The sequence below is a fragment of the Rana temporaria genome, chromosome 13 (genome assembly GCF_905171775.1).
Source record: "Rana temporaria chromosome 13, aRanTem1.1, whole genome shotgun sequence".
Taxonomy (NCBI): domain Eukaryota; kingdom Metazoa; phylum Chordata; class Amphibia; order Anura; family Ranidae; genus Rana; species Rana temporaria.
Window position 1 is genome coordinate 89,499,357 of NC_053501.1, and position 112,637 is coordinate 89,611,993.

General features: G+C 46.0%; 1 protein-coding gene across 1 annotated transcript; it reads right to left on the minus strand.

Moving 5' to 3' along the window:
* Positions 1–6,829: 6,829 nt before the first annotated feature.
* On the minus strand, positions 6,830–110,717 carry LOC120920072 (receptor-interacting serine/threonine-protein kinase 3-like). Its single transcript, XM_040331986.1, has 4 exons — positions 110,710–110,717; positions 109,866–110,011; positions 89,300–89,406; positions 6,830–6,889 (listed from the first exon to the last, which is right to left on the minus strand). Exons 1-4 carry the CDS (start codon positions 110,715–110,717, stop codon positions 6,830–6,832), a joined length of 321 nt encoding a protein of 106 aa, XP_040187920.1.
* Between the last annotated feature and the right edge of the window lie 1,920 nt (positions 110,718–112,637).

The following is a 112,637-nucleotide window of genomic DNA, read 5'->3' on the forward strand; positions in this document are numbered from 1 at the left end:
AGAACTTAAGTTGAGAGATTTAAGTTTTGTTGTATACAGAATAATACTTAGCATGTTGGCAAGGGAGACCCAGGGCACTTAGTAGAAGACCTGGGGTATGTGATCATGGTGGCAGGGTCTAGCAACACCCCTGCAATTCTGCTAACATACAGTGGCCTCACTAGGGTTGGTGTCACCTGGTGCGGTAAAATATGGTGTCAACCAACCCCCCCCCCCCCCCAATAACCGTTTCCAAATATTTTTACCCTACTGTTTGCTCTCTGTTCTCCTTTCTTCCCCTTTTCTCTCTCTCCCTATCCATCTTTCTTGTTCGTTCTATCTTTTCTTCTTTCTCTCCATTTTTCTTTGTCCTCTCCCCCCACCTCTCTTTCTCCAGGACCGGAATTCACATCTCAGGAGCCTATAGGCCAGGGGCATACCTAGAGCATTTGGCACCTGGGGTGGATCCAATATCTGGCACCCCCCCTCAAGTTAAAATGTAAAAACACCCCACTGTGCCCCCTACATACCTCTGCATCCTTCAATATCTCTTTGTTACTTGTGTGTACCCCTCTCCACAACTGCACCTCTGGACCTCTTTACATTACACAGCCTCCTGCACCACTGGACCCCTTTACATTAAATAGCCCCTGCACCTCTGGACCCTTTTACACTACACAGCACTCTGCATCACTGGACCCCTTTATATTACACAGCACCCTGCGCCTCTTTACATTACACAGCACCCTGCATCACTGGACCCCTTTAAAATTACACAGTACCCTGCATCACTAGACCCCTTTACATTACACAGCCCCCTGCATCACTAGACCCCTTTACATCACATAGCCCCCTGCACCACTGGACCCCTTTACATTACACAGCACCCTGCACCCCTTTACATTACACAGCCCCCTGCACCACTGCACCCCTTTACATCACATAGCCCCCTGCACCACAGGACCCCTTTACATCACATAGCCCCCTGCACCTCTGGACCCCTTTACATTACACAGCACCCTGCATCACTGGACCCCTTTATATTACACAGCACCCTGCGCCTCTTTACATTACACAGCACCCTGCATCACTGGACCCCTTTAAAATTACACAGTACCCTGCATCACTAGACCCCTTTACATTACACAGCCCCCTGCATCACTGGACCCCTTTACATCACATAGCCCCCTGCACCACTGGACCCCTTTACATCACATAGCCCCCTGCACCACTGGACCCCTTTACATCACATAGCCCCGTGCACCTCTGGACCCCTTTACATTACACAGCACCCTGCATCACTAGACCCCTTTACATTACACAGCCCCCTGCACCACTGGACCCTTTTACATCACATAGTCCCTGCACCTCTGGACCCCTTTACATCACATAGCCCCCTGCACCTCTGGACCCCTTTACATTACACAGCACCCTGCACCCCTTTACATTACAAAGCACCCTGCACCTCTGGACCTCTTTACATTACACAGCCCCCTGCACCACTGGACCTCTTTACATCACATAGCCCCCTGCACCTCTGGACCCCTTTACATTACACAGCCCCCTGCATCACTGGACCCCTTTAAAATTACACAGTACCCTGCATCACTGCACCCCTTTACATTACACAGCACCCTGCATCACTGGACCCCTTTACATCTCATAGCCCCCTGCACCTCTGGACCCTTTTACATTACACAGCACCCTGCATCACTGCACCCCTTTTACATTACACAGAACCCTGCATAACTGCACCCTGCATCCATTTACATCTCATAGCCCCCTGCACCACTGGACCCCTTTACATTACACAGCACCCTGCATCACTGGACCCCTTTACATCTCATAGCCCCCTGCACCTCTGGACCCTTTTACATTACACAGCACCCTGCATCACTGCACCTCTTTTACATTACACAGCACCATGCATCACTGCACCCCTTTTACATTACACAGCCCCCTGCACCACTGCACCATTTACATCACATAGCCCCCTGCACCACTGGACCCCTTTACATCACATAGCCCCCTGCACCACTGGACCCCTTTACATCACATAGCCCCCTGCACCTCTGGACCCCCTTACATTACACAGCACCCTGCATCACTGGACCCCTTTATATCACACAGCCCCCTGCACCACTGGACCTCTTCTTTACATCACATTGCCTCCTGCACCTCTGGACCCCTTTACATTACACAGCACCCTGCATCACTGGACCCCTTTACATTACACAGCACCCTGCATCATTGGACCCCTTTAAAATTACACAGTACCCTGCATCACTGGACCCCTTTCAAATTACACAGTATCCTGCATCACTGGACCCCTTTACATCTCATAGCACCCTGCATCACTGCACCCCTTTTACATTACACAGCTGCCTGCACCTCTGGACCCCTGCATTTTACACAGAACCCCCTTCAGTTCACACCCCTCTCAGTGCAGACACCCTCTCAGTGCAGACACCCCTCAGTGCAGACACCCCCCTTAGTGAAACCCCCCCTCAGTGAAACCCCCCTCAGTGCAACCCCCCAGTGCAAACACCCCCTTAGTACAACCCCCCCTCAGTGCAAACACCCCCCCTTCAGTGAAATCCCCCTAGGTGCAAACACCCCACCAGTGAAACCCCCCAGGTGCAAACCACCCCCCCTCCCCATTCAGTACCTCAGATCATCGCAGCGACGCCGACGGTCACGGCACATGGACAGAAGGTCCCCTCAGCCCCTCCCCCTCTGTACACACAAACAGAGAGGAGGGGGAGGCGGCAGCGGCTTCACTCGGCTGTGCCTGTGTGCCGAGCACCGCTAACAGCTCGTGGCTGTGAGAGGAGGGGATGGATGGTGCCGCGGTGTCACACCGCAACCCCCCTCCTCTTGTACCGCGGTGCTCGGCCTGACACCCCCCAGTGTGGCCCCCCCCCCCCCGCATGTCAGCAAAAAAATAAAAAATAAATCCTCAAATGTCGGGATGGTGTCACCCCTCTAGCGGGTGTCACCCGGGTGCGGACCGCACCCCCCGCACCCCCCTAGCAACGCCTCTGCTAACATATTACCGTATTATTTATATGAGCATGTTTGCAAGTCAAAAAAGAAGCTGCCAAAAAGCGAAGACTGTCATTACTATTACAGAAAATTGTGTAAATAGTTTCTGGCTTAAATGACTATTGATGGTCCTTTTGTTATCTTATCTAACAGTACCTGTACATGGAGGACATTGTAAGTTTTTTATTGCACCTTCTCCTACTAAGGCTCTCTAGCAATCCATAGAGGCTGTATAATTCTGTAAAAAGCCATTTTACCTTCAGAAGTCTGATTTCAGAGGTGTAAATTGGGCCTTTCGTTTAACCTACTATAGCCTCTAAAAAAGACTAAGCACTAGTGAGAATTTTTAATGTTTTTATCTTACCGTAGGAGGCTTTTGATCTTTTACAGCTGCTTGTGGGTTTAACGGTTTACAATCTTGACTCATTTCTCCATTTTCTAGGGCTAAAACACAAATGAACATACATGATGTACCAAACTGTGCGATCTGTTTCCAGGATGGTAAGTAAACATAGCTTCCAAATAATTCACTTTTGTAACTGTAAAGGCATTTTATTTTTATTTTGGATAGTGTAAGACCCTCTACCAAGTTTGTAGTTCTATCTGTGTCCCAGCTGGAAACATGTACCCTTCTGTCATGATCACTTAGTGCCCCTGTTCCTCATTCCAGTACCCGGGTGTTGGCTGTTGCTTTTCCTCCCTGTCTGGTTTCACCTGTTGACTGATCTGGTCGGTCACCTGATATAAACTGAACACTCTATCCCTCGCTTGTGATAGAGACAGAGACCTGCATTGTTCTGATCAAGCCTTCCGTTTGCCTGCACTACTTTGCTGTTAGATTTCCCTATGTATGACCCGGATCTGATATCGGACCACCCCAAAACTCTGCCTGCCTTATTACCTGGACCATCTTAGAACCATGCTATCTGCTAGACTGAAAGTAATCTGTTGTTTGCTCTGTTCGCATTTACCCGGTGGGCTGGCCAGACACTATAGCATTGTGTTTAATACCTGGGGGCAACCAAGTACCGGTAGGCCTGCTTGATTTAAGGGAAAGGGGGCTGCTATAGGTGAAGCACACAGTAGCCAGCTATAGTGTCTGCCCATCTGCGTTGAGGTAGACGTGCCATTTGTGACACCTTCTAGTTTTTCTGGTGACCACTGTCACTGAGACAAAAAGTGAGGGGAAATCCAAAAAGTTTAAGTTGTCACTACAGAAAGAGGTGAGGATAAATCTTCTATTGAAAATACCAGTTCAAGTGACAAATGTCTAATGCCCTGTACACACGATCGGAATTTCTGATGGAAAAAGTCCGACTGACTTTTTCCATTGGAAATTCCGACCGTGTGTATGCCCCATCGGAGTAATTCCATCGGAAAGAGTTTACATAGAGAACATGTTCTCTTTTCCTCCGATCCAATTCTGTCGGAATTCCGATGTGAATTTGGTCAGACAAAGGTCAGATCGTGTGTACAGGGCATAAGAGGGTCATTTTTCCTAATTTTGTAGCAATTTCCTGTTTCACCTCCATTGTGAGCATTTAAGAGAAAACTCCCCAATGGGACACAGACAGAAAAAACAGCCAGGCATGGGTATTTAATCCCTTTTGTACTTAAGTTTTGGTTAAACATACCATTAAGGTCATATATTATTAGTCATGTCAGAAAAATCACCTATACAGAGCTGCTAGAGCTTGCATGCTGGCTTTTAAAAGTTGGAATTTGCATTGGTTTGGTTACACCCTACACCCCAAACTATCCGTACAGAGATATATGTCATGGATGCTCAGGCCCTATGTGCTGTAAGAGAGCTAAAGAGGAAGTAGCGGTATTATAGGGGGCTCCAGCAGTGCTGTCAAAGGAATAAAATATATGCATTCTGATTAGGGATGAGCTCCGGCGTATTTGCACAGTCCACGTGCAGAGCCCGCCAGGAAGTCTGCACAGCGCTGCGCTAACCACAGGCAGGGAGACATTTCCCAATCTCTGCAGCCGAGCATTGGGAATATGTCTCACTGCCTGTGATTAACGTAGCGCCATGCAGATGGACTGTGCGTGGACTGCACGTGGACTGTGCGAACAAGCCAGAGCTCATCCCTAATTCTAATAACATTTTGCAGTCTAGATCTTAAAGTGACCCATTCCTTAAGCCTTCCTTAAGCATAAACTCACCTTTCCTCCAAACTGACGCATCTGAACTTACACAAGACTATAGACCCCTTCCCCACTCTCACGTGATAGTGCTGGGCCAATCATAAGGGACCTGTCAGATGCGAGATGGGTCAGATAGTTTTCTCCTGTCAGTTGAACGGTTATATGGGATTGGTAAGTATATGCTAATAAGAAGGGGGGGAAGTTAAAGGATAAGGCATTTAGGAGCTCGAAAACGTCAGCGGCCGGCTTCCAGCTATGGGTTGCTGGCCACTTTCGTTGGCTGGGCCAGAGCGCATTACAAAACCCTGCCTGTTCACCCTTTTTTATTGGTTACATAAAGTTCCACTGTGATCCTTTTAGTTTGTCTTCCATGGGCAAAGAAAGGGTCATCTTAAAGGTACAATTTTTTCTAAATAGCTTCCTTTACCTTAGTGCAGTCCTCCTACACTTACCTCATCCTTCGATTTTGCTTTTAAATATCCTTATTTCTTCTGAGAAATCCGCAAGGCTTTCTCCCTGGTGTGGAGTGTCGTGCCTGCCCCCTTCCTTGGACTACAGGAGAGTCAGGACGCCCACTAACACACAGCTCTTTTGTCTATCTGCAACGTAGAGAGCGTCCTGACTCTCCAGTAGTCCAAGGGAGGGGGCGAGCACGACACTCCACACCAGGGAGAAAGCCTTGCATTACTGTATGGAGTTACATACAGAACAACAGGAAGTGAGGATTTTTCAGAAGAAATAAGGAAATTTAAAAGCATGGATGAGGTAAGTGATGGAGGACTGCACTAAGGTAAAGGAAGCTATTTAGGTTATAGCCGCTCCGTCGCGATCGCTCCTCGGAGCTGAAAAATGGGGAGAGCCGTATGTAAACACGGCTTCCCCGTGCTTCACTGTGGCGGCGGCATCGATCGAGTGATCCCTTTTATAGGGAGACTCGATCGATGATGTCAGTCCGACAGCCACACCCCCATATAGTCGTAAACACACACTAGGTGAACACTAACTCCTTCAGCGCCACCTGTGTTGAACTCCCAAACTGCAACTGTCATTTTCACAATAAACAATGCAATAAAAATGCATTTTTTGTTGTGAAAATGACAAGGCTCCCAAAATGTGTCAAAATTGTCCGAAATGTCCGCCATAATGTCGCAGTCACGAAAAATATCGCTGATCACCGCCATTAGTAGTAAAAAAAATAATAATGAATAAAAATGCAATAAAACTATCCCCTATTTTGTAAACGGTATACATTTTGCACAAACCAATCGATAAACGCTTATTGCGATTTTTTTTTTTTACCAAAAATAGGTAGAAGAATACGTATCGGCCTAAACTGAGGGAAAAAAATGTATATATGTTTTTGGGGGATATTTATTACAGCAAAAAGTAAAAAATATTGAATTTTTTTCAAAATTGTCGCTCTATTTTTGTTTATAGCGCAAAAAATAAAAACCGCAGAGGTGATCAAATACCACCAAAATAAAGCTCTATTTGTGGGGAAAAAAGGACGCGTCTGTTAAAACGACGCAGTGCCGAATCGCAAAACCTGGCCTGGGCATTTCGCTGCCTAAAGGTCCGGGGCTTAAGTGGTTAAGTAGTTTAAACTTTTGTGTAAAAAAATTGCAAATGTGGTATATATGTGGTAATCATTTTACTTGCCTTTTAGAAATTTCTCTGTATCTCCACTAATATACCCAGATGATTCAGCTTGCTGTAGAAAAAAAAAATGCATTTTTTTTTAAAAAAGATTAAAATTATTACATTTTTTTGTTAATATTGACAACAAACTGAAAAATGATGATCATAAAAAAAAACAATAACGGACATCAAGCCTTATTTAAATGCTAAAACATGTAACGGAATGTCCCACACTCCGCTTGAGTGCTTCCGTCATATACCGATTCCTATCAGTCTGGATATAGATATCAGATATTCCAGCTGCTCTCAAGCACACAACGAGACAATACTTGTTTGTCTGCTGAACATGTAGTGTTTATTAGAACCAAATATACAATCTTATATACAGTTAGAGGAGGTAACCATAACATAAATTAACATGAGCTAATTAACTAATCATTTACCCAGACTAGGCGACTCATAGATATGACCTTTCAGAGTAGACGTCACGTCTCCTCCTTCCCCTGCTATACAATACACATTATTATAAGTGTAAACACAGGACATCTTCACACAATAGCAGGGTCAATTAGCACAGAAAACAGATGGCTGGAGGTGAGGACATTAGCATCTAACAATATGTGTCCCAACAGTATGAATGAGTCACTCTTACAATTAACCAGTTGAGTTCAGAATCAACAAAGAGTAAATAGTTCTTTACAGATATCCTGGAATATGTTGTGGATAATAATTACATATTAATACCATCTAAGGTAGTCCAATATATAATTTCTCAGGCATCTCCTGGGATGTCCCGGGTGAGTCTGTCACAATGTTGCTTTGTGCTGTTCATCAAATAAGTTTAGTTAAACTCTGATCCAAATTGTTATGTGCAAAACAGTGGGCTTATTCTGTTGTGCTGGGGTGTCCTTCCCACACCTGTGCGGTAGATGGAAGCAGTGGAGTCAAAGTTTGGGTGCTCTTCCCCAGCAGCCAATCAGGGGGGTTTAGCCTCGCTGTGCATGCTGGGGGAGGGTATTTATGGGGCAGACACCATTGGTTCTGGTTCTCCTTCATCCAGTGTGGCACCCACCTTTAGGGTGGCCACATCACGGCGCCCCAGCGATATGGCCTACCTGGCCGGGGCGTGCGTGCCATGCGGTGTTCCTGGTTCCAGGGCCATGTTGGCCTGGAACATCTGAGCAGCGACAGGGACCCAGTGAGTGACTGGGTTCCCACCTTTGAGGATCCCAAGCTGTACTGCTGTTTGGTGGGGAGTCAGTCTGAGGAGCGCCATTGAGAAGCTGGCGATCCAAAAGGGCCTCGACAAACCACCGGGGATCAAGGTAGCCGGACACTGAGGGATTGATCACCTGTCAGTCGGTACCTGGGTGACAAGTTGAAGTAAAATCCAGGCGTAATTTACCTAAGAAGGATTGCCTCCGTAACTACAATCAGAGAGGGCCTGTGGCAGAGGTGTCTCCCTGACGTTCACCAAGGAGGGTCTGTGGGAGAGACTTTTCCTTAAAGGGGTTGTAAAGGTTCGTCTTTTATTTTCTAAATTGGTTCCTTTAAGCTAGTGCATTGTTGGTTCACTTACCTTTTCCTTCGATTTCCCTTCTAAATGTTTTTTTTTCTCACTTCCTGTTTCTCCTCAGTAAGCTTTCCAACATCATCCGAGCGGTGGAAAGTCATTTAGAACAGCTTACTGAACACCTTACTGAGGAGGAACAGGAAGTGAGAAATTCAGACAAAGAAAACAAAGAAAAAAACATTTAGAAGGGAAATCGAAGGAAAAGGTGAGTGAACCAACAATGCACTAGCTTAAAGTAACCTATTTAGAAAATAAAAAGCAAACCTTTACAACCCCTTTAAGTTCAAGTTCACTAAGGAGGGTCTGTGGCAGGGACTTTATCCTTCAAATGTCCGAGTGATACTCCGGCTGCTAGGTCAGTGATAGAGGCCTGTCCAGGTACGTTTATTCCACTCAAGCAGGAGTGGTGCAGAGAAGTGTTACGCTTGGGAGTAGGACTGTTTCCATATCACTACGCCTGAATTTGCTATTCTCCTTTCTTCCTTCAACTTTATTTTCCTCACCATAAGTTTTATTGTATTTACCCGGCTGGGTAATAAAGAGCACAGCAAAGAGCACCTGTTGCGGACATTCCTTTACTTCTACTAAATGCATCATGCACCTGTAGGAATTCGGAAGAGCCACGAGGTAAATGTGCCACCCAAATAACCAGCAGCTCCTCCGGGGGTAGTGTTACACATATAAAAATCATATATTTTTTGGTAGAAAATTACTTAGAACCCCCAAACATTATGTATATTAAGCAGAGACCATAGAGGATAAAATGGTGGGTGTTGCATTTTTTTATGTTACAAGGTATTTGCGCAGCGTTTTTATTGGGATAAATACACTCTAATGAATTTTAGTGAACACAAACATAATATAATACCCCAATTTTTGATAAAACATAAAAGATGATGTTACACCGAGTAAACAGATACCAAACATGTCCCCCTTTAAAATTATGCACACAAACTACAGTACATAAAATTACTACATTTAAAAGCCTTTACAGATTACTAGTTTAGAGTTACACAGGAGGTCTGATGCTAAAAATGATTGCTCTCGCTCTGACATTTGCAGTGATAACTCACATGTGTCAAGCAGGAGGGAAGCAGGACCCCTTTGCACATGTAAAAGCAATCCAGTAGCTGTATAGACCCTAGGATTGCTTTTACAATGTGAAGAATCACCCACTCAAGGATTATGATTGTAGCTGCAGTAATGATCCTGGTATAACTGCCTTTATACCAGGATATATATATGACTGGACGTATTGAAGCGTTTAAAGCAGCACTAACAATGCACAAGCTTCTTCGTTGTCAGCTTCTTCCAGGTTTGAATCTTCAGCCATATTGATTGGTCTGGCCTGGATAACTTAACTCCTGCACATGTGTGGAAGTTCATTCCTCTGGCCAGGTTCGGAAATTGTACACTGCCTCTAAGGAAATTTTTATTTTCATTATTAAAGTATTTAAAGTAACTAACTCACCTTTGATCCCAAGGTCCCCATCCCTTGCCAGCATCTTATGGGTGCTGGTTTTTGGCCATCTTCATTGGCTGGGGCAGAATGATGTCACTCCTCTGCATATGCAAGAGCAAATCATTTCAGAACACAAGGATCGGGCAGGTGCTGTAAGCTGAGCTGTTCGCAGGTTGGTAGGTATATCTTATGGCTGGAGATACATTACATGCCTCTTCTGCAATAAAGAGCCTGCCTGCTTGTGGCATGTAACAGCAGGACTTTAGTTCTGCTTTAAGCCACAGTGTACAATGTAGGCATGTGCAGTCTACTTTCTCCACTGCAGGTGGCGCTTCCTGCAGTGGCACTGTTGTTGGAGAGGAAGTCAAGAGAAACAGGGTCCCTCTATGGTTTCCTGGGTCATTGGGGAATCTATCCTATTGGATGCTGCCACTTCATGTGGTCATCTTGGGTCAGGCAGAGTCCATTTAAAGTAGTTCTAAAGGCAGAAGTTTTTGTTATCCTAATGTATTCTATGCATTAACATAAAAATTATTCTGTGTGCAGCAGCCCCCCTCTGCCCCCTAATACTTATCTAAGCCCCATCTCAATCCATCAATGTTGCATGAGAGTCTTGGCTGTTCGGGACTCTCCCTCCTCATTGGTAGGGATGAGTTATTGTCAGAAAACGGGTTTGAGAACCCGGGTCTTGCCCAAGGGAACATGAATCAATGGAAAAAAAAGTTTTAAAAACAATAGTTTTTTCTGGAGCAGTTATTTTAATGATGCCTAAAGTGAAAAAAAAAGGAAGAAAAATTCCTTTAAAGCGGGGGTTCACCCTAAAAAAAAAATGGTCCCCGCTGTACTCACAGTTTAATGCATTAGTTAAGTTTCAGACTCCCTCAGGGAGTAGGCGTTCCTATGAAGATGGAGTAACATGATTGACGGCCGGCTATGGCGCGTCACGCTTCCCGAAAATAGCCGAAATAGGACTTGGCTCTTCATGGCATCTGCGCAGTCAGCTCCTAGTCTGTGTGCAGGCGCCGTATAGCGCCGTGAAGAGCCGAGTCCTACTCCGGCTATTTTCGGGAAGCGTGACGCGCCATAGACGGCCGTCAATCATGTTCCCCTCTTCATATGAACACCTAATTAGTCTGAAACAAAACTAATGCATTAAACTGTGAGCACAGCGCAAAAAAAATAAAATAAAGGCATACTGTAGCTGACGCTAGTATACTGAATGGCATGGTAGAAAGTTGTTTTTTAGGGTGAACCTCCGCTTTAAATATCGTACCTGCTGGGTGTCTATAGTATGCCTGTAAAGTGGCACGTGTTTAGAACTGTCCCTGCACAAAATGAGATTACTATAAGAAAAAATAAATTTAAAACTGCTTGCGGCTTTAATGTAATAACTGGTCCCTGCAATATGGATGAAAATCATTCAGATAAATAGCATGGGTTTCCCCCCCCCCTCCCCCCAGGTCATTACAAGCCCATTTGGCCCTATATACTTTCAACAGCAGTATACAGGCGGTGCAAACAAGACAGGGACTGTAGGTTTGTTGTTGAGTAGAATCTGTTTGTAATGGGGGCGTGGCCAGCACAGCATGTGAACGGACGCAGGTTCACAGAGCTCCGCAGTAATCCTGACAGAATGTGGTTTCCGGCACCTATAACACCCGTTTTTTTTTCCGGTTCTGCTGGCAGGGGGAACACTTCCCCATCACTCGGCTGCTATCTGAACGCTGTGGGAGGGCATGATGACCCGGGGACAGAAGCAAGACGACCCGATGCAGGAATTCAAAGATGGCGTCGCTCCACCATCAGCTCAGAAGGCGCACGGAGGGGACAAGGTGAAGGAGGGGGTGAGTAAAACCCTGAAAAAGGCTAAAGAGGTCCCCAGAGACCCCCCAAAGACATGAGGTACTATGCCCAGAAGCTGGCAGGGAAGCCCAGTACAGCAGACGCACAGCCCATGGATGATTGCGCTCCCCTCAGTGACACTGAAATGGAGGAGGGGGTGGATGTGCAGGGAGCGGGGGCCTTGTTGGAACAGGCTGGGAGCAGCTCCAGCCTGCAGTGGGATGCCAATGACACTGAGGCGGAGGGGGGAGATCAGCCCACACTTGCTGCCATACTGAAGGCAGTGAATAAATGCACAGCCTCGGTGAATAGCCTGCAGCTCAGATTTGGGAGTTTGGAGGAGGAGGTGAGCCTGATCAGGCATGATATACAGAAAATGAGGGAGAGGACCACAGCCGCGGAGGGGAGGAATAGAGACCTAGAAGACAAGCTGCCCCCACTGATCAGAGAGGCCCAGACTACCTCGAGGCTTGCCAGGGCCGTTGATATGCGCGCAGAAGATTTTGAGAACCGCCTTAGGCGCAATAATATGCGCATAGTGGGACTACCAGAAAAGGGGGAGGGCCGGGACCCTGTCGGGGACCTGCCAATAGGCTCCGGCGTGCATGCATGCGCACACATGCTAATGGCCGGAATCAGCATCAGTCACCTATTCATGTGCGCAGGCGCGTTCCATATGCACACAGTTATGTACCAAATGCACGCATCTGTGCGCCAAATGTGCACGAGCATGCGCCTACTACACGCGCGCGACGGCGTGAACGCGCGTGTGCTCGTTAATGCGCGATTGGCGCCACTCGGCCTTTAAAAAGCGAGCAGCTGCAGTGACACTTTGCTGTCTGATCTGCAGCTTTGTATCAGTGAAACATGTGACCTGTTGTAACCTGTTAACCTTAACCGACCCGGCTCCGTCTGACCTTCCGACCCTCTCCACTCCGACCCCTGGCTTGCCTCTGACTCCGCTCTGCTCTCCTGCCCACCGTTACCAGACCCTGTGCCTGAATCTGACCACGTTTGCCTTAACCACCTGATTATCTGCTAACCCGGCTTGCTTCACCAGCTCCTGCTATCCAGTGCCTGTACCAGCTCCCGAGACGCTGTCTCCTGCACCCACCGTCCCGAAGGACCACCAACAGTGCCGGACTGCTGTCATCACCAGGCACTCCTACCTTGCCGCGCTCCCGAGCTTGCTGTCCCCACTCCAGCAGCTCCAGAGCCGGGGCTGTAAGAGAGGCCTCTTCCTGCACACTAGGCTCTGGCTACAAGGTACGTTCCAGTACATAACAGACCCCACACAGTTTGTGGAGCAGTGGATGATTGATGTGTTTGGCAAAGACGCTTTTACACATTTATATGCGGTTGAGAGGGCCCACAGAGTGCCACCTAGGCCTCTCCCGCCGGGCAATCCCTCCCGCCCAAACCTCTCTTAAATTACAGGGACAGAGAAATAATATTGAGACTAGCCAGGGAAAAGAGGAACGTCCAGTTTAATGGCACGCGGGTCTCATTTTATCCGGACTTCTCTGCCGCAGTACAGAAGAGCCGAGCTCGGTTCACAGAGATTAAAAACCGCCTGCAGAAGGTGCAGGCACCATATGCTATGCTGTACCCTGCGAGACTTCGAGTAATTTTGAATGGCCAGGCTCACTTTTTTGAACACCCTGCTGATGCCCCGGACTGGCTGGATGCTAATGAAGGGGCACTCCGACAGGCTCGGAGACCTCCTGTGGAAGATGACCGACACTCTGATTGAATACTATTTGCCCTGCCTAAGTTGCTTCCTCAGATGAGGGAACTGCTGGAAACACACAATACCCTTCCTTTTTTTTGCTCTGCAATGCAAGTTCGGAAATGCTGTTACTAACGCACCCAGCGAAGATGATTGCTGAAGTTGTTGCCACAGATGTTGGCCACCTTGAAGATTTCAGGGACCTGTTGTCCCACGGTTGCCGGAGTTGCCTGTTGGCGCCCCAAAGTTTGAGCTTACAAAGGGCCTACGGGCAGATGGGTGTATACCCCCTACAGGCGAATGGCCTGCAACAAGAGAGATTTAATTGATGCACGGTTGTGCATCTCGGTTTGCTACCTAATTCCAGTTCACTCCAGAGCCTACTACCACTTTTCTTTTTCTTATTGTGGGAGATCACATTCTTTCACCAGCACTTGGTTGACTGCCCTGTCCCTTTTTCCAGCCCGGATTACCATTCCAGCACCTTCAACTGGGTGGGAGGCGGGTGGATGGGGTGGCGGTGTTTTTTCCCCATTCAGAGATATGCCTCAACTCCCCTGATGGCGGCGGTCACTGTGTTATCATGAAATGTTCGGGGACTGCAGGACCCGCTGAAGCGGACTATGGTGTCATCCTTGATGAGGAAACAGTTGCCAGCTATTTGTGCCCTTCAGGAGACTCATTTAACCCCTGACTCTGTGTCTTGTTTGGGATATCGGTGGGTGGGCACGGCGTACCATTCCACTCACACCTCGTATTCAAGGGGGGTGAGTGTGATGGTACATAGTTTACTGGATTATGAGGAGCTGAACACTGATATAGATGCTGAAGGGAGATATGTTTTTCTTTTATACAAGTTGTTTGCCTTTAAATGTATTCTTGCTTTTGTGTATGTACCCCCCCCCCCCCCGCCTGCCCCGTACAACAATCAGGTGCTGAGGGCCTTGGTTGAGTTCCAGGTGCGGTTCCCGGAGGTGCCTTTATTTGCCTTCGGGGACTTCACCTGCTACATGGACCTCTCATGGATTAACATCCACCGGGAGGAGGGGGAGGGGGACATGCCACACGGCCCTGAGGAAGCTGGTGGAGGAAGTGGGGTGGAGGGTCCCTTGGAGGGCTAGACACCCAGGGGAAAAACAATTTTCATGTTTTTCTAAAAGCTACTCATGCTTATCTAGGATAGATTTATGCTTGTGTTCTCATGCTGCTGAGAGATATGTTTTAGACGTGGCGTATGGTCTGAGAAGTGTTTTGGATCATTCTCCACTGATTGTATCCTTGGAGGTGCGTCCCTTCTCCGCGGTGGCCAAGGCCCAGTGGAAGATGAACGCCTTCTGGTTGAGCCTTTTCCCTTCCCACGAACACATAGAGGCCCGCATTGAGGAATATTGGCGTATTCATGCTGACACGGAAAACATAGCTGTCACTTGGGAGGCCTTTCAGGCCGTCCTGAGGGGCTTATTTATCACAGAGATTCAGGCCATCAAGGGACGGACAAATGCACAAAGAGAGGGTGGAACGGATGGCGGAGAATCTGGAGGCCACATTCATTGCAGACCCATCTGACACGAATAGGGAGGCGTGGCTCTCGGCGCAGGATGCTCTGTACCGGATCACGACCTCAGGGGCGGAGAGGAAACGCTTTTTCCAAAAGGCGGCATTCTATGAGGAGGGTGAACATACTGGTCGCCTGTTAGCAACTATTGCCCACGCCCAGCAGATGTCTCCCTCTATAGGGGTGCTGCGCACTTCTGGAGGGGGGGTGACGAACTCCCCTGACCAAGTCCTTGCCGAACTAGTCGGGTTCTACTCCTCCCTGTATGACTCCAGGAGCACATACTCGCTGGACTCGCTGGGGGAATATTTAGACCCCGTTCAGTTACCGCGGTTGTCGGCCTCCAATAGGGAGATGCTCGATGCCCCTTTGACCCTTGGTGAATTACAGATGGCGACCAGCCTGTTGCCTAACTCAAAGACCCCCGGAGATGACGGTCTTCCTGTGGAAATATACAAACAATATGGGGAATTGATACTTCCACACCTGTTGAAGGTGTTTAATGCTGCAAGGTAGGAGGGCACTCTTCCCCTGTCTATGACCAGGGCGAACATTGTCCTAATTTTGAAGCCTGACAAAGACCCGCTTGACCCGGGGTCCTACAGACCAATTTCCCTCTTACAAAATTATGTAAAGATTCTCGCCAAGGTCCTGGCGGTCAGACTGAATGGGGCCATTTTCACTATAATTCATTCTGACCAATCCGGGTTTATGCCGCAGAAATCAACGGCGATAAACTTGAGGAGACTCTTTCTCAATATGCAATCCCGCGCGGACAACATGGGGGACAGAGCCTTGCTGTCTCTTGACGCCAATAAGGCGTTTGACAGCGTCGAATGGGAGTATCTCTGGGCGGTGATGCGGAAATTTTGGTTTGAGGATGGATTCATTAGTTGGGTCCAGCTCCTATACTCATCCCCGGTGGCAGCGATAAGGGAGGGAGGGTCTCACGCACTTTTAATCTACACAGGGGCACGCGGCAGGGTTGCCAACTGTCTCCCCTCCTCTTTGCCCTGGCCATTGAACCCCTGGCAGCCATGATTCGGGCCGATCCTTTGGTTCAGGGATTCCATTACGGAGACCTGCACGAGAAGATCATGCTATATGCGGACGATACCATGTTGCTTTTGGGAGATACCTCCAAGTCGCTAACAGAGGCCGTGACTGTAGTGCGACGGTTCGGGGAATACTCGGGTCTGACTATCAATTGGACTAAGTCCTCTCTCCTTCTGCTTGACCGTCGGCCCCCTCAGCCCACAGGGACAATACTGGACATCCCCGTTTCTGAATATTTTCGATACCTCGGCATTCAGGTTACCCACTGAACTATGTTAGTCTCAACCTCACCACCTTGATTATTCGCTGTCGTGATCGGGTCAAGGTATGGAGCAAGTTAAAACTGTCACCGGTTGGGAGGGTGAACCTGATAAAGATGATCCTTATGCCACAGTTACTCCACAACTCCCCAATGGTCATCCCTCTGAAAAAGTTGAGGGTCATTAATTCAATTTTTCGTTCTCTCATTTGGCTCACGAAACCCCCTAGGGTTAAACTTGAGCAACTGCAGTGTCCAAAGGAGGCCGGTGGATTGGCATTGCCCAATCCCTGGCTTTACTATCTGGCCTCCCAGGTGAAGCATATTGCGAGGGTGGTAGGCCCTCAACGGGATCTGCAGCTGAATCTGAGGGATTCCTCGGTTCGGTTGCTCAGATTCACGACTGGGGGGGAGGTGATGGAGGGATTGGAGGCCTTGCAATACGCGAAATCTAACAAACGGTTCCCCACATACGCACTCATGCAGAAGATCTGGAACAAGGTTAGGATGCTGCAGTGGGTGACAGGGTTTACTAAATACAGCCCCATATGGGATAACTTATACTACCGGGAAATAGCTAAACTACCGTACGGTCTGAAATGGAAACAGTATGGGATATCCCTGCTATCGCACATAGTTAGAGCAGGCCGGTTGAGGTCCTTTCCAGAGCTCAGGGCAGACTTTCAGCTGTTAGCGTCCATGCACTTTTATTATTTACAGCTCAAGCACGCATTTTACGCACAGAGGGAAGCTGATATATGGTCCATGGACTCGGCACCGGTCTTTAACTTCCTGTCTGGGGTGTCCACCTATAAGGGGTTTATATCCAGTTGCTATGCTATGTTGTTAAATCTCTTCCTACCGGGTACCCCTCTTAAGGCGGTGGCTCAGTGGGAATGGGATGTGGGAGCGTTTGAAGATGAGCAGTGGGAGGAGGCCTTGCAGGCGGTCCCCACGTGTTCCCTGAATGTGGCACACAGACTGTCGCAACTCTACATTCTCCTAAGGGTCCACTACACACCAGCCAGATTAGCACGTATGGGATTGGGGGTAGACCCCTGCTGCACTAGGTGCTGCAGGGACCATGGGGATTTCATCCACCTTCTGTGGCGCTGCCCGAAGCTCCACCTGTACTGGACAGGGGTTGTTGACACTATTAATGGGGCCTTCCAGATACAGGTTCCCCTGGAGCCCAAGGTTTGTCTGCTGGGGATAACTGAGGGCCTCCTAGTAGAGGATATCCCTAGACAGGCTGTTGGTAGAGCCCTGTTCCAGGCTCGCTTAGTGATACTGAGACACTGGAAGGACACTGACCCACCTACAGTGCAGGAGTGGATTAAACAGATGGGGGTCACTTTGAGGCTGGAGAAGGTGGTGTATCAGAGAAGGGGGACCAGCGGTAAATATAATAAGTTATGGGCCCAGTGGCTCAATGTTTCGGGTCTAGCCCCGATAGATCTTGTGTATGACTGGTTATTCTAGGTCTGTGATTGACTGGTTCCTGAATATTTGTATATGCCCACAGGGTGGGGGACGGCTTTAGGGGATTTTGAAATACTGAGTGGCTCTTGGCAAAGTGTTATGTCATGCTATACGTGTATTATTCCTTGTGATTTCATTTATGATTGTGCTCTGGAGTTTTGTATGATGTTGTCCACATTTACTCAATAAAAACCTTTGTTTGAGGAAAAAAAAAAGAATCTGTTTGTAATTGTGAACTGGTACTTTTTTAAAGTGTAGCTCCAGCCATAAAATCTATGTAGCGCCCCCCTACTTTCAGTACGGGCGCTACTCTAAAATTAGTGGGGAATGGGAGGCTTAATCACTCCCATTCACAAATTATGGAAATTTAGGCTGCTGCCAAATTCCAGAATCGGTCCTATAGGTCAGTCTGCACGCCAGGGGTGCGTTGACACCCCTGGGCGGCAGTTGGCACTAGAGGGGTTCTGGAGGATCCACCTCCTTTCAGCAGCCAATCAGGTTTTTTTTTTCCCTCATTGGGCATGCCGGGAGGAGGGATATATCTGTGGCGGCCGCTTTTGGCGGGTTGTTCTTGCGGGACACGCGTTCCAGGTGCAGTACCCACCTTCAGGGTACGCGCATCCATGGGCCCCGCCACCGCGTCCTGCCATGCGGAGGTCATGCATCATGCACCTTAATTAGAGAGGGACCCCAGTGGCTTGCTGGGTCCCAAACTGTTGCTGAAAGGATCCCAAGCTGGGAGCTGCGTGGTGGGAATTGGCTCGGGAGAACCTAGAACCAGAGGTTGTCCGGAAGGCCTAGGCGAACCACCGGGGATCCAGTCACCGCACTGTATGACAGGTATGCTCAAGCTGTCAGTGGGTGACATTGATTGAACTAACTGGGAGGATCTACTCAAACTGACTTTTCTAAATCCTAAATTGTCCAGCCTGTGGCAGAGGCCCTGAGGCAGGCCTGTGGCAGAGGCCTGTATCCTCCCAGTGATTTTTTGCAAGTGACGCTCCGGTTGCCAGACCTGATATAACTGCCTGTCCGGGGGCACTTTACCCACCCTGATTGGGTGGCGACGAATTGATCTGCATCATTGCTGAGAGCAGGCTTGCTCTCTCCTAACATCCAAAGGCCTGATACCAAAGTTCCTCTACGCTCATCAGCCTTTTTCCTGTCGTGTGCCCTGTTGATGTTGGACAGTTTGGGCCTTGGAATAAAGCATTGAAACTGAATTTGTGTCTGGACACTTGCTCTTCATTCACACTCACAGAAGTCACCCCTAGACCAAGTCAAGAAGGTAACCTAGAAAGCCGATCCTGAATCAAACAGCAGGACCTGCGGGGGTAGCGCTACACGTGGGGGCTCATCCGAGATTATCGGCTGTTGTCATTGACAACCAAAGAAAGTGTGAGTGTGATCTACTAAGGAGCGAAGAATGTTTGCCGGTGTGTGAAAACTGTCCAGAGGTGAATGAGTTAACCTTACATTGCTGAGACTGGGCATGCGTGCAGTTCAGCACGCGCCAGCAACGTGCCTGAGAAAGTTTTCCAAGTGGGAGGAGCCACCCTCCCCTGCGTTCAATGTGCACAGAGACTTTTCACGCCAAGCAGTGGCGCACCGCCCATCTACCGAGAAGGGAAGAGCCGTGTGAAAATGTCTACCTTCCTGCAACCGGGGGGTGCTGCCCCGCAACAAAACTCACCTACCCCATCAACCGGGACTTTCAATATATTTGCACCATCAAGGGTACCGGTGACCGATACGGGTGTTCGATTGTCTGCGCAAGGACAGTTTGTTCTCCTATCTAGCAGAGGAACGGAGATGCTGGGCCTGGCCTGCCCTCGCTGCGAGGACCTGTCTGTGAAAGTGCAGCCCTTTGCCAGGTGTCAGCGATGCGGGACTTACTTGTTTGTGGCCATTTCACTCAAACAGGACCCCAAGGAGTACCGGGTGAATGTCGTTACGGCCGCCCTCAGGGCAGAGGAGGAGCCGACCTGGCCAGAGTCCTCTCCATCGGTAGTGATCGTGGAAGTCCGGGACTCGGATGTGATCTCGGTGTCGTCCACCCTAACTTTACCCTCGGCTACCTCGCCATCTACTTCATTGGAGGTAAGCCTGGGAGAAAGCCCAGACTTAGAAAGTGTTCTGTCTAGTGTGACGAGTACGTCAGATGTGACAAGCACCCAGGGCGATACCCCCTCGGAGACGGTCGAAACTTCCTCAGTGGTCTCTGAGTGGCACGAGCCCGCCCAAGAGGGGCCTACTGCAGCCTCCCACAGCCGTGGTCGAGACCTACCTGTTGAATGTCTCCCAGCAGAACAGCCGGAAAGTTCTCCGGTTGTCAAGCCCTTAGATTCCTTACCGCCGGAAGAATGGCGTTTAACGAACTTTAGTTCAGTACCGGAAGAATCTATGATTGTTGACGGAAATCTCTCTGATCGCCTTCTCGAGTCCTGTCTCCCGGGGTCGCGAGACATTGAGGCGCCTCACGTTTCCGAGGATACCCAGGAAGGAAAGACCCACTCCGGCCGGAGTGAATCCAGCGAAGTCTGCCAGCCGTCTGAAGACGCTCTGAAATTGACTCGGGGGGTCGGAGAGTTAAGCCCTTTGTCCGTTACCATGCTTGCCGCCCCACTGCCCCGCGCCACTCCTGCTTTGAAGAGAGCACCAGACGCTTTGGTGTTGCCGGGATGTGGTGATTCACACACCTTGCCCAGGCTGGCTTACCTACAGTGTGTGGTGGATCGGAAGGTCGCCGCTGAGTACGGGTATGAATACCCATATGTGCCACCCTCTCTCCTTTGCCGAATTGATCAGGAGCAAGAGGTTTGGTGCCAAGATGCCATTTGGGTGCATTTGAAAGTGCCCCGCATCTTAGGAGAGGCTAATCCATGGGCGCCCCAATTGAAGACAAGGTTTAAATAGTGTTACCGTGATTGGAGCCGGGGCCAACACATCTACCGGGACAGGGTTGTGTTAAAGAGTCCCGGGAGAGAAGACCAGGTCTTCACTGTGAAATCTACCACGCCTGAGGGGAATGTTATTTGGTTACCTTACCCCCGGTTCTATAAGTAGAAAGCATGCGGACATTGCGTGACCTATTAGTTCTACGAGAACATTGGACAAGAACTCTGTTCCCACTCTCCTGGATGGTCCCAGTTCCCCTATTCCCCCAACTCCTCCAGAACCACATAGACTTCTTTTGTGCAGAACTCTCTGGGGGGTGGGTTCAGTCAGTTAGAGTGGAGGTCTGTGAACGTTGGAGGTACAGCATTGGAAGATCTGGTTGGAAAAGAAGGACTATTCTTCTTTTTTTTTTTTTTTTTTTTTTCTCTTTGCTGCTATTTCCACACTTGTGACTTTTTTCTTCTCCTTTTAATTAAGTGAACTGTTGCAGTACCAGCGCACTAACCATTAGGGGCAGTGCTCTGCACTGTTACTTTAAGAGACACTGGCCCAGATTCAGGTAGATCCGAGCAATATTTGCGTGGGCAAAGAGCAAATATTTTTCTCTGCGCCCACGCAAATATTGCGTTTTTCCCGCGATTCACGGAGCAGTTGCTCCGTAAATTGCGCGGGCGATATGCTAAACAGCCGGGCGTAAGGCTGCCTAATGTAAATGATCCCGCCGGGGGCGGGAATCATTTAAATTAGGCGCGCTCCCGCGCCGAGCGAACAGCGCATGCTCCATCTGGAAACTTTCCCGACGTGCATTGCGGCAAATGACGTCGCAAGGACGTCATTTGCTTCTAAGTGAACGTGAATGGCGTCCAGCGCCATTCACGAATCACTTACGTAAACGACGTGAAATTTTAATTTCACAAGCGGGAAGCGCAGCTATACTTTAGCATTGGCTGCCCCTGCTACAGCAGGAGCAACCTTGCGCTAAAGTTGCCGTACGGAAACTCTGTACCTTGCGTGCTCAGGGCCCACGCAACTTTTGTGAATCGGTGGTAATATGCAATTTGCATACTATACGCCGATCACAATGGCCGCGCCCCCTAGTGGCCAACGCAAGAATGCAGCCTGGGATATGAAGGCATAAGGAGGCTTATGTCTGTCATATCCTAGGCTGCAGTCGGTGTAACAAGGTTCCTGAATCAGGAGCACTCGTTACACCGGAGCAAGTAAGCCCTTGCGCCGCGCAACCTATGGTTGCGCGGGCGCAAGTGCTTCTTGAATCTGGGCCAATGCCATTACTGATGTGTGGATTCAATTTTTTTTCCCTTTCCTCTTCTTCTCTCTCTCCCTCTGCATAAAATGCCTTTTACCAGTACTTGCAGGTTTATGCTATTTGGAGAAGGTTTCGCGTTCAGGTTCGAGCGTGCAGCCCTGATCCTAGACAATTATGATCATAGTAACATGTTAGGATGCGTGTCTTACATTGTTTTTTTGTGTGTATCACATGTTTTTCTTTATACATACAGGTTTTTTTCTTTTGGACCCACCTGTCCACTGCGGAGAATGGGCAGTCTGATGACAGGGTTGTGTATGTGTGTATGTCATGAACATTGAAATGTAATGCCGTTTTCTCTTTTTTCTTTTTCTCTCTCCTCTCTTACTTTCCTGTTGTTCAGTATCAGGCCCGCATTCGGGATCGAATGCTTTTGGACACTGGAGACAGTGTCAACTCAAGTGGGAGGAGTATGTAGCGCCCCCCTACTTTCAGTACGGGCGCTACACTAAAATTAGTGGGGAATGGGAGGCTTAATCACTCCCATTCACGAATTATGGAAATTTAGGCTGCTGCCAAATTCCAGAATCGGTCCTGTAGGTCAGTCTGCGCGCCAGGGGTGCGTTGACACCCCTGGGCGGCAGTTGGCGCTAGAGGGGTTCTGGGGGTTCCACCTCCTTTCAGCAGCCAATCAGGGGGGTTTTTCCCTCGTTGGGCATGCTGGGAGGGGGGATATATCTGTGGCGGCCGCTTTTGGCGGGTTGTTCTTGCGGGTCCCGAGTTCCAGGTGCGGTACCCACCTTCAGCGTACGCGCATCCATGGGCCCTGCCACCGCGTCCTGCCATGCGGAGGTCATGCATCGTGCACCTTAATTAGAGAGGGACCCCAGCGGCTTGCTGGGTCCCAAACTGTTCCTGAGAGGATCCCAAGCTGGGAGCTGTGTGGTGGGAATTAGCTCGGGAGAACCTAGAACCAGAGGTTGTCCGGATGGCCTAGACGAACCACCGGGGATCCAGTCACCGCACCGTATGACAGGTATGCTCAAGCTGTCAGTGGGTGACATTGATTGAACTAACTGGGAGGATCTACTCAAACTGACTTTTCTAAATCCTAAATTGTCCAGCCTGTGGCAGAGGCCCTGTAGCAGAGGCCTGTATCCTCCCAGTGATTTTTTGCAAGTGACGCTCCGGTTGCCAGGCCTGAGATAACTGCCTGTCCGGGGGCACTTTACCCACCCTGATTGGGTGGCGACGAATTGATCTGCATCATTGCTGAGAGCAGACTTGCTCTCTCCTAACATCCAAAGGCCTGATACTAAAGTTCCTCTACGCTCATCAGCCTTTTTCCTATCGTGTGCCCTGTTGATGTTGGCCAGTTTGGGCCTTGGAATAAAGCTTTGAAACTGAATTTGTGTCTGGACACTTGCTCTTTATTCACACTAACAGAAGTCACCCCTAGACCAAGTCAAGAAGGTAACCTAGAAAGCCGATCCTGAATCAAACAGCGGCTCCTGCGGGGGTAGCGCTACATCTATTTTTATGCTTTTCTGAAAACATAGAGAAGGGTTATCACCCCTGTAACATTTGTTTTGCTGTCTATGTGCATCTGTTCAGAAGATTGCAATTCACTTTCTGTCCCAATGACAAATGATTTTTTGAAAATTGATTTTTTTTTACAGAAACAAGGATTGGTGATAAAGCATCAGTGGACAGGAGACACCTCTTACAGAAGAGAATTTCTCTTCCTAGGGGTAGATTTCCTCTCACATCCTGTTGTCTCCTTCCGTTTGCAAGTAGGAGTCGTTTGTAAGTTGGATGTTTGAAAGTAGGGGCCTGCCGTATATACTCTGCAGAAATTTGGGCCCTAGGTGTTGGTGTTGCCACAACACTGTAAGTCCTCACAGTTAGTCTTGGTGGGCGCTGGAACACCCTGCTGTGTGAACTATTATATCAAGAACTCTAATTACATGCCATTGTTGAACAGTGGTAGAAAAAATGGGCCTTTAGTGCTGGCACTGGTGCCACAACACTGTAAGTCCTCATAGTTACTCTTGGTGGGTGCAGGCCCTGCTGTGAAATATTAGATCAAGAATTGTAATTACATGCCCCTTTTGAAAAGGGGCAGGAAAATTGGGCATTTGTTGGTGATGGTGGTGCTGGTGCCACAACTCTGTAAGCCCTCACAGTTACTCTTGGTGGGCACAGGAATGGGCCCTGCTGTGAAATATTAGATCAAGAATTGTAATTACATGCCCCTGTTGAACAGGGGCAGAAAAATTGGGTATTTGTTGGTGGTGGTGATTAGGGTTGTCCAGATACCGATACCAGTATCGGTATCGGGACCGATACCGAGTATTTGCGGGAGTACTCGTACTCGTGCAAATACCCCCGATACCTAAATAGAATACTTCCCCCCGCCGCTGCCGCATCGAAAGCCGCCGCATGGGTTAAACGCCGTGCGGGAACATCACAGCTTTCATTTGAATAGCTGTAGTGTTCCCGCGCGTATAGACACTCCCCCTTGCCCGGGATTGGATGGGTGATCGTGATCTGTCCAATCCCGAGCAAGGGGGGAGTGTCTATACGCGCGGGCAAAACAGCTATTCAAATGAATGCTGTGATCTTCTCCATGCGGCGGCGGCAAGGGTATGGGGGACATGGCTGGACTCGGGACATGGCTGGACTCGGGACATGGCTGCATATGTGAGGGACATGGCTGCATATGTGAGGGACATGGCTAGAGGGACATGGCTGCATATGTGAGGGACATGGCTAGAGGGACATGGCTGCATATGTGAGGGACATGGCTAGAGGGACATGGCTGCATATGTGAGGGACATGGCTAGAGGGACATGGCTGCATATGTGAGGGACATGGCTAGAGGGACATGGCTGCATATGTGAGGGACATGGCTGCATATGTGAGGGACATGGCTGCATATGTGAGGGACATGGCTAGAGGGACATGGCTGCATATTTGAGGGACATGGCTGCATATGTGAGGGACATGGCTGCATATGTGAAGGACATGGCTGCATATGTGAGGGACATGGCTGCATATGTGAGGGACATGGCTGCATATGTGAGGGACATGGCTGCATATGTGAGGGACATGGCTGGGGGGGACATAGCTGCATATGTGGGGGACATGGCTGCATTTGGGGACACATTTAAAAAAAGTATCGGTATTCGGTATCGGCGATTACTTGAAAAAAAGTATCGGTACTTGTACTCGGTCCTAAAAAAGTGGTATCGGGACAACCCTAGTGGTGATGGTGCTGGTGCCACAACACTGCAACCCCTTGCAGATTCTCTAGTTGCAGCGCAGGAATGATCCCGCTGCAAAGTATTGCATCAAAAATTGTAATTATACGCCCCTGTTAAACAGGGGCAGAAAAATTGGGCTTAGCCACTGGTGCCACAACACTGCAACCCCTCACAGATACTCTAGTTGGCGTGCAGGAATGTGCCCGCTGCAAAGTATTGCATCAAAAATTGTGATTACACGCCCCTGTTAAACAGTGGCAGAAAAATTAGGGCCTTGGGCACTGGTGCTGGTGCCACAACACTGCAACCCCTCGCAGATTCTCTAGTTGCAGCGCAGGAATGATCCCGCTGCAAAGTATTGCATCCAAAATTGTAATTACAAGCCCCTGTTAAACAGGGGCAGAAAAATTGGGCTTAGCCACTGGTGCCACAACACTGCAACCCCTCACAGATACTCTAGTTGGAGCGCAGGAATGAGCCCACTGCAAAGTACTGCATCAAAAATTGTAATTACACGCCCCTGTTAAACAGGGGCAGAAAAATTGGGCCTTAGCCACTGGTGGCGGTGCCCAGAACCAAAAATGTTCTTACAAGCCATCAGCATGATCATTGAGGAGGAAAAGGATAGTCACTCAGCATCAGCATAGGCAGTCTTGAAGGGATCTGACATTTCAAAAAAAATTATTCATATGTCTGTTTAGATTAAAGGATCACTATTACCTCTAATATCGGGTACCGCAGCAGCTGGTCCCATATAGGGTTAACCTATGAGTGAGGATCCATTTTCTTATTTTTTCTTTTTTAGCACTTGCTGCAAAGGGGAGCGTGATGCTTTATTTAATTTTCTGTGTTTAATAATTTTTATTGTTGGGTGCATACTTTCCTCTTTGTAGCAAAGGGCTCAGTCCTCTGAAACTACCTGGGGACACAGGCTCATTTCCTGTGTACCAGGTGTCGCTCTTATAAAACAAGCCGCTTATGATGTGTCTGATACTGCCTCCTTTCCCTGTCGAAGCCTTATCAGGTGAAACGCAGCGTAGGATGGAAGCTCTATTATCAGACACAGCCACTACATAGCAGGTCGGTAACTACCGAACGCTGCAATGAGTTTTTGTCAGATAGATATTGGATATCCTCTTTTTAATCGTTGTTTCTATGGAAAATGTGGTTGCTGAACCTTGATGTCCACTACAACATTTTTTAATAGAGGTTTCTATGAACTTTTTAAAAACTTAATACGCTATGAAGCCTATTCTTTTCCTCTAATTACATTTGCTGACTATGCCATACCCGGGAGATTTGTAATCGAGTGGCGCTGAGCTGATCGTGAGTGTTCCCTGGAACCTGTGACGACGGATCCTCCTCCCCTGCACTTCTCCGGTCATAAGGAATCCTTACCATTTGCCTTTATGATCTCTTTTTAGAGATCCAACTTTTATGGTAAGGGGCCGCCTTGCCCGCTTTTTAATCATATTTTCCTGCATGCTGAAGTATCATTGTGTGGAAAATTCATCTATATTATCTGTCAAGCCAGCGATCCAGTGCCTTTACTGTTTATGCTTATAACTTGTGAGAATCGCTAGCTCTGTGATTGATTTCCAGCTGACACATTGATTTCTGTTTGGAAGATTCAGCTACACTGTTTGCCAAGCCAGCGATCCAGTGCTTTCATTCAGACCAGCGGACTATCCATTTATCTGAGAACTGTTAGCTCTGTGATTGTTTTTTTCCCAGTTGATACATTTGATTTTTGTGTGGAAAATTCAGCTACACTGTCTGCTAAGCCAGTGTCTCAGCGCTTTCATTCAGATCAGGGGACAATATGTTTATTACATTTGAGAACTGATAGCTCTGTGATTGTCTCTCAGTTTGATACATTGATCTGTGTGTGAAAGTTTTCAACCACACTGTCTGCCAAGCCAGTGACTCAGCGCTTTCATTTAGATCAGTGCACCATATGTTCATTAGTGTTGAGCAGAATATGCCATATTCGATTTCGCGATATATCTCGAATATATATTCGAATATTCGAGATATATTCGCTAAATTCGAATATTCGTGATATTTTATCGAAATTAATTGATTGCGATTTTTCGCTATTGCGAATGCGAAAATAATTGCGATTTTTTTAATAACTGCGGTAGGAGCGCTCTGATTGGCTTAGAATATTCGTGATATTTTATCGAAATATCGCAACATGCGAATGCGATATTTATTGCGGAATTTCGAGATATGCTGGAGGAGCGCTCTGATTGGCTCAGAATATTCGTGATATTTTATCGAAATATCGCAACATGCGAATGCGATATTTATTGCGGAATTTCGAGATATGCTGGAGGAGCGCTCTGATTGGCTCAGAATATTCGTGATATTTTATCGAAATATCGCAACATGCGAATGCGATATTTATTGCGGAATTTCGAGATATGCTGGAGGAGCGCTCTGATTGGCTCAGAATATTCGTGATATTTTATCGAAATATCGCAACATGCGAATGCGATATTTATTGCGGAATTTCGAGATATGCTGGAGGAGCGCTCTGATTGGCTCAGAATATTCCTGATATTTTATCGAAATATCGCAACATGCGAATGCGATATTTATTGCGCAATTTCGAGATATGCTGGAGGAGCGCTCTGATTGGCTCAGAATATTCCTGATATGTTATCGAAATATCGCAACATGCGAATGCGAAATTGATTGCAGATATTTCGAAAACTGCTGTAGCAGCACTCTGAAATCGAATATGTATGATATTTTAACCAAAATACATATTGCGATTGCGATTTTCGATCGCGCATGCGCAATTGCGCGAACAACACGCGACCATTTCCTGGAGCCTTGCCAGTTTCCAACTTATGATCGCAGCGCAATCACACAGCAACATGGTTGGAAGCAATTTCACTAAGTCTGAGGAAAAGTTGCCGATTTGTGTAAGTATTTTGACCACTGTTATTTCATCATCTTCAACTGCATTTTAGTCTAGTTTAAAAGTTAGTATATATGATCAGATATTAGTATTTCACAAAAAATGTGTCTCCTGCTTTTACAAAACTACAAGTCCCAGCCCAGCCCAGCATTTTAGTCTAGTTTAAAAGTTAGTATATATGATCAGATATTAGTATTTCACAAAAAATGTGTCTCCTGCTTTTACAAAACTACAAGTCCCAGCATGCCTGGACAGCTGCAGACACCCTGGTTGGCAAATGTGTATTTAGGCACTTTTCCTTGTTATTTAGCATAATGAATTTAAAAATTTTTGGGACATAGGACGTATGCGAACGTCCTGACTTCAGTGTCCTCAAGGCCCAAGGACGTTCGAATACATATTGCCCTTTAGATGTTGCAGAACTACAACTTCCAGCATGCCTGGGAATGCTGGCACTTCTAGTATTGTAAGTTCTGCAGGCCCCCATTTTTCAGGCCTTTATGCACGGGTCTCTAAACTGTGGCACCCTAGATGCAGCAAAAGTAAAATTCTTAGCATGCACTGACAGACCGTGGCTGATGGGAGTAGTAGTTTTGCAACAGCTGGAGGTGGACTGGTCTTGAAACCCAGAGTTAGGTAACAAACCCGTAGTGTTTTGCAACCATTCTGCCTCCAGCTGTTTTTTTCCTGTTGAAAAGCCTGTGGCGTGCAAAACCCAACCCAAAAACTCCACCCGGATGCAGTGAAAAATGTGCACACACCTAAAGAGTGACATCACAAAAAACTGCGACGGGTACATACGTCAGTGGCCCTCCGAAAAGGTCCCGTCTCTGACCCCCGGGGCGTTAGGCTCCTGACAGGGAAAAGAGTTAGCAACGCATATCTCCCCTATACGTGTATCCTGTGTTGTTAATAATATATTCATAATTATGCAAATGATAATGGCTGCTATATTTATGCAAAAAAGGTGGCGACCGAAATGGCAGGATATAAAATCTTTCATGTTACCCCTGTCATTGATTAATAAGGCGAGAATGCTTCCAATTGTTGAATAGCATACATTTACGTCATATATCCATAAGGCTGTCAACAGAAGTATTACAATATACTTTGTTCTTCATCTTGCAGAAGTTCCTGGAAACAGGATACGATAAGCTGCGGAGGCAGCCAGAGAAAAGGGCTGTGGTCAGCGCCCTAATCGCTGACTTTGGCGGCCAACACGACCACAATGCAATTGTCAAGAAGTGGTCTGACCTGAAGAGGCGCCAAATGGATCAGGTCAGACGTCTTCGGGCTAAATATCATCCAGGTAAGTTATTGTTGACAGTTATGTTTTTTTTTTAAAAAGTGTATTTTGTGCGTGAACTCGAAAGAGAGAGGAGCAGGCCTGCAGGAGTTGGGAGGCCTCCCCCAGAGGCAATCTGCCACCTTTCTCCATGCCCCGGTTGGCAATGGCGGGTGTGAGGGGGTCCTCCCAACCCAACCTCGCATAGCACACCCACCAGGGGCGGGGCTGAGACCACCAAACGCAATTCACAGGTAGCCGAGAGCGGGATCCGAACCCCTAGCTGCAGAGGTGAATCACTTGTCAGTGCAGTGGCAATCGCGTGGAGCCACCGCAGCTCCTTTGGTGACAGTTATGTAAGGTCATATGTAATTCATGTAAGGTCAGATGTTGTTAACCAAGATGCCATGTTGTGCTAACATATATCAGCACCAGCCAAGGTATTCATAGTACTGTTGAAAAAAGACATGGGACAGCAGACAGGAACACAGAAGTTATGTGGGAACATAATTTTCCCATTGCTTTGCATGGGACTTTAAAGAAAAACCCCGACCATGGCAAGTGGGGGTGGGTAAGGTTTAAACCACCTATCCTATGTTTGTGGCTGACATATAAGTAACCTGTGTGCCAAGTTTCATATAAATATCTTTAGCCGTTTGTACGTGATGCTGGAACATACATACATACATACATACATACATACATACATTTATGCACACACACACGTTGAGTTTTATATATATATAGATTACCACTAAATTCCTGTGTTAGGAGTGGGGTTGTTATAGTAATCCCGTGTGCTCCATCAGGCCCTTTTTTTAACATGAGATGGTCTGAACAAAACAAAGGAGACAAAAACAGCTCATTTTAACATGGTTGCATCCCAGCTCACGCTCAGTCCCCTGTAGTGCCCACAAGACCCTTTAATATAACATTGTCCCATTGGTTAACTGTCTATATAAATCAATTTGTATTCATATACAATACAGCAGAGTACACAGAATTTGCATACGTCATTAGAAAACATTTTTATAATATATGAACATTGTGTTATTATAGGAGCTCCAATGCCAGTTGTCCGCGCCAAGCGCAGAAGGCGCCAGGCCGATGAGGAGGAGGAGGAGGATGCGGCAGAGGAGGATGCGGCAGAGGAGGAGATGGATGAAGAGGAGCAGCCAGGGCCCTCCCACTCCCCAACCCCAGCTCCTGCTGAGGAGCAAGCTGAGGAGCTTCCCCCCCCCACCACCCCAACTTCTCAAGCAGAAGAGCAGGAGGAAGAGAGCGGTCCTGTGAGCCTCGTTCAGGAAGGTAAATATGTGCACAATGATTAATAACATTTCAACAATAAAATGTAGATATAAAAATGGACAACATATAAAGCACACCTGTCAGATTGTAGAACCATAATATGGTATTGATGCTAGAAGTATACAGGTAGTGCATAATTATTAGGCAAGTTGTATTTTTGAGGATTCATTTTATTATTGAACAACAACCATGTTCTCAATGAACCCCAAAAACTCATTAATATCAAAGCTGAATTTTTTTGGAAGTAGTTTTTAGTTTGTTTTTAGTGTTAGTTATTTTCGGGGGATATCTGTGTGTGCAGGTGACTACTATTACTGTGCAGAATTTTTAGGCAACTTAACCAAAAAATAAATATATACCCATTTCAATGATTTATTTTTAAAAGTGAAACCAATATAACATCTCAACATTCACAAATACACATTTCTGACATTTAAAAACAAAACAAAAACAAATCAGTGACCAATATAGCCACCTTTCTTTGCAAGGACACTCAAAAGCCTGACATCCATGGATTCTGTCAGTGTTTTGATCTGTTCACCATCAACATTGCGTGCAGCAGCAACCACAGCCTCCCAGACACTGTTCAGAGAGGTGTACTGTTTTCCCTCCTTGTAAATCCCACATTTGATGATGGACCACAGGTTCTCAATGGGGTTCAGATCAGGTGAACAAGGAGGCCATGTCATTACTTTTTTTTATTTAATACCCTTTCTTGCCAGCCACGCTGTGGAGTACTTTGACACGTGTGATGGAGCATTGTCCTGCATGAAAATCATGTTTTTCTTGAAGGGTGGTGACTTTTTCCTGTACCACTGCTTGAAGAAGGTCTCTTCCATAATCTGGCAGTAGGACTGGGAGTTGAGCTTGACTCCATCCTCAATCCGAAAAGGCCCCACAAGCTCATCTTTGATGATACCAGCCCAAACCAGTACTCCACCACCACCTTGCTGGCGTCTGAGTCGGACTGGAGCTCCCTGCCCTTTACCAATCCAGCCACGGGCTCTTCCATCTGGCCCATCAAGACTCACTCTCATTTCAGCAGTCCATAAAACCTTAGAAAAATCTTTCTTGAGATATTTATTGGCACAGTCTTGACGTTGCAGCTTGTGTGTCTTGTTCAGTGGTCATCGTCTTTCAGCCTTTCTTACCTTGGCCATGTCTCTGGGTATTGCACACCTTGTGCTTTTGGGCACCCCAGTGATGTTGCAGCTCTGAAATATGGCCAATCTTGTGGCAAGTGGCATCTTGGCAGCTGCACGCTTAACTTTTCTCAGTTCATGGGCAGTTATTTTGCACCTTTGTTTTTCCACACGCTTCTTTTGTTTGATGATCACGCTTCAGAAGCTTTGCAACTTTAAGAGTGCTGCATCCCTCTGCTAGATATCTCTCTATTTTGGACTTTTCAGAGTCTGTCAAATCCTTCTTTTGGCCCATTTTGACAAAGAAAAGGAAATTGACTAATAATTATGCACACCTGATATAGAGTGTTGATGTCATTAGACCACACACCTTCTCATTACAGAGATGTACATTACCTAATATGCCTAATCTGTAGTAGGCTTTCGAGCCTATACAACTTGGAGTAAGACAACATGTATAAAGAGGATGATGTGGTCCAAATACTCATTTGCCTAATAATTCTGCACTCCCGGGATGTGTTAGACACATAACAAGTGTATACACATGATAATGATTGATTAATAAGCAAAAAAAAATTTTTATTTATTTGGTAACGTTATTTTAAATCCAAATTTTTTTTTTATTATATCCTAACAGTATCAAGAAAGATGATAAGGCAGAACGCGCTCATAAAGACAACCCACCAGAGGATCCAGGCAAATCAGCGCCAGATCCGCTACCTTATTCAACAAAATGAGCTGCTGGAGCAGCAGCAATTAAAAAATATAGAGAAGATGGAGCGCCTTCAGAAGCTCAATCAGAGTTATATCTGAAATGATGTTTTTATTAATAAATATTATTTTTTGGAAATGTTTCATTTCTTTTTGAGATAGATTTGTAGGTTTTTCAACACATCTAACTTCACATCAAACAAATCAACATCAACACATTTAACTTCATAATAAGCAAAAACATTTTATACTATTATTTTATTTAACAGTAACCTAGGACAAACTAAAGCACACGACACAGACACGACGAACACAAAATAAACTGTTGAAAAATGAACATAACAAAAGCAACAATATATATATATATACAAAGAGAGAGAGAGGGAGAGCAAGAAAGAGAGAGAATGCAGATGAGCTCTTGCAGACAGCCCAATGGTTGCAGTATAAATGCCGCAAAACAGGGTTTAACATAAGGTTCATTGTTATAGTTACACTTGCTTTTTAGATCCGGTCTGGTAGCTTGTAGCGGAGGCTGTTGGTGGATCCGCTGTGCCAGAGAGGTCATGAAGCTTTACTCAGCATGGAGGCAGCAGCAGGAGTATTAAAATATAATATAACTAGACAATGCATTTCCTGAGGAAAATGCGAGTGGGAATGCTGAATAGCTTAATTGGTGAGCCCCTTGCCAAAGACATTCACCATAACCACTAGACTATCTTTAGGACACACAGCTTCTTTCTCTATCTGCAAAGTATAGAGTATGCTGACTTCCTGGTCGCCCCTCCCCCCTCAATAGGTTTCCCCTCCCCCCCAGGTCAGTGAGGAGGAATATTGCACTGAGGTCAGGAAAGTGATTTATGGAAAGAAATAACATTACAAACGCTTTTAATTCACAGATCTAATACATGATTTAAGCCTCCAAACAAAGCTTAATAAATCCTCAAACGTACATGCAATTGATACAACGACTACACCGTTTGAAATACACGGCCCTTGTAAACGCATCGATATGAAATTTATGTAGATAAACTTAAAAATGTGGCCATGTCTGCGATTTAGAAAAGAGCGTCTTTGTGAGTTCTGCAGCAACATTTTTTAGATAATTTAACATGAGAGTCTATGAGACATAATTTCTGGCTGTTGCTCCAATAACTAAAACTAAAATACGTATCGCAGAATTGATCACATTGCCATAAACCAGACAAGCATAGCTACGTTTTGATATAAAAATTGTGTATGAAAAGTAGATCTTGTGGGCGTGAGACCAATTTGTTTCCCCTTTTTGTAAAGATATTTTTAATTACAAAGATCTCCAATGTTAAGGTCACATGACAGACTCTAAATCCCCTCCATAGGATTACATTATAACCTATCGCATTTTTGTGAAAAAATCGCAAAACGTAAATTGCGTTTTCACCAAAAAATTGTAAACGATAACGATCTGAGAAGTCATAGCCGGATAGCTAAATATTTTGTGATCGCTTTACAGTTTTTTCAGTGTCTGTAAGTGAAAGTATGAAGTAGCTGAAACTTTTGGCAGGGCATGTGAATTCAAAGGGGAAAAGGATGTTCTCATTGACTTCAATGTTAAAAAAAGGGTCTAAAAGCTTAAAATTTATAAAAGTGTAAAAAGTAGGAAAAAACTTGAAGAAGTCCCATCATTTGCTGAAAGAGACGAACATTTTTACAGTTGAATGGTCTCAATAGCTGAAAGTATGCCGAAGTTACGCAGAACCAAAAAACGTAAGGAATAATAAGATTACTAAATTTACGGATATCAATACTGGAAATGTTTATTAAAGCATTCACACTAATTAAGATTAATACATTTATGGGTATCCATACTAGGAATGCTTATTAAAGCATTCCCACTAAGTATCACACAGGCACGATTTACAAGCAGTAGTGGTAATAGTAATACATAGCATAAAAACACTTGGGGAATACTTTACAGCATCAGTAGTGGTCATAGTAGTCAATAGTGTACCAAAAAATTGGGACACAGGTGTCTTGACTGAGCTGTAATAGTAGTAGTAGACATTGACAATACAGTGTCAAATCACTCGGGCAAGAGGTGCCATGATGAACAGCAGTCTTAATAAGAGTATATAGGGTGTGAAATAACTGCTGACATAGGTGTCTTGACTGGGCAGCAGAAGCAGCAGTAGTAGTATTAACAGTAGTAGTTGATACAGAGTCATATCACATGGGCAGGAGGTGCCATGATGAACAGCAGTAGGAATAGGAGTATATAGAGTGTTAAACAACTGCTGACATAGGTGAATTGACTGGGCAGCAGCAGCAGCAGAAGCAGCAGTAGTAGTATTAACAGTAGTACTTGATACAGAGTCATATCACATGGGCAGGAGGTGCCATGATGAACAGCAGTAGGAATAGGAGTATATAGAGTGTTAAACAACTGCTGACATAGGTGTCTTGACTGGGCAGCAGCAGCAGAAGCAGCAGTAGTAGTATTAACAGTAGTAGTTGATACAGAGTCATATCACATGGGCAGGAGGTGCCATGATGAACAGCAGTAGGAATAAGAGTATATAGAGTGTTAAACAACTGCTGACATAGGTGTATTGACTGGGCGGCAGCAGCAGCAGAAGCAGCAGTAGTAGTATTAACAGTAGTAGTTGATACAGAGTCATATCACATGGGCAGGAGTTGCCATGATGTACAGCAGTCTTAATAAGAGTATATAGAGTGTGAAATAACTGCTGACATAGGTGTATTGACTGGGCGGCAGCAGCAGCAGAAGCAGTAGTAGTAGTATTAACAGTAGTAGTTGATACAGAGTCATATCACATGGGCAGGAGGTGCCATGATGAACAGCAGTAGGAATAAGAGTATATAGAGTGTTAAACAACTGCTGACATAGGTGTATTGACTGGGCAGCAGCAGCAGCAGCAGAAGCAGCAGTAGTAGTATTAACAGTAGTAGTTGATACAGAGTCATATCACATGGGCAGGAGTTGCCATGATGTACAGCAGTCTTAATAAGAGTATATAGAGTGTGAAATAACTGCTGACATAGGTGTATTGACTGGGCGGCAGCAGCAGCAGAAGCAGTAGTAGTAGTATTAACAGTAGTAGTTGATACAGAGTCATATCACATGGGCAGGAGGTGCCATGATGAACAGCAGTAGGAATAAGAGTATATAGAGTGTTAAACAACTGCTGACATAGGTGTATTGACTGGGCGGCAGCAGCAGCAGAAGCAGCAGTAGTAGTATTAACAGTAGTAGTTGATACAGAGTCATATCACATGGGCAGGAGGTGCCATGATGAACAGCAGTAGGAATAAGAGTATATAGAGTGTTAAACAACTGCTGACATAGGTGTATTGACTGGGCGGCAGCAGCAGCAGAAGCAGCAGTAGTAGTATTAACAGTAGTAGTTGATACAGAGTCATATCACATGGGCAGGAGGTGCCATGATGAACAGCAGTAGGAATAAGAGTATATAGAGTGTTAAACAACTGCTGACATAGGTGTATTGACTGGGCGGCAGCAGCAGCAGAAGCAGCAGTAGTAGTATTAACAGTAGTAGTTGATACAGAGTCATATCACATGGGCAGGAGTTGCCATGATGTACAGCAGTCTTAATAAGAGTATATAGAGTGTGAAATAACTGCTGACATAGGTGTATTGACTGGGCGGCAGCAGCAGCAGAAGCAGTAGTAGTAGTATTAACAGTAGTAGTTGATACAGAGTCATATCACATGGGCAGGAGGTGCCATGATGAACAGCAGTAGGAATAAGAGTATATAGAGTGTTAAACAACTGCTGACATAGGTGTATTGACTGGGCGGCAGCAGCAGCAGAAGCAGCAGTAGTAGTATTAACAGTAGTAGTTGATACAGAGTCATATCACATGGGCAGGAGGTGCCATGATGAACAGCAGTAGGAATAAGAGTATATAGAGTGTTAAACAACTGCTGACATAGGTGTATTGACTGGGCGGCAGCAGCAGCAGAAGCAGCAGTAGTAGTATTAACAGTAGTAGTTGATACAGAGTCATATCACATGGGCAGGAGGTGCCATGATGAACAGCAGTAGGAATAAGAGTATATAGAGTGTTAAACAACTGCTGACATAGGTGTATTGACTGGGCGGCAGCAACAGCAGAAGCAGCAGTAGTAGTATTAACAGTAGTAGTTGATACAGAGTCATATCACATGGGCAGGAGGTGCCATGATGAACAGCAGTAGGAATAAGAGTATATAGAGTGTTAAACAACTGCTGACATAGGTGTATTGACTGGGCGGCAGCAGCAGCAGAAGCAGCAGTAGTAGTATTAACAGTAGTAGTTGATACAGAGTCATATCACATGGGCAGGAGTTGCCATGATGTACAGCAGTCTTAATAAGAGTATATAGAGTGTGAAATAACTGCTGACATAGGTGTATTGACTGGGCGGCAGCAGCAGCAGCAGAAGCAGCAGTAGTAGTATTAACAGTAGTAGTTGATACAGAGTCATATCACATGGGCAGGAGGTGCCATGATGAACAGCATTATTAATAAGAGTATATAGGGTGTGAAATAACTGCTGACATAATTGTCTTGACTGATCCAGAGGAGTCATGGGAGAAAATCATGTGGTCAGATGAGACTATAATATAACTTTTTGATCATAATTTCACTAACCGTGTTCGGAGGAAGAATAATGATGAGTACCATGCCAAGAACGCCATCCCTAATGTGAAGCATGGGGGTGGTAGCATCATGCTTTGGTGGTGTTTTTCTGCACATGGGACAGGGTGACTGCACTGTATTAAGGAGAGGATGACCGTGGCCATGTATTGCAAGATTTTGGGCAACAACCTCCTTCCCTGAGTTAGAGCTTTGAAGATGGGTCGAGGCTGGGTCTTCCAACATGACAATGACCCAAAGCACACAGCCAGGATAACCAAGGATTGGCTCTGTAAGGAGCATATCAAGGTTCTGGCGTGGCCTAGCCAGTCTCCAGACCTAAACCCAATAGAGAATCTTTGGAGGGAGCTCAAACTCCGTGTTTCTCAGCGAGAGCCCAGAAACATGACTGATGTAGAGAAGATCTGTGTGGAGGAGTGGGCCAAAATCCCTCCTCCAGTGTGTGCAAAGCTGGTGTAAAACTACAAGAAAGGTTTGACCGCTGTAATTGCAAAGAAAGCCTACTGTACCAAATATTAACATTGATTTTCTCTGATGTTAAAATAGTTATATTCAGCACTGTAAATACATCAGGTCCGGGGCTTCATCAGGGAATGCATGGCAAGGGAACCTTCAGCGCCCTGAACCGACGACGGGTGCCAGAAAGTCACCGCCGATCCAGGACTCATTCATCTTTATGAATGTGAGTCTGTCCACGGAGTCTGTGGACAGACGGGTCCTCTTGTCCGTGACCACCCCACCTGCCGCGCTGAATGTCCGCTCAGATAGTACGCTGGAGGGGGGGCAAGACAATAACTCCAGCGCATACTGAGCGAGCTCGCGGCAGGTGTCCAATCTGGCAACCCAGTACTCCATGGGGTCGTCGGTGCTCATACTGTCAGAAGCACCGACGGACGCCATGTAGTCTGCCACCATGTGGGCCAGCCGCTGGTGGTGACTGCTGCTGCTGCTGGTGCTGGGTCGCTCGGTTTGGAAGAACATCCTCATCTCTTCCATTAGGTCCCCTGCTCGGCTGCAGCTGGGTGCAGCCACCTGCTGGGTGAGATGAGGGGGGACAACTGGAGGCCGGGGAGTTGCCTGCTCCAACCGTCTGACAATGGCTGCCTGCAGTTCCTCCATCCGGTGCTGCCTCCGGCTGGCTGGGATGAACTGCTCCAGTTTCCCCTTGCACCTGGGATCCAAAAGGGTGGCCATCCAGAAATCATCCCTCGTCTTGATGGTCTTAACCCGGGGGTCCCTCCTGAGGCATCTCAGCATGTGGGCAGCCATGGGGAAGAGCACAGCCCGCTGTGACTCCTCAATGCTGGCCAGGTGAATGAGGTGCGACTCTTCATCCCTGAGGCGCTGCTGGTCAAACTCAGACATGCCCAACCCCCGGACTATCGGTGCCCCCAACACCGGCTCTCCCTCCTGACCAGGCCCTGACTCCGGGACGACACCAGCAACCACCTCCTCCTCCTCTTCATCATCATCCTCCTCCTCCTCCTCCTCGTCCTGGCCCTGGTCTCGGTGGAGCATTGCTGACTCCTCCTGCTCCACCAAGGCCTCGAGCAGGCGATCTAGTGTCCTCTCCAGCATGAACAGTATTGGCAGCACGCTATTGAGGCCGATTTGCTCACTGCTGACCATCTTGGTCGCCTGCTCGAAGGAGGACAACACTTGGCAGACCTGGTTTATCTGCCCCCACTGCGCACAGGCGATGAAAGGGAGTTGTGGTGAAGCCCTCTCAGTGCCTAGTTCCATCAGGTACTCCCTCACCGCCCTTTGCTGCTCCCACAACCTCTTCAGCATGTGGAGGGTGGAGTTCCACCGCGTCACACTGTCCACAATCAGCCTGTGAAGGGGCAGATTGTACTTCCGCTGCAATTTGGACAGGGACGCGGTAGCGGTTGGGGAGCGCCTGAAGTGGCTGGCAATCCTACGCGCCTTTGCCACAATGTCACTCAACCCTGGATAAGTGCGCAGGAACTTCTGCACCACCAGGTTGAGGACATGTGCCAGACAGGGCACGTGGGTCAGACTGCCAGCACTAAGGGCGGCGAGTAGGTTGCTGCCGTTATCGCAGACAACCATACCTGCCTGGAGCCTTCGGGGTGTCAGCCACTTCTGGACCTGAGCCTGAAGTGCTTTCAGCACTTCTTCTCCAGTGTGTCTCCGGTCCCCTAAACTAACAAGCTGGAGCACGGCCTGACAGCGCAGGTGCCCCACACTTGAGTAGCTACGGGGGCGCTTGCTGGGAGGCTCAGCAGCTGCGGAGACAGTGGCTTGAGGGAGACCAGCAGTTCTCCCCTGGACACCCCGGGGCGGCACCACAAGATCGGTTGCCGCCGATCCCTCACCGACGCCTCGGAGGGAAACCCAATGGGCCGTGAAGCTGATGTAGCGCCCCTGCCCATGCCTGCTGGTCCAGCCATCCATTGTCAGATGAACCCTGTCGCTGACAGCGTGATCCAGCGACAGGGTTACATTCTGCACAATGTGCTGGTGTAGGGCAGGGACACCAGTCCTGGCAAAGAAATGGCGGCTGGGGACACGCCATTGGGGTTGGGCCTGCTCCAACATCTGCCTGAAGGGGTTGCTGTCAACTATGTTGAAGGGCAGCAGATGTTGGGCAATAACCCTTGCCAGGAGCCCATTGAGGGAACGCACACGTCGGTCTCCAGGGGGGAAGGGAGTGGTGCGGTCAAAGGCGTCTGAAATCGACGCCTGGCGCCGGACGGCAGTGCGGGACACAGACGCGGAGGGTGCTGTGGAAGTAGAGGTCTGGCTGCCGGTACCAGTACCTCTACTAGAGGGAGCGGGGGGGCATGACCTGCTGGAAAGAGATGAAGATGTGGCAGGGGCTGCTGTACCCTGCTCACTTGTGGTGGTGGCGCTGCTACCACCACCACGCTTCATCTCGTCATACACCGCCCAGTGGTTTATCCTCAGGTGCTGGTTCAGGGCTGTGGTACCCACCCGAGCCAAACACTTCCCTCTCTTCACCCTCACTTTACAAATCCGGCAGATGGCCACGGTAGGGTTGTCTGCCACCAGGGTAAAGTAATTCCAGACAGGTGACTTCAGCACCGCCCTCCTGTCAGATGGGGTGACGCTTACTTGCACCTGCTGGGACTCGGTGCGCACAGGTGGAGCTGCCTACTGCTGCTGCTGCTGCTGCTGCTCCTCCTCCTGACACCTCCTGCTGCCATCACCAGTGGAGACCCTGACGATGGTCTCCCTGGTGGTGACCTGGCGCACCGTTTCACCAGGGTGCCTACCTTCCCCGTCGTCACTGACGTAGTGAGCCGACGCGTCAGATGGCAACCATGATGGGTCACCCTCTTCGCCCCCAGAGATGTCAGACCAAGGGCTGAAATGTGTTGGTCTGAGGGAACCACCTGACATGGAGCCTCTAGCCTGGCTCCGCTGTCCCCTCACCCACGCCTGGGTCTGACTAGGTGCTGCTGTTTCCTGCACCAAAACAGCAGCACCAGTTTGAAGGGATGTCTCTGGGATACTGCCAGCAGGTATCCCATCCTCCTCATCCATCCCTTCAAAAAGGTCCTGACCATCAGGACAGAGCTGGAGGTCTGCCTGATGCATGGCCTCCCCCAAGATATCCCTATCACTGTCGCTGTCGAACAGTAAGATGCTGGACTCTTGGGGGCTGGGGGGGGGTAGTACAGGCACCGGAGTAATGGTGGTACTACTGTGAGTCGGGACCGACGACTCAGTGGCACTGCTGTGCCCCATGTAGTCCACCACTACTTGAGCCTGAGATGGCAATATCGGGCGGCTGCCCGATGGGAAGAACTCCCGGATCAGGCGTACTCCCCTTGCACCCGATCCTCTACCACTAGTAGGGGCACGAGAGGTACCCCGTGCTGGCAGCGATCCAGCACTGGGAGTAACTCCCCTACCCCTGCTGCCACGGCCACGGATGCCGCTCATTATTGCTGATATGTGTGTGGGGGGGGGTAAACTTTATTGGGGGGGGGAAATGTGAACAAAATGTGTTTTTGTGTATTTTTTACAAGACAGGCACGCAGACAAAGACGTACACAGACAGCTACTAAACTATAAGAAAAGTAGTACACCAGACAAGGACTACAAAATTAAAGAAAAAAAAAAAGCACTAAACAAACACTAACTTTTTTTTTTTTAAACACAAAACACAGACACTAAACACACACTAAGCTAAGCTAGATGAAATAAATGTACACTAACAGTGTGTACACTTACTACACAAAATTTAACTAAACTGAACACAAAACTTAGCTTTTATAAAAGCTCTTTAGGAAAAACTAAACAAAATGTGAACTGAGATGCCTATCAAATATCACTGAACAGCGAACCTGCAAGATCTAACAGTAACACAAGATGAACAAAACTTAGCTTTTAGAAAAGCTCTTTTAGAAAGCTCAGCAAAATGTGTTCTGAAATCTCTAGCAAATATCACTGAACAGCGAGGATTGCAGGATCAAACAGTAACACAAATGAAAAAAACAGCACAAAACAGCACAAAACGTAGCTTTGAAAAAAGCTCTTGGGTCTATTGCTTTGAAAAAAGCAGTTGATATACTGGAAAAGATCCACTGGAATCACTAAATAGCAATGCTGGTGATGATCTAAATCAATCAAGAACAAAGACACAGGAAACCAGGAACACAGAAACAGCCTCCACACTCTATAGCCAGCTTCTGAATCTGCAATGAAATGGTGCTGGGAGTGAGCTTATATAATGTCCATGCAGGCAGGTTCCTATTGGTTGCTAACCTCTGACGAGTGTGGAAGGAGAACTCTGATTGGCTCTGATGCAAAAGGGCGGAGCAAATAATCGCGCAATATTCCTATTGCCGAATATTCGCATTGCGAATATTCGGCAATATAAAATGATCGCTTCAGCTACTCGGCCCAATGGCTCTAATCATACCAGCAATGCTTTCAGACGTCTATGGAGATCACTAGGATGTGATCTGTTTTAAAAATGAAACTGTAAAAATCGCTCTGATGCGGAAGATCGGGGCGAGGAAAGTAATCGCGCGATATTGCGTTTGCCGAATAATCGCATTGCGATCTTTGTGGAAAATTCAATGAACGCTTCAGCTACTCGGCCCAGGGTCTCTAATGATACCAGCAATGCTTTTAGACGTCGATGGAGATATCTAGGATGTGATCTGGTTAAAAAAAAAAATTGTAAAAAATCGAATATTCGGAATTGCGAATATTCACCGCGAATTTCGAAATATAGCGCGATTTCTCGAATATGCTATATTCGAGTCGAATATTCGCAATGCGAATATTCGTGAGCAACACTAATGTTCATTAGAATTGCTAGCTTTTTGATTGTTTCCTGGTGGATACATTGTTTTAGTTTGTCCATTATATCCAATTTTTTGTTGTTGTTGTTTTTTTATATGTTCACATAATTTTTTGGGGGGTTGCGCTATATTTTTCACTCATTATCATTTCTGTTTATTGCTGCCTATTCCAGCAATACCTAATTTTACAGCACCTATTCAGAGTTTTCTCTGTCCCAATATTAATTAATCTTTTTATATACACTCACCCCTTTTTTTATAATTTCACATTTTTTAATCACTGAATAAGTTGAGGTTAAGTAGCAGGTGTTGCCCTGCCCAACCTAATTTAATCCCTTCATTATCACTTTTATCTTTTGTGAGACTCGGGCAGTACACACCACGTAGCTTTAGGTGCAAACTGTAGAGGACACGGGCAGTACACACCATGTAGCTTTAGGTGCACACTGCAGAGGACACAGGCAGTACACACTACGTAGCTTTAGGTGCAAACTGCAGAGGACAAAGGCAGTACACACACCACATAGCTTTAGGTGCACACTGCAGAGGACACGGGCAGTACACACCAAGTAGCTTTAGGTGCAAACTGCAGAGGACACGGGCAGTACACACAACGTCGCTTTAGGTGCACACTGCAGAGGACACAGGGCAGTACACACAAAGTAGCTTTAGGTGCAAACTGCAGAGGACACGGCAGTACACACCACGTAGCTTTAGGTGCAAACTGTAGAGGACACGGGCAGTACACACCAAGTAGCTTTAGGTGCACACTGCAGAGGACACAGGCAGTACACACTACGTAGCTTTAGGTGCAATCTGAGAGGACACGGCAGTACACACCACGTAGCTTTAGGTGCAAACTGTAGAGGACACGGGCAGTACACACCAAGTAGCTTTAGGTGCACACTGCAGAGGACACAGGCAGTACACACACCACATAGCTTTAGGTGCACACTGCAGAGGACACGGGCAGTACACACCAAGTAGCTTTAGGTGCAAACTGCAGGGGAAACGGGCAGTACACACCACTTAGCTTTAGGTCAAACTGCAGAGGACACCGGGCAGTAAACACAAAGTAGCTTTAGGTGCAAACTGCAGAGGACACGGGCAGTACACACCAAGTAGCTTTAGGTGCACACTGCAGAGGACACGGGCAGTACACACTACGTAGCTTTAGGTGCACACTGCAGAGGACACAGGCAGTACACACTACGTAGCTTTAGATGCAAACTGCAGAGGACACAGGCAGTACACACCAAGTAGCTTTAGGTGCAAACTGCAGAGGAAACGGGCAGTACACACCACTTAGCTTTAGGTGCAAACTGCAGAGGACACAGGGCAGTACACACAAAGTAGCTTTAGGTGCAAACTGCAGAGGACACGGGCAGTACACACCAAGTAGCTTTAGGTGCAAACTGCAGAGGACACGGGCAGTACACACTATGTAGTTTTAGGTGCACACTGCAGAGGACACAGGCAGTACACACTACGTAGCTTTAGGTGCAATCTGAGAGGACACGGGCAGTACACACCAAGTAGCTTTAGGTGCAAACTGTAGAGGACACAGGCAGTACACACTACGTAGATTTAGGTGCACACTGCAGAGGACACAGGCAGTACACACTATGTAGCTTTAGGTGCAAACTGCAGAGGACACGGGCAGTACACACCATGTAGCTTTAGGTGCAAACTGCAGAGGACACGGGCAGTACAAATCACGTAGCTTTAGGTGCAAACTGCAGAGGACACGGGCAGTACACACTACGTCGCTTTAGGTGCACACTGCAGAGGACACAGGCAGTACACACTACGTAGCTTTAGGTGCAATCTGCAGAGGACACAGGCAGTACACACCAAGTAGCTTTAGGTGCACAAGACAGAGGACACAGGCAGTACACACTACGTAGCTTTAGGTGCAAACTGCAGAGGACACGGGCAGTACACACCAAGTAGCTTTAGGTGCAAACTGTAGAAGACACGGGCAGTACACACCACGTAGCTTTAGGTGCAATCTGCAGAGGACACAGGCAGTACACACCAAGTAGCTTTAGGTGCACACGACAGAGGACACAGGCAGTACACACTACGTAGCTTTAGGTGCAAACTGCAGAGGACACGGGCAGTACACACCAAGTAGCTTTAGGTGCAAACTGCAGAAGACACAGGCAGTACACACCACGTAGCTTTAGGTGCAAACTGCAGAAAACACGGGCAGTACACCTCAAGTAGCTTTAGGTGCAAACTGCAGAGGACACGGGCAGTACACACCAAGTAGCTTTAGGTGCAAACTGCAGAGGACACGGGCAGTACACACCAAGTAGCTTTAGGTGCAAACTGCAGAGGACACAGGCAGTACACACTACGTAGCTTTAGGTGCAAACTGCAGAGGACACGGGCAGTACACACCAAGTAGCTTTAGGTGCAAACTGCAGAGACTCGGGCAGTACACACCACGTAGCTTTAGGTGCAAACTGTAGAGGACACAGGCAGTACACACCATGTAGCTTTAGGTGCACACTGCAGAGGACACAGGCAGTACACACTACGTAGCTTTAGGTGCAAACTGCAGAGGACAAAGGCAGTACACACACCACATAGCTTTAGGTGCACACTGCAGAGGACACGGGCAGTACACACCAAGTAGCTTTAGGTGCAAACTGCAGAGGACACGGGCAGTACACACAACGTCGCTTTAGGTGCACACTGCAGTACACACAAAGTAGCTTTAGGTGCAAACTGCAGAGGACACAGCAGTACACACCACGTAGCTTTAGGTGCAAACTGTAGAGGACACGGGCAGTACACACCAAGTAGCTTTAGGTGCACACTGCAGAGGACACAGGCAGTACACACTACGTAGCTTTAGGTGCAATCTGAGAGGACACGGCAGTACACACCACGTAGCTTTAGGTGCAAACTGTAGAGGACACGGGCAGTACACACCAAGTAGCTTTAGGTGCACACTGCAGAGGACACAGGCAGTACACACACCACATAGCTTTAGGTGCACACTGCAGAGGACACGGGCAGTACACACCAAGTAGCTTTAGGTGCAAACTGCAGGGGAAACGGGCAGTACACACCACTTAGCTTTAGGTGCAAACTGCAGAGGACACCGGGCAGTAAACACAAAGTAGCTTTAGGTGCAAACTGCAGAGGACACGGGCAGTACACACCAAGTAGCTTTAGGTGCACACTGCAGAGGACACGGGCAGTACACACTACGTAGCTTTAGGTGCACACTGCAGAGGACACAGGCAGTACACACTACGTAGCTTTAGATGCAAACTGCAGAGGACACAGGCAGTACACACCAAGTAGCTTTAGGTGCAAACTGCAGAGGATACGGGCAGTACACACCATGTAGCTTTAGGTGCAAACTGCAGAGGACACGGGCAGTACAAATCACGTAGCTTTAGGTGCAAACTGCAGAGGACACAGGGCAGTACACACAAAGTAGCTTTAGGTGCAAACTGCAGAGGACACGGGCAGTACACACCAAGTAGCTTTAGGTGCACACTGCAGAGGACACAGGCAGTACACACTATGTAGTTTTAGGTGCACACTGCAGAGGACACAGGCAGTACACACTACGTAGCTTTAGGTGCAATCTGAGAGGACACGGGCAGTACACACCAAGTAGCTTTAGGTGCAAACTGTAGAGGACACAGGCAGTACACACTACGTAGATTTAGGTGCACACTGCAGAGGACACAGGCAGTACACACTATGTAGCTTTAGGTGCAAACTGCAGAGGACACGGGCAGTACACACCATGTAGCTTTAGGTGCAAACTGCAGAGGACACGGGCAGTACAAATCACGTAGCTTTAGGTGCAAACTGCAGAGGACACGGGCAGTACACACTACGTCGCTTTAGGTGCACACTGCAGAGGACACAGGCAGTACACACTACGTAGCTTTAGGTGCAATCTGCAGAGGACACAGGCAGTACACACCAAGTAGCTTTAGGTGCACACGACAGAGGACACAGGCAGTACACACTACGTAGCTTTAGGTGCAAACTGCAGAGGACACGGGCAGTACACACCAAGTAGCTTTAGGTGCAAACTGTAGAAGACACGGGCAGTACACACCACGTAGCTTTAGGTGCAATCTGCAGAGGACACAGGCAGTACACACCAAGTAGCTTTAGGTGCACACGACAGAGGACACAGGCAGTACACACTACGTAGCTTTAGGTGCAAACTGCAGAGGACACGGGCAGTACACACCAAGTAGCTTTAGGTGCAAACTGCAGAAGACACAGGCAGTACACACCACGTAGCTTTAGGTGCAAACTGCAGAAAACACGGGCAGTACACCTCAAGTAGCTTTAGGTGCAAACTGCAGAGGACACGGGCAGTACACACCAAGTAGCTTTAGGTGCAAACTGCAGAGGACACGGGCAGTACACACCAAGTAGCTTTAGGTGCAAACTGCAGAGACTCGGGCAGTACACACCATGTAGCTTTAGCTGCAAACTACAGAGGACATGGGCAGTACACACCACGTAGCTTTAGGTGCAAACGGCAAAGGACAAAGGCAGTACACACACCAGGTAGCTTTAAATGCACACTGCAGAGGACACAGACAGTACACCATGTGAGAATACTGCAGCTAGCACAATCACCTGCCTGACAGTAATTTAGGAAGAGCTGATCTTGCTAAACTATACAGTGTATAAATATATATACAACACTTGGGATGCATATATATCCTCTACACACTGTAACTTTAACTGACTAGCCTGCCTGCTCTATCTACCTAGAAAAAATGACACTCTCTCTCTCTCTCTCTCTCTCTAACCACCGCCGCAACACACTACACAAGGCCAGCCTGCAGGCGGCCTTTTATAGTGTGGGGCGTGTACTAAACCCCCTGGGCCATAATTGGCCAAAGCCACCCTGGCTTTGGCCAATTATGGCTCTCCGTTTTTGGCGTGCTGTGATTGGCCAAGCATGCGGGTCATAGAGCATGCTTGGCCAATCATCTGCCAGCAATGCACTGCGATACCGCAGTAAATTATGGGCCGTGACACGCCACTCGAATTTGGCGCGAATGGCCCGTAACGTTCGTAATTCGACGAACGGTCGAACATGCGTTGTTCGAGTCGAACATGGGTTCGCCTCGAACACAAAGCTCATCCCTACTCATTGGCTGAGACAGCAGCATGCACCATTGGCTTCCACTGCTATCAATCAAAGTCAGTGAGCCAATGAGGAGAGAAAGGGGGTGGGGCCGAGCTGTGTCTGTATGGACACACATAAGGTGCTTGCTGTGGGGGCCAGGAGCGCTGACGAGGGACACAAGAAGAGGAGGATCTGGGCTGCTCTGTGAAAAACCAAATGCACAGAGCAGGTAAGTATAACATATTTGTTATTTTTAACCGCTTGCCAGCCGTCATATGGCTGCTGGACGGTGCAGCTCTCATTCTGGGCGGGTGTCAAATTACGTCTGTCTATTAAAGCAGGGTATACGCGCGATTGTTTGCATGCAGCCCTGTACTGTCAGTGGCGGCATGTCACAGAGACACCGCTCTTCACCAACGGGGTAAACAGCCACTGAGCATTGCTGTTTACCACATGATTGGCCGTGATGAAGTCACGGTCGACCACAGATGGTAACCCCCCACGTTACATGGCGCATGCGCTCAATCGCATCAGTGGCAGTGGAACACTGCTCGCCATTGATGCTACTAAACAGCCATTGGCTGGCGGCTGTGTACCACGTGATCGGCTGTGATCGATTTACAGCCGATCACTAAATGTAAACATAGAGCTGTAACTAACTGTTACCAGCTCTTCTCTCCTCACACACCATTTCCAGTGTGAGGAGAGAAGAGCCAGGAACAGTGAGTTACAGATCTATGTTCACCAACACCACATCTGTCCAGGGCCGGACTTACCATTGGGTTTGACTGGGCTCAAGCCCATGGGCCCCGCCCAATAGGGGGCCCCCCGGGCCCTAGACGGCAACCCCCCTTTTTTTATTTATTTTTTATTAAAAAAAAAAATGTATATATATTTTTTATATATATATAAAAATATATATATATATAATATTATTATTATTATTATTAAAGGGCTCAGAGGTCTCCAGGGCCCCTGGATGGCAACCCCATTTTTTTTTGGGGTCCGAAGGTCCCCCAGGCCCCGGACGGCAATCCCCCTTTTTTATTTATTTGTTATTAAAAAAAATGTTTTTATATATATATATATATATATATATATATATATATATATATATATATATATATATATATATATATATTTTATTATTATTAAAGGGCCCAGAGGTCTCCAGGGCCCCCAGATGGCAACCCCCTTTTTTATATATATATATATATATATATATATATATTTTTTTTTTTTTTTTTTTACAGGGGTCCCATTTTTTATTTATTTTTTATTAAAAAAAAAAAAAGTTATATATATATATATATATATATATAATATTATTATTATTAAAGGGCCCAGAGGTCTCCAGGGCCCCTGGATGGCAACCCCCCCCTTTTTTTAGGGGTCCAAAGGTCCCCCGGGCCCCAAACGGCAACCCCCCTTTTTTTATTTATTTTTTATTTTAAAAAAATGATTTTTTTTATATATTTTTTTATATATATATAAAAATATATATAATATATATATATTATTATTATTAAAGGGCCCAGAGGTCTCCAGGGCCCCCAGATGGCAACCCCCTTTTTTTCATATAGATATATATATTTTTTTTTACAGAGGTCCCATGTGGCAACCCCCCCTTTTTTATTTATTTTTATAAATGTTTATTTTTTTATTTTTGTTTATATTTTTTTATTTTTTATTAAAAGGCCCAGAGGGGCCCAGGGGCCCCAGGGCCCCAGGTGGCAACTTCTCTTTTTTTATGTATTTTTTTATAAATGTTTATTTTTTTATTTTTTTTTGTTATTAAAGGGCCCAGAGGTTTATTTTTTATTTTTATTAAATGGCCCAGAGGTACCCAGGGCCCCAGATGGCTACCCCCTTTTTTATATATACAGTACAGACCAAAAGTTTGGACACACCTTCTCATTCAAAGAGTTTTCTTTATTTTCATGACTATGAGAATGGTAGATTCACACTGAAGGCATCAAAACTATTAATGAACACATGTGGAATTATTCATAACAAAAAAGTGTGAAACAACTGAAAATATATTTCATATTCTAGGTTCTTCAAAGTGGCCACCTTTTGCTTTGATTACTGCTTGGCACACTCTTGGCATTCTCTTGATGAGCTTCAAGAGGTAGTCACCTGGCGCAGCACCCCATCACTCTCCTTCTTGGTCAAATAGCCCTTACACAGCCTGGAGGTGTGTTTGGGGTCATTGTCCTGTTGAAAAATAAATTATGGTCCAACTAAACGCAAACCGGATGGAATAGCATGCCGCTGCAAGATGCTGTGGTAGCCATGCTGGTTCAGTAAATCCCCAACAGTGTCACCAGCAAAGCACCCCCACACCATCACACCTCCTCCATGCTTCACGGTGGGAACCGGGCATGTAGAGTCCATCCGTTCACCTTTGTGCGTCGCACAAAGACACGGGGGTTGGAACCAAAGATCTCAAGTTTGGACTCATCAGACCAAAGCACAGATTTCCACTGGTCTAATGTCCATTCCTTGTGTTCTTTAGTCCAAACAAGTCTCTTCTGCTTGTTGCCTTTCTTTAGCAGTGGTTTCCTAGCAGATATTCTACCATGAAGGCCTGATTCACACAGTCTCCTCTTACCAGTTCTAGAGATGTGTCTGCTGCAAAAGGATGCTACTTTGAAGAACCTAGAATATGAAATAGATTTTCAGTTGTTTCACACTTTTTTGTTATGTATAATTCCACATGTGTTAATTCATAGTTTTGATGCCTTCAGTGTGAATCTACAATTTTGATAGTGATGGAAATAAAGATAACTCTTTGAATGAGAAGGTGTGTCCAAACTTTTGGTCTGTACTGTATATATATTTTCTTTATTTCTTCTTTTTTTTGTAAAGGCCCCCCCCGCTTCTCAATTTGCGGCAGCCCCCCCGCTTCTCAATTTCAGGCCGCAGCACCCCCCTCCCCCCCCGGTTCTCTGCTCCATGCCTTAGGCTGTGTAAGAGGTAGAGTTGCCACCTTTTCTTCAAGCCAAACCCGAACACTTTAGTGGCACAGGGCACATTTTTTTCGTAGTATACACAATAGGATTATAAAAGACCTGGGGCACCTTTGGGTGCCTCAAGGACAGTGGTAATGCAGCGTGCTGCGGCAAACAGTGGGTGTGGCCAAACTGCTCTTGCTGACATCATGGCTCCCCCTCAGTGATGCCAAAACTGCCCCCAGACAGCGGCCCGCATCTCCCGAATGGCAACAGATTTTTGTGTGACTACCTCAGTTACTTGGGGAGCCACAGCCCAGTCTAAATAATGTGTCCGGGTTTCAGGCAGACTGAAACCCGGACACAAGATCCCAAACCCGAACTGTCCGGGTGATTCCTGGACAGGTGGTAACCCTAGTAAGGGGCCCCAAAATTCCTGATGGCGGCCCTGCGCATACCTCCCAACACGCACGGATTCTGCAGGACTTTCCCGCACAGACAGCTTCTTCCCGCAGTCCCGCGAAAGGGTTAATTTTCCCGCACTGCAAGAGGAGGCAGCACGGAAGGAAACGGGGCGGTGTGTGGAGGACTGTGGCTGCTGAAGGGAAGAAAGTCGACAGCCGGGCTAATGACAGTCTGTGGCCCCGGCTGTCGACACAGGTGAGAGGCACTCCTCCCCGCTCAACAACTGCAAAACCCCCCCCAGGAGGAACCGGAGCGGTGTGTGGATGTCTGCTTAAGGGAAGAGAGCCGACACATTCTGTGCACAGGTGAGAGGCACCCCCCGTTCCACAAATTTAATGCGCCCCCCCCCCCCCCCGCTCAACAACTTCAATTCGCGCCACCCCGCTCAACAACTTTAATGCTTTAATGCGCCCCCCCGCTCAACAACTATGATCCCCCCCAATTATCGGCTCCAGGGGGCCCCTTCAACACTCAAGCCCAGGGGCCCCCACCACCTTAAGTCCTGCCCTGCATCTGTCCCATTGCCCCCCTCCCCCCAATTGTCATCTGTCACCTATCAGTCACCACTCTCACTCCATAAAGTGCACCTGTCACATAAGAGACTGCCATCAGTGACTGTCAGCGGTGCACCCATCACCCATCAGTGACCATCAGCGGTGCAACGGTCACCCATCAGTGACAATGCCCTGTCATCCATCACCTGTCACTCATCAGTGACCATCAGCAGTGCAACCATCACCCATCAGTGACCTGCCCTGTCACCCATCAGTGACCATCAGCGGTGCACCCGTCACCCATCAGTGACTGTGGCCTGTCATCCATCACATGCCACCTATCAGTGACCGTCAGCGATGCACCCATCAGTGACCGTGGCCTGTCACCCATCAGTGACCGTGGCCTGTCACCCATCACCCGTCACTCATCAGTGACCGTGGCCTGTCACCCATCAGTGACTGTGGCCTGTCACCCGTCTGTGACCATCACCTGTCACTGTCCGTGGCCTGTCTCCCATCAGTGACCATCGCCTGTCACCCATCAGTGACCATCGCCCGTCACACCATCATCACCTATCAGTAACCGTCACCTGACACCCATCGCACAGCCCATCAGTAACCGTCACCTGTTACACAGCCACCCGTCACACAGCCATCATGTCCAAAAGAGTATATACCAGTGAGGAGGCGTTCCAGATCCTCTCCATGACTGATAAGAGCAGCGGGGAGTTCTTATCAGATTCCAATTCTGATTCCCAATCAAATTGGGCATTTGAACTGATCGAAAGTAGTAGATCAACAACTGTGTTTTGATTTTTTTCCACATTTTCCAATAACTTTTAAAAAAATGAACCATTTAAAAGACTCATTATGCCTTAATAGATTATATGTTGGGGTGTTTGTTTTCCAAAATGGGGTAATTTTGTGGGCAATTCTATTGTCCTGGTGCTCCAGGGCCTTCAAAAGTGTAATAGGTGGTTGAGAAATCAGATGTGCAATTTATGCTTGCAGAACGCCTGAAGGTGCTACTTCAATATTGGGCCTTTGTATGTGGCCAAGCTGTGTAAAACAGGAGGAGTAGCAGAATGTATTTTGGGGTGTAATTTTTGCTATATATTTGCTATGTGTTGGAAATATCTTATAAAATGGACAACTTTGTGTAAAAAAAAAAGCGTTTTCATGTTTTTTCCCACATTTTCCAAAAACTTCTGGAAAAAAATGAACCGTTCAAAAGACTCATTGGGCTAGATCCAGATACGCCGCCGTAATTTCAAATTTTCGCTGGCGTATCTTTACGCCGATTCTCCAATGCAGATACGTCGAAAAAATAGGCTTCCTCCGCCGACGTAACTTGAATGCGGCGGCGTATAATTGTGTGCATTCTTACGTTGGCCGCTAGGGGTGCTTCTGTTGTTTTCGGTGTAGAGTATGCAAATTACCAAGTTACGCTGATTTTACAAACGTACATGCGCCCGGCGGTAGTTTTTTACGTCGTTTGCATAAGGCTTTTTTGGTGTAACGTTGTTCCTGCTTCTATGAGGCGCACGCAATGTTAAGTATGGACGTCGTTCCCGCTTCGATTTTTGCATTTTTTACGTCGTTTGCGTAAGTCGTTCGCGAATAGGGATGGACGTAATTTACGCTCACGTCGAAGCCAATACGTTGTTGCGCCGTACTTGGGAGCAATGCACACTGGGATATGTACACGGGCGGCGCATGCATCAATCACGTCAGGTCATCATAGATTTACATAAAACACGCCCCCCCTTCCACATTTGAATTACGCGTGCTTACGCCGGCCCCATTTACGCTACGCCGCCGCAACTTACGGAGCAAGTTCTTTGTGAATACTGCACTTGCTCCTGTAAGTTGCGTCGGTGTAGAGTAAATACGATATGCTGCGCCGCCGTAACAATGCACGCCCCTACCTGAATCTAGCCCATTATGCCTCCTAGATTATACGTTGGGGTCTTTGCTCACAAAATGACCCCATTTTGGAAAGCAATTCCATTGTCCTGGTGCTCCAGGGCCTTCGAAATTGTAATAGGTGGTTGAGAAATGAGATGTGAAATTTATGCTCTTAGAACGCCTGAAAAATCTTAATTTTGCAAGGAATTGTGGGAAAAATGTACAACTTAAAAAAATTCACCATGCTACTTACTTAATACCTTGGAATGTCTACTTTCTAAAAAGGGGTCATTTGGGGGGTATTTGTACTTTTCTGACAATTGTTCTAACAAGGTCCGTACCTCAAGAAGCAACAGTCACCGCTGCTTCTTGACATACGGACCTTGTTTGCACAATTGTCTGATTGCAGCCCCAGAAACCGCACAGGCATTACTATCCTTCTGCTTTTGACCATTTAATGGTCATATGTGGTCTTGATCTAAATGATACATCTGAGTATGGGTGCCCATTGACAGTTGAGACTTGAGGCCATTTGTCACTTACCCCTGTTTGGGGTCTCAAAAAGGATCGCTCTAAGTTGATGCTTGGATCTGTTGCCTATACTTTTGACCTACAGACAGCAGTAAATCTACTATCATTCTGACACCAGATGCACACTGTTCTCCATAAGGGAATGCCCCTGAGTAAAGGACAAGATCCTGAAACACGTCAGGCGTAATCTCTATTTAGGAGACAACATCAGTGTCAATTTGGAATCATGTAATGTTATTTTGATATTGTTCTTAAACCAGTCAATTTTAGTGCTTCTTGCATTCTTGACTTTTTTATAATATTTAATAAATTACATTATTATTAAATTGGTTACGTACCCATACTTAGTTGCCTTCAAAATTCCAACCCTCTTTGGGGGACCCCTCTTTACACACCTGTTAGGAACAGTGTTAGTAGTAGAGAAAGGCTACTGATGAGGAGGGAAAGCATAGGGCCTGTGTGTCTCCTCTGGACATCTTCCCGATTTGTCACAAGATGGCCGGGCCGCATTCTGCCCTCTTTACAGGCGCAGTCAGTCCAGCTGAGCACCTCTCATTTCATTGCTGAAAACCGTGAGTGCGCCCAGTTGGGCGGTCTTCCCTCCGGGTTCTGTTGTGAACGGTTCCTGCATACTTTAATACTTGGGCCCCGATTCAAGTAGAGTGACGTATCTTTGAGCGGGCGTAGTGCAGCTCATATGCGCTATGCCGACGTAACATAGAGAGGCAAGTACAGTATTCACAAAGCACTTGCTCCCTAAGTTACTGCGGCATAGCGTAAATGGGCCGGTGTAAGCCCGCCTAATTCAAAGTAGGCTGGTAGTGGGCGTGTTGTATTAAAATGAATCGTGACTCCATGTAAATGAAGTGCCGAACGAACGGCGCATGCGCGCGCATGCTCAGTATCACGTCGAATTTACGCCCTAAGATACTACGGCTCAATGGCAACGTGAACGTAACCTACGCCCAGCCCCATTCACGTACGACTTACGTAAACAGCGTAAAATCCGACGGCTGTTCCGTCGTCCATACATTTGCATTGGCTGCGCCACCTATAGAGGTGTTTTATCTTTACGCCGGACGTAAGCCTTACGTAAAGGGCGTAGCTTACTGCGACGGGCGCAAGTACGTTCGTGAATCGGTCATTTACATATTTGACACGTAAATCAATGGAAGCGCCCCTAGCGGCCAGCATAAATATGCACCCAAGATATGACGGCGTAGGAGACTTACGTCGGTCGTAGGAAGCCAAAATTCAGGCGTATCTTGTACTGTGAATTAGGCGCATAGATACGACGGCGCATCCGTGGACTTGCGCTGCGTATCATTAGATACGTCGGCGTAAGTCTTTGTGAATCCAGGCCAAGTTCTTTATTGCACCCATCTGTGTGTAACTTATTTTTTTTACATTGTAGTTAGTTAAAAAAAAAAATTCTGGTTTACACAACCTACACAAAACTACAGTATTTCAGCTTTTCAGCTATAGATGGATGCTGGAAGGGAGTCCAAAGGCAACATCTTGCCATAGGAGCTTCAATTTCTGACCCAACATTCCCCCCAAGGCAGTTGGGATCAGTCATTGTGGTGAGACTCCTGTATCAGACGGAGACTTATGCCAGCCATACATATATAGATTTTTTCCATTCAGCCCAGAAGCATTTTTTTTTCCTTCATGACCGATGAATGACTCTCCTATTATATTTTGACAGGTGGGCCTTCTTGCTATCAGAATAACCAAAGGGAGGATGCTTCTGACTGGATGCAGCCGCTGTTTGGCCAACAGTTTTGCCAGACTCCTTTTCGATTTTTCAGTTGAAGGATGTTGGCTGGGAGGGTGGCCACCTACCAGTGGCGGTGCGTCCATAAAGGGCACACGGGCGGCCCCCCCTCTCTCCTGCCACCTCTCTATCACCATAGATACATGAATCTATCTATCTATCTATGGTCGCCACTGCCGCCCCCCTATTCATGTGCTCGACCCCTTTTCGGGTGCCAGGCACCTGATTTACAGCAGCGGCTTATTTTTTTAAAGCACCTGGTTAGAGCCGCATGCTCTGATAGGCATCCAAAAAGGTGAACAGCGGGCGCCATGCTGGGCGCTCGCTGTTCACTAAGCGCTTTGTTAGGAAAGCAAATTAATCGATTTCCTAACACTGAACCGCCTCTCAGCCAATCAGGTGCTCGGGTCTGTTACCTGTCACCTGATTGGCTTAAACGACAGGCGCTGTGATTGGACGCCGCCTATTAGGCATCCAATCATAGCAGAGGACGAGAAGAGAGGATGGGAGAAGACATCGAGGAGCATGGAGGACATCGTTGTAACCGGCTGCCCCACCTAGGCAAGGTAAGTGCCGAGCGGGCGGGGGATGCACAGTGGCAGCATTTGATGGGCACAGTGTCAGCAATTGATGGGCACAGTGGCTGCATTTGATGGCACAGTGGCTGTGTTTGATGGGCACAGTGGCTGCGTTTGATGGGCACAGTGGCTGCGCTTGAGGAGCACAGTGGCTTCAATTGATGTTTTTTTTTTCAGTTTGTTTACGCCCCATAAAAAAAAATTGAGCACCAGTCGCCACTGCCACCCACCAATTGAATTTTGGCTGGCTCATCAGGAATTTGCGCCATGTACAGTCTGTTGATCATAATCTAGCTGGGAGGGGAACCTGCTTATGTGATCTACTAAAGCAATAAGGAGTTCACCTATATCAAAAAACTGCCTGTGCAGGTAAGGGGTGCTTGTAGATAAAAACTAACTGTGCAGCGTTGAATAATCCCATTGCTACAGGTGTAGGCCATCTATGTACCTTCGAAAACCTGGCTGAAAAACATGCCTTGTTTCTAGGACATTGCTAAGACACTCCTAGCTAATTCAAACCCCCTTGCATGCTCTCTCTCCCACCTGTCACAGTAGTGCTGAGCTTAGGGATACTGCGATGGAGAAAATAGTAGACCACACATGTGTGGGGATTAAAGAGTTTGCTCCTGTAATGGTGGGGGTGAGCCATAACGACTGGGAGTACCTTAGCAACGTCCTAGCAACTAGGTAGAATAAGGTGATGCCAGCTCTAGAAGTTTTGCAGCAAAGCTTTGGGAGGTATGTAAATGGTCTACACCTATAGCAAGGGCATTATCCAACTTTAGTCAAAGCTGTACAGTTTGTTTTTATCTACAGGCGTCCCTTAAAGGCAGTTTGGTAAAGGTGAACTAACCCTACACAATGCATTTAATGAATGGCCAGAAAAATGTGGACCTGCAATATGTGAAAGAGGCAGACTATAAAAGCGGGCAAATAGCGCTATCCGCTCCTCTTTATAAATCAAGCCTTAGCGTAGTGAATGTTCACTGAGGTGTGTTAACTGCAATCAACCAATCATGTTTTTTTTTAAAGCCGCATTGAACTTTCAGTTTAAACCAGCTAAATATGTTTCAGTTAAGGGGGGTGTGTCCGGATGGCAGAGAGAGTGGACATGTAGAGACACAGCTTCAGGTCCTGAATGACATCCTGCAGGCATCCTAAGTCTGTTTTGCCCCAGACCAGCATCTAAAAACTCCCCACAGTCTTGGGAACACTTCAGGCTGGCATCCATGGTGAAATAAGGGCCACCTGCGCCAGCATCTGTGGCAGGACAACTAGCCCGGTTTCGATGGCAAGATGGCACCGGGACACAGTCAGAGCAGCATGACACACTGCTGCAGCCATCTGCTTCAGCTCCTCACAACAAGCAGCATGCAGCTATGGTGATTGACTCTGCCCCTACTCTCCTTGACACACAGCCTGGCCCACTACAGACTCATGACTCCCCCCTGGATAGTGAAGGCAGCTCAAGCCAAGGCTCCCCTTCTACTGAACCTACTCAAGCCACCATCATGCTTGCTATTCAAGATTGCAAGGCCTCCCTCACTACACAGATTACTTCTATCCGTATGGACTTTTCTCTATTGAAGCAAGATATGCGGGATAGAACAGGGGCCACTGAGGAACGTATCAGCTCCCTAGAGGATGTTGTCCACCCCCTATTTGTCGCAGTGAGGGATCATACAGGGGAAATGGTGGCCCTCTGCACCAAAATTGATGATTTGGAAAATCGTTCCTGCAGAAACAATCTAAGTTTTGTAGGATTCCCAGAACCCGCAGAAGGCTCCCACCCAGAAAAATTCCTGTAAAATTGGCTGAGAGACATTTTTGGGACTGACGAACCATCCTCCTCTCATGTTACTGAGCGTGCACATCGCACCCCTCCGTGCCCCCCCCCCCCCCACGGTCCCTTAATGCACTATCCTCAACTTCCAAGACAAAGTTTCTATTCTACGTCTTGCCAGGGAGAAGGGCCCCTTAAAATATAATTGTAATACCATTTCAGTGTACCCTGACTTCTCTGCAGATGTGCAGCTACAACGCACTTTCTTTGCAGCAGTGAAGGCCTAACTACGCACTGAGGGACTCTCTTATGCCATGCTTTTTCCTGCTAAGCTGCGCGTCATTTATGATGGCATGGCTCACTTCTACACCAGCCCCAAGGAAGCCATGGCATGGCTCAATGATCAATAAGGAGTTGCACCGAGACGCAGAGTTGTCTGATGTCTGAAGTTCCAGCTCCCTACATTCCCTTCTACGTTGCCTTAAGCCTGTTTTGCATTTGCCCTTCCCTCTATGCCGGGGAGTTCACCTACTTTGTCCCTGCAGATTGTTCAGGATACTCGCAAAGGTATGCTATAACTCCACACAGCAGGCCTGAGAACTGTTATCCTGAAGCTATCCATCCTCGCAGATTAGACTTCCTCTCTACACTCAGGCCTGCGATCCATATACCCTCTGCCGGTTGTTTATTCTACATTTATTCCCTCTGACATTGAACTATACTAATTCTCCCTCCTGTATTGCTGTTCGGGAGTCGTATTAGATTCCACAACACCCCTGTATTAGTTGGTGGCGAGGCCACGGGACAGCTCGCCCTCAGTTTAAGGGAGGGGGTTTCGCTCTTCAGTTCAGGGATCCAAGGCTTTTTGGGTACTTTCATTTTTGTTTTGTTTTCTACATTTTTTGAGACAAGGGTTTTTTCCTTTTGTTGTACTTTGTTTGTTCATGTGTATCTATGTCTCCTCTGCTCTAACGAATGCTCGCCGCCTGATCTTATATAACTTTATGTGTGGGAGGCATGCCGGTCTGTGCTATGCCACTGCCAATAGCCCGCAGGATGTCCGCTGTATACTGTTCCCAGTGTCATGACTAACCCACTAAAAAGTAATTTCCTGGAATACCAGGGGGTTGAACTCTCCTCAGAAGCACTCTTTGGTATTCTCAGTTTTGCAAAAGCTCTGCCCACATATTATTTGTCTCCAGGAAACCCACGTGGTTGACCCTAAAACGAGATCGCTCAAACGACCATGGTTGGCCAAATCATACCATGCCACTCATACGGCCTACTCCAGAGGGGTATCTGGTTCGATTGCTAAATCTCTCCATGCAGAGGTTGTGCAGGTTAAGACTGATCCTGAGGACAGGTATGTCGTTCTTACCCTACCGTGCCTATATAACACTTACTTTGGTAAATGTATATGTACTCCCTCCCCCCGTTCTTTGCAGATGTGTTGGTGAAATTGTCCCTTATGCTATTGTCTAGGCCCCCAGGCCCGTTACTTTATGTGGGTGACTTTAACGCTGTCATGGATCCAGTTCTGGATCGTATGGGGGGCGGGGGCAGATCCTATACCTCCTTTACTGACTGGACTCAGGTACACGGTCTTACTGAGCTATGAAGATGGAAACATCCGGATGAGTTTCAATATTATATTATTCAATATATATATATATTATTTCCATACCATGTCTCGTATAGACCTGGCGTTTGGAACCAGGGATGTTCTCCCGATGGTTTACCGTGTCATATTTACCTTGAGGCATGTCCGATCATGCCCCTCTAGAGTTGAGTCTCCTCCTTCTCCCGGGCTCAGGTCCTAGAATGTAGCTCTTGAACCCATACTGGTTGGAGGATGAGATAGTGCAGAGAGAATGTGAGAAAGGTATAGCAAATTATTGGAAAGAGAATTTGGGTACAGTGGACCTGCTTATAGAATGGAAAAGGAAAAAAGTAAAAACTGTGCTAATTGCAAATTATAAACAATCAGAACATTAAAAAATGCTCAAAAAATTTAATTAAATTAATTTGCTTATAGGGGAGGCGGCAGCTTGCGTGCGATAACACAAAAGCAAATAGAAAAGGGTTAAAGCTGCGCCACTGAACCAAGCACAAAGTCCACTGAAACCAGTGTTAACCACTTAAGGACCGCCTCCTGCACATTAAGTTGGCAGAATGGCACAGCTGGGCACAGGCACGTACCTGTATGTCCACTTTAAGTGCCCAGCCGTAGGTTGCGCGCGCAGTGGGCGCGCGTCCGCGACCCGGTCCGAAGCTCCGTGACCGTGCCCGCTGGACCCGCGGTTCCGATCGCCGCCAGTGTCCCGCGATTGTTTACAGGAGCTGAAGAACGGGGATAGGTGTGTGTAAACACACCTTCTCCGTTCTTCACAGTGGCAATGTCACTGATCGTCTGTTCCCTACAGATAGAAACACATAACCCCTACAGCGCCCCCTAGTGGTTAACTCCTAAACTGCAATTGTCATTTTCACAGTAAACAATGCATTTTTATAGCACTTTTTGCTGTGAAAATGACAATGGTCCCAAAAATGTGTCAAAATTGTCTGATGTGTCCGCCATAATGCCGCAGTCATGAAAAAAAAAAATCGCTGATCGCCACCATTAGTAGTAAAAAAAAAATATTAATAAAAATGCCATAAAACTATCCCCTATTTTGTAAACGCTATAAATTTTGCGCAAACTAATCCTTAAATGCTTATTGCAATTTTTACCAAACACGTTTCGTCATCAAACAGACGTTCCCATTGAAAACGTCTGATGACGAAACGCATTTGGGTAGACGCGTAGTGACGTCACCACGCTGATGTGAGGAGGAGTGGCTCCGTTTGTTGCCGGCCAGCATCTGTGTTTTTTACATGTTATGATTTTACTTGCTTCTTGTAAGTACAACTTACTTTTTAAAAATAAATATGTTTATACGGAATTATGCTATGGTGCACCTTTTTCCCCGCATATGTCCATTTGGTGGATTTTATGAGTATGGAGGAAGCCATTTCCTGGAACTTCTACCCTGTGAGTCTACTTCAGCTGTCAAACGCCGCGGCTGGGCTATAGCCGATTGCTAAATCGAGCTTGCCCTTTTGGTAAGCGGCTTTGATACTCGGTGGTGGGTTTTCACTCAAGTGTGGAACATCTGTGGAGTCACTGTGGTGTGAAGTTTTGGAGTCCAAATTTCAAGATTGATTATTTGTGTACACATTGAACGGTGTACACTTGGACTATATACATATAGTTTAACATTCTGGTTTCAGTGGACTTTATGCTTGGTTCAGTGGCTTTAACCCTTTTCTTTATGGAATGGGAAGCCTTTTAGACCACGTTACGGGGTACTTTTGTGTCCATAACGGGTGTTCTGCATAAAAACACTCAGCAGCATACGATGACATTTGAAACAGCTATGATGGCTGCAGAGCGTGCCTATGCCTCTGATCCTAGCCCAGCCAACAGAGATGCTTGGTTACAGGGCCACAGAAAATATGAGCTCTGCTTACTGAACCTCACGCAGAAACGCATGTTGCATGCTACACCAAAGTTCTTCAAACGTGGTAACAGGCCGTTTATTAGCTTATTTGACAAGACCAGAATATTCCCCCATATCCATTCCACAAATTATGACTGCCAAGGACAGACTAGTGATGCTCCAGAGGACATTATGGTGACGTTTCTGGACTTTTACAAAGATTTGTACTCGTCCAGAGCAGACTATACAGATTCCCAGCTGACTGAATACTTAACCCAGGTATCCCTTCCCTCCCTCTCGGCTGAGAGTGGGGGAGACCTGGAGGCGCCACTCTCTGTTGAGCAAATCTCAGTGGCCATCTCGCAACTACATAAGACTCCTGGCCTGGACGGCTTCCCTGCTGAATAGTATTCCCAGTTCAAATATTTACTCTGCCCATCCCTTCTACGAACTTATAATTCTGCCCCAACTGCTCGGATTCTTCTTCCCACTATGCGGGAAGCTTTGATAGTCCTGTTATTGAAACCACAAAAAGATCCTCTTAAATGTGACTCATATCATCCTATTTCACTTATAAACGTGATGTTAAAATGCTTGCAAAAGTATTGGCCAATCGTCTGAATGCAGTGGTTGCACAGCTGGTCAGGAGTGATCAAGGAGGATTTATACCAGGCAGATCTACGAGCATGGATATATGAAGAAAAAGTCTTAAAAAGCCACGAAACAAAGTTCATATGACTCTATCCAGTAATTTTCCTTGTGAAAGAGAAGTGGATTGTGCAGACAATGTGAAAGACTCTTGATTGATGTGAGGTAAGCTGTCACCAATACACCCGTGAGGAAGGATAAGATTGCCTGCTTACCAGATGAAAAGACTGTTTTGCATCAGTCTAATAGGGCCTGTGGGAAGTCTGGTCTCCCAATACCTTAGCCGTCAAGATAACCACGGTATAGCTCAGCATACAATCCGAAGAGTCATAAACCAAAAAAAAGAGAAGAAGGACCTCTCATAGCGTATAACGTTTAAAAATAGAAGAGGGTTTAATAAAAATTGCACTTACAATTAGGCAATATAAATACAGCATGGATAGCAAAACGTCTCCGATCTCTTGTTCCGATGCTTCTCGCTACTCGGTCAGGAAAACACAGCCGGCGTTCAGGACGGAACGCGATGACGTCACGGCACCCTACGATCGTTTCATCGCTAATGGACTTCAACGGGGGAGTAAGCCGGATGTTGACATCAGCGCGCTAGGTGTTTAAATACCCACGGGTTCCATGTTTGATACTGGAAAACTCGGGGAGAGTCCTCATAGTGACTGAGGGCAAAATAATTGAGTAGCGAGAAATGGAAAAGTGTTCTAATCATGTTGTACATAACGTATTATATTAGTACAGAACGCGGGGGTGTTTAATAACTGGTAGCGGAGCATCGAATAATGAAAATAAGATCGGAGGTTAACAATATATGCAAAAAGATTGTATCATAAATTTGCATAATCATAAAAATCAATCTATATTTAATTAGAAAAGATCTATATCATAAAAATCATCTATATTTAATTAGAGAAGATCTATAAATTAATTTAAATTTTGATAATGATTATGATAATTAAAATTGGAATAAAAAAATTAATAAAAAAAAAAAAAAAAAAAAAAATTTTATTATGAATTATTTAAAAAGCAGTTTATATCCCAATCTACGTTAAGTCCGAACGGAATAAAAGATTTCATAGAAAAAATCCAGCGAGTTTCGAGCCTAGATATGGCCCGAACCATATTAGTACCACGCCAATGAGGACGAATATTATCTATGGCAAAAAAACTTGTCCCCTTTAATTGTCTCCCATGGAATTTATCGTAATGTTTCGAGAGGTTATGTTTAGGGAACCCGCTTTTGATCCTGCCCACATGCTCACTAAGACGTATATGCAGTTCTCTCTTAGTACGGCCGATATATTGCTTTGAGCATGGACATTGAATCATGTAAACAACGTATTTTGTTGAGCAAGTCATAAATGAATCTATGTCATAAATTGTACCAGTAGCTGTTGATTGAAAATCAACAGCTACTGGGAACGGAAATGTACTAATTTTCAATCAACAGCTACTGGTACAATTTATGACATAGATTCATTTATGACTTGCTCAACAAAATACGTTGTTTACATGATTCAATGTCCATGCTCAAAGCAATATATCGGCCGTACTAAGAGAGAACTGCATATACGTCTTAGTGAGCATGTGGGCAGGATCAAAAGCGGGTTCCCTAAACATAACCTCTCGAAACATTACGATAAATTCCATGGGAGACAATTAAAGGGGACAAGTTTTTTTGCCATAGATAATATTCGTCCTCATTGGCGTGGTACTAATATGGTTCGGGCCATATCTAGGCTCGAAACTCGCTGGATTTTTTCTATGAAATCTTTTATTCCGTTCGGACTTAACGTAGATTGGGATATAAACTGCTTTTTAAATAATTCATAATAAAAAATTTTTTTTTTTTTTTTTTTATTAATTTTTTTATTCCAATTTTAATTATCATAATCATTATCAAAATTTTAATTAATTTATAGATCTTCTCTAATTAAATATAGATGATTTTTATGATATAGATCTTTTCTAATTAAATATAGATTGATTTTTATGATTATGCAAATTTATGATACAATCTTTTTGCATATATTGTTAACCTCCGATCTTATTTTCATTATTCGATGCTCCGCTACCAGTTATTAAACACCCCCGCGTTCTGTACTAATATAATACGTTATGTACAACATGATTAGAACACTTTTCCATTTCTCGCTACTCAATTATTTTGCCCTCAGTCACTATGAGGACTCTCCCCGAGTTTTCCAGTATCAAACATGGAACCCGTGGGTATTTAAACACCTAGCGCGCTGACGTCAACATCCGGCTTACTCCCCCGTTGAAGTCCATTAGCGACGAAACGATCGTAGGGTGCCGTGACGTCATCGCGTTCCGTCCTGAACGCCGGCTGTGTTTTCCTGACCGAGTAGCGAGAAGCATCGGAACAAGAGATCGGAGACGTTTTGCTATCCATGCTGTATTTATATTGCCTAATTGTAAGTGCAATTTTTATTAAACCCTCTTCTATTTTTAAACGTTATACGCTATGAGAGGTCCTTCTTCTCTTTTTTTTGGTTTATGACTCTTCGGATTGTATGCTGAGCTATACCGTGGTTATCTTGACGGCTAAGGTATTGGGAGACCAGACTTCCCACAGGCCCTATTAGACTGATGCAAAACAGTCTTTTCATCTGGTAAGCAGGCAATCTTATCCTTCCTCACGGGTGTATTGGTGACAGCTTACCTCACATCAATCAAGAGTCTTTCACATTGTCTGCACAATCCACTTCTCTTTCACAAGGAAAATTACTGGATAGAGTCATATGAACTTTGTTTCGTGGCTTTTTAAGACTTTTTCTTCATATATCCATCTGCATTTTTATGTTTTTTCCTATTCTGGCTAAATTTTCAGTTTATTCCAGAATGACTTTTTTTGTTTATTATTAATTTATATGAGCACAATATCACTCACTAGCGCTGCACTGTTTTTTTCTTTTTTATGTTACCAAGTTGTTGTACACAATTTAGTGCTAGCAGCTATTTACATTTATAATTCAATATTTAATTTAGCGCAGCGTCAACCTTTTGGTTTTTGTTTAGATCTACGAGCATGAACATTCGTAGACTGTTCTACAACCTTCAATACTCACACGACTGCACACCCACTCGAGCCATTGTGTCCTTGGACACCTGTAAGGCCTTCAATAGTGTGGAGTGGCCATATCTTTTTCAGGTACTGCAGCGGTATGGCTTCGGCCCCCGCTTCATTGTCTGGATCAGGCTCCTCTACACTTCTCCACATGTGCGTATACGGGTAAACTTCTATATTACGGACACCTTCTCTATCGCCAGGGGGACTAGGCAGAGGTGTCCGCTGTCACCCTTCCTATTTGCACTGGCCATGGAACCGCAGGCTATACGTATTCGTTGTTCCCCCCACATCAGAGGACTTCCTATTGCCACTATTGAAGAGCGGATTTCACTATATGCAACAGTGTACTCATTGAAGAAACTGTTGTCAGAGGTCTTCGGTGACTATTCAGGGTTCCGAGTGAACTGGGACAAATCAAATGTATTTGCTTTAGACCCTGATGCAACCTTACAGATTCACCAGCATTCCAAGCTCCAGGTAGTGTCCCATTTCATATATCTAGGGGTTAAGTGCAGCTTCCCTTATCTTCTTATATTGACAATAACTTAATTCCCCCACTGACCCAGCTCCTAGAGCAGACTAAACGGTGGATGGTCATGCCCCTGGATCTCATGGGGAGGGCTAACACCCTTAAAATTATCTATTTGCTTAAATTGCTGTATGTCCTGTCCAACGCACAGTGTAAGGTCCCCAAATCCATCTTTGCGGTTGCCGGCACACCTAGCGGGTTTGGCATTTCCCAACTTTTACTTGTACTATTTTGCCTCTCAGCTAGTCCATATACATGACTGGCTACACCCAGTTGCGGCAAACGCCTGCACGTCCACTGAGGGTGCCATTGCCTCCTCAATAGAGACCCTCCATAATATCGTACACAGGGGTCAACCTCCGACCCGCCCGGGAACATCTATGCTGAACACCTCACTCTCCTTGTTTAAAACGATTGTTTCCAAAATCATGAAGGAATCATGGCCAGTGTCCCCTAATAACCCACTGTGGTTTAACCCCAACCTTAAAGAACTGAACTCCATACCTGATCCACAGCCATGGTATGCCAGGGGGATTAAATACTTATGTCACCTATATGATGCACAGGGGTTTAAGTCCTTTTAGCAATTTCGAGAAGACTTTGTTTTGCGTTCATACATATTCTTTCACTACCAACTCCGTCACGCCAGTCGTGCCCAGTTTGGCTCCCTAGATGACCACACAGTGGTACCACAACTAGGGAAAATACTGCGACACCCGACGCTACTAAACTTATATACACTTACTATGCTGCTCTTCTGACAGATTGTAACCCTAGATTCCGGATGTCACAGGCAAAATGGGCATCTACGGACTCTACACTTACGGACGAGGACTGGTGAGAATTTAGCCATACATATAAAACTACAGTAGACGATAGTATAATCAACATAAAAATCTTTCCCCTATCTCACTTAACCCCTACCAGACTATGCAACATGGGCCTAGCCCCCGCTGCTGACTGTTTTCGAGGGTGTGGCCAGGAGACAGATTTTCTACATTGTTTCTGGGTCTGCCCACTAGTCCAGACCTTCTGAGAGGAAGTATTGTCCTTTATTTCACAGGCACTGGGACTTCCAAATGTTCTTCACTCCAAGAACTGCCTTTTGGGCATTTTTGGGGATCTCCATATATCTCTCCACCTATGCAAAGAGACTCCTCCACATCCCTCATTTTTATGCTAGGAAAACTATATTATTAACCTGAAAAGGCTCTCAGGTACCTTTTTAAAGTCTCTTTGGATATCACTGGTGTAAGATTGGGGGTTATTAACTCTCGTGGTATGCGTTTTTTCAGTGATTCACACCAGTCAGGAACTATGTTTTAAGGGTATGGTAGCCCATTTTTATTAAAAAGGCAAAAATAAAAAGTTCAATCAAAGGTTTCCCACGCAGGGGGTTCTTCTCCATCAAATGCAAACAGAAAATGCTAGCCCACCTGGCTCTCTGTAGCAGTACTTCTGCACGTTATCCTGGTCACCCAGACCAGCGGACTCCTCAACATAGGCGGCTTCCCTTGAGCGTCTATAGCTCTGCCTCTTGCAGTTACCAATTTTCTGGCTGTCTCCTACAGCCTCTCTGATTTCTGGAGACCTCCTGTCTCTTCCAGGAGCTGTCTCCAACTGGGAGCCATGAGATCTTCCTACACTCTCATTATAAAGGGCTGTGCTCACCTATGCACACACCCTGCTGGTAATGAACAAAGTCTGGAAACAGGGTTGGAGATTCCGTCCCACCCCAGACACTGTGGAATCTTCAAACTACAGACCCCCATTTCAAAATACCAAAACCTGGAGAAAGCTACACAAGCAGTCTTCTCCAGTCCACATCTACGCTCTGTAGATTTGCACCCAGCAAATGTGCATACCCTGTGTCCATTTTAACACCATTTCTACTGGGACAGAGCCTCGCTCTGCCACATACCCCCCCTCTTGTTTCGAACCGGAGGGAGGAACACATAGACCCATCCTCAGAAATGGGACACCTCTGTGCAAGCCATTGGCTGCATAGGCCCATTTTTTCCAGGTATGTTTCCACGAAAAACTTCTTCCTAAACCGTGGGCTCCCACTAATCTCTCTATCCCTTTTTCCTCCCACAGACCTACTCTCTTGGGACTGTTGGGGACCCACTCCCATGTAATCTGTCAGGGACTGACCGCTCTTACTATATAAAAAAAGAAAAGCTGCGCTGCAAGTTGAATCAACATAAATATTCAATTATGTATTAAAGTACACAAAATCCCAGTGCAAAACTGAAAGGTAAATTAGTGCAAAAGTCCATATATGAAGAATCACAGAGGAATGCAGGAAGTGACAGGAAGTTCTCCGAATAAGTGAAGCTAAATATCCAGGCACAAATCTTGTGAATCAGATGACAAATCCACCACCATTTATGTATCAGCTGCTTACCAGAGCAAGAATAAATTCAAGCATGTACAACATGGGTCAATATGGGTCCTGGATAGACTGCCACTCTCTCTCCTGTATCACCAATCCTCTATGTCAGACCAACTTTCTCCATAGATGTTACCCAAAGGAGAAAAACACTCGCATGGTGTGATATCGTTTTAAAATATTTTAATGTAAAAAGATATTGCACTCACATGTAAAACGGTTAAAAAGTGCGATCGATAATCGTATAGCCGGCCGGCTCTGCTGTCTGCTCGTCCTTCCGGGTAGACAGCGTGGATCGTGGTGACGTCAGCACGTCGCTCCTCCCTACGCCGTTTCGTCACAAGGATGACTTCTTCCAGGGGATACGAGCGACGTGCTGACTCGCCACTCTTATAACAGTAAACAACACCCGGAACCGCCCAGCTCTGAACCTTGGGGATCGCGGGCATCGGCCGCCATTTTTAGATTGGGATCCCTGCCAGTACTCAAACTATAGAAAAAGGCTACCAAACTTAAAAAATGCGGTAAATATAAAAACATATATGCTGATGGGAATCAACAAACCCATTTAGCAAGATAAAAAGCGGCATATTGACTCACCACAAGTTAAATTAAGCATCATAACAGAACTACCTCCACTGAAATACAGTGCTGAGCATAGCTGTCACCAAATGCTAAACCAATTATAAAATTAATAATATACGATATTGACAGGCTTCAACTCTGTCCTAATATCTAGGACTACTGTATTAATACAATGAAGCCATCATTCGGTGTAAATTACTATAAACAAATCCGCAGTTAATTGCAGCCGCAGGATCTGATGTCAGTACACAAAGAAAGTATACTGTCCAGCGATTGATACCCACACTAATATAAATAATATATGCATGATATTAGACACTGTCAGGAAGCTTATAATGAAGCTATCCGACAGTCAACATCCAAAATGCTGGAAAAGAAAAAATTCTAAATTCCAAGATTGGGTATCCTTATAAAGTGCAAAAAATATATAGAGGAAAAAGCTAAATATGAGAATTGATTAATGGTCACACAACATGGATCTAGCCAAATGCCAGCAGATTGAGCAGACATAGCTACACCCATGTTTTAACAACAAAAAAAGCCCCATGGATGCAATTAAACATCCACAAGGAGAAAAATTATTTTGTGTAAGGATCAAGATGATCTTGATCTATATAGCAAAGCAAAAAAATATATAAAAAAACTTCAGATAACCAAGAGCTGGCAACCCATCACTAAATACACAATAAAAAATTATAAATGTAAAAATAAAAATATAAAAATATGTCCAATGGGTTGAAAATAAAGTTAACTTATAGGGGTAAGCCATTAACAAGGCCCAGATGTACCAAGGTTCAGAGATGGTTCACAGAAATTCATCACAAGTACATAAGAATTAACCATTGTCTATAAACGCATTAACGTCAGTGTCTATGTTTAGTCCATACGGACTATAAGTACGGACTCTATAGATCCAGGCCATCTCCATCCTAGAGAGTTCCCTAACCAATGAGCTACCTCTCCAATGGGGCTCAAATTTATCTATTCCGATAAAGAGGGTCCCCTCAGGGTTTCGTTCATGGTGTTGGCCATAGTGACTGGATACTGAGTGTTGCGGGAATCCTGATCTAATATTGGCGATATGCTCACCGAGTCTGACATTCATTGGTCTTTTGGTTCTGCCAATGTATTGTAGCCCGCAAGGGCATTCCAAAAGATGCACCACGCCTGTAGTGCTACACGTAATGAATGGCTCAATTTTGTGTTCATTCAATGTGCTCATGGATTTAAAACATAACGTTTTCTTGGATTTTATCTTATTTAGTTTACAGACTGTGCAATTCCTGCATTGATGGTAACCCTTTATGTTACGTTGAAAAAAGGACACCTTTTTTGTGGGTGGATCAACCACATTAGGGGCTATCCTGTCCCGTAATGAAGGTACACCCCTAAATATCACCTGAGGGTTAGTTGGTAAAAAGGTATTTATGGTTCTATCATTGGATAGTATGTGCCAATGTTTTTTGATTAGTTTTTTTATGGCATAGTGCTGGCTTGAATATGTCGTGATAAATGGCACAATAGGTCTATCTCTACTGTGTTTAGGGCCTGACACAAGCAGAGTATTCCTTTCAATTGCAGCCACCTCATTATAAGTACTTTCCAAAGATTCGGGGTCATAACCCTTCTCCAAAAGTCTATCCTTGAGAATGCCAGCCTGGATTTCATAGTCCTCCAATGTAGAGCAGTTCCTCCTCATCCTTACAAATTGGCTCTTTGGAACCGAATTCAACCAATTGTCATGATGACAGCTTCCTTTAGGAATAAAAGAATTCCTATCGTTTTTTTTAAAGAAAGTCTTGGTCTGATATAGATCATTATCTTTCATTATAGTAAGGTCGAGGAAATCGATAGACTCTTGGCTGGCCTCATATGACAAACGTATACCACGCTCTTACTACCTGACGCAACATTAACCAACAACATTTGTTTCTCAGGTTCACTAACCCCTATGTGGTTACCTTTGGCAACTAAACCATCTGAGATCAACACCACACCCTTCTGTTTAACCTCACCAGCAATGTTCCACAAAGGGTTACTCAACTCAACATTGTCATTGGGACCTCTTGTCCCCTTATTTGCTAGGACAGTGTCTATGGAGGGACCACCTACAGGCAAGCGGTTACTCCCTATGGGACAGTTTCACAACGCCCCCTGTTGTCCAACACTCCAATAGCAACTGTCCTAACAACGCACATTTTTCCACACCACTCTCTTTAACCACTTCTGTGTCCATTGGCACCTCAACCAATAGCTCAGAATTGTCTGACAGTGCTCTACAGTGCTTCTCATACACTTTTTCATTACAGTTACCACTACTGTTATTTCCTGTCAAAGTGTCTCCGGGTACCTCAAACTGCACCTCTTTGCGAGTGATGGACTGAATTCCCACTACTGCCACGTCCAATCCGAGCCCTTCCTTTACATGAGGTCTAGAGAGTGAGACAGTACACGCGCCATGTACCAACCACTGCTCAGCCGTACCTCGGACCGCACCAGCAGGAACGCACTTCATCACATCAGCACACAGAGAGACTTCCACTATGTCTATTATTTCTAACAATTCTCCTGAGCGCCTTCTGCACACAACCTCCGCTGGAAGCACTCTCGAAGAGAACTGTGAGACAACCTTACACAAAATTAACGAACAGTACAGCAACCAATTTTCATCAACACTGCCTAACAACGTATGTACCACCTGTGTCCACCGATTGGTACTACGCAGTACCACGTCACTCCTCTGCTGTGGATACATGCAGGTGTACATCGGAAAGGTTTTCACCAATTGCAATAACATCTCAGTTATTTCTAGACATGCCACATCTAAACACACAACTCTAGGAATTTTCCCTTTACCAACGATGTGGAGGGGCTTATTTGCTAAAGCGTGAGAGGCTAAGTCATTTACGGAGACCTCTACCTCAGAGGCAACTGACCAAACTTGCGGCTTCCCCTGAGCACTGCAAATCACATGTGTCACACTCATCCTCTTACTTTCAGCAACGCTGAGCGATTCCGAATCGCTATCCATTACCCCATCATCCTGAAGCTCAACATTCCTAATCTCTTTTGCTGTGGACAAAACCTCTGTTATGCATGCGCCCGATTCAGATCCTTCCAACGAGAGAGGGTTAACTTCTGCAAAAGCCAACGCACCGCGTCTACCGGCCCTGCAGTCTCTCCCTTTAGCACAGCAGAAATTGTGTCCACTTCACTGTTATCCACTGCAAACACATTTTTAAACACAGCAGGCTGCAATAACATAACTTCACCACTTTGCTCCGGTGGCGCTTAATTAAACTCATGAGAACTTTTTCTGCCAGCAGTGACAGACCGTAGTAACCCATTTTCACTACAAGTAATTTTAAACATTTGAGTTTTACCATTTTCCTCATCACCAGGGTCAAGTACCCTCTTATCCATCAGAGCGGTACCACAGTTGTCCCCGGCAACCTCTGGCCCCAACACACAGAGCTCCCTGGAGGTTTCTAAGGATACCTCTGCAGCCTTATCTACCGTTGCTAAGGGGAATCGCATATCCTGCTTAACGATCACCCCTACCTCATTACTAGTGAACACATCACCATAAGTACACGTATCATCAGCAACATCTTCAACATCAGCATTCATAAACATAGCAGTTTTATAACCTCTATCAGATTGACTTTTGTCAGAACGCATGGCAACCTGCATGCGACTCAGCACATCACTCTTCCGCTCCAAAGGAATTATTTTGCCCACTAGGGTGGCTTCACAGTTATTTTTGGAAACCACTTGCCTTACAAATACAGGCTCCTTGGCGGTTTCCCTTGGCAACTCTGCAGCAGCTGTCTCTATTGCTAGGGAACATGACACACCAACTGTTTTGGTCACCCCTAACACATCTCTCTCAACATTCTGCTGGACTACCTTAGGTGCATCCATAGTCCATATGTCCATTTCAGACCTTGACCTTGCTGCAAGCAGGACTTTAACCTGTGTCTCCCCACTGATCTGGGTAACACACTGCAGCAAGTCCATCTTTACAACTTCTGAAGATCTCCTCACCGGACACACTGCTACTTCACTTGACTCACAAACTGCAACAGTCTTACCATATCTTGAAGCAGGTAACTCGATCTTCATTTGAGGGCGTTGTCTCTCAGTTGCATATTCACTGGTGAACTCCCCCTGGTGGCCACAGGATGAAATTACAGCAGGCATCTCCCACTGTTTAGCACCCCCTGCACACACAACAAAAGACTTCTTGTTGCCAGGGGTGACTGTAAACACATCTGAAATGGAAACTTGGCCCACCGACAAAGAGTTCTGCTCATCAACTTCACTTTCAACTGCACCCCAGAATCTAGGGCAAGAAAATATGCCGTGCCCCAGCTGACCACTTTCCAGGCATGGTATTTGGCGACTTTCTCCTGTTGCTAACGGAAACGGTGCTCTCCCAGCTGCACGTTGCTGGCTCTCCGACACACGTAGACTTCTCTCTCCACGAAGCGGCGTTGCTTTAAATTTGCCAGGACTCTCTGTAGGCAATATCTTTGTCTTGCGGTCCACTGACCTGACATCATAGGCGTTGCTATGGGCAACTGCACCCATCTGCTCACTCTTTACATTTTTCACATTGATAGCTGGCCGGCCTGCACCAGCATTGCCAGGGGCAACAACATGCACTTTCCCTTTGGCTTGGTTCAACGCAGCCAAGTGCATTTTGCACGAGTCTGGGTCTTGTTCTGTCGGTAACAACCCCTCCAGCCATAAAGTTATGTCCCTCATTTCTGCCATCATTGCTTTCTGCTTGCGACTTGACCTTCCCATCGCTGCAATGGTTTTTAACACAGTTCCTTTTTAACACAGGAAAATGTTGGTGTACTGTCTTCAAGATTTGCAAACAGCACACTTTCACATGTATTGTCCGCGCACAGCGATTTATTCGCACACAGCGACTTGTCCTCTTGAAGCACACAGCTTCTTTTCTCACACAGAGAGAGCTTCTTGGACGCACACAGCATCAAGTTTCTTGAAGCACACAGCTTCTTTTCCGCACACAGCGTTTGAGCTTCCTGGACGCACACAGCATCAAGCTTCTTTTTTCACACAGACACCATCTGCAACATGCATTGCCTTTTGCCTGGCTGCACGTCCGCACACAGCCAACAGTTCCTGACGTGAACTCACTGTGGAGCAAGGACCCAGATTCCACCGTCTTGTGCCCACTGAATCACCACCACTTGTAAGATTGGGAGTTATTAACTCTCGTGGTATGCGTTTTTTCAGTGATTCACACCAGTCAGGAACTATATTTTAAGGGCATGGTAGCCCATTTTTATTAAAAAGGCAAAAATAAAAAGTTCAATCAAAGGTTTCCCACGCATGGGGTTCTTCTCCATCAAATGCAAACAGAAAATGCTAGCCTACCTGGCTCTCTGTAGCAGTACTTCTGCACGTTATCCTGGTCACCCAGACCAGCGGACTCCTCAACATAGGCGGCTTCCGTTGAGCATCTATAGCTCTGCCTCTTGCAGTTACCAATTTTCTGGCAGTCTCCTACAGCCTTTTTGATTTCTGGAGACCTCCTGTCTCTTCCAGGAGCTGTCTCCAACTGGGAGCCATGAGATCTTCCTACACTCTCATTATAAAAGGCTGTGCTCACCTGAGCACACACCCTGCTGGTAATGAACAAAGTCTGGAAACAGGGTTGGAGATTCCGTCCCACCCCAGACACTGTGGAATCTCCAAACTACAGAGCCCCATTTCAAAATACCAAAACCTGAAGAAATCTGCACAAGAGGTCTTCTCCAGTCCACATCTACGCTCTGTAGAGTTGCACCCAGCAAATGTGCATACCCTGTGTCCATTTTAACACCATTTCTACTGGGACAGAGCCTCGCTCTGCCACACTGGTTAATGACTCGATACCTCTGTATAAACTCACATTTGAGGTTCGGAAACGAACCAAAGCCTTTCACAAGATATGGGGCAGATGGCTGTCCAGCCCCCTAACCCTTACATCAGGCAGACCACATGTTGGATAATGAGCCCTTTTGATGCACTGGACCTATGTCATGTACACCCTCCTGTTGACTTTATATTAGTGCAGGTGTATTACTTAGTACTGTAATTCTCATGCTAAATAAACAGGAGACACCAGACATGAACACTGTTTAATGTATGTTCCAATGCATGTATGTAATGCTCAGATGCAGTGAAAAATCAAAGTCTGTTTTTTTCTTTTTTTCTTTTGTGTGTTGTTGAAAAAATTAAAGAAAAATATCTTTAAAAAAAAAAAAAAAAAAAAAATATATATATATATATATATATATATATATATATATATATATATATATATATATATATATATACAGTATATATATCAGAAGGCCAATATGGTGGCCTGAGTTTATGGGAGGAGCCGGGAGGGTATTTAAGCAGCCCACTCACACATGCTCTTTGTCGGTTCAGTGTGCGGTACTACACGTCACTGGGCCGACTCTTCCCAGCTCACCTCATGTCCGTGAGTCTGCCCATTCAATCGCAATTTAACATCGCAAGCGCATTGCGGCTTCTCCATGGTCTTTGTCGGCGGTTCCCGCTTACTGTCGCCGGTAGTATTCAAACCTTTTCGTATCATGTGCAATCTTGCAATTCGTTATGCTTCCTATCCTGCATCCCTTTTGAAAAAAGGCTCAGGCGTACTACATTTGTAACTTCCTCCTGCCAAACATACGATTAATTTGTAAATCCAAGCCTCCGAGCCACTGTCAGTCGTTGTCTGATATCACTCGCCACAGGCTTCACTGGTTATAAAATTCACTGTCCATGGGGTTGGCGTCTCATCCATTTGGAGATTAGCATGTATTTTTTTTGTTTGTATGGGTTCTTTGGCAGATTGAGGTGCTAATTGGACCCACCAGGTGCCTTGTCTGCACTTGATTAGCCTGGGGGGATGGGTGGTTGGTAGGTGTTCGGTTTCAAAGCAAGGGGTAGCATACAATCTACAACCAATTCGTATCAGATTTGTTTAATACTCCTTACTACCGATTCCTATCGGATTAATTTCATGCATTTTACAACCGTTTTGTATCAGTCATTTCTCTTTATAACCGTTTTGTATCAGATACATTGCATACTTTCTACCATCGTCATTCGTTGTTTCCCCCATGCCGTATGTTTTAGTTCCCGCAGAAGAACTTACGAATTGTTTGTACACGGTTCTTCTATCTCATTTATTTACCAAAGTTATTGCCGTGCGTCATGCATGGCGCCACACCACACTCTTCAGATGTATTGCACACCCGCTCCAATCCAAGCAAACCCAGTCGCACATTCACTGTCCCAAGTAGGATTCGTTAGCTTGTTTGTCATGTCAAATTCGTGGCCGATCGCGGTGTCACCCATACCATATGTCCGCTTCCCGCAGTGGAGCTTACAAAGCATTCGTACGCACTTATCGCGTTCTATTTTCTACACCAAACCTCGTTGTTTTGCCCCATGCACGGCATCACGCTACACCTTCCCGACATGTTTCACTCCAACCACAGTCCGCCGCGAACTCACTCGCATGGCCCACTGTCGCAAGTAAGATTTGTTGTTACATTCTTTATGTCCTATCAATTTGCTACCATTTGTTGTCTCCCATATCGTTCGTTAGTGGCCCCTACGGAACCTACGATTCAAACAGGCGTTGTCCTTCTACCTTATACTGCTTGCTTAAAGGTACAAACAAACCAGGTGTTTCTATCCTTTCTCAGTAACCCAATTCTTATTGATTGAGACCTTGCAACCATGCAAATCATCTCAGCAGCCTGATACCCTTGTTAAGACCCTTGCAAAACATAACCCTTACAAAATGCCAAAAAAAAACAAAAAACGTTGCCAGACGGTCGTTTTTTGTGATGAAAAAAAATGAAGTTTTAAATCATGAAATAAAACAACGTTTTTGAAACTTCATTTTCAAAAACGACGTTGCCTACACACCATCGTTTTTCAAAATGCTCTAGCAAAGCGCGGTTACGTTCAGCACGTACGACGGCACTCTGTTCCATTGAAGCTCGCTTCATAACTTAAATAATTCACAAAAATATAGGCAATGGTGACTCATCCAAAGCAGTCAGAGTTAGGTGACAAGAGGCAATCCTGCATTAGTCACACTAACTTCATAACTTGCTTCTGAGCATGTGCGGGTTTAAAAACGTTGTTTTCAACGTCGTTTTGCCCACACACTATCATTTTAATTGACACAAAAAACGACGTTTTGAAAAACGACACAAAAAATTTGAACATGTTCGAAAAAAATTTGTTGTCGTTTTTCAGAAGACATAAAACGACGTTTTCCCCACACACGGTCATTTTAAATGACGTTTTCAAAGACGTCGTTTTTTTTCATTACAAAAAAACGACCGTCTGTACGCGGCATAAGCCCAGCAACCTGACACCTGTTGAGACCATTGCAACCACGCAAAATCGTCTCAGCAGCCTGACACCCTTGTTGAGACCCTTGCAAACGCAATACCGTCTCAGCAGCCCCACACTCATCGAGACCCTTGCAACCACACAAAATCGTCTCAGCAGCCTAAAACCCTTGTTAAGACCCTTGCAACACATGACCCTTACAGAATGCAATATATATATATATATATATATATATATATATATATAATGCAAAAAGAAAAAAAATATATAAAAACGCAAAAAAAAAAAGAACGTTGCCACCACGCAATCTCGGCCCAGCAACCTGACACCTGTTGAGACCATTGCAACCAAGCAAAATCGTCTCAGCAGCCTGACACCCTTGTTGAGACTCTTGCAAACGCAATACCGTCTCAGCAGCCCCACACTCATCAAGACCCTTGCAACCACGCAATTCTGTCTCAGCAGCTTCACACCGATGTTGAGACCCTTGCAAACGCAAGACCGTCTCAGCAGCCCCACACTCATTGAGACCCTTGCAACCACACAAAATGATCTGAGCAGCCTGACACCCTTGTTAAGACCCTTGCAACACATGACCCTTACAAAACGCAAAATATATATATATATATATATATATATATATATATATATATATATATATAAACGCAAAAAAATATATATAAAAACGCAGAAAAAAAAAAAGTTGCCACCACGCAATCTCGGCCCAGCAACCTGACACCTGTTGAGACCATTGCAACCACGCAAAATCGTCTCAGCAGCCTGACACCCTTGTTGAGACCCTTGCAAACGCAATACCGTCTCAGCAGCCCCACACTCATCGAGACCCTTGCAAACCACGCAATACCATCTCGAGCAACCTCCCACTCGTCAAAGACCTTTGTGACCACACAGTCTCGCCCCAGCAACCTGGCATTCATTGAGACTCTTGCAGCCAGACAAATAGTCTTAGGCCTCAGGTACACTACTGTTGGTAAACGGACGTTTAGGAACAGTTGGGTGTTTTTCAGCCGCCCCTGATCTCTCCTCTATGTTATCTTATCAGTCCATGTACACGGGACCCTTTATAATCATTTCTAGGCAGTTGAGTTTAGAAACCTCCCCGAAAAAACACTAGTTTTCATAAAAAAAAAGCAGGGAATATTGTCTCAGCAACTTGACACTCATTTGAGACCCTTGCAAAATGTAATATCATCTCAGCTACCTCACACTTATCTAGACCTTTGCAACCACACAATCTCGTCTCAGCAACCTGACACCCGTTCAGACCTTTGCAGCCATACAAAGTCGTCTTAGCAACCTGACACTTATTTGAAACCATTGCAAACGCAGTACCGTCTCAGCAACCTGACACCCGTTCAGACCCTTGCAGCCATACAAAGTCGTCTCAGCAGCCCAACACTGATTTGAGACCATTGCAAAACACCATGGCCCGGATTCACAAAGCACTTGCGCCGACGTATCAAGATACGCCGCGTAAGTGCAAATGTGCGCCGTCGTATCTGTGCGCCGGACCCACAAACTAAGATACGCCTAAAAACAGGCTTCATCCCACCGACGTAACTTGCCTACGCCGGCGTAGAGTGGGCGCATATTTACACTGGACGCATGTGGCGCTCCCATTGATTTTGTATTCAAATATGCAAATGAGGGAGATACGGCGATTCACGAACGTACATGCGCCCGACGCAGGCTACGCGATATGCGCATAAGTTGTACGTCCGGTGCATAGTTATTCCCCATAAAGGAGGTGTAACTCAGCAACAGACGTGCACAGGTCAGCTGGAGAGCAGCTGCAGCAGCACCGTTACGAACGAGCTGAGCAACCACACTTGCAGGACAACACATCTGTATGCCAACATGCCAGGGGCAGCCATGGTCATAGCACTACTGCGTCCACAGGCACGGAGGAGGGCACAGGAGAGGATATACCGAACACGCATGAACGTCTTTGGCATGGGGGAATCGGAGGTGTATCGCATCTTCAGATTCAGCCCTGATGCCATCCTGGAATTAGCCACAGCCCTGCATGATAAAATAACCAGCCACACAGTCCCCCCCGTCCGAGGCTACCCCGTCTGCTGAGGGAACAGCAGTCAGGAGTTGCCTCGTGGAACGCATCTTTGCACGTTAAACACACACATTCATCATGGCACATGGACAATGCACGCATGCACACCACTGTGGTCCCTAGCTCACACACCACATCCACCTCACATTGGTTTATCCCAAGTCCACCGCGCAGGACTTGGGAGCAGCAATGCCACACCAAGGCCCCAATGATGTTGCTGTCCATTCATTCAACATTCACACGGTCGTGGGGATAACCTCTCCCTGATGATCCAAGGTGACATGCCTTGCTGGCAGGAATGTCACACACACATTCACACACCAGTCACACTGTAGCCTGCACTCCTGACCGTGTGCAGTGACTAAAAAAAAGAAAATAGGGATCATGCCATTGTCCGACGTGGCATGCCCTTACAGGAGGATGGCACATCCATCTGTGCACGTCTCTCAAAACATAAATAAAGCTCATAGTCTGAGCGGCATACATCCAGAGGAGAGTCATTTGCCCTCTCGTGGGCCAGGCCTCGTGCCCAGGGTTCGGCTCCTCAATAGTCGTGGCGACGATTGGGGTGGGGGGGTGGGGCATCAGGAGGAGGTGCATCCCCTGGGCTGTCGCTCCTGGCAGATGTTGCCTGCATGCCCTCCAACGCTACGGCAATGCGTGTTAGCACACTGTTGGCCTCAGCCTGCATCCACAGCTGCCTGTGTTGGTCTGGCGCTGTAGGCGCCTGTTCTGCTGACCCTCCGCCTGGATAGCGGCAGTGTTGGCCTGTATGACCACTCCCAGGCTCTTCACCTCCGCCACGATGCCTGCTGCTGTGGCCTGCAGCTCCCCAATCGCCATGGTATTACGATCAAGGCTGACCTGCACATCCAAACCCTGGTCCCCAGATGGTGAGGGACCCCCTGCTACCATGTGGTGACACATGGCCTCAAGGGTCTCGGATTGGTCACCCAGGCATGTGACCATGGCAGCGCAGTTTGCGCTCACCTCCTGCAGGCAGTCCGAGGTGGAGCTGGTATGCTCAGCCTGCTGGGTGAGGCACTGCTGCATAGCGGCTGCGGTGCCCTGCACAGCCACTATGCACTCAGCCTGGGTCTTTGCTGAGGACCCAACAAATGAGGCCAGGCTGTCAGCCACACGGTGTAGGTCACAGGCTAGATCTCCCATGTGGCTTGTCTGCCATGCCTGCTCCCTCTCCAGCCCTTCTTGGAGGGATACAGCTACACCCCTGGTCTTCCTCAAAGCCTTCCTGGGGGATGGAGAGGCTTGTGTCCGTCTGGACGGGGTAGCCCTTGAGGGGGTTCCCCTGGATGGGGTAGCCCGGGAGGGGGTTCCCCTGGATGGGGTAGCCCTGAATGGGGTAGCCCGGGAGGGGGATCCCCTGGTGGGCGTGGAGGTCTCTGAGGGTCCGGGGAAGTTGGAAGCCTCCTCAAGATAGAGGTATTCCTCCTGGTGGAGATCCACCGGCTCCTCCTCAACTACCTCTAGACCAGAGGTGTGGGCACTCCCCTCCACCGCTGTCTCATGGCTTCCCAGGGGGTCAGGCTGAGGCTGAGGATGTTCCAGGGATGGCGTGGGTCGGACACACGCAGACGATGGCCCAGCTCCCTCCAGCACATCTGTGGATGACACAAAGCATTCACATGTTGGTGGACCTACACACTTGTCACATGTTCCCTTCCACCCCCTCACATGCTACACACCGGATGGGGGATAAAACACACTTACCTGTCCTCAAGTTCTGTTCACTAGAGTCAAAGCCCTCCAGGCCCTCCACCTGCTCCTGCTCCAGGCACATGGAAATGACCTCCTCCTCAGCTGTCAGCCTGATTGAAGAAGCTGATCCGCCCCCCGTGCCCCTGAGGTGCCTTTTGATGCTGGCCAGCTTATCCCGGACACGCCGAGGCATGTCGTTAATCTTCTTGGTAATGTCCTTCCAGGTCCTGGATTCATGCCCAAGGGCATTGATCTCCAGGGTGACCTTCTGGAGGATCTCTTGCTTCCTGGCCCTGCTGGTCCTGGCGCTCTGTGCCCCATGGAGGTATGTGTCATACTTAGAGATGGCTGAGGTCAGTATCGCCCTCTCATCTGCAGAGAATTTGTTTTTCTCCTATCCCTGTCCACCTCAGTATCAGAACGCAAAAGTACTGTGCTCCAGGGGGAAGACAAGCAAGCTGGTGTACTTTTGCGCTGGACGGGCGTATGGCTGGGTGTATTTATGTGCTCGGCGTAAGCCGGTGGGCCGGCGTATCTAAGGAAGTTGCGCCGGCGTGGTTGTGAGCATGCGCATAGGGGTGCAATGCATGCGTTCGTGTCATGGCGCATGCACCGTTCATGATACGCCGGGCGTAAAACACTGCTCCACGCTCGGACCATGGGTATAGATTAAATTATAGAGCACACATTGATTAAAGATAGAAAGCCATATGCATCATAATCCCACTTGGGATGCGATTTAGAAAAGGTTCCTGTAACAGGATGGAGTGTGGGATTTTAGATGATGCAAAAATGGGTATATGTAACAAAAAAATATGTATAAGCCTGATCAAACCCCAAACAAATGGATCATACAAGCAAACAATTGATTAAATATAAAAGATTTATTACAAAAAATAGAAAATTAGAAAAGTTTAACATAAGTTAAAAATGTTCAGACATGAAATGGAAAAAGTACTAATAGTGCAGATGACTGCACGTAGTCTTCTTCAGACCCCACGTAGAGAGGTTCAACTAGTTTCGCCGGTAAGGCTTCGTCAGGAACCCGTGGAGGGTGATAGTCTATAATAATTAAATAACATATTACAATATAGTTGAAAAAATGAATCAAAATAGAATAGCATGAATCTATTACAAGATAAAATAATAATAATAAATATACAATCAGAGTAAGTATGCTATATTGTATACACATAGGTTATGGTAGCCACATTGGGCTGCAATATATTGAACATTGGAAACCGTATGATGATTGTGGACTATGGAGCCGCTCCTACCTGATAGTAGTGGGATGAGGTCACAAAGAACAGCGATCGCAACAGAACCATAACCCGGATGCAAGCGCCCTCTATTGGTGGAAGGTGTCCCTGTTATAACAAGGATAGACCTGAGAGACAACGCAAGCCCATGAATAGACCTAATGGGAGGAAAGGAAGATAGACAATACCCATTGACACAGGGGGATAGAATACATAGATTTATCGATTAAGTGTATAGCGACAAAGTGCGCAAGAGATTGCTACATAAGCAAATAACACATATGGTTAGACAATAGCGAGTAACTTACTGCCATAGCCTACTGAGTAATTCAGAAGTTGGGTAAATGAAGGTACAGGTGTCGGGTAGATGGATGTTATAATTGAGCCGTGGTTCCAAGAAGGTATGTTGAATGGCCGATCAAATAAACAGAGACCCTTACTGCATAGCAGAAAGGAGCCTAAAAAAAGGGATTTAATTAATTAAATCAATTAATTCAGAATAGGTAAATAATGAGTAAGTGAATAAAGGTGAAAGCTGCCAAAAGTCTATGAAAGGAGAGTATATATATATATATATATATATATATATATATATATATATATATATATATATATAAGTTAGCTTAGTAGTATATCTTAAGGTTGAAGTGTGATAGTATAATGAAACTTCAACAACAAGGTGCATGATATGCCACAGAGTAGCACTGCACTTGTATGAAACGAAAAGAATGTATAGAAAAGATTTTTTGATACACAAGTTGTAAGAAAAAATTAATTAAATTGAATCAGGAATACCTAGTCAGCGTGGCCACATCATTTGCTTGAAGGCAAAAAGGGACCACAGCGCCAAGTGTATTAGAAGCTTCTCAAGTTTCAATAGGACAAGTGAATCTGCAGATTTAGGAATGCAAGTTACAAAGAGGAAGTAATTAGAATATTACAAAGAAAAGATCACTGCAAGAATTCACCAGGGAGAGAGAGTGATTGGCCAAATGCATACCTTGCAAAACTGGAAACCCACGGATCAATGTCGATGCTGTCTTCACATACACAGCGAGCTCACACTGAAGCTGATAGCTGTGTGAGCTGCCTATGTAGTGTCCTCTATTAGGCTGTAACGGCACCACCTGTGTGTGGGCCGTCCGCCTAATCAAAGTGGGCGGGATTGGGCGGCTGACGTCACTTGGGATTCCCCTGCTAGCGCCGCCCAGCTCAGTCGCACAGACACAGCCTGTGACGCCCAGAGAGGCGGCGCCGAACAGGGAACAGCAGTGGGCGCGGTCAGAGGAATGACCAACACACTGCAGCCAATGGCGTGGGTCGCAGAGCGGACCTGTGCTAACATTCGTGCCTCCGCACGAATTCAGCGATGATAGTGACAGCGCTGGCACAGGCCCCCAACCACTCACATAGGCATTCATGGAGCGCTGTCATAGGGAGCACTGCAAACCAGGAAGAGGGATGCGACGCGAACGCTGTATGCGGCAACAATGTTCCCACTGTTGTAGAAGAAGAACATGATAGAGAGGAAAGAAAAAAGACAAAGGAAAAAAGAAGAAAAGAAAAAGGAAAAGGAAAAGGAAGAAAATGAGAAAAAATAATAATAAAATAAAATAAAGGGAAAAGAAGAAAAAGTGGGTGGATGGGAAAGGGGAGTAGAGAATAAGATATAAACGTAGTAAAAAGACAAAATGACTAGCCAGGGAGGAGAGACTATGAGAAGGGGAGGGAGGGGAGGGGAAAAAGAACATACAATGAATGAGGGAAACACATAAAAAGAGACAGCTGAAAGGAGAGGAGCGGCTAACAAGTCCACAGGCACAAAGGTTTATACCATACATATTAGTGTTTCTGTGCGGTAAAACGCACGGATGCCATAAGAAATTACTTTACAATAATATAGCAAAACATAATAATGTCATGCTGAGAGCGTGCTGTCAGGGTGTTTAAAGAAGATGGTTTTGAATCCAAATTCTAACCCATTGGCAGCACGACAGTCAGACCTGACATAAGCGATACCTATTCTCAGAGCCAAAAGGTATACAACACTGGAATAGCTGGGAATGAATTACCATCTGCTAAACATTTGGGAGGGGTACATGGGGACAGGGTGTAGGGGTATTGGGCATGGAGTCCCTGAGACAGAGGAATTGAAAAATGATTGGCAGCTTTCACCTTTATTCACTTACTCATTATTTACATATTCTGAATTAATTGATTTAATTAATTAAATCCCTTTTTTTAGGCTCCTTTCTGCTATGCAGTAAGGGTCTCTGTTTATTTGATCGGCCATTCAACATACCTTCTTGGAACCACGGCTCAATTATAACATCCATCTACCCGACACCTGTACCTTCATTTACCCCTCTTCTGAATTACTCAGTAGGCTATGGCCGTAAGTTACTCGCTATTGTCTAACCATATGTGTTATTTGCTTATGTAGCAATCTCTTGCGCACTTTGTCGCTATACACTTAATCGATAAATCTATGTATTCTATGCCCCTGTGTCAATGGGTATTGTCTATCTTCCTTTCCTCCCATTAGGTCTATTCATGGGCTTGCGTTGTCTCTCAGGTCTATCCTTGTTATAACAGGGACACCTTCCACCAATAGAGGGCGCTTGCATCCGGGTTATGGTTCTGTTGCGATCGCTGTTCTTTGTGACCTCATCCCACTACTATCAGGTAGGAGCGGCTCCATAGTCCACAATCATCATACAGTTTCCAATGTTCAATATATTGCAGCCCAATGTGGCTACCATAACCTATATGTATACAATATAGCATACTTACTCTGATTGTATATTTATTATTATTATTATTTTATCTTGTAATAGATTCATGCTATTCTATTTTGATTCATTTTTTCAACTATATTGTAATATATTATTTAATTATTATAGACTATCACCCTCCACGGGTTCCTGACGAAGCCTTACCGGCGAAACTAGTTGAACCTCTCTACGTGGGGTCTGAAGAAGACTACGTGCAGTCATCTGCACTATTAGTACTTTTTCCATTTCATGTCTGAACATTTTTAACTTATGTTAAACTTTTCTAATTTTCTATTTTTTGTAATAAATCTTTTATATTTAATCAATTGTTTGCTTGTATGATCCATTTGTTTGGGGTTTGATCAGGCTTATACATATTTTTTTGTTACATATACCCATTTTTGCATCATCTAAAATCCCACACTCCATCCTGTTACAGGAACCTTTTCTAAATCATTTGCATGGGGGTCACACCCACTTCTACCTACGCCGGCCTGCGCCTTTGAAATCTACGCCACGCCGACGCAGCATTGGGAGCAATAGCTTGCTGAATGCAGTGCTTTCCTCTCTGCGCTGCGTTGGCGTAGCGTACAGGAGATACGCTACGGCGGCATAAATGTGCGACTCTGTCTGTGAATCCAGGCCCATATCGTCTCAGCAACCTGACACCCGTTCAGACCCTTGCAGCCGTACAAAGTCGTCTCAGAGGCCTGACACTCATTAGAGATCATTGCAAAACGCAACATCGTCTCAGCAACCCCTCACTTGTTGAGACCCGTGCAACCACACAATGCCATCTCAAAACAAACCTCATAATCATCGAGACCTTTGCCACAACGCAATATCGTCTCAGCAAACCAGACTGAGACCCTTGCAACCACGCAATACCGTCCCAGCAAACCAGACTGAGACCCTTGCAACCACGCAATGCCGTCTCAAAACAAACCTTCAAGGGAGCTGCAGTGGCTCAATGCGATTGGCACTGCGCTGACAAGCCATTCACCTCTACAGCTAGGGGTTCGGATCCCGGTCTCGGCTACATGTGAATTGAGTTTGGTGGTCTCAGCCCGGCTCCCGGTGGGTGTGCTACGCGGTCTCTAAAAAGAGAGGCGAAGGACTAACGGGGCTGGTTGAGCGGGCTAATCCTCTCACTCCCTTAAAGGGAGTCCCTCTGTCCCATTGGGCTTCAAAGCGGAGCAGGTAGGGCGGGCTGTGTGGGAGGACCCCCTCACACACCCACCATTGCCACCCGGGGCATGGAGAAAGGTGGCAGATTGCCTCTGGGGGAGGCCTGCCTACTCCCAACTCCTGCAATCCGGCTCCTCTCTCGAGTACACGCACAAAATACACTAAAAAAAAACAAAAAAAACAAACCTTCATATTCATCGAGGCCCCTGCAACCACACAATATCGTTCCAGCAACCTGACACTCACTGACACCCTTGCAACCACACAATATTGTTTGCAGCACGCACCTACGTGCAAACCTGAATACAAACTAAACTTGCAAACACACCTCAGTGACAAACAATCAGCCACACAAACACACAGTGGCACCCAGTTGGCCATTCATCTTCAGTGGCACACGGGCCACTCATCTTTTCTCTGTTTTTTCTTTCCCTGCGGTTAGTTCAGGTTTCCATCCAGCACCTGCGAGTGCACTTTGGTCTGCGAGTGCACGCTGGTCTGCTGGCGCACGCTGGTCTGCTGGCGGACGCTGGTCTGCGGGCACACGTTGGTCTGTGAGGGCACCTTGGTCAGCGAGCACATGTATGTCTTGTTGAGCACCTGTGTATTGTCTTGATTTTCTCACACCAATGCAAGATCCAGTCCAAGTTCTCAAACTAGACCAAGCATCAGTAGCAGAGTTAGCTATGTGGGACAACTTCCCCACCTGATAGAACAGCATTTCAATCTTCATCCCGGCAGTGTCAGCCGAGCCCCCACAGGCATTTGCGGCCATTTTTCGGCCGCCACTGGTTCTCCAAAACCTTGGCATCCAGAAATTCTCTTAAATTTCTGCTTCACCCAGTCTTCATCACGCCTCGTGCTGAACCCCATCGTAGCATCTGCCAAGGTCTGGGGCCACACTAGAACAGGACAGACAATGTTCTTTACCACAGACAATCAGGCCACAGCCGACATCATCAATTAGGGTAGATCTAAGTCACTCCCCATCACGTCCTTCGTGCGCAGGCTCGCGCAGCTGTCACTCCATCACCAGTTAATATCTTATGTAGACATATTCCAGGCAAATGCAAAATCGCAGCTGATGCGGTTTCCCATTCCAACCTTAATTTGTTTTTCCAGCAAGAGACTGGAGCCGACCCAACAGCTATCCCTGTCCCACCCTGGTCATTGTTGACGATGGACTGAAGTCAGATCTCACCAACGCAACCCAGCTTATTATCCACTCCTTGGCACGCAACAAACTGAAGGCCTATCGCACTGCTTGGAACACTAACCGCTAATTTTTGGCCCCTTGCCCCGGAGCAGCAATAGGCAACGTTAGACATGTCCTAGCCTTCCTATCGTATTGCCACATGCAGCTGACCCTTTCTCACAATACTATCATGCCATATCTAGATGGCATCCAGCATTTCCTGTCCCTGCAGGACCCCAGTAAACTATCAGTATTTTCAAGCCCATGCAGTCAAGTCCCTCCTACAGGGCATACAGAAGCACCAACCTGTAGTCAGTGGCAAGTGCCTACCTTTCAAGAGTGCACTCTTTAGAGACATGTCTGAAATCCTTACTCGTTCCCTGTTTAGGGCTTTGCCCAGCCTAGTCACCCAAACAGCTACCAGGCCTTCTACGGTTCCCTACGACCTAGTGAATTTACAGTCAGCAGCTCCGGCATTCAGACACTGCTCTGACGCCACCCGACTCGCTTTCGAACCACTACACTCTCCCAGTCTGCAAACGCAACAAACCAGCCCCAGGGGCTGACATCAACCTGTTTCAGACTAACAACGCCTGACGCCCAGTGAAGTTGCTTGACCGACTACTGCTCCAGCTACCCAGCCAATCTGATGGTAGCTCGTTGCTACCCTTTCTAAACCAGCTCCCTGAGTGGCAGCCAGTTTGACAAGCATGTCAGAAACCTCCTAAGTAACTTGGGCTTCAAACCCCAGTCAGTTCTCTGGACATTCTTTCCGAATTAGAGCAGCCTCAGCTGCCCCCCAACAGGGAATACCAGACCACGTAATCAAGATACCAGGCTGATGGAAGTCTCCTTGTTTTGCCACATACATCCCAAATCCTCAGGAAGAAATGGCACAAGCCTTTACCAAGCTGGCTTAATAAATACAAGAAATCAATAAAACTATTTCCCTATCTGAGTCTTTTGCCCCCCTTTTCTTGGCATACTGACCAGACCACCAAGGCACACTTCAGGTCTATTTATGTTGTAAGTCTTGTCGCGTGTTTATGTGATCCACATCTCTCTCGGTCAGAGGGCCACGACCATAAATTAGAAGGCCAAAATGGTGGCCTGAGTTTATGGGAGGAGCCCGGAGGGTATTTAAGCAGCCCACTCACACATGCTCTTTGTCGGTTCATTGTGCGGTACTACATGTCACTGGGCCGACTCTTCCCAGCTCACCTCATGTGAGTCTGCGCATTCAATCGCATTCGACACCCTCCTGCCCTTCCCTTTTTCAGGGCACTTCTCAGCATATCCTTCTTCAATTAACTACCCATTACTTACCTTGGGTATGCCCCCTTTTCTTGGCATACTGACCAGACCACCAAGGCACACTTCAAGTCTATTTATGTTGTAAGTCTTGTTGCGTGTTTATGTGATCCACATCTCTCTCGGTCAGAGGGCCACGACCATATATATATATATATATATATATATATAGGGGATCATTTAAATTGCGTGCTCTACCGCCGGGCAATTTTGCCGGCGCGCCAGCGCAATTCACGGAGCTTCTGCTCCGTGAATCAAGGGCAGCAGAGCAAATTTGCGGGGGAGCAGGGCAAAATCGTTGCCCTGCGCCTCCGTAAATAATGCGCAGACCTCTTTGAATCCGGGCCATAGTTTTTTTTCATGATAAAAAACAACGTTTTTTTCCAAGACAAAAAACGACCGTGTGTATGCGGCATCACATGTAAATGAACATGACATGCAGCCATTGTGACAATATGCAGTACCTGATTTGAAGGATGCATATTTGTGAGACGATCTTCAACACTTCGAACAGCACTTCTCACCTTCTTCTGATGCGCGTCATACATCACTAATGTACATTCACTGCAGTCTTAAAAAAGGAACCAATATAAATTAATCTCCATGGCACTGCACAGTACATGCTAGAATGTTTAATAAAAATAAATTATTTAATCCATTAAAGGCCAAACAAAAACAAAAAACTCCCAGGATTCCACAGACCCAAGCCATGTCTCGGGAATGTTTCACTGACATTAACACTGGGGCATGTCTCCTACTCCTGTGATGGAACTGCTTGGCACCCAGTATAGATGCTTCCTTCCACCAAACAGCGCTTTGTGCCCTCCAAACCATTCCGAGAGGGCCAAGAGCTAATATCAGCCCTTTTTACCCCAACCATCGTACACAGACAAGATGTGAGGTAAACTCCAAAGGAATGACTCTTAAAACTCAGACACATACTTTAAACCCCACAGAACTACATTCCCCTACTGATTATATTACCCTAACAATACAAACTGTAAACAGGAATATAATTACCATAGCTAAACAACAGCCAACATAAACTAAGCTACCTCCCCTCTAGCAACTCATAACTTACAGTGATATACTTAACATGAGCTTATTAACTAGTCACTTAAACCAGCCTAGATGACAAGACTATTTGGCGCCTACAATACTGAACACAAAGTACTGTACAATACACATTATTACAAATATAAACACATCCCACAATAGTTTGCTATAAAACAAACAGACAATAAAGGTCTTCATTAACACAATTAACAATGGGTGAAAGACAGGTGGCTTGAACTGATGATATTAACATCTGCTATGAGTCTCACAGTATGGAGCAGTCTTTGTTGGTAATGGAGCAGCTAGGCCCCGGGCCTAAATTTCCAGAGTCTGTTAGCCAGATTCAGAAAGACTTACGCCGGTGTATCTACAGATACGCCGCGTAAGTGTAAATATGCGCCGGCGTATTTATGTTCCATAGCCACAGAACTAAATACGCCTGAAAATAGGCTTCCTCCAACCGACTACACTTTCCTATGCCGGAGTGTCGTGGGCACATATTTACGCTCGACGCATCTTGCGCTCACATTGATTTCCTATTCAAATATGCAAATGAGGGAGATACGCCGATTCACGCATGCAAGTGCGCCCGACGCAGGCTACGCGCGGTGCGCATAAGTCGTACGTCAGGCCTAAAGTTATTCCATCAAAAAGCTGGATTATCTTTGCACCAGACGTGCACAGGTCAGCTGGAGAGCAGCTACAGCAGCACCGTTACGGACGAGCTGAGCAAGCTGAGCAACCACACCTGCAGGAGAACACATCTGTGTGCCAACATGCCAGGGGCAGCCGTGGTCCTAGCACTACTAATGGGTCCACCGACTCGTGGGAAGGCACAGGAGAGGATATACCGCACGCGCATAAACGTCTTTGGCATGGGTGATTCGGAGGTGTATCGCATCTTCAGATTCAGCCCTGATGCCATCCTAGAATTAGCCACAACCCTGCATGATGACATCACCAGCCAGACACACCGCTCACATGCAGTGCAGCTACTGGTCAAGGTCCTGGCAACACTGCATTTCCTCGCCAGTGGATCTTTTCAGTGTACAAGAGGAGTTGTGGCTGGGATGTCACAATCCACCATGAGCAGATGTGTGCACCAGGTTGTCCCTGCAATCCTCAGACGCATGTCCCACCACTTCATCAGACCCACCCAGGAGCATCTGCGGCAGAAGGCAATGGCGGATTTCTACAGAATTGCTAGATTCCCATGCACCGTGGGGGCCATTGATTGCACACATGTGGCACTACGGCCCCCCCCCTCGTGACACAGAGCACATATACCGCAATCGGAAGCACTGGCATTCCATCAACGTACAGGTGATAGCTGATGCCAAACACCCAGGGTCCAGCAATGACAGCTACATATACCGTCAAAGCAACATCCCAACAGATTTTGAACAGAACGTGTATGGGGACAGCTGGCTGGTTGGTGAGTGACATGGGTGTCAGGCATGACTGTCCGACCCCACGATGCAGACATCACGAGGGGCACATGCACGACTAACATCCTCCTGTCTTTTCCCTTCCAGGTGAATCTGCATATGCACTTAGACCCCATCTCCTGACTCCATACCGGAATCCCCAAACCAGAGGAGAGATAAACTACAATGCTGCACACATACGTACCTGTGCAGTGGTGGAACGCACCTTTGGCCTCCTGAAGTCCCATTTTCGATGCCTGGATAAGTCCGGAGGGACCCTGTTGAAATCCCAAAATTTTGTGTGCCAGATCATCGGTGCATGTTGCATGCTGCACAACTACGCCATGAGAAAGGGCCTGGAGATTGACCTACGTGATGACCTGACCCCCGAACCACACAATCCCCCCCTAAATGAGGCTACACCATCTGCTGAGGGAACAGCAGTCAGGAGACACCTCACAGAAGACATCTTTGCATGTTAAACATACACATTCATCATGGCACAAGGAGAATGCACGCATGCACACCACTGTGGTCCCTAGCTCACACACACCACATCCACATCACATTGGATTAACCCGAGTCCACCATGCAGGACTTGGGAGCAGCAACGCCACGCCACGCCAAGGCCCCAATTATGTCGCTGTCCATTCATACCACATTCACACAGTCATGGGGATAATTTCCCCCCGACGACCGAGGGTGACACCCCTTACTGGCGGGAGTGTCACCCCCACATTCACACACCGGTCACACTGTAGCCAGCACTCCTCACCGTGTGCTTAGATAAATAAAAAAAAAGGCTCATGACCTGAGCATAAACCAAAAAAACTCAAATCCTGAGTAAAAAAAAAAAAGGCACTCATTTGGCCTGACGGGGGCTGCGCCTGGTGGCAGCTCTCTGGCTCCTCAGCTGCCTGGGGGGAGCCTTTACATCTGGAGGTGGCTCATCCCCGGGTGTGCCACTCCTGGCAGGTGATGGCTGCCTGCCCTCCAAGGCCACGGCAATTCAGCTCAGAAAGTGGTTAGTCTGGGCCTGCATCCTCAGCTGGCGGGTGAGGTTATGCCGCTGGTTTGCGCTGCCTCTGCCTCCCCTCCTCCTGGATGGCAGCTCTGTTGGCGTGGATGGCCTCAGTAAGGGTTTGAACCTCTGCCACTAGGTTCACAGTGGTGGCCTGCAGCTCCCCAACGCAGGTGATCACTGCTGCACTATTGGCATTGCCATCCTGCACTGCGTCATAAATCTGGGCAGTGTTTTCTGCCACCCGGTGCAGGTGCCCGGCTATCTCCCCCATATGCCAGGTCTGCTGGTCCTGGTCCAGGGCTAGTTGGTCCTGTACACTTAGAGGTACACCCCTAGTCTTCCTTGTCGCCTTCCTTGGGGCAGAAGACGCTTGGGAGCGGGTGTAGGGTGAGCCCCTTGAGGGGGTTCCCCTGCCGGTCCCTGCCACAGAGGGGCTTCCCCTGATGGGGGGGAGTTGTGAGAGGGCCCAGGCAGAACAGTGGACTCCTCTATAATGAGGCATATCTGCCCAAGGTCCACCGACTCCTCCACCACCTCCTCGAGAGGAGAGGTGTGGCCACTCCCCTCCACTGCTGGATCTAGGGGGTCTGGCTGAGGCTGTTCCGGGGAAGATGTCGTGGGATGGCCACCGGCAGCAGATGGGCCCGCTCCCTCCTGCACATCTGTGGATGACATAAAGCAGTCACATGTTGGGGGACCCACACACTTGTCACATGTTCCCTTCCACCCCCTCACATGCTACACACCGGATAGGGGATATAACACACTTACCTGTCCTCGAGGCATCATCACAGAAATCAAAGTACTCAACGCCCTCCAACTGCTCACTCTGCAGACACCGGGCGACCACCTCCTCCTCCGGGGTCAAACTGATATTGCAGGGTGATCCGCCACCCATGCCCCTCTGGTGCTTCCGAATGGCGGCCAGCTTCTCCCACACACGGAGCTTCAGGTCATTTATCTTCTTATTAATGTCCTTATTCTCCTGGGGAGAAAAATTCCTCGTCCTCTTGTTCACTGTAGCAGCCATAGTACAGCAAAATTACCTTGCTCAGAGGGGGAAAAAGCAGGATGTAATTTTGCGTCGGACGGGCGCATGTCTGGGAGTATTTATGCGCTCGGCGTAAGCCGGTAGGCCGGCGTATACCAGGAAGTTGGGTCGGCGTAGTTGTGAGCATGCGCACAAGGAAGCGATCATACGTCGACTTCACTGCGCATGCTTCGTTGATGATTCGCCAGGCGTAAGCCAGTGCTCCACGCTCAGGCCATCATTTGCATAAGGTCACACCCACACTTACGCCGGCTTACGCCTTAAAACTGGCTCATCTTCCCAATGGCAGATACAGTTGGGAAAAAAAAGTTACCATCCTTCCTCCCCAGCAGCAGATCCACAGTCTGGGAGTGGGGGAAGCCGGCCTTCCTCCCCAACATTTAGCTGGAGCGGATGATGTTGGGTCTCCAGCAGGCAAACAAAGCAAAGTGCTACCAACCACTGACAACAACTCCAGAGTTCCAGGGAGTCGGGCAGTCGGCTCCCCTCCCCAGCAGAAGACTGAGCCCCGGAATGGTAAAGACCACCCAGTTGAAGCGCTGGCAGCCAGACAGAGGGTTCATGACCGATGTCCCACATCAACTGACAGAACTCAAGCGGGTTGCTGGGCGGTTTTGTCACAGTTCATTTCACTGACACCAATGCTGGGGCATTGTTCCTCCTTCTTACCACCAACACTTGGGCATTCTACCTACAATTGACCAACCAAGGCATTCTACCTCCCACTGACCACTGGCAGTGGAGCATTCTTCCTCCCTTTGACACCAATAATGGAGCATCTTTCCTCCTTCTGACACCACACCTAGGGCATACTTCCTCCCACTGGCCACCAATGCTGTGTCTTTCTTCCTCCTACTCCTACTAATAATAAAGCTGGGGCATGGTCCATTCCACTGATGTCAATGATGGAGCAGTTTTCCACACACTGACACCAATGAAGGAGCATTCTTCTTTCCAATGACTACCAAGGATGTAGCATGTTCTCCTACCATTGGCCAGGCTTAGGTTACATGGGTCCATAAAATAAAGTGACGATAAGGTGCTACAATTCAAAGGGATAAGGAGATCTTCCAGAGCTCCTGGGTGCGAAAAGGCAGTCGCACAGCTGCAATTACAATCATGAAGATAATTTAATTCCTTGCTTGCTCTTAAAAGTCTTCGAAATGTATTGTCTCTTCATAAAAGACACAATATCCAGACAGCAGATGTTAACACGTTTCAGTCTTGTGGGCCTGGATATTGTGTCTTTTATGGAGAATCAAAACATTTTGAAGATTTTTAGGAGCAATCAGGGTGTTGCGGATTCGGTAACATGGGTGCTTGATACATTTTTGCATTTAACGCCCATATATACAATGTATGCCCTAATTTAACCCCTTGCTTACTGGGCACTTTCACCACCTTCCTGCCCAGGCAAATTTTGAGCTTTTAGTGCTGACGCACTTTAAATAACAATTGCACGGTCATGCAACACTGTACCCAAATTACATTTTTATCATTTTTTTTCACACAAATAGAGCTTTTTTTTTGCTTGTATTTAATCACCACTGTGTTTTTTATTTTTTTGCTAAACAAACAAAAAATACTGTAAATTTAAAAAAAAAAATATGTTTTTTATAGTATGATATAAAATTTTGCAAACAGGTACTGTTTCTCCTTCACTGATGGGTGCTGATAGGCTGCACAGATAGGCTGCACTGATGGGCACTGATGAGGCAGCAATGATGGGCACTGATGGACACTAATGAGGCGGCACTGGTGGGCACTGATGAGGCTGCACTGATGGGAGGCACTGATGGGCACATATAGGTGGCACTGATGGTCACTGATAAGTGACACTGATGATGGGGCACTGATTGGCTGCACTGATAGTTGGCACTGGTGGGCACTAATTAGCAGTCCTGATGGGCACTGGTAGGGGGCACTGGTTGGCACTGATTAGAAGCACTGGTGGGCACTGTGGGGACCAATGTCCATGTAACAGAAGCCGGTTAACAGCTTTGTTTTTTTTCTGATAACCAGCTTCTGTTAACTTCTGTGATCAACTGTCATGAGTTGACAGCTGATCACGTGGTAAAGGTCCGCTGGGATTGGCCCTTTACCTCGATCTGTGATCAGCCAAGTCCCAAGGATCACAAAACGTGCCACAGAGGGCATGCGGGCACCATGAGCACAGGAGGATGTTCATGGACGCCCTCCCAGCATTTTAAGCCCGCGCTGTAACCGTCCAACGCAAGCACCAAGTGGTTAACGATGTTAACCCTTTCATGGTCAGCAACGGCATCCCCTTTATTTCTTTTAATACCGTTCTTTTTTTAAAAAGATGAATATATACATGACACAGAAGTCTTACCTTCAGGATGACCTGAAGGTAAGACTTCTGTGTCATGTATATATTCATCTTTTTTTTTAAAAAGAACGGTATTAATAGAAATAAAGGGGATGCCGTTGCTGACCATGATTATGAAATCACTGTTTTCTCTTCACAGGGAATGCTCGCCGTACCCTCCGCCAGGGAACACAATCATAGCTCAGTAGGAAGGATTCCTCCATCAACACTGACTGTGTTCTTGGGGGAAATCAAGGGATCGTCTTTCCTGCAACCCATGGTGCCTCTCTCCCACCTTCAGGGCCGCCATCAGGAATTATGGGACCCCTTACACAGCTTCAGGCATGGGCCCCTGGAGCAGAGAACTGGGAGGGGGGGTGCTGCCACCTCAAATTGAGAAGCAGGGGGGCCTGCCGCTGAAAATTGAGAAGCGGGGGGGTGCCGCCGCGAATTGAGGTGCTGACGAACAAAAAAAAAGGGGGGGGGGTTTCCCTGGAGACCTCTGGGCCCCTTACAAAAAAAGAAATAAAATATATATATATAAATAAGGGGGGGGGTTGCTCTAGGCCCCTTACATTGTCAGATAAAACCACAAGATACAATAAAATTACATGATAAGCATGTTATAACTGACATTTATGTCTGACATTAAAGTGGAATTAAACTCATCAATTTAACAGTTTAAAAAAAAACAGTTACGGGAATGTAACTGTCACATTTGGTTGTGCTCTCAACCAAACTGTCAAACCATCTAATGGCTGGTGTCATAACTAATCACATGTGCAGAATCATGGCAGGTGAAGAATAAACAGAGGCCAAGATTGCAGATTCCTTGGCTGAAAATGATAGGAGGGTTTAGTTTCACTTTAAAACACAAAAGAGAGCAGCGCCATTTAAGTGCAGCAATGTTAAAACATTTTTAATATAGGAGAGACAATTTGGATCTCACAAGATTGTAGAGATCACAGCACATATAGGAAGGTATAAGAGGTTCATCCACTCCTGGGGGAAGGCAGTAGCCTTGCAGGTGAAGAGACAGCTGATTTTCCCGGCTGCGCTGATGCCTGATGAAAGAGCACACATGCTCCGAACGCACGCTCCCCCCACTCCCTCTCCATCTATAAGTGATGTGTCCAGCCGCCCCTGAGTCGATTCTGAGAACCAGGAAGCGTTGGAAGCCACCAGCGCAGCCGGGAACAGCTGTCTCTTCACCTGCGAGCCTACTGCCTTCCCCTCAGAAGTGGATGAACCTTATATACCTTCCTAATACAAATAAAAATTGCGCCAATGAGAAGAACTAGCAACCCAGTGCCAGTACTAATACACAAAGAAAGTCTTTTATAACCCCTATAGTGATTGAATAATGGGGGTATAAAAAGCAAAGTCCAATGTGTAGAGTGGATCACATCAAAACCCACAAACAGGATGTGAAGGACTTTTATGCAATTGCCTATATGCTTCAGTTTAATTCTCTCCCTGCTATTTTAATGTGTTATGTGTAAAAGGTGACTTTTTGTATTCTGCTTGAACATCCATGATAATCCTACAGTGAGGCATACAAAGGGTTAATTGTAGAATGACTCTTTAACTGCTAAATTCTAATGTCCCTTCTTAGTTAATTGACTCTCTTTTGTGTATTGTTCAAGTTAGCAGGCGCCTGTCAGGTGTATGCTGATGGGATGGTCTGTGAGTGTGTATTGTTCTAAATGTTAATTGAATTCTATTGATAAAGGAATGTGTCTGATCAGGTCATGTTAAACATAGCGCAGAGCCGAACCGGCTAGAGACTGATTAGTTCAAGGAGATATCATTATTTCAAAGTATCTGTATTGAAGCCCCCCCACTGTGTGAGGGGGGGCAGAGATCGTCATTGTTCCTAACAGTTTGTAACCACATATAAGCTAGGTGTTGTACCATTAAAAGTCAGTCTTGTTCCAGCATTAAGCTTTGGCTCATGTATGGTCTTTTATGGGAAGAAGGGAATGCTTGACGGGGATGTTTTCTACTACCGTCACACAGGATAAAACAGCACCACCGTGAATGAGACTTCTGTAAGGAAACCACCACCAAATGGAAAGCCGCTTACCGGAACAATCAGATTCATAAGCATATAGGTATACTCCATCCACGGACTGGGACACCGGATTAACAGGGAATCCAATGGGCAGATATCCAAAGGTAAGTTCACTTGCTCATAGAAAAAGGTCCTCGGTATAAAGGTATGGAAAAAAACGGACCATAGTGTGATACCGTAAAAATGTTATCAAAAGCAAAGAAGAAACGTACTTACAAACAAGTAGTGTTTTAAAGCGTATAAAACAAATGTTGGTGGGCACTAAAGGAGCCCTTCTCCTTCCGTTGAGTGCGGTGACATCAGTGTACGCCATCCCAGACGCGTTTCATCATCAATAGACGTTCTCAATGGGGATGGGCAATACACTGATTCACCGCAATATAACAGGAACTCGTTCTGACGTGCAAGGAAGTGGCTGTCTGAAAACACCATGATGGTTTTGGGAAAAACAGCATGTCAGACTATGACAATGCCAGAACTGCTTGCCAACAGACGAATAGATCATAACCAATAGGACAAAATGGCCCCATTAGTTTATTACTGTAAAAATGACAATACTTAAATCCTCGAAAGGCATGTTTATCAACCCATACCTTAGAAGGAATGATACGACCAAAAATATTAATACATTTTTTTTTTTTTTAATGTTTACCAGGTTATAGCGGGTCAGCCTAGGAGCTGAATACTAACCAACGACCCCTGCTGGGCACATGAATAGATTGCCTATATGGTAACTCATATCAACTAAGGTTAAAACTACACAGGCTAGCAAAGGCCCGCCTAAGTAGGGAGATGTTAAACTAGCAAACAGTCCTACTGTTGTGTCAGTAATGAATACCTTTTAAATACCCTGAAAAATAAATAATATATACTAACTAAAATAATTTATTGATATATCCAAAAAAAGGCACCAATTGCCAATGTGAAATCAATCACAATGTGATTGAAGTGACAAAATACGTCGATTTTTTATTTTTTTTTGTAAAAATTTATTTTTTCTATTTAAATTAGTGAAATTTTTTTTTTAAATTACTATACCCAGTAACCCAGTAACATAAAAAGGGACATAATAAAAGGTCCCTATTTCTATGTGCTAACATGTTCACAAGAATGTGAATAATAAGGGTGAATATATATTGAACTATAAATCACGAAAATATGTGTAAATATATTGGATATGTAAAAGCTAAATTAAAATGAAGGCAATTAGTCTAAAAGTGCCTATAGGAAAGAATTATAATAATTATGGGGAAAAAAATATTTTAAAAAATGTAAATTTAAAAAATTAACCAAAATTATTTAGTACATTATACAAAAAAGGAACTGGCCATGATGAAAAAAGCCCATCCTTGCATGACAAAACAAGTACACAGAGAAAATAAACAAGAGGCATCAGGCATTGTTAATAAATGCATTTACATCAGTGTCAATGTTTAGGCCGTACGAAGTGTAGGTCTTAAGTCGGTGTATCCAAGCCATTTCAAGCTTGGATATCTTCCTAACCAAAGAACTCCCCCTCCAATGAGGCCTAAATGTATCTATTCCAAGAAACAGAGTGTTAGACGGATCTCGGTTATGTACTGTGAGATAGTGCTTTGATACTGAGTGGTTTTTAAACCCTGTAATAATGTTTGTGATGTGCTCATTTAAACGAACCTGAAGTGGACGTTTAGTCCGGCCCACATACTGCAGGCCACAAGGGCACTGCAGCATGTAGACCACCCCCTCAGTAGCACAAGTAATAAAGGGTTTAATACTATGCTGTTTTTGGGTAGCCGTTGATTTAAACACTGCAGTCCTCCTACCAGTGCAGGAATTGAGGGAACATACTCTACAACATCTACACTGATAGTAACCAGTCAATTGGTCGAAAAAAACCCTAGTGGTCACCGGGGGGGTTCAAAACATTAGGTGATATGCGGTCCCGTAGGGACGTTACCCCCCTAAAAATGACCCTCGGCTTTTCAGGTAGGACGTTTTTCAAAACAGTATCAGTCATTGCAATATGCCAATGCTTATTGAACAACTGTTTGATACCCTTATGTTTACCCTTTACGTGATAAACGTCCTACTCTGTTCAACATAAGGGTATCAAACAGTTGATCAGTGAGCATTGGCATATTGCAATGAATGATACTGTTTTGAAAAACATCCTACCTGAAAAGCAGAGGGTAATTTTTAAGGGGGTAACGTCCCTACGGGACCGCATATCACCTAATGTTTTAAACCCCCCGGTGACCACTAGGGTTTTTTTCGACCAATTGACTGGTTACTATCAGTGTAGACGTTGTAAGGTATGTTCCCTCAATTCCTGCACTGGTAGAAGGACTACGGTGTTTAAATCTATGGCTACCCAAAAACAGCATAGTATTAAACCCTTTATTACTTGTGCTACTGAGGGGGTGGTCTACATGCTGCAGTGCCTTTGTGGCCTGCAGTATGTGGGCTGGACTAAACGTGCACTTCAGGTTAGTTTAAATGAGCACATCACAAACATTATTACAGGGTTTAAAAACCACTCAGTATCAAAGCACTATCTCACAGTACATAACCGAGATCCGTCTAACACTCTGTTTCTTGGAATAGATAAGTTTAGGCCTCATTGGAGGGGGAGTTCTTTGGTTAGGGATATATCCAAGCTTGAAATGGCTTGGATACACCGACTTAAGACCTACACTCCGTACGGCCTAAACATTGACACTGATGTAAATGCATTTATTAACAATGCCTGATGCCTCTTGTTTATTTTCTCTGTGTACTTGTTGTGTCATGCAAGGATGGGCTTTTTTCATCATGGCCAGTTCCTTTTTTGTATAATTGTCAGGGCACAGACCTTTCACGGTCACATTCCCCAGTTGGTTCTGGGTAGAATCGAACCTGGGACCTCTCCATTTTCAGGTCCGGCTCTTTGTCTCTGAGCCACTGCTCAGTTCTAGTCTGTGTGCTGTCCGTTGGAGCCTGGTTCTGAACCTGTACTTCTGTGGACCAATCAGTGGCCAGTGCGGCCTATTTAAGCCAGCCCCTTCCCCTTTGCTAATTGCTGGTTCGTTGTCAGCTTTACCCTGTGAGAGAACCTTGAAACCTGAATACTCTGACCTGTTTGACCCGGATTGGACCTTGACTATTCTCTGCCGTCTCCTACACTTGACCCCTGCCTGCTTATCGGATTTGCTGTTGTCTCCTGCCCCTTGACCTTGGCTTGCTCTCACGGACTTCCTCTGATCTCTCCAACTCCTGACCCACGGCCTGTGACCCGGATTTGCCTTGTTTCTTGTTGGTCCCTTCTGGACTTACCTGCCTGTTCCTGCCTGATCAACGACTGTCTCCAGTCCTCTGCACCTGCCCTGTTTTCGTCAGCTGCACCAAGTCTGCCTACCAGTTCCCGGCACCGGTGCCTCCTTGTGCCGTCCCTCCTCTGTTCTAACTCCAGGGAGTGGTCTGCACAGGGTCGCGAAGGTGAGCCACCCTCAGCATCTCGGCCTCGGTGAGTACTTACCTTAATGGTCCTGACAATAATGTACTAATTAATTTTGGTTAATTTTTTAAATTTTAATTTTTTAAAATAATTTGTTCCCATATTTATTATAATTCTTTCCTATAGGCACTTTTAGACTAATTGCCTTAATTTTAATTTAGCTTTTACATATCCAATATATTTACACATATTTTCGTGATTTATAGTTCAATATATCTTCACCCTAATTATTCACATTCTTGTGAACATGTTAGCACATAGAAATAGGGACCTTTTAGTATGTCCCTTTTTATCTTATTGGGTTACTGGGTATAAAAAATTAAATACAATTTTTTTTTTCACCAATTTAAATGGAAAAATTTCCACAAAAAAAAAAAATTCTACGTATTTTGTCACTTCAATCACATTGTGATTGATTTCACATTGGCAATTGGTGCCTTTTTTTGGATATATCAATAAATTATTTTAGTTAGTATATATTTATTTTTCAGGGTATTTAAAAGGTATTCATTACTGACACAACAGTAGGAGGACTGTTTGCTAGTTTAACATCTCCCTACTTAGGATGCCTTTGCTAGCCTGTGTAGTTTTAACCTTAGTTGATATGAGTTACCATATAGGCAATCTATTCATGTGCCCAGCAGGGGTCGTTGGTTAGTATTCAGCTCCTAGGCTGACCCGCTATAACCTGGTAAACATTTAAAAAAATAAATCATTTTTTATAAATATTTTTGGTCGTATCATTCCTTCTAAGGTATGGGTTGATAAACATGCCTTTCGAGGATTTAAGTATTGTCATTTTTACAGTAATAAACTAATAGGGCCATTTTGTCCTATTGGTTATGATCTATTCGTCTGTTGGCAAGCAGTTCTGGCATTGTCATAGTCTGACATGCTGTTTTTCCCAAAACCATCATGGCGTTTTTAGCCAGCCACTTCCTTGCACGTCAGAACAAGGTCCTGTTATATTGCGGTGAATCAGTGTATCGCCCATCCCCATTGAGAACGTCTATTGATGACGAAAAACGTCTGGGACGGCGTACACTGACATCACCGCGATCAACGGAAGGAGAAGGGCTCCTTTAGTGCCGGCCGGCATTTGTTTTATACGCTTTAAAACACTACTTGTTTGTAAGTACGTTTCTTCTTTGCTTTTAATAATTTTTTTACGGTATCACACTATGGTCCGTTTTTTTCCATACCCTTATACCGAGGACCTTTTTCTATGAGCAAGTGAACTTACCTTTGGATATCTGCCCATTGGATTCCCTGTTAATCTGATGTCTCAGTCCGTGGATGGAGTATACCTATATGCTTATGAATCTGGTTGTTCCGGTAAGCGGCTTTCCATTTGGTGGTGGTTTTCTCACAGAAGTCTCATTCACGGTGGTGCTGTTATATCCTGTTTGTGGGTTTTGATGTGATCCACCCTACACATTGGACTTTGCTTTTTATACCCCCATTATTCAATCACTATAGGGGTTATAAAAGACTTTCTTTGTGTATTAGTACTGGCACTGGGTTGCTAGTTCTTCTCATTGGCGCAATTTTTATTTGTATTAAGTTATTTGTGTTTATCACATTTTTTGCTGCCTCTGATCTTTATTGATGTTGATTTTATATATTGTTTAGCACAGTTTTTTTCTTTGTCTTATACCTTCCACATGTGCTGTGATCTCTATGATCTTGTGAGTTCCAAATTGTCTTTCCTATATTAAAAATGTTTTAACATTGCTGCACTTAGATGGCGCTGCTCTCTTTTGTGCTTTACCGTCTACAGAGCACCTTCTAGCTTGTTATGAGCAGGCAGCCATCCACAGTCAGCCTATCTGTAACAACACCTTGTGCTGCATTTGAACTTTCATACATGGACTCCCTTCTATAGAGAGCTGTTTAATTGCCCATTCTCTCGATCGAGCTGACAGAGCGTACTAGAGCATATGTATATAATATTCCTGTGGTTGAACCTTTAGTTCCACTTTAACCACTTGCTGACCGTACTATAGCTGAATAGCGGCTACAGTGTGGCCGGCTAGTTCTAGGAGGCCGTTGTATGACGGCCTCCCGTGTTCGCGCTTCTGCTACACCTCCTGGAGCCAATCACAGTGACCCTTTACCACATGATCGCTCGGTCCAATGACTGGTTAAGCTCTCTCCTCACACTGGTACAGCATGTGAGGAGAGGGAGACACTTTGCAGCAGCGTGAGTGGGCTTGATTCGGTGTGACCTACAGTACCATCAGTTTCTATTACAGTGCCCATCAGTGCCACTACAGTGCCGTCAGTACCCTACAGTGCCATTACCGTGCTCATCAGTGCCTATCAGTGAGTGCTTATCAGTGCTCATCGGCGCCACTACAGTGCTCATCAGTGCCCTATTAGTGCTCACCGGTGCCCAATAGGGCACATCAGTGCCCATCAGTAAGTGCTCATCAGTTCCACCCTATCAGTGGATCCTCATCAGCGCCCATCAGTGCCGTAAAAATTTGTAAAATAATATGGCCCGGATTCACAAAGCACTTACGCCGACGTATCTCGAGATACGCCGCGTAAGTGTAACTATGCGCCGTCGTATCTATGCGCCGTGCCCACAATCTGAGATACGCCTAAAAATAGGCTCCATCTGACCGACGTAACTTGCCTACGCCGGCGTATCGTGGGTGCATATTTACGCTGGCGCTCCCATTGATTTTCGATTCAAATATGCAAATGAGGCAAATACGGCGATTCACGAACGTACCTGCGCCCGGCGCATAATATACGTGGTTTGCGTAAGTAGTACATCCGGCGTAAAGTTATTCCCCATATATGAGGTGCAACCCATGCAAAGGTATGGACCAGGGAACACAAGCCGTCGTATTTTACGTCGTTTACGTTGTACGTGAATATGGCTGGGCGTAGGTTACGTTCACGCCGTAGGCAGTGATTCGACGTATCTTAGGCAGTTATTTCGACGTGATTCTGAGCATGCGCACTGGGATGCGTCCACGGGACGGCGCATGCGCCGTTCATTATTCGTATCTGTCTGGCACTCGGCACATCATTTGCATGGGGTCATGCCCCATTAGCATGGCTCACGCCCACTTCCACCTACGCCGGATTACGCAGAGGAAACCCAGCACAGTTTGGGAGGCAAGTGCTTTGTGAATTCTGTGCTTGCCTCTCTGCGCTGCTTCGGCGTAGCGTATATTAGATACGCTACGGCGGCATAAATATGCGCCGATGTATGTGAATCCGGGCCTATGTGTTTAAAAAAATGTGTTTTCATTTTCTTTCCACATTTTCCATAAAATGACTTGTTTAAAAGACTCATTATGCCTCATAGAATCTACATTTGGGTGGTTGCTTTCTAAAATGGGGTTTTGAGGGCATTTTCATAAGCGTGATAGGTGGTCAGGAAATTACCATATATACTCGAGTATAAGCCAAGTTTTTCAGCACATTTTCTGGTGCTGAAAATGTCCCCCTCGGCTTGTACTCGAGTCACCTTTTTGCGCCTGATCTCCCGGACTTTGGGGACCCAGTACCGGCCGGCCGTAGGTCCCCTGGACACCAAACTTGGCACACATGAATCCCTAGTTCTCCTATATAAGTGTGCAAAGTTTGCTGTCTAGGGGACCTAGGGCCGGGGAGCACCGATTTTTCAAAAACGGGCACCCCTTCTATATACTCCCATGTTAAACGTAAAGGCCAATCATGGGCACAGTGAATCTTGGACACAGTGAGGCATGCACATGGACACAGTGAGTCATGCACATGGACACAGTGAGGCACAGTGAGGCATGCAGATGGACACCCTAGGCTAATGCCGCATACACACCATCACTTTATGTGATGAAAAAAAACGAAATTTTCTGTAAAGTAAAAAACAACGTTTTTGAAACTTCAATTTTCAAAGACGAAGTTGCCTACACACCATCGTTTTTTCACAATGCTCTAGCAAAGCGAGGTTACGTTCACCACGTTTTTCCATTGAAGCTCGCTTCATAACTAGCTTCTGGGCATGCGCGGGTGTAAAAACGTCGTTTTAAACGTCGTTTTTTGCTACACACGGTCAATTTCTGTGAAGTAAAAAACAACGTTTTGAAAAACGACACATAAAATTGAAGCATGCTTCAATTTTTTTTTGTCGTTTTTCACAAGACATAAAACAAAGTTTTCCCCCACACACGGTCATTTAAAGTGACGTTTTTAAAAACGTTGTTTTTTTTCATTACATGAAGTGATGGTGTGTACGCGGCATTATACTCGAGTCAATACGTTTTCCCATTTTTTTGTGGTAAAATTAGGTGCCTCGGCTTATATTCGGGTTGGCTTATACTCGAGTATATATACGGTAGATGTATAATTTATGTCCATAGAATGCCTTCGGACCGTTTTCATTGGATGGACTGATCGTATGTACAGGGCTTTACACAAGTGGTAGCGCATTTCGTAGCAGTGTTTTGGGGTGTAGTTGAAAATATGCATATGCCGTGTGAGAGAAATATGACAATTTTGTGAAAAAAATAAAATCTTCATTTTGTAAAGATTATTTGGGAAAAAATACAAATGAAAAAACTCACCATGCCTCCAATACCTTGGAATGTCTACTTTTCAAAAAGGGGTAATTTCATTACTTTCCTGACTTTTTAGGCTTTTTGGGCCTCGTTCACACCTATGCATTTTTTAGTGCGTTATCATATTTTCAGAAAAATACTACATACTACAGTCCATTTAACATGATTTCCTTTGGATCATGTTCACATCTGTGCATTTTATGGAAAGGGTCAGGGACATTTTTCTGGTTTATGGTTCCATAGACTTCAATGGATCAAAAATATGTATTGAAAAACGCAAAATGCACCTGGAATATGCAAACTGCAACCGGGTGACTCGAGAAATGAGATAGGCCATCAGTACATCAGGTGTGATCAATTTTTAATGATTGGCACCATAGCTTGTAGTCTCTATAAGGCCCCTTTTACATATGCGGTCCGTTGGTTCATTTTTCAGCCATTTGTTGATGGATGAAAAATGGACATCAATGCATCTCTATGCAAAAACGGATGTAATGATCATCCATTTACATCCGCATCCATCAACATTCGTTTTTTTAAAAGATCAAAGCTCTATATTTATTCCATCAGGTGAAAAACTGATGTAAACTGACAAACGGTCCGTTTTTCATCTGTATTTGCATTGGTAGTGGATGTAAATAAACTGATGAAAACCTGATGAGCATCTGATGAAAAACGTCATCTGTTTTTTCTTTGAAAAGATGTGACTGAACAGATGAAATGAACCGTCTGCATGTGTGAAAGGAACACAACTTTCACAAAGACCAAATGCGTACAGTGACGTCACCACGTTCGATGTGAAGGAGGAAGGGCTCCTATAGTGCCGGCCGGCATTTTTTTACACGCTTTTTATGAATTTATGTTTGTAAGTACAACTCTTCTTTTAAAAAATAAACATTCAAAAACGGTATTATGCTATGGTCCGTTTTTTGTTATCTATGATCCACGGACCACTTTTGTGAAGGAGGTGGTAATCCCACGTCTGGATGATTAATTCCTGGGGCTTCTGGATCCTGTGTTTTAACCCACGGATGGAGACCATACTTTTTTAAGGCTGTCTATACTTGTCACTCTGTTAAGAGGCTTTCCATGTGGTGGCGGTTCTCACGGATGTTATAACGTTCACTGTGGTGCTGTTCGTCTCAGATGTTGACACCAACAAAATGTATCACATATTGGGACAATTTGCACATAATTGATTCATATGTTTATTTATGTTACCATTTATCTAGCGTGAGTGCTAGTTGATTAGTGTTGGCGCAGGTTTTTTTCCTCTTTTAAATAATATACAATGATTTGGGTTATTTTTTACCAAAGCAATGTAGCAGTATAACTTTTGGCCAAATTGTATTGTAGCGCCTATGTACCTTACAGTACTGGTGATAGTAAAATTTAAGGGTAGATCAGAGTGTACTTAAACTCTGATCCAGATTGTTAGTAGCAAAATGCGGTCTCTGTCTCAGCTTGGCTGTGCTGTGAGCCCATTTTGCTGTACTGGGGTGTTTTTCCAGCCCCGGTGCTACAGGTGGCAGCAGTGGAGTCAAGGTTTGGGTGCTCTTTCCCAGCAGCCAATCACGAAGGGTTTGTCCTCGCTGTGCATGCTGGAGAGGGGTATTTGGTTCTGGGTCTTCTATGTCCAGTGTGGCACCCACCTTTAGGGTGGACACATCACGGCGCCCCGGCTTTATGGCCTACCTGGCAGGGGCGTGCATGCCACGCTGTGTTCCTGGACCATGCTGGCCCAGAGCATCTGAACAGCGGCGGGGACCCAGTGAGTGACTGGGTTCCCATTTTGAAGATCCCAAGCTGTACTGCTGTTCAGTGGGGAGTCGGATAAACCACAGGGGATCAAGGTAGCCGGACACCGAGGGATTGATCACCTGTCGGTCGGTACCTGGGCGACAAGTTGAAGGAGATCCAGACGTAACTCAATTAAGGAGGCATATCTCCAAGAATTCAACCCAGAGGGGACCTGTGGCAGAGGTATCTTCTGAGGCTCATTGAGAGGGGTCTGTGGCAGAGACTTTCTCCCAAGTTCAAGTTCACCAAGGGGTGTCTGTGGCAGAGACTTTATCCTATAATTGTACGAGTAATACTCTGGCTGCCAGGTCAGTGAGAGAGGCCTGTCCGGGTACACTAAACCTATTCCGGCGGGAGTGGTGCTAAGAAGTGTTAAGTTTGGGAGCAGGACTGTTTCCTATCATTACGCCTGAATCTGCTATTCTCCTATTTTATTCAGCTTTACTTTCCTCACCACAAGTTTACTGTTTTTACCCGGCTGGGTAATAAAGAGCACAGCAAAGAGCACCTGTCTGGACCAGTGGCGGTGCGTCCATAGGGACGCAGGAGCGCCGCCCCCTCTGGCTCGCTCACAGCCAGTAAAATATACAGATTCATACACTGTATGAATCTGTATATTTTCGCCGCTGCCGCCCACTATTCAGCTGGCCGGATGTTGAGCGCCGGTCAGCTGAATAGCGGCAGCTGACTGGCTGTGTGGAAGTGCCTATCAGGGCCAGCGGCCCTGATAGGCTGTCCGAGTACAGCCCTGAGGCTGTAGTCGGCTTCCTGAAGCGCATCCTCGGGACGTACCGGCCGTACGTTCGAGGATAAGACTGACAGGCGTCTCAGCCAATCAGGTAACCTGATTGGCTGAAGCATCATCGAGGGCGGGACGAGGGACATCGAGGGACGTAGAAGCCATAAAGGTAAGTGCCGGGGGGGGTACTGGGCACGGTGGCTACAAGTGGGGGCACAGTGGCTACAAGTGGGGGCATAGTTGCTACAAGTGGGGGCATAGTTGCTACAAGTGGGGGCACAGTGGCAACAATTGGGGGCACAGTGGCAACAATTGGGGGCACAGTGGCAACAATTGGGGGCACAGTGGCAACAATTGGGGGCACAGTGGCAACAATTGGGGGCACAGTGGCAACAATTGGGGGCACAGTGGCTGTGTTTGATGGCATAGTGGTGACAATTGATGGCACAGTAGCTGCGTTTGATGGTATGGCACAGTGGCTGTGTTTTGATGGCATGGCACGGTGGCTGCGTTTTGATGGCATGGCACAGTGGCTGCGTTTTGATGGCACAGTGGCTGCGTTTTAATGGCATGGCTCAGTGGCTGCGTTTTGATGGCACAGTGGTTGCGTTTTGATGGCACAGTGACTGCATTTGATGGCATGGCACAGTGGTGACAATTGATAGGTACAGTGAGGCTGCAATTGTTTTTTTGTTTTTTTTTTCGTTTGCGCCCCCCCCCAAAAATGTTGAGCACCAGCCGCCACTGGTCTGGACATTCCTTTTACTTCTACTATTTGCAATACGCATTATTCACCCCTAGGAATTTCGGAGGAGCCAAGAGGTAACACGCTGCCCAAAAAATCCAGCAGCTCCAATGGGGGTAAGGCTGCATTCACACCTCCGCGACAAGATACGCCGCGTACGCGGCGTATTTTGCCGTGAGTGTGTAACTTTTTTTTTAATTTTTTTTTTTAACAAAGTCTTCCCATTGCTTTGTATGGCCGAACGCCAATGCCGCCTGAAAAAAAGGGTTCGGGACTTTTTTTCAGGCGGCAGGCGTACGGCATCTATGAGATGTGAACCATCTCATAGACAGCAATGGGAATTCTCCCCTCCAGCGGCACGAGCGTCCGGCGTCGGGCGTTTTGTCGCGGAGGTGTGAATGGGGCCTAATGCTACAGTATGAAGAAAGATTACTAATTTGCTAAATTTTATAACAGAAACTAAGAAAGATGTTTTTTTTTATGAAATTTTCAATCTTTTTTTATTTATAGTGTGAATAATAAAAAACCCAGTGGTGATTAAATACCACCAAAATACAGTTCTATTTGTGTGAAAAAAGGGATAAAAATGTCATATATGTACAGTATTGCATGACTGAGTAATTGTCATTCAAAGTGTGACAGCGCTAAAATCTGAAAATTGTCCTGGGCAGGAAGGGGGTGAAAGTGCCCGTTAGGCAAGTGGTTAATGTACTGCATGCACTTCTAGACATTAGGTTGTCATTACACTTACCATGGAAGCCGGGTCTTTTCTCTGCATTGTGATCCCAGCATCTGATCATTAACTCTTTGGCTTCTGGCACCATTCTAACATCACGGTACCGGTCTAGGACCTCTGACCAGCAGGTACACAGCACAGGATTATTGCTGAAGGAACACCTAAGAAACAGAAGAGATTTATGATATTGACAATCCCCTTGTGTTTGTGTATGGATACTAAACTCTCCTATATCAATGCAACACCTGTAACATGTATGCCATTGCATGCCAGGTGTGATAGGTTGTACTGAGCCATTCTTCTCCTCAGTACAGCCTTACAAACCTGACATGCCATTTTACACATACACATATACACAGTATTAAACCCAAAACCCCAAATAATGGTAATATATTGCAGCTTATTGTTTCTTAGATGTGGTGGCTGCATTAAATTTGTTTTTTTTAGTCTTTTTTTCCTGTGTGATTTGGCCAGTAACACACCTTTGGGCAGCAGCGTTGTCAGTCTGGGGTGGGGGGTGTGTTAGTGTATTTAAATCTGCTAGTGCATCTAACATATTGAAGGCAAACTCCAGCTAATACTTTTTTTTTTTACATTGTTTATTTATAACATTTTTATAAAACAGACAAAGTAAGAGATAAGTAGGGCATTTCAACATATAGGGAGTATCACATGCACACAGGAATGTGAACTCTCAAATACATGGTGTAGTCTAACAAAACAACTTTCTATCTTTGTTTCAGTTACATATGTACCACATCATACCAAACAAAAAATGTAAAACCTTCAAAAAGGGAAAACATTGTAGAAAGAAAAAAATAGCTCCGAAGGGAAAAGGGGAAATAGTCACAATCGTTACCGAACCATAGTGTGAGTGGTGTACTCAGGGCCGGCCCTACCATGGGACCCGATGGTACCGCGGTCCCAGGCGGCACTTTCAGGGAGCGGCAAATTGCCGCCCGCCAGCCAGCATATTCCCAAGGCCGCCATCAGGAAGACAGTGCTCCTGTAAGGGGCCCCAGCGTGCAAGCAACACAGTAAATTTATCTGTCAAGCGTAGGCCGTGCCCGCGCGGCACTCGCTATGAATCTGTGTCAGCAGTGGAGAGAGAGAGCGGCTCTCCCCTGGTTCACCACTTAGTTCTTTGCCCGTCTGTTTCCCTACCGATTGGCTGCGCTGTGGCCAATCGAAAGAGACTAGTGTCTAGTAGTGTTGAGCAGAATATGCTATATTCGATTTCGCGATATATCTCGAATATATATTCGAATATTCGAGATATATTCGCTAAATTCGAATATTCGTGATATTTTATCGAAATTAAATGATTGCGATTTTTCGCTATTGCGAATGCGAAAATAATTGCGATTTTTTGATAACTGCGGTAGGAGCACTCTGATTGGCTCAGAATATTCGTGATATTTTATCGAAATATCGCAACATGCGAATGCGATATTTATTGCGCAATTTCGAGAAATGCTGGAGGAGCGCTCTGATTGGCTCAGAATATTCGTGATATTTTATCGAAATATCGCAACATGCGAATGCGATATTTACTGCGCAATTTCGACAAATGCTGTAGGAGCACTCTGATTGGCTCAGAATATTCGTGATATTTTACAATACAAAATAATTGCGAATATTCGGCAAATGCGGAAGGAGCACTCTGATTGGCTCAGAATATTCTTGATATTTTACAATACAAAATAATTGCGAATATTCGGCAAATGCGGAAGGAGCACTCTGATTGGCTCAGAATATTCTTGATATTTTACAATACAAAATAATTGCGAATATTCGGCAAATGCGGAAGGAGCACTCTGATTGGCTCAGAATATTCTTGATATTTTACAATACAAAATAATTGCGAATATTCGGCAAATGCAGAAGGAGCACTCTGATTGGCTCAGAATATTCTTGATATTTTACAATAGAAAATAAAAAGTGTTTTGCATTGGTGGTGATTCTTTACTCTATCCATCTGTCACATCCGTTTGTCAATCAAACACCTTGAAGATTGAACACGTTCATGCTGCATGCTTTGGACTTTTTTTCACTTCACATATCAAAGACATTTTTATGAAAGATTCTTTTTCTATTATTGGGACTATATTTCTTTATATATTTGTTTAACTGTGTATTTCACAAGTTATTTGCGCTTGCTTATTTTATAATTTGCCCACATGTCTTGTCACTAGACATATTTTTTATTCTTGTAGAGCGACTCCATTTTCTGTCTTGTATTAAATTATGTTGTATAAAATTTTTGAGTTGCTGCTGTATTCTCCCCTTTTTTTAAGGTATGCGCAATTTTTTCCTTCTTACAAAAAAAAATAATATCAAACATACAAATATTCATAACAGAAACATACACAAAGCCCCCCCCCTTTTGCATCAGAGACAATCAGAGTTCTCCTACCACAGTTATCGAAAATTCGCAATCATTTTCGCATTCGCAATAGCGAAAAATCGCAATGTTTTTTTTTTCAATTTGGCAACATAAAAGGATCGCCTCAGCTTAGCTACTCGGCCCAGGGTCTCTAATCATACCAGCAATGCTTTTAGACGTCGATAGGATGTGATCTGTTTTAAAAATCAAATTGAAAAAATGCGAATATTCGGAATTGCGAATATTCACCGCGAAATTCGAAATATAGCGCGATTTCTCGAATATGCTATATTCGAGTCGAATATTCGCAATGCGAATATTCGTGAGCAACACTAGTGTCTAGTGGAGCATCATGGAACATGCAGTCTTAGAAGATTGACCGCCCCATTGTTGTGCACAGC

Coding starts and splice junctions, on each gene's coding strand:
- LOC120920072 (XM_040331986.1), bottom strand. Junction 89,407..109,865: donor GAAAAGACCCGGCTTCCATG/GTAAGTGTAATG, acceptor TCCTTTTTTAAG/ACTGCAGTGAATGTACATTA. Junction 6,890..89,299: donor ATATGCATCCTTCAAATCAG/GTACTGCATATT, acceptor TTTTTTCTACAG/CAAGCTGAATCATCTGGGTA.